Source organism: Mus musculus, chromosome 2, assembly GCF_000001635.26.
Source record: "Mus musculus strain C57BL/6J chromosome 2, GRCm38.p6 C57BL/6J".
Taxonomy (NCBI): domain Eukaryota; kingdom Metazoa; phylum Chordata; class Mammalia; order Rodentia; family Muridae; genus Mus; species Mus musculus.
The window spans coordinates 78,726,433-78,866,502 of NC_000068.7; the positions used below are offsets into that span (position 1 = coordinate 78,726,433).

At 38.9% G+C, this 140,070-nt stretch overlaps 1 long non-coding RNA gene and 1 pseudogene across 1 annotated transcript; one reads left to right on the forward strand and one right to left on the reverse strand.

Annotated features, from left to right (window-relative positions):
* The first annotated feature begins 24,486 nt into the window (after window positions 1-24,486).
* Window positions 24,487-102,324, forward strand: Gm39865. The gene is made up of 3 exons (XR_866503.2): window positions 24,487-24,595; window positions 99,159-99,217; window positions 102,174-102,324. It is a non-coding gene; the product is annotated as a predicted gene, 39865 (long non-coding RNA).
* On the reverse strand, window positions 118,641-119,237 carry Gm17014 (predicted gene 17014; annotated as a pseudogene).

The following is a 140,070-nucleotide window of genomic DNA, read 5'->3' on the forward strand; positions in this document are numbered from 1 at the left end:
AACCGTGTGTGGAACCATCATCTGTTCTGGCTTACGCCTCTGAAACATTAAGCTTTCATGGGTCTCAACTACACTCTGATAATTTCATCTCTGTGACTGAACCACACAGATAATTTCAAACATTATCATGTAACATGTATGTCTCTGCTAAATTAAATAGAATACAGAGATTTTTTTTTTTTGGTTCATTGATTTGAATGTGTCATTGTGAACATAAATTATTAAACCCTAGTGGATGAGAAGCAATATAAAGATGTACCATGAAAAATTGTCTCAAGACAGAAGAACAACAGGATGAATTCTAAATCTTGAAAAGAAAAATATATGCTCAATAATACAAAACCAAACAAAAAAAAAAAAAAAAAAACAACTAACCAAACAAACAAAAAAACCCAAATGGGCTAGCAGAACAACTATATTTGAAAAGTAAATTGAAATATTAAAATGTTAAGGAAATAAAATGTGTAAGCACATAGCATAGGAGAAAACAGACTACGAACATCAGAAAAGAAATCTGAAAGAGACTCTTCCTCAACTAATTAGGGTTTCTGAACTGATTGATAAGAGGAAAGTCAGAGGCAAAGGAAGGTGATAGAGAAGGCTTTTCTACTGCTTGCTTTCAGTTTAAAACTCATCATACAAGCTAAGTTCAAACGAGAAATTCCCAGGCATGCCTAGAAATGTGCAGAGAAATAGGGCAATGGGAAAACTGTAAGTTTTTAGTTACAAAGGAATGAGATGTTCGTTCTCTTCAGCAAAGATAGATGTGATGTCCATGGAAGAACTCTGAAAAAGTCTTGAAGATAATGTCCAAGATCAAAACTAATACCAACAAAACCATTCACACTGGGAAAACACTGAAAAACCAAAAGGCCAAGAAATGTATATATATATTAAAAAAAAGCTTGAAAAAAGGTTACTAAATATAAATATTTCTTCAACTATGGCAAGAAAAGCCAGACACATCTGTGAGACAGCAAATGTCAGTGTTCCCAAATTGAATGAAAATGAAATGAAATAACTTGTCTAAATTAAAATACTAGCAAAAGTCATATCTTAAAGAACACAGCACAAAAATACTTGAAAGAGAGAAATGAAGTAAAGTTATCAGGTAAATGACCACAGGGAGAGACAAGGGGTAAAATTGTCATTATTGGATGAAATAGAAATCAAGAAAAATAAAAAAGTGTTCATAAAGACAGAAGGAACAATGAAAAACACTGAATTCTTAGCAGCAATACCATAGGGAGATAAAACAAAAAACACATATGAAATTAACACAGAGTTTAAGTTAACTTGCTCATAATTAGCTCACAAAAATAAGTGAACTTTGAACCTGAAAAATACATACAGTTTTCAAATAATGAGCATATAAGAAACTTGGCACCTGAGAGATCATTCATTAAAACTATTAGTTTATTTTAATTTTAATTTAAATGTAATTAGAGTATTTCTCCCTTCCTTTGGTTCTGGCCGCTCTCATAGCCTCCCTCACTCTATGTCATAGTGATAGCTTCTTCTTCTTTGATTATTATGGTTCTGTGTCTATGCATCAATATGTAAAAACAACCTACTGAGTCTGCTTAATGTTGCTTGTGTGTGCACAAGCTGATCACTTATTATCAGATAACCAATAGGATCCCTTCCCTGAGAGAGCCTACTTTTCCTTCTCTCAGGTCATTCATTGCCTAGAATTCTTTGTCTGCAGGTGTGACCCTTTGAAATCTGCCCTTCCCATGTTAGCTGTGCTGTCATTGTTTATGGCTCCTTTAGGCAGCCATATTGTTGAAGTGTCATAGGACAGGAAAACTACTACTCCCATTTTATTTATTTATTTTTTTATTCTAAAGAAATATCAAAAGGCAAAGGCCTCAGTTCATGCAGTGAAGCCATGGTGTTTGTGAAATGCAATACTGGTTTGTGCCAGACTTAGTTCTGTGTTTCTCACTAGATTAAAAAAAAAAAAAACAAAAAAACAGAGGGTAAGACATCTGATAAAGCTAGGACCTAGGATAACTATTCCTTATTATTTTCTCAGAAATGCTAATTTTTAGATAAATGATTCCAGAGCATTGGAGGAACTACAGGAACTGCCTTAAATAATTTGAAGATAATTGTATAGCTTTAATGGCCAAGCTAGATATAGGGCAAATATATGAAAACCTGGAATAGACTAATTTTTTAAGAATAGCATACTAAAGTCATGATACTCAGATTGACAGAAAAGTTCAATACTGCATAAGAACTTTTAGAATAATTTATTGTTTAAAGAATTGATCGTCACTAGGTCATCTCAATAAATGTAAAAACACCCATGAGCTCTCCCCAACATGGCTGCCTGAACCTGACCTGAAAGGGGATGATGTCAGCAGATTTAGAAACCTGGATAGGGAAAGTTTCTGGGGCCCCAAAACTACACAAAGAACTACAGACAACTAAGGAATGCTAAGAGCAGTAGAAATAGTCTTTCCCAGCAAAGAACACATCATCTGATGCTCCAATCCCAAATGGTCAGCTGTGAAAACACACAAGTAAGATTATAGGGACTGAGCAGGTGGTTGTATTTATGTATTTAGGAACACACACAGACACACAGGCACACAGGCACACAGGCACACAGACACACAGGCACACAGACACACAGGCACAGACACACACACACACACCAATTAAAGAAAAGGGGCTATGAATTTGAAAGAGAGAGGAGTGGGGTGGGTAGTAGTGGAGGTACATTGTAAGATTTGGAGGAAACAATGTAATTATATTATAATATAAAATAGTTTTTTTTTTAATTTTAAAGAAATGACAACTATTTATTTGATACATCTGAAGCCCAAGCAGAAATCTTGCTATATTTTCTTGAATAAGTCCATCCAGGCAAACTTCATCACTTGAAAATTGAAAAGCTGTAAAGTACACATCATAAAATAAAATGATAAGTTTCTCATCATATTTAAGTTATATAAATTAAAAACCCTGTGTTAATGCTAGTCAGTAGGATATTTAAAATCATCAGAACAAACGGCTCCAAAGTAAAGATAACTTGAGGAACCATCAAATGTCCCAGATCTGCTGTGTACAATGCCATTGTTACTCAAAAGCAAAATGTCCCTGATACGCTAATTTGTTTCAACACGTGGTTACCGGCACATGATGCTGTTTGGAATTCTGTTGGCCCTTTAGGGGGTGAAGTGTTGTTAAAGGAAGTGAGTCGTGGAGGGTAGGCCTTAAGGTTGGAAAAGCAGTCTCACTTCTTGTCTGCTCTGTGTTTCATGACTACGGACTCCAGAGAGAGAAAGTGCATCTCGCTGCTGCAGGAATGCCTTCTCTGATGGACAGAACTCTCCAGTTGCTTACTACCAGGTATTTGGTCGCCACAACTAGAAAAGTCGATAGACCAAGCAAGCGCTCAACACGGGCAGCTCTATGACATTTCAGAATCTCTGTTCAAACCTACGGAGGGTGCGTTACTCTCATCATTGGTTGCAAAGAAAACACCTTTAAATGTTTATCAAATACCTGGGTGAGGTGGGATGCAAACTAAATGCTTTTAACATCACTGTCTACCTGCGAATTAGCAGAGTGTAAGAAACCATAAGCCCTCCTCAAACTGCAGGAGTATTAAAATCACCGGCTTTTAGGAAAAAAAAAAAAAAGGCAGCTGGAGATGGATTGATTTTAAACAGAATTGGAATACACTCAAATCCGGTGATTATTTATTGTGTTGTGTGGGAGAAGCCAATGGTCGAGAAAGAAACTGCAGGATCTTGAAACGTTTTAACAATGTATTTAGACTCAGCCAGTGTTCCGGAGAAAACCTGCAAAATATTATAAAATTCTGAACCAAGCAAGTAACAGACCATTGGAATTTATTCTCATGGTTCCAAGCCACCGTTGCTTGTATACTAACAGCATTGGCACCATGTGTGGAATTGGCTACAGCTGTCTCGTGAAGCTGAACCAATTGTCACTGATCTGCAAACTTAGATTTTAAATTTGAGGTGCAGTGATTCATCTAGGAAGCGCCTGTCCCACTGTGTAAATTCAGTGTAATCATTGCTAAAAGTGCTTTGAGAAAAATTCCATGTCTTTGGTTTCTCTCTGATGTATAAAGAATGGCTCCATTCTAAGGAAGATAACATCTGACTTATATGATCACAGATAATAGGCTTTGTGGTGATAGGATGATACCTTGTTATATTGCTTTCTCCTGACATGAAATTTCTCAGTCATTTTTAAATTGGATATTTTATTTATTTACATTTCAAATGCTATCCCCTTTCCCAGTTTACCCTCTGCAAACTCCCTATGCCATCTTGCTCCTCCTGCTTCTATGAGGGTTCTCTCCTACCTAGCCACCCACTCCCACCTCCCCGCCCTGGCATTCCCCTACACTGGGGCATCAAGCCTTCACAGAAACAAGGGCCTCTCCTCCCATTGATACCCAACAAGGTCATCCTTGGCTACATATGTGGATGGAGCCATGGGTCCCTCCATGTGTACTCTTTGGTTGGTGGTTTAGTCCTTGGGAGCTGGGGGGGGGGGGTGTCTGGTTGGTTGATTTTGTTGTTCTTCCTATGGGGTTGCAACCCCTTTTCAGCTCTTTCAGTCATTTCTCTAACTCCACCATTGGGGACCCCATGCTCAGTCCAATGGTTGGCTGCGAGCATCTGCCTCTGTATTTCTCAGGCTCTGGCAGAGCTTCTCAGGAGACAGATATATCAGGCTCCTGTCAGTAAGCACTTCTTGATATCCGTAATAGTGTCTGAGTTTGGTGACTATATATCGGATGGGTCCCCAGGTGGATCAGTCTCTGGATGGCCTTTCCTTCTGTCTCTGCTCCACAATTTGTCCCCATATTTCCTTTAGACAGAAGCAATTCTGGGTTAAAAATTTGAAGATGAGTGGGTGGCCCCATCTCCCAACCCCAACCATGGGCCTTGACTAACCTCTGGATATGGTCTCTACAGGTTCTCCCTCCCCTTTGTTGGGCATTTCAGCTAATCTCATCCCTGATGGGCCCTGGGAGCTTGTTACTTTCCTGGCATCTGGGACTTGCTGGTGGCTACCCCAAGTTCCCCATGCCCCATTGCTACACACCTCTGTTCAAATTCCTGACCCTCTGTATATCATTCCTGTCTCTTCCCATGCCTGATTCTGCTCACCCTTTTCCCCTCTCCCTCTTCCCCTTCCTCCAAAGTCCCTCCCATCCTCTACCTCCCAGGAGTATTTTGTTCCCCCTTCTAAGAAGGATGAAAATACCCACATTTTGGTCTTCCTTTTTCTTCTTGAGTTTCATATGGTCTGTGAATAGTATCTTGGGTATTCCAAGCATTGGGGCTAACATCCACTTAACAGTGAGTGCATACCATGTGTGTTCTTTTGTGATTGGGTTACCTCACTCAGGATGATGTTTTCTAGTTCCATTCATCTGCCTAAGAATTTCATGAATTCATTGTTTTTAATATCTGAGTAGTATTCCATTGTGTAATTGTACCACATTTTCTGTATCCAGTCCTCTGTTGAGGGACATCTGGGTTCTTTCCAGCTTCTGGCTATTATAAATAAGGCTGCTATGAACATAGTGGAACATTTGTCCTTATTACATGTTGGACAATCTTCTGGGTATATGCACAGGAGTGGTGTCCTGTATCTTCTGGTAATACTATGTCCAATTTTCTGAGGAAGCACCAAACTGATTTCCAGAGTGGTTGTACCAGCTTGCAATCCCACCAGCAGTGGAGGAGCGTTCCTCTTTCTCCACATCCTTGCCAGCATCTGCTGTTACCTGAGGTTTTGATCTTAGCTATTCTGACTGGTGTGAGGTGAAATCTCAGGGTTGGTTTTGATTTACATTTCTCTGATGACCAAAGATGTTGAACATTTCTTTAGGTGCTTTTTGGCCATTTGATATTCCTCAATTGAGAATTATTTATTTAGTGCTGTACCCCATTTTAATAGGGTTATTTGATTCTCTAGAGTCTAACTACTTGAGTTCTTTGTATATATTAGATATTAGCCCTCTATCGGTTTTAGGATTGGTAAAGATCCCTTCCCAATCTGTTGGTTGCCATTTTGTCCTGTTGACAGTGCCCTTAGCCTTATAAAAGCTTTGCAGTTTTATGAGGTCTCATTTGTTGATTATTGATCATTGTTGATCTTAGAGCATAAACCATTCATTGGTTTTTCTATTCAGAAAATTTTGGTAGTATACTTAAGTGACCAAAAAATACTACCAGAGAAATCCTAAACCTGATAAACAACTTCAGCAAAGTGGCTGGATATAAAATTAACTCAAACAAATCACCAGCCTTCCTATACTAAAAGGATAAACAGGTTGAGAAAGAAATTGGGGAAACAAAACTGTATTAGTAAGGATCTCTAGAGTCACAGAACTTATGGAGAGTCTCTATAATGGTAGTAAAGGAATTTGTTGATGACTTACAGTCTGTAGTCCAACTCCCAACAATGGTCAGCAGCAGCTGTAAATGGAAGTCCAAGGATCTAGCAGTTGCTCAGTCCCACATGGCAAATAGTTGGGGAGAGAGTCCTCCTTCTTCCAATGTCCTTCTGTAGGTCTCCAGAAGAAGGTGTATCCCAGATTAAAGGTGTGTGCCACCACACTTTTAATCCCAGATGACCTTGAACTCAGAGGTGTCCCTGTCTTAATCTTCTGGAATTCATAGCCACTAATGCCTCAAGATCTCCATACCAAGATCCAGGTCAGAAACTTCTATCTCCCAGTCTTCAGATTAGGATCACTGGTTAGCTTCCCAATTCTGCATTGTAGTTCATTCCAGATATAGTCAAGTTGGCAACCAGGAATAGCCACTACAAAAACCCTTCACAATAGTCACAAATAATATAAAATACCTTGTTGTGACTCTAACCAAGCAAATGAAAGATCTGTATGACAAGAACTTCAAGTCCCTGAAGAAAGAAATAGAAGATGATCTCAGAAGATGGAAAGATCTTTCATGTTCATGGACTGGCAGGATGAATATAGTAAAAATGGCCATCTTGCCAAAAGCAATCTACAGATTCAATGCAATCCCCATCAAAATTCCAACTCAATTCTTCATAGAGTTAGAAAGGACAATTCGCAAATTCATTTGGAACAACCAAAAGCGCAGGATAGCAAAAACTGTTCTCAACAATAAAAGACCTTCTGGTGGAACCACCATCCCTGACCTCATGGTCTATTACAGAACAATTGTGATTTAAAAACAAAAACAAAACAAAAAACAAAAACAACTGCATGTTTTTGGTACAGAGACAGACAGGTAGATCAATGGAATAGAAGACCCAGAATGAACCCATACACCTATGGTCACTTGATCTTTGACAAAAGAGCAAAAACAGTGGGGAAAAAAAAGACAGCATTTTCAACAAAAGAAGTTGGTTCAACTGTTGATCAGCATGTAGAAGAATGCAAATTGATCCATTCTGATCTCCTTGTACAAATCTCATGTCCAAGTGTATCAAGGACCTCCACGTAAACCAGATTCACTGAAACTAATAGAAGAGAAAGTGGGGAAGAGCCTTGAACACATGGGCACAGGGGAAATTTTTCTCAGTCATTTTTGTTATAATAAATGGTGATATATGAGTTGAGAGCTGACACCCTTCAGTGTCCTGGGTTAATGTCACTTCATTCAGTAAAACTTCCTGTCAGAGTCCTACAGTGACTGTCAGGCACTGGTAAACTTTGTCGTAAGCATGCCTTTGCAAAATATCAAATTAGGAGTCTTGACATCTATGGTCTTGACTCAGCTTTCAAGACATAACATATTTGCCTCATAATCTTCACTCTAATTTTTGTTATGTTACTTGGTGTACATCTCAGATTTTGCTCTACTTTTCTCTAACAGATTTAACATTTACACAACTGAGTCCTGGAAAACAATTATGAGCATCCTCCACCAAAAAATTAGACCATACAAACAGGAGCAAATGAGATGCTAATATCATTAGTATGGCTTCTATTAACACCTATGTAAACACATACAATATTTATCTTAACAGGTGGATTAAGCCTTTCTTTTTAGAAAACATTTATATTGCCCAATAAGGCTAATAGACTGAGTCAAGTCAGTTAGGAATCCATGTCATTTTGTCCAGATGTTGCTTTGTACAAGCTGATGTGGAGTTTTCCACTGGGGAAAGTGTAAACAGAGAGTAATGTACTTGTGTATTTGTGAGATTGAAGTTATTTAGGATAAGAAGAAAAGGATGAGTCTAGCTTTTTCTCCTTTAGTAAAGGATTAGTAACCTGGAGATTCCCCTTTCTCACTTTTGAAAATGCAGCCTAGTGCCTTGAGTGGTTTCTTTCTCAACACGTAATTGATTCCTGGAATGACACTTAATCTGAATGTGGACAGAGGTGTCTGTGAGACAAGCAGATTTTTCTTCTCACTTTTGTCATTTTGAACAGGAGCTATAGAAGGAGAACTATTTTCCCCCAAAATTACCACTTGAGAGACCTAGAAAACTCAACAATATCATTTTATATGTTTACAAAAAACAACATTATATTTTTACTACAAACCGAGGAGTAGACAAAGGCAATGGAAGTCATGGTATTTTTTATTATGGGGAACATACCACAAGCCACTAAAAGTAGAAGCAAGCCATGTTTCTAATGATGCAGTTATGAATGTCAAAAAAATTAAAATTCAAAACAAAGTATGATGTATGTAAGTTAGACAAAGTGTTAAGAGGACAATATTTTAAGACTGTAAATACATATCAATTGTTGAAAAGAGATTGTGGCATCATAGAACATTATGTGCCTCGTATAATCAGGGTGATGTAGTAAAACTAATATGAGGCAACTTTTTGCTTATGACAATAACAATTGTCCCTTAGTTTTAACTGATTTTTAATTCTCATGAGCCAGGTTGGTGGATCTATATACCTGCAGATTAAAATTCAAAATCACTCACCTTGAAAGGAACAAGCATGTGGCACACAGACACAAAGGAACAAAGAACAGGTACATGTGATTTGGTGACAGATAGCTACTATCTTTTCTTTTTGATGGGTCTGTGTGGATTTGGTGGAGTTCATGCCTAAGAAATGAACATAACTGACAACAACCTAACTCAGTTTACATACAGTGACATGCCAGCAAACAGGAGACTAATTCACTCAGTCATTCGCTAATGACCACAGGGACTGCTTCAGATGGACCTTCTCATTGATGCAAAGTGTGATGACATTACTTTGTTAGTTTACAAATGGCACTAATACTTCATTATTATATTAATATTTTAACAAATGTCTTGATAAGAATTTTAACATTGCCTCTAATTTAAGATTCTAGTAAAATATTAATATTAATTCTCAATTTCCTGCCAATTATTTTCCTCCACATTCATATCAACATTTCAAATTCCTCCAGACTTTCTGAATTTTAACTTTTAAACCTGTAATTTGTTTGCTTAAATATTTGAAAAAATAACAAAAAGAAAAAGAAGTAGATTATTGTGTTGGCCAATTAAACAAACTATTTATATAATTGTGAAATAGGACATTTGCTTAGAACGCTGAATTTTATAGTAAAAGAGAGTATAACTAAACTTTTATGGATTTATTTCACATGTTCAGGGTTTTTTTTAACATGCTAAATATGTGTCCTACTAGGAAAATTATGTATTAATCCTTACTCTAAGGCTAGAAGGCACTAAGAATGATAATGCCATCTATAAAATAACCCTCTATAAATTTGCCAAAAAAACTTTTTTTTCTGCTTCATTTCTAATGCAGCCTGGAAAAAAAGAAGTGAGTTTGCACATGATTTTCAAAGTTTGGCTGTTCAGCAATGCATCATGAAAATGTATTTTTCTCCTGTTACATGGACAAAATCAGTATGAGCCATGATATCCACTGTCTGCATAAGAGAAAATGGAAAACCAATGGGGTCATGCCTTCACCTCACCACTGAGATACAAAACAGAGTCAATCTTCACATTTCCCAGTTGGCGGGTAGTTCTGCTCACAACCACTTATATGTGACTGCTACTTGGAGTAATCTTTATCTGTGCTGAACGGTATAAATTACAATGAAAATGACCTTAGTTTTACACTTCCGATGATGACCAGAGTCAAATGAACTATTATTTTTCTAAGGTTCATGACTATTTTACAAGCTGGAAAATATTTCTAGCAGAAAGAAATCTATTTTTTAACTGAATCTGAAAGTGGGATGGCCTGTTTAAATTTTTTATATTTCTGGATTGTTGTTAATAATAGGCTTAAAGTATAGCACCCATCTTAGGTGACATTTGACATGTAAAGGTCTCTTGATATTTGAATCCACTAGTAGTGGTTGTATTTGTGTGGTGAGCAAAAAAAGAATAAAGACAAATTTACATGGACTTTTTGAACATGTGGGAAGCAAATATCTGAAGTGGCCATCTGTGTGTAGTTCCTTACACACAGTGTAGTTCCCTACACAGTGTAGTTCCCTACACTGGAGGGGAGGCCAGGCCAGATACAGCTGTGTGTAGGGAAGGAGGGGAGGCCAGGCCAGATACAGCTGTGTGTAGGGAAGGAGGGGAGGCCAGACAAGATAAAGAAAATGAATACACATGCCTTTTTAAAAGTACATAAGACCCTAAATTGTAAAATCTCCTATTAGTCCTTAGCTACTTCTAAACATTGGATTTCTATGTCTCTCCCAATCCATGTGGAAAATGTTTGATTCCTGGGATGCCCAGAATCATTGGAGGTAGGACGGGCCGTTGAAGGTCCTCTTCCCTGTATGCCTCTTGGTTCATCAGGTGAGCAATTTTGCTCCACCATGTGTTTCCACTGTACATAGAGGAAGAAAGTGAGATTTTAAAACTGGAAAGATAGCTCAGCCACTAAAGAGTTTACTTCACCTGCATGAGGAAACTTGGGTGAGCCCTGGAAAAAGGCACAATGGTTCATGGCTTCAATCTTTGTACTTGGGTGGTAGCATCAAAAGGATCCCTCAGGCTCACTTGCCATCGATGTAGCATGATTGATGATCTCAAAGCCAATTAAAAAACCATGTCTCAAAGGAGTGGTGGTATTTAAGGCCATCCTCTGCCATGCACACTTGTGTGTACATAAATTCACCTGCACATACATAAACACACATGCAAAAACACATGAGTGTATTAAAAGTGAAGACTTTTTAAAATATGACTTAGTTCCTGGAATACTATCACTAAAATTAGTGTTAGAATTTAAATGTGTTCCTGGAGCTCTGCCTCAGTTGATACAATGCTCTCCTAGCATGCATGAAGCTTTGGGTTCTGCCCTTCAATGTGACATAACACCTGACAGGGTGGAGCATGCCACCATGCTAAAAGATCAAATCAGGAGAATCAGAAGTTCAGATCATCCTCAGCTTTGTAGCAAATCCAAGGTCAATCCATAATACATGTCATTTTTGTTTTTGTGCCAAAAATGTTTAATCATAATTCAACTGTTACACTTGAAAGTCAATCTATGGAGGGTAACCAAGCATAAACAAAGACTCCAGAATCAGGCTCAATTCCAATCGGACCATGTCTTTATAAGAGAGAAGGATACCTGAATTAGGACCTTATGACTCGTTGTGTGGGGCCCTGTGCAGCTTTGGTACTCCCTCCACAAGCAGTTCCCAAATGCAAGAAGAACCTTCCTAGGTTAAGCCAGACTGTCTTGAGCTTCGAAGCCTTTAGAACTATGAGCCATATAGATATTTATTTTTTAATCAACTAGTTCTAACCAGTTACAGCAACAGAAAATAGACTATGACATTTTTATGTTTAGTTCTTGAGTTGTTCATACTGAAAGTCATTGACCAAGGTGGAGCCCAACGGGTGCAGGAAATACTGCCGTGCAGGAGCTTAAGACCAGGTTAAAGTTCATGATATAGGACTAAGACTGGAAACCCCTTCAAGCCTATTTGCCTCTTCACTGAGGCACCAGATACATGTTTTGTGAATGAATCTGCCTTAGAAAAGCTATAACCTGGATGATAAGTATGGCAGCCACACAATGCCCTAACATATTTCATGACTGAGTAGAAAAGGATGATTCTTGTATACAAAGGAGCAAATGACAATAGCAACATCCACTAGTAGAACTGCAGACAAAAAAAAAAAAAAAACAAAAAACAAAAAACCAAACACCAAACTAAGACTTGCAGTGACCTAATATGAATGATCCATTCTTCATCATCTTGTCTTTAGAGGAAACAGTGCTATCCTTTTACCTGAGTAAGCCAGAGTAACCCATGCAACGGAACTTTGAGGGATGCTGTCTCTGTCTTACACAGCTAATGTGGATAACGTCAATTTGTGCCTCAAAAATAGGAATGAACCCATCCAATTGTGGTTCTAGCTGGGTATATGAGTTTTTCTGCTTGTACTTTGATCATCGCACTCATGAATAAGCTTATTCATAGTTGTTATGGTTTGAGAATGAGCTGCCTTCCATCAGACACACATACTTGAAAACATGGTCCCCAGCTGGTGGCACTCTTTTGGGAGACCAAGGGACCTTTAAGAGGTGAGGCTGGGCTAGCACACACAGGCACTAGGGGCAGGTGTTTGAAGTACATAGCCCAACTATAGTCCTGATGTAAGCTCTGTCTCTTGGTCCATCAGTATTTACCAAGCTCTGCTCCATGATGCTGCTGTTATATACTTTGCCACTGTGAACTCTGCCATGTCTTTTCCTCCATGATAGATCCAAACTATAACCCAAAATAAATCTTCCCTTTTAAATTTGTTTCTGTCCGGTATTTTTTCATTGTCATGAGATTGAAATTTACCATCTCATTAAAACTTACAATAACAATATTATTCTCTTTGTCCAGTGCAGTTCAGCATATCAAAAGAATAAGAGCTGCCCATGTGCAAAAAGGACACTCATCTTGAAAATATTTGCATTGTGTTTACTAAATACAATCTTATAATAAAGATATGCTTTTGCATTATGCCACACATATTTCTTGTGGTGTTCCATTTTTCATCACTACTTTCTATGTAGTGATGCATTATTAGATCATGTCTGAACATTATCCATAAAATAACAAAGAATTTCAAGCTAGTAGTCAAGCAAACTTTAAATAACTTTTGGATTAAGGATATAAACACATTTATATTTCTCTCCCTGACCATGCTTGTGAATACTCATTTCAATTTTTTTGACTGTTGAAATAAGAATGAGAATAAGGAAGATGTAATGTTAGAGTTTAAAAGAAAGAGCCCCATCCAAAGAAAGTTTCCCACCCACACTAGGATTCCCTTCCACACTCCCATTAGGAGCCATCCATTGTGGAAAGCTACAGTTGAGCATCTTTGCCATAATTTTTAAGTGTTCTCTCTTTGATGGCTTTCTGTCTATGCTATTAATTCAGGATGGGGAGGGGGAGTAGAGTAGGAGTAGGATTGTCACAGAAGCTTCTGTGTCTTTCTCAATTGTGACTCTGCGGTCATCAATACCATGGCAAAAGAAGCTTCCTTGCCCTTTACAGTCAGCAGGAACATGGATCAAGGACTTACACCTGGTTTCCGGTGACAGCCAGCAAGGATCAAGGAAATCCACCTGGTCTCTGGTGTCAACATGTGCCACAGACCTCAGCGTGGTCTCCTGTGACAGTACAGGCCATAGATGGACATCATAAGAGCCCTCTGCCACTGCAAGGGCCATGGACACCATCAGAGCCCTTGGTGGCAGCACAGGTCAAGGGACATTACCATGGCCTCAGGTGGCAGCACAGACCACTCACATCAACATGGTGCCCAGAAACAGCACAGCCCATGGAAATCAACATGGATTCAGGCTGCAGCACAGATCACAGACATCCTCATGGCATTCCATGGTTACACAGGACATGGACATCAACACAGATCCTGGTTGCAGTAAAACCACAGACCCAGACAAGACCCTTGGTGGTAGCATGGACCTAGACATCACATGGCCTCAGGTGGCATTTCAGGCCACTCAGATCAATATGCCCCCCCCCCCCAACGTGGCAGTATGACTCAGGAACATCAACATAACTTCAAATTGCAGCACAGACCAGGGACATCTGCATGACCTTTGGTGTTAACAAGAGCCACAGATATCAACATGGTCTCTGGCTGTAGTAGAACCATGGACCCAGACATGGCCCTCAGTGGCAGCATGACTCATAGATATCAGCATAACCTCACTCTGGCAGCATCCCAGCAAAGGACATCCATATGACCTTTGAAGGTAACTCTGGCCAGGAACATCAACATGATTCACAGTTGATGTAGGATCATTGATATTGGCATGACTTCGGACTTCAACACAGCATGGGACAGTGGACCACAGATACCAAAGTGGTCTCCAGGGCAACATGGATGATAGAGGTTTTTTGAAAATGTTTAATCCATAAAATGAACTGTTCTTTATCTTAGACATCCTGTTGTTGTTCAGAAGCAGGGAAATTGTGCAGCTGAGCAGTGTGTTGGAGGTGGGGGCAATTGGAGTGCAAAACTCTAGGTTGCTACACACCACCCTGTAAGCCATAGTCAGCAGCAGCCTGTTCCCCCATATACTGCAGGTTTCCACCCTTCTCCAACATTCACTAACCACTCCATTTCTCCATCTTTCCATCTTTCCATTGACTATGCAGTCATTGTAGTAGAATTGGAAACTATACATATACATACACACACACACACACACACACACACACACACACACACACACACACACATATATATATATATATATATATATATATATATATATATGGGACATATATATTTCTGGCACATGCAATAGTGTCTGGGTTTGGTGGTTGTATATGGGATGGATCCCCAGGTGGGGCTTGCATCTGGAGGATATCATCCTGAGTGATTATATATATATATATATATATATATATATATATATATATATATATATCCCAGACAGATTTATATGCAAATATTCATTGCTACAAGTCTGGTTCAAGGTGTCTGGTTTCTGAGGCACTGTGAGTACTGGACAATTGCTGAGACTTGTGTCAAATAAACTGCTGTTGCCCAGAGTCAGGGTAATGTTGCAGCTAGGCAGAGGGTCCAGGGACAGGTTCTGTGTGAACTCCAAGATGCCACTCATCTCCCTACCCTTTATGTCTACCATTGTGAGTCCCCTGCCGACCCTGAGATGTATCAAACTCAATCTAGCTTGTATCCTGTGAGTACTGTTGCTGTCCTGCACTCTCAATCTCCCAGCAGGGCAGGGAGCATGGGATGCTATAGTGGCTCCATGCTGGGTGCTGCCTGGTGGATCAAGGACAGGCTGGATTCAAGCTGGTACATACCACCGGGTTCTCATTGCCTGCTGCTAGGCCCAGCCACTGTATTTCCTTTAAAGGGCTGGCCACCAGAGCTGGATCATGGTCCAGTAAGTATGTGCATAACACAAGTTAGATTTTTCTTTTTCCTTCCTCCTCCTTCTCCTCCTCCTCCCTCTCCCCCTCCTCCTCCTCCTCCTCCTCCCTCTTCAAGGAAGGAGGGGGCTCACAAGGGTGGGGAGACAGACCTAGGAGGAGTGGGAAATGCTATGCTTAAGAGTTAGTTAATCATGTTAAATTTCCAAATAATCAATAGAAATACCATGAAAAAAGAAAGAAAAATCCCTCTCTCATTCCCCCACCTTTCCCAGAACATGGTCTAAGGGCTGCCTGCATCAGAGTCACAAAGGGACTTATTACCAATGAAGAGCCCTAGGCTCCCTTCTAGACCTTGTAGCTGGAGTCTTCTGGGATAAAGGGTAGAATCTTCAAGCTAACAACTTTCCAAAGTGACTAGTCTGCACAGAAGGGTGAGGGACCTCTGGCTGTGCCCTGCAGAGGCTGCCTCCAGCGTGGTTAAATCCTAAGGTGTTCAAGGTATTGATTAACATAATTTGTTTATGAAGTCCTAATGATAGGTCTGTTTTAGGTCCTATGAATCGCATAAAACACAGCATTTGCGAGTTTCCATTTCCTATAGATGATTTATCAAAAGTGGATTTGCCTTGGATTCAACTTTTGAAATAGATTACTTTGCGGTTTAAAAATATTTCCCTTCTGTTTTCAGCTATTAATATTTCTTATGACCAGAGGAAAGTACACAGAGCATCAAAAGAGAGATCAACAGTAGAATTATGTTTAAATGGTATGAAAATTGGAATATGTTTTGCCTAATCTAATTCCTTCAAAACCTGCTACCCCCTTTTACTAACTCAGACACCCTGTAGTAGTAATTATACCTTACTGCTGATAGAATTCTGATTTTTAAAAACTCTGCTTAAACACGGCTGTAAGACTTTATGGAAATTTTTGCTACAGAAAAGGCATAGCTAGGAAGAAAAATGGAAAATATGTTAGAAACTATTTCTAATGTATTATAAATACAGATGAAAGTAAATGGCTATTATATACAATATCCAAACCATTGTTCTCTGTGAAAAACACTTTTTTATTGATATTTTCTTCCTTTACGTTTAAAATGCTATCCCCAAACCCCCATACCCTCTCCCCACCCCACCCCCCGCCCTGCTCCACAACTCACCCACTCCTGCTTCCTGGCCCTGGCATTCCCCTGTACTGGGGCATATGATCTTTGCAAGACCAAGGGACTCTCCTCCCATTGATGGCCAACAACTAGGCCATCCTCGGCTACATATGCAAATAGAGACACAGTCCTGTGGGGTACTGGTAATTTATATTTTTGTTCCATCTATAGGGTTGCAGACCCCTTTAGCTCCTTGGGTACTTTCTCTAGCTCCTCCATTAGGGGCCCTGTTCCATCCCATAGATGACTGTGAGCATCCACTTCTGTATTTGCCAAGCACTGGCATACCCTCACAAGAGTCATTTATGTCAGGGTCCTGTCAGCAAAATCTTTCTGGCACATGCAATAGTATCTGTGTTTGGTGGTTGTATATGGGATGGATCCCTGAGTGGGGCTTGCATCTGGAGGATATCATCCTGAGTAAGGTAACCCAAGCACAAAAGAACACACATGGTGTGCACTCACTGATAAGTGGATATTAGCCCAGAAACTTAGAATACTCAAGATACAATTTGCAAAACACATGAAACTCAAGAAGAAGGAAGACCAAAGTATGGATTCTTCGCTCCTTCTTAGAATGTGGAACAAAATACCCATGGAAGGAGTTACAGAGACAATGTTTGGAGCTGAGACGGAAGGAACGCCCATCCAGAAAAACACATTTTTAATATTATTTCCTTGCCAACAACTTCATTCTCAACAGAGTTCCAGTGGCTTCTCTTTCATGCTCTACGTTCTCACAGATACTTAGTTGGTACCATATTACCTTTAACTATTACAACTAACAAACACAGTATGTTAGACACAGCCCCCGTTTTGTTCTACTTCTTAAGAATTATTTTGTTTAATAATTTTGGATTTTGACTCCTCATATAGATTTCAGAATCAGTTTCTCTGTTTCCATATAAAAACACCAGTAAGGATTTTATTTGAGTTGTATTACACCCTGGGTTAATTCAGAAGAAACTTGATGTCTCTCTAATTCTCGGTTTCTAATCTGCCACCATAGCAAACTCTTCCAATTTTGTGTCCTTCAAATATGTTTTGTAGCTTTCATAAAATTCTTTTACGTCTTTTAAAAGTATACCTCATGGGTTTGTTTCTGTTTCCAGTGCTGTCTGATAGCTATAAATTTCATACTTGGTTATTGCCAATGCATAGAATTATTTTCACATATTCAAGAATTCTTTCATACTCTCATATTTATCTGCAGGTTTCTTAAATATAATGGATATCCTATCAACTACAAATCAAAATGCCTTTGCGTTTTCTTTTCCATTATTTTTGCTATTTTTACATTGGTCCTGGTTTTTCTCGCACCAGTCTGATTCTTCAATAAAATGTTAGAGTGCTGACAGCATGCATTCTTGTCTTGCCCTCAGCCAAAATGCCTCTAAATTATCTCCCACTAAATATTTTTATAAGACTCTAAATTATTTTCCACTGAGATTTGTGTAAACTCTTCATAGCTGTCCCTCACTGACGCTTTCCATAGCTTACAGAGATTTATATTATCATGAAAATGAATTAAATTATAACGACTGTCTCTCTGAGGACTAGTGAGATTCTGTTTTGCTGCTTTCTTCTGATTTCTGTCAATCAGGCTCAATATCCTGTCAATTACATGAACACTCCTGGTCCTCAGGTGTTCGTTGTTTAATCCTAGGAAAAAACAAGCTAGCATTTACTTAAGGTTTTCACCAAGACCATATTGCTGTGTCATGCTGCCTGACCCTGGTGTAGTTGTCTCCATTGCAAACTATCTGCTACAGGATATCCAAGGATAACCTTCCAAATCAGGACACAATGCTTGAGCCCAAACCCAATGATCCAAATGGAGGTCCCGTTGCTCTTCACCAGCTGCCATCCATGGGCTGAGCCAATGAGCTTGTCTTCTGTAGCGCGTTCCCCTACCACCTCTGGAACTGATTTCAGAGCATACTACCCAGATACTCCTGCTGCCTGCTGTGCTTTCTCCATAATACCTGGGGTTTGATCATTTTTTTTCAGGCTCCATTTGAACTTCAATTTATGAGTGAAGCTCTCTCCAACTACTCTACATAAAACAGCCTCCCTTGTCTGGATACTACTTGATTTTTTTTTTATCCCACTTACTATACGCCTTATTTTGTGTCTATTATTTGTTTACCTGTGATTTACACTTAAATAATTAAAATATGAGTCCTGCCAGAGCAAGGATTTCATGAGGTGTCTCCTGCCCCTGCCCCTGCTCTCTCCGACATGCTGTCTGCATCCTTATCTAGAATCATGTCTGCTCTATGGTAGTACAGGAGCATAAGAAATAGCATTATGTTAGGTGCCAGACTACTGCTCATCTCCACATTTGGTACAGGAATATTATTTCTTACACTGTGCCTGGTTCTCGTCCACATGTTTCAGTGACCTACAAGTCTGATTTCCTGGAGTGGCTCTACCTCCTCTTGAAGTTACAGCCATCTGTTAAGTTCCACCAAGACCGTGTGTAAAGTGCTTCTGAGCACTGTGTGCAAGCAAGAGAATCCCTTCCTGAATCCTTCCTCTGTGCTAGTATTTCACGTCTAATGGGCTTACCGCAAAGATCTTTCAATACAGAATTCTCACCCCTTCCCTCAGTGTGCGAGCAGGGCACTGGATCCAGCCTCATGTCCACTCCTAAACACTTTCCTCTGCTCCCCTCCACCTGGCCATTGAGCTTCAGTCCCCATTCACTTTAATTATATGTTTGTTCTTCTCTTTCCTCTTTAGGGATTTTTGTTCTAGGGCCACAATTGACTATTTACTCAAAGCACCTGTTAGTGAAGACAGGACATACTACCTTATATGTGGTGTAAAATTTGTTAGAATTTGAATTCCCTTAATTCTCCAAAAAACCTTTGGTGATAACTCGTACATCACAGGTGGTTAATAACCATATGCATTCACTTCTGTGCCAATGTGCCCTGGGCTCTCTGGTGAGAGATAAAACCATGGTTCTCTCCCTGTTGATTTTTCACCTCATTGTCCTTATGAATATTCTTTTAATGCCCCATTTCCAAATCTTGTGTAACCATTTTATGACTGTTTTGTGAATCATTGGTATTTCATAGCTCTATGAGTGTAAAATATTGTTCTGAAGATTTCAAAGATGACATATTCATGCTGAAGAAGTAGGCATAGGTTATGTTATTACATGTCCAGGTGCCAATAAAGTGATGCTCAAAAAAAAAAAAAAAAAAAAAAAAGCTGCTCTCACTAAATAGTCCTTCCTAGAACCTCTTAACAGGAGCAAAGATAAAAATACCCAGAGGAAGATAAGATGCACAGGAGAGTCACAGCTCAGAGAGAGAATGTGTTTATAATCGAGAGGTTGTGACAAAGCTCAATAGAAAATGACAGAGAGCGTGTTTCTGCCATTTGCCTTGCCAGTCCTATAGGGCTCTGCTAAGAAAGCCTTTTCTAGGGAACTTAAAAAAAATCCCTTTGCAGTGCAAATGTGACACAGTGTATAATGTTTGTCAGATTAATTTAGGCATCTTTCTTTGAAAAGCAGTGTGGACTTTGTTTTTCTTTCTCTTCCCTTTATTTCTAACTTAATCAGGTTTCATTTACTGCTTTACCCCAAGAATACTAGTTATAATGGAACGTTTTTCTAAACAGTACAGTATCTACTCTGGGGGCAGTATAAAAGCTCAACTACTTAGTTTTCAGCCTACTTTTATAGCCTGTGCCCATGTAACACAAATACTAAGCGCGGCCCTAATGCAAATCTGAATCTGCTTAGTGAATAAAGGAGGTGAAATTAATTTTGCTGTCCTTTGCAGCTTGAAGAACTGGGTGGTGGTTTTAAGTCATGTCTTAACAGAAATTCTATAGGTGGTCATTACCTTTTTTTTTTTTTAATCATCCCTGTGAAAGCCATTGTAGAGTATCTTCTTTGTTCAGAAACAAAAGGATGATTGATACTTCTGTCATTCCTTTATCTTCTATCACAGCCACTTAGTCAGTCAGAACAAAAGAATAAACTTAAAGTTTAGTAATGCACAGTTTCCAGTACTTGGTAAAAGCCCAAACCAGGCCGCCTAGGTTCTTTCTACTTCCTAGCTTGGGTAACCTTGGGCAGGTCACCTCTTCTACAAAAAGTTCACTTTTAATCATCATAGTGTATATATGATTGTTATGAAATAATTATATAATATAAAGTGATTAAAGAGGGGCCTCATATATAATTGTTCTCAAGAGACAATTTTATATAATTCATATAGTGTATTTGCGTCTCTCTCTCTCTATGTGTGTGTGTGTGTGTGTGTGTGTGTGTATGTGTGTGTGTGTGTGTGTGTGTGAAGAATTATTTTCCTCTTTCTTGCAGCACAGAATATTTCTCATTTTGCCAGCAGAACTTTTGACCTTCTCCAGCTTGCTCTATGCCCTGCAAGAGCAGCACAGGTAAACGTAATGCCTTCCTATTGGATGAGGTATGGTTAATAAAGAGTACTGGCTGAGATCTAAAGGAAGGGAGAGAGCAAAGTCATGATCCTTCCATCTGACTTCATAGATCCTAGAAGGGAGTGTCTCATGCCAAGCCTGTGCATCCCTGGTTTCTAAGACCCACACTTTTCTCATCTGAGTGATACCCTGGCCTTTCACATACTGTTTCCTTTATGGATCTATCCTAACATTTTAAAAGTTTTTATTTCATTATTTTACGTATGTGAGTGAGTACCCTGCCTGCCTGCATGTCTATGTACTAGTTATTGAGCTGGTACAGAGGGAGCCAGAATGGGACATTAGATTCCCTGGATCTACAGTTACAGACAGTTGTGAGATGCCATATGGATGTATGGAATTGAACCCAGGTCCTCTGGAAGTACAGTGTTCCTGACCAGTGGACCAGCTCTACAGCCCCAGTATCCTTTCTTGCCTTACTTGATCACATACATTACTAGTACTGGAAAACATTAGTATTTAGAAGATTTCTCTACACTTTCCTCACAATAAACACTCCCTTTAACCATTTTCAAATTAAGTGTGGTATCTAAGAACCCAACTAGAACCTTGACTGATTTTCCCATCTCACAACTCATGTGTGATAACTACAAAATATGCTTCATTTTAGTGTAGATAAAAAATTGCAGTAAATTGTATTTAGGTTTTTGTTCTTTTTTGCGTGTGTGTGTGTGTGTGTGTGTGTGTGTCTAAATATTTCACAGTATAATCGTCCATTCCCTCAGTTCCACCAAGACATCGAATGTTCAGTCTCCCTTTCTTTGACGCACTGAGGAATTGACAATGTAGTAGTACATTACATTCAGGTGGTCTTCTGTTTCCTCAACATTACTATTTTCTTAGTTTGTTTCCTTAGATATGTGCTTTCAGGGAAAGCTGTTAGAGCATAATAGTTAACTGATGTATATATTTTGGGGGTAACAAATATTTAATTTGAAGCTGAGCCTTAATTCAGGAAATTGTAGTAGAGATTTGAAGAAAACTTTATACTTTTATTGAGAAAAAAATTAGAATACTGCTTATGAATTAGAGACGTTTGGTTAATCTAGAAACTGAGCAAATTTGAGGCAAACCGCTCCTGAAACGTGACAACCAATATTCTAAGTATCACATAGAAGAAAAGGAGCATGCAAGCAGGCAGAGATAAATGTCAGTGGGGGGAAAAAGAGGTAAAGGTTGAAAGACAAAGACCTCCTTTTTTTTTTAAAGATTTATTTATTTATTATATGTAAGTACACTGTAGCTGCCTTCAGACACTCCAGAAGAGGGAGTCAGATCTCATTACGGATGGTTTTGAGCCACCATGTGGTTACTGGGATTTGAACTCCAGACCTTTGGAAGAGCAGTCGGGTGCTTTTACCCACTAAGCCATCTCACCAGCCCCGACAAAGACCTTCTTAAACATACCAAAGTAAAATAAAATGTTCTTACCTTGAAACCCAAATCCAGAGAAAAGAGTCTTCAGAATGACACCTGTCAAATTTGAATACGCAAATAAACAAATATAGAGCAGCTGTCTTTATAGGACTCGGAAGACTTAGAGAAGTTCTAGAAAGGGAGAGAAAATAATTTCATGCAAATAAGCATAAATTATTTTATGAAATTGACAAATTTCTTGTAAAGGTAACACAAGAACTGGTGCAAGAATTAAAATACGAATAATTTCTAATCTAAAGTAACTGAATCTGAAATCAAGACTTCTCCTTAAAGGAAAACATCAGAAATAAAATACAGATAACATATTTCTTAACAAAGTTTTTTTTTTCATAGCACTCAAGAGAAGGCAAGATTGTCTGCTCTGAACACTTTTATTCCATGTCATGCTGGATAGTGTAACCAAGTCAATACAGTAATGAAAAATAACTTTTGAAGATTGGAAAGAAGTATAAGGCTTCCTCCATTTTCAAATGGTACATTCATAAAAATAAAACAAGAAAACCCCTGCTTGACAATGAGATAATTTATCAAAATTTGAGGATTGACGTGGGGAGGTGGTTTAATAAGAAAACTGTATGTCAGGCCAGTAGGAAGGTTTTAATTGAGACTCCACTGTACCCAGAAGCATGAGGCTGTAATTCTGTTGCTGGTAACACATAATGGAGACATGTGGGTTCCTTGAGCCCACATCAACAACAGAGCTGTTTTGATGAGTTGCAGGTTCAGAAAAGACCCTGTCTCAAAAATAAATAAATAATGGAGAATTGAGAGCAACTGAAGAAGAAAAATACTGTAAAACTCTAGTCTCCAAATAGACATGCACCCATGTGTGCACTTTTAGACATCCTCATGAATGTATACATACACTACAAATATACACGCACAACATGTAAGTCTCAAGATAAAAGTTCAGTACACAAAGGTCAGTTGTATTTGGATGTGTTAGGAAAAATCAATTAGAAGTGCATGTCTTATATCACTTCAAAATGTAAAGTACATTAGCATCAGTTAATAAAAGATGGACATCTAAACTAAGAATGACAAGATTTGTCATGACATACTAAAGAGGACATGCATGAATAAGTGTTACCACGTTAAGTAAGTATACTGTTTCCAAATGCAATGCCAATATAAATTCCAGTAGGATTTTGGAGTAATAGGCAAACCAATTCTAAATGAAATATGAAAATACAAGTGACAGAATAACCAAGCTAATTTTGAAAGGGAAATAAGTTAGAGAAGTTGTAGTACTTTCTGTTCACTACAAAAGTCAGGAGACAGTGCTGTACCATTGTAAAGATAGAGATCTAAGGACTGCCATGGTTTGGCAATGGAAACAAACATGTCGCCTTTGGCGTCTGCTGAATTGCCAAGCAAATTCAGCAAGGGAAGGAAAACATCACAGGAAAGAATCCCTCCTATAAACATATTAATTCTCAATGGGTTTTAAATCTACATGTATAAATAAAACCGCAAATCATTTAGAACAAAACACCAGGGGACATTTTTACACACATGGATTATTTCCTTAACAGAGTGCAGAGGGGAAACACAGTTCAGAAAAGAAAATTTGATATATGCAAATAACAAATGCAAAGGTAGAACTCTACCTGGTGATGAGTACATGAAATGAGACAATCTCTTCAGGGAATAAGTTAGTCACTCTAAATGAAGTAAAAAAGTATGCTGACCATAAATCCATCCATTTCATTACTTGCTGTTTTGCTTTCTTTTCAAGATTTGGTTATTTTTTTCTTCTGTGTGTGGGAGCATTTGCTGCTTGTGTATGTGTGTGTGTGTGTGTGTGTATGTGTGTGTGTGTGTGTGTGTGTGTGTGTGTGTGTGTGCGTGTGCATGTGTGTGTGCATGTGTGTGTGCGTGTGCATGTGTGTCTGTGTATGTTTAATCCTACACAATATATTTTGCTCATCCTTTTCCTGCCCTCAGCTCCTTTCAGATCACCCTTTGCCTACCCACTAAACCTTGTAACCTCTTTCTCTCTTTACAATAGATAGAAAATAAAAATGAAAGAAAAGGAAAGAAAGAAAAACAAAAGAAGCACAAACAAATCCATGGAGTCTGCTTAACGCTGGGAAACTATTTCTGAACAAGCAGCCTGCCCTAGGGTGTGACTGGTAAGTGAAACTCAATTGTAGAAAACTAATTATTGCTTTCCAAGAGCTAGCAATTTAAAATAATGTCTTGATTAGAAGAACTTGGAGCCTACTCCCCTTTCTCTGTGTTGGGATCTTGTCTGGTTTGAACCTGCACAGGTCATGACATAGTGCCATGGTTTGTAAGAGCATCAGCTCTGATGTATCTAGAAAATGTTGCCTTAGATCTGTTCGTCACCGTACAGTCTTTCTGCCTCTTCTTCTGCATAGACCCCTGAGCCTTGTGGGGAGGAGTGTGGTACAAGTATTTCAATGTGTATTTTTGTAAGAAAATGGGAATGCACGTACTCAGAATCCCCTTGGATATCATAGATAGCTAAATCGGTAAAACACCCCATGTATAGCCCTCGATGTGAGCTCAATCATGGCAGTACATAACTGTGAACTCATCACTGAAGGAGCCGGGATGGGAAGGTCCCTCAGATATGCAGCTTTCTGATTACATTCGAGCTTCATCTGTGAGGCCTGGGTTCTAGTGAGGGACCTGTGCTCTAATAAAGCAACTCCAAAATCCAAGTGGATAACTCTAAATGGTCAGCTACCAAAAATATACTACTGCCCTACACATGCTCATACACAAACACGCAGAAGATGTATATTTATACTTATCATAATTCAATCCATAATAAATCAAGCTAGAAACAATTCAGATATCTGTAAAAAGTGGTGTATTCATGCTTTTAGAACAATATCAACGAGAAGTTTAAATTATTGTCACATGCAACAGTAAGAATCCGTTTCTAAAATGAGCCTAACAGAAGAAGAGAAATAGCTAATGGTAGCTATTTAAAGTGTGTTGGGGAGTGTCTGTATATGTGCATCTTTTTACACATTATATATGTGTGCGTCTATATGCATTATATGTGTGTATGTGTGTGTGTATATATATATGTATACACACACATACATACATCATGTGTGTATGTGTGTTTATATATGCATTGTGTGTGTCTGTGATATCCTTAATGTTATACTTTAAGATAGGTACATTTTGCTTTACATAAATAACTTTTCAGTACAGTTGATTTTTAAAAGTAAAGTGGAATTTTTGAATGAGAAGGTGATGCATGAAAATCAAATGTATCTTAGGTAATAACACAAGTGGAAAAGGAAATGCCTTGGGGAAAGAGCCAATTTATCTAGCATATTATGAAGAGACATTTAGATTCAGGCTGTTCATGGGCACTATTATGGATCAAACACATGATGTCTTATAAACCTGAGGTAGCAGTTTGCAAAAGTAAGTAATCTTTAGCTTATAGGCAATTAGCAATTAACATAAAGTATAATTGCCACTGCTATATTTGTAGTCAACTGAAATTGTAGTATGATTAGACTAATTGAAAAGTGTAAAAAAAAATCTGTCATGTAAACTCTATTTAAAAACAACTCTCCATGTCGAAGAAAGTTGTTAGCAAGATTACACAAAACCTACAAAACATAGACCTACCAGTCTCGGAGATGTGTGCTGTTTACCATGCTACAAAAATGACCAAAGGTTTTGCTTGGCATTCAGCTATTGCTAATGGTGTCTTCTCCGGAAAGAAGCCATAGACGTTGAGATATTAGTAGACCACACTAAGGATCCTAACTAAAGCCACCAGAGGCACCCGAAATATTCAGATAAGAGTGAGTTTTATCCTAAAGGATTTGCAAGCTTGCCTTTTGCAGACAATGCTACTCAGACTCTCTTCATCTCTAAAGAATTGTTTCGGCCGTTCCCTTAATTAGACTGGCTCCTGAACACTGTCAAAGCTACTGCTCTAGAACACACATGTAGTTCTGATAACTTCAGCCAACTTATCCCCTCCCCACCACAGAGTCTCTCAAGAGTTGTCATCGCTTCTTGGGGTTGTTTTTCTCACTCCAGCCCCAACCATTCTGTCTTCATCTCCCACTCCATCACTTACTTCCCACCCATTCTCTAACCACTCTCTATCCTTGTGGATTTGTCAGTTACGCCATAGTCCCCAGTAGGCTCACCATTCCCCAAACTCATCAAATGCTTGCACAGTGCTTACTCATCTGACAGGTCAAGGTCACGAAAGTGAACAATTGACGGTAGGGAAAGCAGTCCTTCCTCTTGGCGGCTACTTCAACTTGTGTGATACTCCTGTTGCACGTCCGGACTTAATCAGACTTCATGTGAATGGGTCTGACTCAAGCATCAAGAGTTGATCAGCAATGGCCACCAACTATACCCTATTTGCCATTAATGTTACTCCATCACTATGGTCAGTACTTAAAATTCAGAAGCCACTCAATAAATATTTGCTAAAATATGAATGTCCAATCAGGTTAAAAAAAATCTGTGCTCTTGAGGAGTAAATCTTTGCTCCTTCACACTCAGCTGAACCTGTTCCATATACCAAAGACTTCTTTTTTCAAAACCCAGAAAGTAGAAGCAATCTCCCTCTGGCTTCCCTATCTTCTGTAAGTTTCTAGGGATCTTAATTGCATACTTTTGAAGAAGCAATCATATCATCCCTATGACTACCTCAGCAGATGCCCATCACGTTACCTCACAGCACAAAAGTTAAAAAAAGGCTTATACTCCTTAACTCTTGTGATAAGAAAACATAATTTATAAGAATATTTAAGTAGTATCCAGGCAACAGTTTCCTACATGGTCATAGGTACGTTGGATACTGAAGGCTATGCAGGAAAGTTTGGGCTACAGATAAGAAAACAAACCAATAGGCGATTTCTGTAAATCTCTGGTGAACTAAGATACACACACACACACACACACACACACACACACACACACACACACACACACGGGAAATCTGAAGCTACTTAATATCAATTTAAAGCATCATCGAAGGCAGATGAGAATGTACAATTTAAGCAGAGCTTAACATCGCTCTGAAATCAGGGCCCTGCACACAACAAAAGTACTGCCAAGGACAGCACACAGGCCAGGCCCATTCAGAGAAAAGAAATAATATGGTTCTTGCCATCCCTGCTTGCCTGCTGTGCCAAAGCAGCTTCAGACATGAAGAGAGCTGCACCCAGGACACAGAGCTGCCTTCCCCACAGCCTGACATTGTTTCACTTCTGACTTGGGAACACATCCAAGGCCTGCCTTGTCAGGATGTTCTGTACGGGAGTTAAAAATGAAACTCTTTGATTGTAAAAATGGAAGGATGACTGGAGGAGGGAAACCTATCCTCATTGACACCTTCACAAATGCACAAGAGACTTCACTGCGCTCTACCGAGTAATTATTATTAAGCATTTGTATAGAACTTTATATTTACACAGTGCTTTGTAGTCCTTTATATTATTATTCCTCACAGCGACCTTATGAGGGAGGTTGGTATTGTTAAATCCATTTTACCTGTCTGCAGGAGGTCTCTCTTTCAAGTGCTTTGAAATAAACCTCGAAGAATCAAAACCCTCCAGTGTCTGGGAGAACAAGGTGGAAAAAAGCTCATGGTGAAAGCCTGTGCTAAAAAAGAAATCCCAAAGGGAGCCTGTGTGCTGGGGAAGGAGATCAGAGCCCATATAGGGGCTAGAATTGCATCAATATGCGTTCAAAATAACGGGGAGCCCGACTGTAGTGAGATCCATGGACTAGGCAGAATGTGGGGCCTGTCTACCTCTTGGTTTCCTCACAGATTGGTAAACTGTCAATAAGTCCAGTATTTTACCTGGTGCACAGATGGGGCTCTTAAGTGCCGTTTATCTTCATGTTTGGTTCTCACGGCCATGCCTGTAACCATGAATGGCCGACAAGAAGATGCTGTGCAGGTACAGCCACTGCATACAATGCTACACATCCAAGCTTTAATGTTACACAGGAGAAAATAAAAAAAAAAAAAAACGTATTCATAGTTTCAGGAAGATAAAATCTACCCCGTTTGTTTGTTGTAAAAGTGATTTTCAGAGCTGGATGTGGTAGTTTCGCCGGTCACTCCAACAGTCAGGAAGCCGAGGCAAGAGGATTGCTGTCACCCTAGCTACATAGTGAGCACTATGCCAGACTAGACTTCAGTATAAAATTCCATCTCAAGAAAATTACCTAAGCAATTTATATTTGCAAAAAAAAATTATGGAGAATAAGAAAGGATCTGAAAATTCAGAGAACTTTAGTTATATTCCCTCAAGCAATCACCATTAAAAATCTTGTGTTTCTCTCACACCTTGCCAACGATTTTGACATGATTCTGAACAGATGATGTCTTATTTCTTTTTTTCCTTGTCTTTAACATTTGAATTTAAGTGTTTCTCTATATTTCATGGAAAACATTTATGACTGCAGTCCTTCTTAAGTTTGGAAACTTTTTACCAAGTGCTGTAAATCCCGAAGACTTTGGCCTTAAAAGAGCAATGGTTAAAAATTATCATCGCTTTTAAAATCTGACAGCACAAACTTTCCCTAGAAATGGCACAAAACTGTCACAATCTGCATGAAAGACATCATCAGTCTCATGATTCAGATCTCATGTGTGTGTCGGGAGCTCTCACATCACCTGGTCCTGCCCTGTTCTGCGCTGCAGACTTGTGTGGCCAACTCCCCTCCCAGGCTCTTTGCCTGAGTGTTGACTGAGCTTGTTTACATAAAATGGCCACAACTACTTGTTTTCCTCAAGTGTTTTCCCAGGAAGCCACCCCAGAAGCCACACCTATTAGCAGACTCTCTCCCTTTGGGTGTCTAGTTGCTCGAGCTAAAGGTAACAATCACTTCTTACCTTCTTATTTGTTTGTTCAAGTCTACCACAGCATTGATTACCACTCACTCTTGGCTGCGTCTTTAAAGTCTAAAGTCAGCCCAGCTTCTCAGCTGATATCCCCCAGGTCCGTGTCACCAGCCTCCCTCTGGACTGGTTCCTTAGTCTCCTATCAAGTCTCCTCCTCTGCATTTGCTCTCATCATTCTATCTTTGTTCTGGCAGACAACATGATGCTGTTCAAATACAAAAGTGCACACCTTGCCTTTCCTTGGGGCATGGTAGCAGCTTCTGGCTTTATCCAGAGAGCAAACCCATTTTCTTCCCTTTTCATTCCCATGCATGATCCCTGACTATTGGACTCATCTTGGAATACCAGCTTTCTCCTGTCTGAGGACTTTGGATTCTTGTCTCTTGGGCTACAGTCTTGTTCACACTACCTCCACCCAGCTATTCTCTTCAGAGCAAGCTCCTTTACAATCTGACAGCTACCCTCACTTCCAAATCCTAAATGTTCCTTCCCTACATTTTTTATTCTTTAATATTGTAACTTCAAGTTAAATCTCTAAAGATGTTTCATGATAATTCTGTTTAATGCACATCTCTCCCTCAATAAAATGACAGTATATGACAAGAAGTTAGTGATACTTGAGGTTAAGTTTTGTGATATGTCCTTGTCCATTTTTGCTCTTCATGAGAGTGTTACCGCCTACTTTTTATTTATAGGGCCAATTTTGCACTGTCAATAGGAAGGTGAGAAGTTGTCAATGCTAAATTGTACTCACACAAACCTAGGGAATGAATACATGATAACATCAAATTTATGTAATACCCATTTTATTTTGGATATGCTATTAGAATTTGTAAAACATGATCATTTTGTTTAGTTTATGTTTATGTGTGAAACTCAGAAGTTTTAATAAGAATCAGATAACTAAAAACAAATTTTATGTACTATTTCATGAAATTTTGATGGGAGTAAATAAACAAAACTTACTTATCCAATAACAAATCAATATATCATCCAAAGTTAGCAAGGAGAAAAAAAATCATAGCTTAAGCTTTACGAAATTACTATTAAAAAGAGATTAACTTATCAAAATTAGTTATCAAAACAGAGCTATTAAATACTCATTTTACTCACCTGTAGTAGAGAAAATACTTAGTTTCTCTGTGATTATTTGTGCATGGGGGCTTGGGAAAGGAAGGAAGAGGAGAGAGAAAGGGGGCTAAACATCTTATTGGTGTCATATCTTAAACATTAAGAAATGAACAAACATTGGTAGCAAAAGCAGAGATTCTACTCTTATTTATGATATGGCTTATAACGGGGATTCGTCTCACTTTGTCTGAAGGCACCGACACAGACCCCAGTGACTACCTCCGCACGCTAGGCCATATGTGGCCCAGTAGACTATGGCGCGTGGTGGGCTAACATTGTAGATGTGGCTTTATGATTTTTGAAGGCACACACAACATAAGATAGCACTCAAGTAGCTGAGTTTTTATACTGATGAGTTATCTATATGTCACTCCAAAACCCATCTCCCTAAAAATAGGCTATATATGATTTCTCCAGAGAGCAGTGCAACGCAGAGCTTTTAAAATCTCGTTCCCTATTCATCATGTGCGACTCTCTTCTGATTTTCATCTGCAATTTTAAAACTGCTAATTACCAAGGGAAACTATTACAAAGGTAATTTTCTGACTTTGAGAATACTGTGGTGTGAAAACAGTTCTGGGAGTTGATAGAATGGATGGAAAGTAAGTACAGTCATGAAAATAAATTTTGTAAAAATAATGTTTTTTTTCTTTAATCAATAGTTTTCTGAATCTAATATAAATGGTGTTTAAGTTGATATTAATCATATACCAAGGTTCTACCTATGTCTGTAAATTCTCTACAAAATATAACCAGCCCTTTTTTTTTTTCTTTAAGTTGAGGAAAAGCAATGAACTGCTCTTCTTTTTCAACATGTTGTAAAGTATCAGGTCTAATATGGCTCGCCAAGTAAGCTCACCATCACACTTAAAATTTCTGCTATTCTAAAAGACCTAACCCTTGACAATAAGTCCTATGATAATGACATATTTTATGATTTTAGCTGAGTTATAGTAAAATCACATCCATGCATACATCAAAATAATTTGCATCCCTTCAACTAAACAAAGACATAACCCCCATGTGTGTGTGTCTCTGTGTGTGTGTGTGTGTGTGTGTGTGTGTGTGTGTGTGCATTCACACAGTAAGAGAAGGGTTTAGTTCAGCCTACAGGTTCATCATTGAGGGAAACAAAGACAGAGCTAAAGCAGGATTCTGGAGGCAGGAACTGAAGGAGGAGAGATCATGGAAAACTGCTGAGTGGCTCCTTCTGGCTTTTCCTTTGACCTTTCTTACACAGTCCAGGTCTTCCTGCCCAATGCTAGGACCACCCACAGTGAGATAGCAATTAAATCAATTCTATATTAATTAGCAAATTTTAAACACCCCACAGACTTGGCCACAGAAAACTTGGGTATGGGTACTTTCTCAATGGAAGCTCCTCTTTCCAGGTTACTGTGCATTGTGTCACGTTGACAGCTGAAGCTGACTATAATGGTAACTCTATCTTGTAATGTGCCTTCTTGTTATTTTTTTTTCTCCTTTTCCAATGTTGCCTGAAAATGACCAAAAATCCAGCTCAGCCACTCATGCCCTTTAGTGAATATCTTTGGAACTGGTATGTTTTCAGGTTGAAAATAATATGTATATATTATAATTAAGTAGTAATGCTGTTACTATTTGGACCTTGTGTGCTTAACTGCTCTTAATTTTATCTCCTCTCATTTATGGTCAGATGATACAATCAGATGATCCTGCCACAGCGTAATTCCATCTGTTTGAGTTCCCTTTATGTGACAGTCACTTCCCTATAGATTACGAGAAGTTCAGGATTTGCTCAGCTAGAGATGGACCAAGAACATAGAATTAAACATAGCAATGAATGTTCTTTCTTAAAAGGTCAATATAATGACAGTAAAAAATTACAAACTCATGCTAGGAACAATTCATCTATATAAGCATGAGAAACTGAATTCAAGTCTACAGGACCCCCAGGAAAGCCTGTGTGGTCATGTACACAACTGTAATCCCAGAACTGGAAAGAGGAAAGGGGAAGGGGAATGGAGACTAGAGATTAAGTGGTTTTCTGGTCATCAGGGAGGGCAGCTCCAAGTTTATAGTCTCTCATTGAATCAGGTAGAGAGTGATGGAGTGGGATACCCAAAACTCTTCTCTGGCTGCTGCATGCATGTGAGTGTTCACAGTCGTTACCTATGTTCATATCTCACACACACACACAAACACACACTTTAAAATTATATCATATAGTATAAATTTTAAAATTGATAAAAAGAAAAAAATAAATATTGGAAACTAATTTTGGTTTTAGCCTTTTTTATCTGCTGGATGCCTGGGTAGAAAAGAGAGGCACCTGCTGGGGAGCGTGGGAATGAGTGGGTACAAGATAAACCAGTGAGGATTTGTAATTAATCTCCAAAAGACTGGAAGAGAAGGTGATAGCTTGGCGTTGAGTATACAAGGTAAGATTGAAGACAGGTGGATTATTAAAGACTCCCACTCTAAAGAATCTAAAAGAAAGTATCTACTGATAATTACTGCAGGAATTAAGAAAGGCATGTCTGCATTTGTACCCACCACAGTGAGACCATTGTTAGGAAGTTCCACCAGTTTACAAAGACAGAAACAAAAAAAAAAAAAAAAAAAAAAACCTCAATTGTAGGGATAATCTCTTGTGTACTGTGTGGAAGCACATCTGTCAATAAAAATCTGATGGCCAGTAAACTGAGGCAAGATTAGAAGGTGGAATATCCAGCAGAAAGAAGGGAACTCTAGGAAATAGTAAGATGTGGATTTTCCACCCAGACTTGGAAGAAGATGGACATATAAAACTATGGAGAGGTAAGCAGCCATGAAGCAGATATAGAATAGTATAAATAGGATAACTGAGTTATAAGATAGTCATGCAGGAAGTAAGGGACTCCAGAGTACCTATCCCTAAATGGGATGTGTATACAACACCCCTTCCATCGAAGGCTCAGGGATTATTACAGAGTACAGGGGGAGGAGGGAGGGGAGATTGTAACAGCAAGAAGTGTTCAATGACAGCAGTGAAATAGTTTAATGGACACAACAGGACAGTAGAATGCATTAACTCACAGCAACTATGACAGTTTGCACGGATCTTACACAAAATCAGCTAGACAAGCCGGGCGTGGTGGCATACGCCTTTAATCCCAGCACGTGGGAGGCAGAGGCAGGCAGATTTCTGAGTTCCAGGCCAGCCTGGTCTACAAAGTGAGTTCCAGGACAGCCAGGGCTATAAAGAGAAACCCTGTCTCAAAAAAAAAAAAAAAAAAAATCAGCTAGACAAAACCTAAGCATGGATTGGGAAGTTGAGCATAATGTCCCACCACTAGTTGAGGCTAGCTGAGAATTTATTGGCTATTAATAGCTACTGGGAAGAGACCAGTTTTCTTTATGGGCGAGGACCCTGAGAGGTTACCAATGGTCCTGTACATGGCCCTACAACCGGATACATACTGGCAGCACTAGGTGGACTCTTGTTTTGTTTTCCTTTATTTTGTTTTGTTTGTTTGTTGTTTTGTTGTCTTTCTTTTGTTGAAGAAGAGGAGGATGAAGAAATAAGGAGGGAATTTGAGGGGAGCAAATAAGGAGGATGGTCTTGATCAAAATACATGAAATTCTCAAAATGTACAAATATTTATATGAGAGAATGATTTTGGATTATATAGGATACAAACTAACTACAGAATAAAGAAAGAGAGACCTGAGGAAAATCAATAACAATTCCAACATTTTAAACAACTGAACCATATAAATTTAAAGTTGAATTAATTTGGCAAGTTCTGTAAACCCCAGTAAACTAAAACTGGCCTACAACATATTTTTAAAAGAAAGTATGCTGGGCGGAGAAAATCACTAAAATAAATAGAAAATGTCATTTCCAGACATGGTAGTATGTGCCTGTAGGTATGATGACTGAAGGTGGAAGGATCACTCAGGCTCACAAATTCCAGAACAGCCTAGACCAAAGAGCTTCCCCTGAGAAGGAAGAGATGAACAAGGGAAAGGAAGAAGGAAAAAGGGAAGAGGAAGTGAACCGTAAAGGGAAGGGCCAGCACATCCCAGAGGAACAGTGAAGATTCCACATGGGATCTATGTCCCAGGTGTAGAACAAACCCAACCCATTTCCACTGAAGCAGAAGAACATGGCATCAAAACAGTTATCAGCTGTTGTCAAGGAGGGACAGTATTTTTTGCCACACAGAGAGGTATTTAGGGATTTATCATGTAGCAATAGATCAAAGAAAACTAAACAACCAATTTTGGAACACTGAAATTATCAACCTCTGAGAAAAAACAAAAGTAAGAAAATATAAACAAAGCTCAAATGAAATCTGCAGTTCAGCCATAAAGATAGCCATGGTAAGAATGGTCCATGCTAACGATGACAGCCTAAAGGATGACTATGGTTTTCTCTGGAGTTAACAGGAGAATGATGGAAAGGAACATGGAAGAGTGTGCAGAAGGCAGAAGGCATCTCAATCACAAGCCTTGATAGAAGGATGTCAGTAAATAACCATGACAATTTAAAAATTTATGAAATTGTCATTTCAGTCCTTTGAGCATCAATGTACTGGACTCTGCTATGCCATGGTAAATACCACAGTACTATTTGGCTTTTAAAAGCATGTGTACATATTATTTGAATATGGATTGTGCAAATTGTGTGACTTTCACAATAACCATGAAGACAACGTAGTAAAAGTTTAGTAATATCTCCTAAATTAGCCTTGAGTTGAGCACAGTATTTTCGTTTGTTTGGTTTTTTTCCAACTAGGTTCCATGTGAGATGAAAAATTGTATAGAACAGACTGGGGAGGGAAGTTTGGGGAAACAGTATTCACAGGGCAGTGAAGAGACCATGATTAGAACAAACCAGGAGTGAAAAGGAGAAGAGCTAAAAGCCAATGTCTTACAGGGAGCTCGAGGCTAAGAGAGCCCTTCAACAGCTTCCACAGAGGGAAAAAAAGGGTGGGGGGAGGCCTGCAGCTTTATTGGCAGGTGATGGGTTAGAGACTGAGGCAAAAGAGGATGTGTAGGACCAGCTATAGCAGTAGGTGAGTCTGCTTCCTTTGGGGTAAAAAATCCATGCTGAGCTCTAAGTAGCAGCCAAATATTATTACACAGCCTCTATGACAAGACCCAATGGGCGGTACACTAGAGCACCCACTGGCACCCTTCTTGTGGAAGCTGTCCCCACAAAGTTCTGGAAGAATGTTGGGAGCTGAAGTCATAAAGATGAAGGAGAGGGGGCTGCATGAACAGTGCAAAGGGCATCTGCTTTTCTGTCTTGCCTTTAGTGGCCAAGAGACCAATAACCACAAGCACTCATATGAGCTGGGAAGTGAGATGTACAAACAGGGACATCAAGGAAACTAGCCAACATTGTGTGTTCTGTACCAGTTAAATGGGGGAACAACAATAGAGGAGAGCCTAAAGATGAGTCAAAACATTGTGTTCCAGACTCTCCTAGCTGAACCTGTTTGTGATGGAGAAACTCGTGGCATTTTAGAACGTATTTTCTGAGTACCTACTATGTCACTGGCATTGTGTAGGACACTGGGAAAAGTGATGAAATATTAGCAATTTGCCTGTTTGGGAGAAAAACTAGAACAGGATCTAGCCTGACTCATGAACATTAAAAGACATGACTAACCATGTATATGAGATACTCCATCAGTCAAAACCTTGGAAAGTCTCAATAGACAATTACTTATTAAGACCAAAATTGAAGTGCCGGTCTGACAGAATTATGAGAGAACCAAAGGTCAGACTGAGTAATTTAACTACTCAATATAAATACTGTTGTGAACTAAATATTGCCTACAGCTTACCAAAAGTAGAATGTGAAACAACTGCAGCTCTAGTTCCAGAAACAGAACTGGAAGTCACCAGAGCTTTGACCTCTAACCGACCACCTGCATGACTCCAGGGTGTTCACTTCTCTCACCAACAAAATCACCTTACTCTAATGTATGAATTATTATGTTGTTTGGATCTTGGCTTTTTTCCCCTCCCAATATTGTAAATTTATAACTATAACTGAATAACTAGGAAAATGTAGATGTACCCTGTAATTTAGTATAGGAAGCCCTTTTCATAGTATTTAACAAAGAAACTCATTCTTTGGGAGTCAAGAGATGGTTCAGTGGATAAAAGCAGTTGTTACACAAGCATGAGAGCTAAAGTTCAAATCCCCAGAACCCAAGTAAACACCAAGCATGAACTATGAGCATCTATATCCCCAGCACCCCTATAAGGAGATGGAAGTTAGATATAAGAGGGCTCCCAGAAGCTCCCAGGTCAGCCATACACTGGAAAAAGGCACCAAAGAAACTCTGTCTTACAAAGGTAGAAGGTGAGGACCCACCCAGGCTGTCTACTGATCACACACTGTGGTACATACATGCCTGGATTCACACAGACCTATTAAACACATATCCATATACACACCACACCACACATGCACACAGGCACACACATGTTCACACAACATGCACACACACACACACATCTACAAATGCACACAATTTTTTAACTAAGCTCATTCTTCAACATTTAGAACTCTAAGTATTATGAGTTAAATTTTTAGTAAAATACTGTTTCAAAGTATTTTAAATTAAAAAAAAAGCATGCTTTAGACTATTGGTCCAATAGACTATACCACTACATTCTGAGTTTATTATTTGAAGCACTGGATATTAAATGTAAACATACCTATTGTACGCTCTATTTTGAGTGGCACAAAGCACTCAACTTGTCCAACTTCAGTATAGTCTTACAGGTAATATTTCATGCAGGAGTCAAATTTTCCCTTTCCAAAGTCACAGCTCTCCTTTTTTCATAATCATATTCTAATATTTTCCCCCTGTGACAGTTTTTCCTATTTCTAGACAGTTTTGTGATAGGTTTATCATTGTTATTTTATTTTGGTCACAAACCATGAGTAATTCATTCTTCATTTGATTTATGCTATTTATAAAGTTCCACATCAACTATTACTGCAGCTTAGCATTTGTGTTCTGACAGCTCTAGTAAATAAAGCACTATCTGCCATAGAAGAATTGTGGGCTTCTGACTGAGAAAATTCTATTTTGATCTTGTTGTCCAAATGCAGTTTTCAGCATCTTTAACTACTCTTACCATGCTAAGATACTTGTGTCTCATACTCTAATAATTCAATATGTAAATAATGCAAATATTTTATCATTTTTCCATTTATGTGTTTCATCATATATTGTACAATTGATTCTGCAAAGACCATACTCCCAAATGCCATGTCTTTGTCTTTACATTTCTGAAATATCTGTGCAATTGTGTGCAACGGTTTATAAAGCTATCTTTGTGTCAGAGAAGAAGAAGCATGTCCGTATGGACACCCGTTGAGTGCTATGCACAGCTATCTCAAAATAAGGCTTGTGTTGTGTTATCTAGGAAGAGACAAGTGCTCTAACAAGATCCTTGAACAACTAGTGGCTGGTGGCTCAGTTTACACTCCAAAAAGCAGCTGGTCCTTTCTGTCTTAGCTAACATTGTATTCCAAAACACAATGATCACTTAGGTGACTTGTAACAGAAGATACCTGTGGAATCCATCCCTTGCTCTTCTGCAGCATGTAGGCAATTAGCTATTTTGCTCTCTTTGAGTACCAGGTAGAAATCATGCTGTTTAGATATGTATCTTTAATGATGTCTTATATTGTCTCAAAATGATTAACTTTTATAAATGTTGTTAATATGCCAGTACTTAAGCTTCTTTATGCATTATCATCGAAAACTTGGGACTATGAAGCTGAATTTGAAATCAGTGAAAACCCAAGATGTCCACTTAGAGTGAATAAACCAAATATCGTGTACTTTTATTTAATAAGTGAATGTAATGCAATAAAACAAATAAATACAAAAGAACAGTGATGTTCTGGTATTGATTGATGAATCCATCTCTCCTTCTTGCTACAGTGAGATGTTTGACCCCTGTGGAACAGCCATATCGATAATGAGCTCACACTGGCATCTGACATCCCTTTCGCTTGCCTGTGGATGATCCTCATTTGCATCCCAGCTCTGCCAGCTTCAATATATTCTGATATTAAATAAGGAATTGCCTAACTCCCTTTCAAAATCTGTTCCAAGGCCATTCTTTCATTACAATGCTTCATCAATTGTGCTCCTGCAAAGAAAAAAATGTGTAATTTTAAAGGAAAGATAATATAATATAATTAATATAACATATTGTGATATGATACAATATCATAAACAAAAGTAACACATTGGATTAGAACAAAACCAACATAAGAAAAAGAGTCCAAGAGAAAGCAAAAGAAACAGAAACCCACTCGTTAACACACTCAGGAATTCCACAAAAGCATTCAACTGAACCCATAATATATACTGCAAAGGAGTGGTAAAGACCCATACAGGCCCTGTACATACTGCCTCAGTCTCTGTGAGTTTGTATGAGTTTTGATTACTTTGATTTAGAGGGCTTTGTTTTCTTGATATCCTATACTCCCTCTGAGTCTAATATTCCTTCTGCTTCCTCTTAGGGATGGTTCCCTGAGCCCCGAGAGAAATGATTTGATAAGTACATTTAGAGATGAATGTGCTGAGGCTTCTCACTCTATGCTAATATCTAGATTTGGGTCTGTCTATTTCCATCTACTGCAAAAGGAAACTTCTCTGATGATGGCTGAGCTAGGCACTGATTTATGAGTATTGCAGAATATCATTAGAAATAGCTTTATTGCTACTTCTTTTCTTTAAAGACCAGGAGTATTTTTGTTTTACCCCAGATCTCTGGGATAGCTAATCTTAAGTTCTTGGTCACATAAGTGTTGTCAAGAATGGACTCCATCTACTAAAGTGGGCCTTAAGTGAGATCAGATATTGGTTGGTTGTTCCCACAAACTCTGTGGCTCCATTGTCCTAGCATAGCTTACAGAGAAGGCACCACTGTAGATCAAAGTGTTCAGTGCTTAGGTTGCTGTTTATTTTTTCCTCTTTTGGTAGCATGCAGAATACACACCTGTACCAAAGTCTCTAGAATATACTGGAGAAGGCTCTACATAGGCACTAGCTTAACTCATCCATGTTTGATAAGTTGTGTAGGTAGAAGCGTGATAATTTGTCTGGAGTCATTTCCATAAGCAACTCTCTGCTGTTCCATTTCAATAAAGAAAAAGAGAAGAATACATACATCTTTTACCTTTTAAGCTCCTTTAATTTTAAGTTTTGACCTAAAAGGATGGTAACTGAGTAAACCGACTACTTCAATTACCAACTTCCTGCAGATGGTCATCCTCTATGTTTATAGTTTTGTGCAAAGTCTCCTGAGGTTTCATGTACTGGAGTTTTGTATTTCTTGCTAACCTTGGCACGATAAGACCAGAGCAGTCTCCAGACATAATTAAGGTTGATGGCATGTATCCCTCTGAGTAAGTCCTAGCCTGGAGCTCTCCTTTGTAGACTTTCACATCACTTCTCCTACTCTTCCACTCTGATGCCTATAGCAGCTTTCTTTTTATGTGACTGGTGGTCCCTCTTTCAAAGGTTGCCATTAAGACAGAGGAGTTTGGCCTTCAGGTTTTCCTCTGCACCTGGAGCAGATCCTCTGCCACAGGGCTCCATATGCAAATAGCACCAGGAGGGAGCCAGCACCCAAGGAGTACTGGCAGGCATGTGAGTGTAGGTAGGACCACTGCTGCTACTCAGAGAAACACACCTGAACCCTCAGGACACAGGAACCAAGGAGTTGCCTGGGACAGGAGTTTTCCAGTTTACATCTGTGCCCAGAGCTGATTTTGTGCCACAGAGCTACATACAGCCAAGAGACAGCTGGTCTCCCAAGAGTGCCTACACACCTGCTAGCACAGGTAAGACCACAGCTTCTCTTCAAATTCCTGGCCCAGTAGGGACCCTCCCAGAGACATCAGGACACAGGAACTAAAGATCAGCTGGGAACAGGATTTTTCTGGTCTCTGTCTGCACCCTAGAACTGACCCTGTACCACAGCTCTCCATACCTGAATGTTGCGCCCACCTCGTCTGGCAAGGAAAATGCAACATGGTTGGATTCTTCTCAACAGCCTTCTTTATTTCAGGAACACCTCGATACTACGGGGAACTCTGGAAAACCCCGGGAGGACTCCTTATATACACCCCAGCACTGGGGAGAGCTACGTGTCCTCCTGGGATTCGTCAGTCTGTCGGCACTTTGATATGTAACACCCGCTCCGGAGGGGGTGGCGCCAGATTCAGGCTGGCGCCTGCGCATGACACCAGTGTACCAGAGTTCTGCGCCATCTTTTGGGCGTGCGGCTGCCTACACCTGAATTCCTCCTGGAGAGAGCTGGTCTCCTAGGAGTACTGGCACACAGGCTTGTAGGACAGGCAAGCCACAGAGACATCAAGACCAGCTAACACCAGAGATAACCAAATGTCGAAAGGCAAGCACAAGAACATATGCAAGAGAAACCAAGACTACGTGGCATCATCAGAACCCAGTTTTTCCACCACAGTGAACCCTGGTTACCACAACACACCAGAAGAGCAAGAATCCGATTTAAAATCACATATCATGATGACGATAGAGGAATTTAAGAAGGACATAAATAACTCCCTTAAAGAAATACAGGAGAACACAGGTAAATAGGTAGAAGACCTTAAAGAAGAAACACAAAAATCCCTTAAAGAATTACAGGAAAACACAAACAAATAGGTGAAGGAATTGAACAAAACCATCAAGGATCTAAAAAAGGGAATAGAAACAATAAAGAAGTCACAAAGGGAGACAACTCTGGAATTAGAAAACCTAGGAAAGAGATCAGGAGTAATAGACACAAGCATCACCAACAGAATACAAGGGCTAGAAGAGAGAATCTCAGGTGCAGAAGATACCATAGAAAACATTGACACAACACTCAAAGAAACTACAAAATGCAAAAAGCTCCTAACCCAAAACATCCAGGAGATCCAGGACACAATGAGAAGAAGCAAACTTAAGGATAATAGGTATAGAAGAGAATGAAGAATCCCAACGTAAAGGGCCAGTAAATATCTTCATAAAAATTATAGAAGAAAACATTCTTAATCTAAAGAAAGAGATGTCCATGAACACACAAGAAGCCTACAGAACCCCAAATAGATTGGACCAGAAAATAAATTCCTCCCATCACATAATAATCAAAACACCAAATGCACAAACAAAGAAACAATATTAAAAGCAGTAAGGGAAAAAGATCAAGTAACATATAAAGGCAGACCTATCAGAGTTACAACAGACTTCTCACCAGAGACTATGAAGGCTAGAAGATCCTGGACATATAACATACAGACCCTAAGAGAACACAAATGTCAACACAGACTACTATACCCAGCAAAACTCTCAATTAACATATATGGAGAAACCAAGATATTCCATGACAAAACCAAATTTACACAATATCTTTCCACAAATCCAGCCCTATAAAGAATAATAAATGGAAAATGCCAACAAAAGGAGGGAAACAACACTCTAGAAAAAGCAAGAAAGTAATCTTCTTTCAACAAATCCAAAAGAAGACAACCACACAAACATAAAAATTACATCAAAAAACAAAACAAAACAAAAAACAGGAGGCAACAATCACTATTTCTTTATATCTCTTAACATCAATGGACTCAATTACCAAACAAAAAGACATAGACTAACAGAATGGCTACGTAAACAGGACCCAGTATTTTACTGCATACAGGAAATGTACCTTAGTGTCAACGAAAAACACTATCTCAGAGCAAAGGCTGGAAAACAATTTTCCAAGCAAGTGGTCCTAAGAAACAAGCTGGAGTAGCCATTCTAATATCAGATAAAATCAGCTTTTGACAAAAAAAAACATCAAAAAAGATAAGGAAGGACATTTAATACTCATCAAGGGAAAAATCTACCAAGAAGAACTGTCAATTCTGAACGTCTATGCTCCAAATGCAAGGGCACCAACATTCATAAATGAAACTTTACTAAAGCTAAAAGCACACATTGACCACCACACAATAATTATGAGGGAATTCAATATACCACTCTTACTAACAGACATATCAGGGAAACACAAACTAAACAGAGACACATTGAAACTAACAGAAGTTATGGACAAAATGGATTTAATAGATATCCATAGAACATTTCATACTAAAACAAAAGAATATACCTTCTTCTCAGTACCTCATGGTACCTTCTCCAAAACTGACCATATAATCAGTCACAAATCAGACCTTAACAGATATAAGAAAACTGAAATAATTCCATGTCTCCTATCATATAACTACATATTAAGGATGGTCTTCAATACCAACAAAACATATACATGGAAGCTGAACAATGCTCTACTCAATGATAACTTGGTCAAGGAAGAAATAAAGAAAGAAAGGAAAGACTTTTTAGAATTTAATGAAAATGAAGGTACAAAATAACCAAACTTATGGGACACAATGAAAGCAGTGCTAAGAGGAAAACTCATAGCTCTGAGTGCATCCAAAAAGAAATTGGAGAGACCTTACATTAGCAGGTTGACAGCACACCTGAAAGCTCTAGAACAAAAAGAAGCAAATTTACCCAAGAGGAGTAGATGGCAGGAAGTAATCAAACTCAGGGCTGAAATCAACCAAGTAGGAACAAAAAGAACTATACAAAGAATCAACAAAACTAGGAACTGGTCTTTTGAGCAAATCAACAAGATAGAGAAACCATTAGCCAGACTAACCAGAGGGCACAGAGACAGCATGAAAGTAACAAAAACAGAAATGAAATAGGAGCTATAACAACAGAAACTGAGGAAAATTTTTAAAAATCATTAGATCCTACAACAAAAGCTTATACTCAACACAACTGGAAAATCTGGATGAAATGGACAATTTTCTAGACAGATATCAAATACCAAAGTTAAATCAGGAACAGATAAACCATCTAAACAGTTCCATAAGCCCTAAAGAAATAGAAGCTTAATGACTGCTCCCAAGTTTCCCAACCAAAAAAAAAAAAATGCCCAGAACCAGATGGGTTTAGTACACAATTCTATTAGACCTTCAAAGAAGACCTCATACCAAATACTCTCTAAACTATTCCACAACATAGAAACAAAAGGAACACTACCAAATTCATTCTATGAAGCCACAATTATGCTGATACCTAAACCACACAAAGTCCCAACAAAGAAAGAGAACTTCAGACCAATTCCCCTTATGAATATGGATGCAAAAATACTCAATGAAATTCTTGCCAACCGAACCCAAGATCATATCAAAACGATCATTCACCATGAGCAAGTAGGCTTCATGACAGGGATGCAGGGATGGTTTAATATACAGAAGTCCATCATTGTAACCTACTACATAAACAAACTCAATGAAAAAAAAACCACATGTCCATTTCATTAGATGGTGAAAAATCATTTGACAAGATTCAACGTACCTTCATGTTAAAAGTCTTGAAAAGATAAGGAATTCAAGGTCCATACCTAAACATAGTAAAAGCAATATACAGCAAACCAGTAGCCAACATCAAACTAAGAGAGAAACTTGAAGCAATTCCACTAAAATCAGGGACCAGACAAGGCAGCCCACTCTTTCCCTATCTATTCAATATAGTACTTGAAGGTCTAGCTAGAGCAATTAGACAACAAAAGGAGGTCAGAGGGATACAAATTGGAAAGGAAGAAGTCAAACTATCACTATTTGTAGATGATATGATAGTAAACTTAAGTGATCCCAAAACTACACCACAGACCTCCTACTGCGGATAAAACAACTTCAGCAAAGTAGCCGGATATAAAATTAACTCAAACAAATCAGTAGCCTTCTCTACTCAAAGGATAAACAGGCTGAGAAAGAAATTAGGGAAACGACACCCTTCACAATAGTCACAAACAATATAAAATATCTTGGTGTGACTCTAACCAAACAAGTGTAAGATCTGTATGACCAGAACATCAAGTGTCTGAAGAAAGAAATTGAAGACCTCAGAAGATGGAAAGATCTCCCAAGCTCCTGGATTGGCAGGATTAATAAAGTAAAAATGGCCATCTTACCGAAAGCAATCTACAGATTCAATGCAATCCCCATCAAAATTCCAACTCAATTCTTCATAGAGTTAGAAAGAGCAATTCTTAAATTCATCTTGAATAATAAAAAACTTAGGATAGCAAAAACTATTCTCAACAAGAAAAGAACTTCTGGGGAAATCAGCATCCAGGATCTCAAGCTGTACTACAGAACAATAGTGATAAAAACTGCATAGTACTGGTACAGTGACAGGCAGGTAGATCAATGGAATAGGATTGAACACACAGAAATGAACCCACGCACACATGGTCACTTGATCTTTGGCAAAAGAGCCAAAACCATCCAGTGGAAAAAAAGACAGCATTTTCAAAAAATGGTGCTTTTTCAACTGGAGGTTAGCATGCAGAAGAATGCAAATCAATCCATTCTTATCTCCTTGTACAAAGGTCAAGTCCAAGTGGACCAAGGATCTCCACATAAAACCAGATACTCTGAAACTAATAGAAAAGAAAGTGGAGAAGAGCTTCGAGCACATGGGCACAGGGGAATATTTCCTGAACAGAACAACCAAAAGCTTATGCTCTAAGATCAAAAATTGACAAATGGGACCTCATAAAATTATCAAGCTTCTGTAAGGAAAAGGACACTGTCAATAGGACAAAATGGCAACCAAAAGATTGGGAGATCTTTACCAATCCTACATCTGATAGAGGGCTAATATCCAATATATACAAAGAACCGAAAAACTTAGATTCCAGAGAACCAAGTAACCATATTAAAAATGGGGTACAGAGCTAGACAAAAAAATTCTCAACCAAGGAATATCTAATGGCTGAGAAGCACCTAAAGAAATGTTCAACATCCTTAGTCATCAGGGAAATGCAAATAAAAACTCTGAAATTCCACCTCATACCAGTCAGAATGGCTAAGATCAAAAACTCAAAACACAGCAGATGCTGGGGAGGATGTGGAGAAAGAGGAAAACTCCTCCACTGCTGGTAGGATTGCAAGCTGGTACAACCACTCTGGAAATCAATTTGGTGGTTTCCCAGAAAACTGGTCATAGTACTACTGGACTCAACTATACCACTCCTGAGCATATACCCAGAACATGCTCCAGCATGTAATGAGGACACATGCTCCACTGTGTTCATAGCAGCCTTATTTATAATAGCCAGAAACTGGAAAGAACCCAGATGTCCCTCAACAGAGGAATGGATACAGAAAATGTGGTACATTTACACAATGGAGTACTATGCAGCTATTAAAAACAATGAATTCATAAAATTCTTAGGCAGATGGATGGAACTAGAAAATATCATCCTGAGTGAAATAACCCAATCACAAAAGAACACACATGATATGCACTCACTGATAAGTGGATAGTAGCCCAGAAGCTCAGAATGTCCAAGATACAATTCACAGACCAAATGAAGCTTAAGAAGAAAGACCAAAGTATGGATACTTTGATCCTTCTTAGAAGGAGGAACAAAATATCCATGGGAGGAGATACAGAGACAAAGTGTGGAGCAAAGACTGAAGGAAAGACCATCCACAGACTACCCCACCTGAGGATTCATCCCACATACGGTCACCAAATCCAGACACTATTGTGGATGCCAACAATTGTTTCATGACAGGAGCCTGATATAGCTGTCTCCTGTGAGGCTCTGCCAGTGTCTGACAAATACAGAGGAGGATGCTCTCAGCCAACCATTGGACTGAGCACAGTGTCTCCAATGGAGGAGCTAGAGAAAGGGCCAAAGGAGGTGAAGGGTTTTGCAGCCCCATAGAAGGAACAACAATATGAACCAATCAGTACCCCCAGAGCTCCCAGGGACTAGATCACCAACCAAAGAGTATGCATGGATGGACCCATGGCTCCATCTGCATAGGATGGCCTTGTTGGACATCAATGGGAGGAGAGGCCATTGGTCCTGTGAAGGTTCTATGCCCCACTGTAGGGGAATGCCAGGACAGGGAAGCTGGAGTGGGTGGGTTGGTGAGTAGGGGGAGGTGGATAGGGGATGGGATATGGGGATTTTGGAGGGTAAACTAGGAAAGGGGATAACCTTTGAAATGAAAAAAAAATCTAATAAAAGAAGAAGACACAGAGGAGTTTAAAAATGATTTTAACTGTGATAACGATACACACAATTTTCCATAGTCTTTGAGAGCTGTTCCATACTGAAGTCATAGTAGCTATAACCAATAAATAATTGTAATATTCTATTCATCCCAAATTTAACCATTTCACAAAAAAGTGTTGCCAGATAGAATTCAGTTCAGTTGCCAGTGTTTGACCCTCAAGTCAGAGAGATGAAACTATACTTTATTTAATTTTCTCTTTTTTTTTCCTCTAGTACAAAACACAACTGGCTATCGATCGATACAAAGCTTAGAAACTTTCTAAGGAAGACTGAACATTTTCAAACTAAGCCAAAGCACAAATTACTTCAAGAACTTTGATTTGTGCTTTGAAAAGTATCAAGCTAACTAATCACAGAGTGAACTGATGGAATATTCTGGGTTTCAAGCTATTTTAACTTCTAAATGTCTGTCTCATATTTTTGTGTGTCTGTCAGATATTATAACCTTGCAAATCAGTGCACTATAACAGCAGCCTCAGGAAAGCTCACTACTTATGGATCTTCCCATCTGGCTTCTTGACCACAGAAAGGACCCTGTGTGTAGAGTACCAAGTGGTAGTCGGTGAAGAACACAGACCTACAAAGATGGCCCAGCATCATCCTATGCAGCCCTGCTCCAGCTCAAATGTCTAGAGAGGAAGATAGACAATGCTCACAAAGCCTAGGGAAATCAACCTCCTGCCATTTCCTTTAGTGATCTCTAACCTCACATTTAGGAAAAAGGAGAGAGACTAAAATGGCAATAATCTCTCCAGATGCATTCAGTGTTGGTTTTTCATTGGATCAGCAGAAACGTCTTGCTTATGGTACCACAACATCATGCTTTGACAAGTCCCAGGGGGGAATCAGACAAGGTGGACGTAGTCATGTTTTTTTATACTATTCTGCTTTGTCTGGTTTGCGACTTCAGTTCAGTGGTCTAATCACTAAACCTCATTCCCCCATCTGAACATAGAAAGACACAGCCATGCATGACTATTCATAAGAAGGAAAATAAAAAGCTTAAACGATATAATACATACATCATAGCAGTATACATCATTACTATTATTTTGTGAAACATAAGTTATTATTACATAGTTTCTAGTATAAGTTCTGTGACATCATGTAAAGTTGAAAGACTACTTAACATGGAAAATCATCAAGTTTTTGTATTGTATATATTTACCTTTAGTCACGTTTTCTGCTAAATTATATACTGTTCTCTGTATTCAAAACAGATATCCTATGAAGATGTAGTACTGTAGCCCTCCAAGTTTCTGTGGTGACATTTTAATAGGCAGTAATTTGAACTTAAGGAGACAGAGCTATGAATGCTAATGGATAAATAGTAACAGGTTTACCTAATCTTCTAATGAAGAAAACACATTATTAAATAGAACATTGATAGAGATGTGTTCTACCAGTCTTTAATAAATATTGGAACATATCTAATTGGGCAAATATATATATTGAACAGGTACTACAAGTTTACCAGTATATCTTCACATCCAAGGTTGAAAAGCTGACTTACTTAGAAGACGCTGCTGAGCAGAGAACCCTCCCAGTTCAGTCACTGGCATCTCAGCAACATCAAAAGTCTCTGGTGTTATAAGTTCAAGGCTGCACTTTAAGAGTATGGAGATTGAAAAGAGCCAAAGTAATGAGACACCAACCAAGAGTCCTTGTAAAAGTAAAACTGCCATTTGTTGCAACAAAAGAGAATCTACAAAACTACAGAAAACTCAACCTGAGAACTAAGACTATGTCTTCTACCATACTGACTACTAACTTGTAGAAGGAAACTCACACTGGTGCTCATAACACAACAAATATTTACAGTGCTAGAGCCACGAAGCCAAGAGAGCAAGGAGACAGAACTGCCTGCTCTCAGGGAACATGTTCTTCAGAGGAGAAGAGAGAGGGAAGAAAAAAAAGATGATCATGAAACCCTTAAGGTAATAAACGAATAAATCATACTGAATGGCAGGACATGGTATGTCCTAAAAGGAATACTGGGACCAAGAGAAGGGAGAAGAGAGTTTGTAAATAGTCTTTCAATCCAGACCACACAGAAAGGGGGAAATCTGGACACAGATTAAAAAGACATCAAAGAGTTAATCAAACATATAATTAAACACACTAGGAAAAGAAAATCCCATATATTGCTGATGTACTTACAATAAAAGTTTGTAAGTAGCAAAGCAATATTTCACATATTTATATAATAATTGCACATAGTAATATATATTTTGGATATGAATTATTTTTAAGGGAATCGCTTCTATGCCTTCAAAATTACATGCTCAAGAATCAGCATAGATCCTGTGGCTTCTTGGACATGTCTACCAATTTCAGTCAAGGTTCAGGAATTTAAAGCAGGAAGGGAGCCACCCACCCTCATTGGAAATGTCACTTTGCAAACAATTAATTCTTTCCTGGCCTAACTCATGAGATATCAGGCAATATGAAGGAAATAAATATGGCAAGAATGCTCCCTGAAGAATAATTAAATGTCAGCCTAATATCCAACTTTCATGTTGGGCTTCATAGAATTGGACTGTGCCTTCTGTTTTCAAGGCCAATGTTTGAGTTTAAGTGGCTCAGTGGAGTTAGGCAAATAGTGCATTCCCGCTATTCCTGCCCCTTAGCCTGTGGAGGACTGTCCGAGGGGAAGTAAGTAGGGCAGAGTTTTAGCACAGATTTTTTGGTTTGGTTCAATATTTGCTGTCATTTTTCCTAGATGAAAACAATTCAATGAAAGCTGATGCTTTAAAAAAGAAAGAGTCAAGCCAGGTATGGTGATAGATGCCTTTAATCCCAGCACTTGGGCAGAGACAGATTTCTGTTCAAGGACAGCCTGGCTACAAAGCTAGTTCCAGGACAGCCAGGGATACACAGAGAAATCCTGTCTCAAAACAAACAAACAAACAAACAAACACCAAGCCAAAACAAATGAACGAATAAAGAAACAAACAAAAGAAAAAAGAGAGAGCCTAGTTTTATTTTTATCTGTTTATTTTTTAACACTGGGGTATGATGGGGGTTGCCAAAGCAAAATACAATACAGTCATGAAAAGAATCCAGTCAAATGGTAAAGTAGAAATTATGGGTGATACCCAGGTCCTACAGTAACTTACCAGTTGGGCTTTGTCTAAAGACTACCACTAACTGACAAGGTTTCTTTCTAAGAAACCCTTGGAACCAGTTTATTTGTTTGAAGAGCATATTTTAGTAGACTTTCTTCTCTCCTTATCTCCACAATCCTCCCTGCTAACCGTGACCACCTTCGTACCCTCCCTACCCAGTCTTTTCCCCTTTCATGTCTCACCCCAGCATCCTTCTTCAGCATCTGTCTTTACCCCCTCTGGCTCTCCTTTCCGGTGTGCTAGGCTTCACTCACACACACACTGAGGCAAAGGCACACACAACCACACACACATGGGCATGCATGCATTACAAATATCTATGGGAATGAAAGTGTATGTTTCTCTCCTTCTGAGTATGACTCAGTATCTCACCTTCTAGATAGATCTATTTTCTGGCAAATTTTATTTTTCCTTTTAGCCAGATTCTATTATTCATCCAACTGTTGATGGACATCTAAGCTGGTTCCATTGGATTTTTTTGTTGTTGTTGTTGAGATTTTGGCACAGAGTAAGAAGAAACAGTGCAAAGTTAGAACTGTGTCGGTCAGAAAGTGGCTCATGAGAGTAACCAACCCCAGGTGTTAGCAATATTCTAGGGGAACAGAAAAATCAGACTAAAGCCAGAACCCCTGTAGACAGTAGACATGACACTGTCTATTGTAGACACTAAAAGCCTAGACATGATGTCATCTGAAGAGCAGCCTGTGCTCACTTTAGTTGATTCTATGATGAATACCAACCAACAGTATCTAGTTTCTTTAAAAAACTAAAACAAAAACCCTTCAGAATCATTCATGATATCTAAAACTTGACATATACTTGTGAAACTTAATTTATGATTTGGTTGATTTCTGGAATAGTGCACCAAATTGAATTGCTAGAAAGTAGATAGCACTGCTCAGTGGCACAGCCTCTTAAACGACAGTGATGAACAGGTCTGTTTTAGCTCTTACTTTACTGACCCTCATATTTATACATCCCTTCTGTTCTGCTTTGTGTTGACAGACAGGGTTTTGCTGACCCCATTTCTAGCTTGGTCTCTGAGTCAATCCTAGGGCTGGCAATAAGGGAGGATGGAGAAAGCCTGCTGGCTGAAAAGAGGTCAAATCCTCTCTCAGATGTGTTTTGTTTGGTTGGTTGGTTTTCTGTTTGTTTGTTTGTTTTGTTTTGTTTTTTGTTTTTCCCTTGTTTTTTTTTTTGTGGTGCAATGAAAATATAATGACAGAGCTCAGGAATCCTTGAAGCCTTCCCTACAGTGACAGCAACCCTGCCAGCTCTACAGCAGACTCTTCCTTCTCTCCGCAGTAGGCAGCAGGCTTCTCACAGAGCAGGTCTGAATGTCTTTTCCCTCTTACCTAGGACTGGTTTCTTTCTGCAGTTTCTACGCATCCATATGATACCTATACACTTACCTTGTTGAGTAGTTAAGGCACCTACACCTAATTACTTGCTATGCTTCTTTCTCAGATTGCTACTCCACAGTTAATGAGTGCAAAACTTGACAAGACTACCCTCCTCTGGGTCCCCCTCCCCCAATCCTGCCACATTTCCTCTACCTCTTCTCCTCTGAGTGAGGGAAGTCCCCCTGGGTATACCTACCCCCACACACACACACTCCCCCTCCCCCTCTTCAACACTTCATGTCTTTGTGAGGCTAGGTGCTTCCTCTCATATTGAGGCCAGGCAAGGCACCCCAGCTAGAAGAACATATCCCAGATGCAGGCAAACACTTTTGAGAAGAACATAAAGTGAATAAATAAATAAATAAATTTTAAAAAGAATTATGAGAAGATAGTGTGGTATAACAACATGTGCAATGTGGTAGACACAGAAAATTCTAGAATAATTTTTGTAAACAGTTTAATGGGTAAATACATTAGTTGATCTTTATTCTAATTTTATTTATAAAAGGGGGAAACAATAAAACCAGCATTTCATTGTTTAAAAAAATTTCAACAAAATTAAAAAGAAGTTGAAGTCTCTTACTTTTAGCATCCCCTGAAATGCTCTAGGCAAATTAGAATGTTGTTGTTTTTGTTATTCTCCTGGTTTTGTGACTATTTCTGGGATGTTAGTTACATGAAATTATGTTTGAAACATCTTCCAGTGGACACAGCTCTCATCCTGAGAGAAGTGATTGGCAAGGAGCAGATACGTTCATATTCCTACAGAATTTCCCACACCAGATGCTTCAAGAACTGCTTAGAAATATTTGAAGTCTTTATTTGTGGTAAGGCAGAAGTTTGACATTATCATCAGTCATATAAAATCTCATGATAAAACAGGAGGTCAGTGTGTCATCCTAGCTTCTTTGTTGTCAGACTTTACTACTCCCAGGGATTCTGAAAAGACTGGTAGGAACCAGGAGTGGGTTGAATTCTACATACTTAATACCACGTTGTGACTCTTGCTCAAAACTATCACAAAAAATATACTTATGGTTGTTTGCTTGTGATTAAGTATAAACTGTTAGTGTCCAATTACCTTCACAAATCTCAGTATTTGGGTGTTTAGACATCCTGAAATTATATCAACTATGGTATAGTAACTACCAAAATTAAATGAGGGCATTATCACAGTTCACAATCGGAAATCCTATGTCCACTACTATCATCTTCTGCCTGTGGAAGAAATTGGTTGATCATGTTCTATCTCCTATGTGAATAGTAGTGTGTAGATTTGTTTGGTTTCATTGTGTGTGTGTGTGTGTGTGTGTGTGTGTGTGTGTGCATGTGTGTGTGTGTGTGTGCATGTGTGTGTGTGTGCATGTGTGTGTGTGTGTACATGTATGTAAATGTGAATAAGGATTAAACTACTACAAAAGAGAGCAAATAAAGTGCTGAAGAAAGATGGTGGAGTGGGCAAAATGGGACATCAAAGATGGAAGGAGACTGGGTGGGGCAGATACAAGGGGCATCTGAGTTAGCCGTGATGTTGATGGAAAGAAGGAGAATCTACTAAAACACACTGTGCTCAAAAATGCCACAATGATATCCAATACCTTGTATACTAATTTTAAAAAATTTAGAAATATAAAAATCCATTCAAAACAAGTAGTTTTGGTTGTTGATCCTCATTCTACACTGAAAGCTTTGTAATGACCACCAGGTGTCTAAAAACTGCCTCTGTTAAGCAACCCTCATTTTGCAGTCTCTGTAACTGGAGTTCATGCAGGGCATATATTTATAACCTCACATTTTTATTTTCACATGGGATATCATTTAAAACAATTTAAAAGAAGCAGGCACCCATGAAATATACACATACTGCTTACTAGTGGAGATACTGCTGTCATCCTGGAGAATCCCATAAGTACCATCACGTTAGTGTCCTCATAGGCACCTACCACCCATCATGCAAAGTTTTAATGTTTGACAGAAAATTGCAAAATGTATTTGAGTGCCTCCTAGAATCACTTTTATCCCTTGCTAGATGTCTAAACAATGTAGATTTAAAGAAAGATGACAGAAGAGGGGAATACATAGTTGAAAGCACAGACTTCATGAATTATTTTCCTGGTACATAAGGAGATGCTGTATGAGAACACAAGTGCTTAACAGATGCATAAATCTATTATCTCTTCACATGGCAATATGCTCATCCTTTCAGAAAAATCCAAGCAAATTTGGAACATAAAGTAATATAAACGGGCTAAAACGCATAGCAATAGAATAAAAACAATCAGCACAGGCTGATAGGATAATCACAAGGAGCACTACATAGGTGAGCTTAGACCAGACACTATCGTTTATGTTCACTACTCAACAAAGAACTCAATGCACAGCCACCCCATTAAGCAACTGGAGCATCAGTTACCACTCCACTGTGGTACCCACACATCCATATCCACATCCCAGAGCAATGCACAGGGGCAATGGCTTTCACACAGTTATCATTTCAACTTTAGTTTGCAAAGGCTCATGGGAGCCATGACTACACCGTGACTCATACAACAAATGTGTCCAGAAACAGGTGTTTTTACATGTACATCTGGTGATAAATATTAAAGATGAAAGTTCTGACAGTCTGCGCATCTCTTTCCCAGTTGGCTTCATAGCTGCTACTCACGTTGTTGCAGATGGAGCATAGCAGATGACACCCAGTTCTCATATCTTGAACTGCAAATGCCATTTTCCTTAAGAATTTTGTATATCTATAAAATTATTAGCAAATAAAAAGATTATAAATCAAGATTCAGTCTTCATTTCACAGCTGAACATTTCTGAGAAAGAATTGTGTCATAGTCTCTTTAAAATAACAGTTGTCTCTTGGCTCTTCTTATATCCCCACCCCATGAGCTAAGTTATAACTTCTTCCAAAGTATAACTACTACACTATGGTTAAAACGCTTATATTCTTGCATTAGTAAGACCAAAGTAGCCAAAGCCAAGCACCTCACCTCTCAGAGGCAAATTTCTGGAAGAGGAAGAATGTTCCTCATAAAGAAGTCTTGCTGTGAATTTTAAATATCATAAAATATAGAAATGCCAAAAATCTGTTACCATTATTACATGCAAAAGTAAATTTTATTTTCTGTTTATTTACCAAAATCACATGTAAGTTTACACATTGCTCTTATGTACATTACATAAAGATAATCTTTGGTATTGCTTTTAGGAGTCAAAACAATATGTGAGTTTTAACCCTTCAGTCAGAAATCCTGGGGTATAATTCAAATCCTGGGCAAAGAGTCTGAAAGGCAGAAACAAGAAAGCAGGCAAAATAGAGAACTCAAATCTAAAGGATTTCCATGGCATTTGGCTCTGGATTTTCCTTTTGTCCTATATATCCCATATTGTGTTTGAAAGAAAGAAAGAAAGAAAGAAAGAAAGAAAGAAAGAAAGAAAGAAAGAAAGAAAGAAAGGAAGGAAGGAAGGAAGGAAGGAAGGAAGGAAAGGAAAGGAAAGAAAGAAAAGAAGAGAAAAAGAAAAAGAAAGAAAGAAAGAAAGAAAGAAAGAAAGAAAGAAACCAGAAATCTGAAAATATTAATGGAAAGACACAGACAAGAGGAAAGAAAAAGTAAGAGGAGGAAAAGGAGGAAAAGTTGAGAAGAATGAGAAGAAAATGAAGGAGGAGGAAGAGGAAGAAGAGGCAGCGGGGAAGGAAGGCTGCCTTCTCATGCTGAAAGGTTGGGAAACAGCAAGCATGGCAAAACAGAAAAAGTTGATAACAACCATTCTACTCTAGTCAAACAACACCAAAACTATGTACTCTCACCCTAACCAGAAATGGTGGGCATAGGGTCCAATATCATGGGATTTTGGCAGCCTGCAAAAATACCTTGCACCCTGTCCCTCCAAGGTTGATAAAAGAAAGGTGGAATGAGGAGGTGAGATTTGCATCCCTGTCAGCCAGGTAAGAGAGGCCCCTTAGTGGTATCAAGTGAGACTATAGAAAGTAAATAAGACCTTGAACTTCTACCTAAACCCAAGGTAGCAAACTCATCTGCTCCTTGTGAAGTGGATCCAGAGGCCACATCTCAGAGAGTCAGGCTCTTAAAATGTGGTTTGATTGACAAGGCTTTTATGAGGAGGACCTGCAGAAGCCACTAGGTACAGAAAGATGACGTGACTCACTTCCAGCCAGGGGTCCATCAGAAGTCTAACAGGTACCAAGACTTTGACCATCAAGCCAATAATTCAATGGACCAAGAATTCAATAGTTAGAAGCAAATGGGCATCCATAGGCAAAAATATAAAGTCCTGACCTAAGCTCAGGTTACACAAATTAACTAAAATGAATCCAAGGTTTAAACTGAAAACTATAAAACCTATTTATAAGATAGTCCTGGGGAACATTTCTAGAGTATAGAAATTGATGAACATTTTGTAGACTTGATCCAAAAGAGCAAAATCCAGAGATGTAAAATTAATCAATTAATAGTACATTATTGAAATTAAATGTTTTTCACTCTGTGAGAGATTCTGTTAAAAGAATGAAAAGGCACAATACATGAGATATTTGCAAACAGACAACTGTTCACCAAGCTCACTTAAAAATCAATAGTAAAAATAATCCAATTACAAACTGTGAGGAAAGGCAGGAAAACACAACTTCCTCAAGAGGACACATAGACAGCAAGTAATCATGGGAGAAAGGCACCTCTACTGAAAAACTCCAAATGAAGACTACTATGAGATAGACATCCTGAAATGTAAAATGGCAATTATAAAGTGACCATTCTGAACGCTAGCAAGGATACAGAAAGACTTCATCTTTTACATGTTGCTGATGAGAATGTGGCTGCCACATTGGAAGAGAGTTCTATTTCTTAAGATAATTGAACAGATATTGGACAATGCAGCAGTTTCACTCCTGGGCATTTGTCCCAGAGAAACAAACCATTATTATTATTTATTCGTAATAGCCTTAGCTGGAATGCTACTCAGCAGTAAAAGGGAATGAACTATTGACAGGCACAGATTAGATGGATCTCAAGGACATTGAAACAAGTCAAACAATCCTAAAAAAGGCCTATGAAGTGAGTCCATTGATGTGTTCTTCTTGTAATGGCCAATACATAGGGATGGAAAACAAATTACTGGTTGTCAAGAGGGGTAGGGGCTGGGAGCATCCATGTGGAAACAGGGGGTTGGGGAGGAGATATGGGATGTGGAGCAGTAGGAGGGTAGACAGGAGGGGGGGATAAAATATGGAATGTAAATTAATTAATTAAAAATGAAGTAGGTGTCAGCTATTAAGAAGAATGAATTTATGAAATTCCTAGTCAAATGGATGGACCTGGAGGGTATCATCCTGAGTGAGGTAACCCAATCACAAAAGAACTCACATGATATGTACTCACTGATAAGTGGTATTAGCCCAGAAACTTAGAATACCCAAGTTACAAGTTACAAAACACATGAAACTCAAGAAAAACGAAGACCAAAATGTGGTCACTTTGCCCCTTCTTAGAATTGGGCATAAACAAAACACCCATGGCAGGAGTTACAGAGACAAAGTTTGGAGCTGAGACGAAAAGATGGACCATCTAGAGACTGCCGCACCTGGGTATCCATCCCATAATCAGCCTCCAAACACAGACACCATCACATACGCCAGCAAGATTTTGCTGAAAGGACCCTGATATAGTTGTCTCGTGTAAGGCATGCCAGTGCCTGGAAAATACAGAAGTGGTTGCTTATAGTCATCTATAGGATGGAACACAGGGCCCCAATGAAGGAGCTAGAGAAAGTACCCAAGGAGCTGAAGGGGTCTGCAACCCTACAGGTGGAACAACAATATGAACTAACCAGTACCCCCAGAGCTCGTGTCTCTAGCTGCGTATGTATCAGAAGATGGCCTAGTCGGCTATCATTGGGAAGAGAGGCCCCTTGGTCTTGCAAACTTTATATGCCCCAGTACAGGGGAACACCAGGGCCAAGAAATGGGAGTGGGTGGGTAGGAGAGCAGGGTGGGGAGGGGAGGGTATGGGGGAGTTTCAGGATAGCATTTGAAATGTAAATGAAGAAAATACCTAATAAAAATATTTTTAAAAAATGAAGTAGGTGGTTTTCAAAGGGGTTATGTTTAAAAAAACTACTCTATGAGAAGTGCTTTGGATATGGATGGTTCTTTTAAATGGTGTTTCTCTGTCAAGCTGTTATTAATGAAATCAAGGGGAACTGCTGTAAACACATGCATTAATTTGTGAGTAGCTGCTCCTTCAATGAGGAAACCCCAGTGAGTCACAACTGGAGAGCTTTCACATTACATAGGCTTGATTGGAAGATGGGTTCCATACAGGACTCATGATTCAAAGTTTACAACAAAAAACAATTAGGCTTTATCTTAATTTCTTGAACTATGAAATATTATCAAAACTCTACATGAACACATGTATACGTTTGTATAGCTAGATAGATTCCATCACACAATAATCTTTATTTAGCAACAGTTTACTGATCTTCCTGAGCAATCCTGGTTATTACAGTAAATATATGATATAGATTAAGAGTAGAATCCAGAAGCCAAAGGCCTTTGTTAACACCTCCTCTACACCACTGACAGGTTATATCAGCCTTTGGATGAGTTCTTTACCAATTCCTTCAGGTTTAAATTTGAAACAATAACATTCTGAAGTGGATGAAATAACATTAGCCAGTACTTGAAGCTGCAAAGGGCTCAACACTGTTGTTTCTAATGTCATTTCATTAGCCTCCCAGGATGTTATTATTTTAAATTTAAACATCAATCCCATAAAGCCAAGCATAGTTATATAGCTTAAAACAAGAGCTCCTCTAGGAAGATGAGAGGCAGATATAGGCCAATCCCAGAGGCTCATGTATCAACAAACCTCGTATATGCAGGGGCAAGAGAAGAGACTCAAGAGACTCTGTCTTAAGCATGAGAGAAGGGCAAGGGCAGACACTCACTGTTGTCCTATGACCTCACGTGTGTGTTCGTTGCATATGTAAAGCTAAGACATCCTGCACTTACACACAAACTCATGCAAATAGGCAAACACACACATATACACACACAAATTCTATTCTATATAAATAACATAGGTTTCCCATTATCAAAACTATCTGGTTAAATGAAGAGAGATTGTTTTCACATAGCAAAATAACTTGAGCTCATTTTTTTTTTTTGCACTGATGCAACCGTTATACAACTCAGTAAAAGTGGACCCTTCTCTTGTCCGTAAAGCCACGTGGGAACAAATATCCTATGCCATTTACAGTTTTCCTTTAGGAAGCTAGCAGATTACTTCTGTCTGGATTTTCTATTAAAAGCTGCTTCAGCTGTGGTGTTGCTAACACTTAAAGATTTAGATTTAGGAGAAGATTTCTACTTGCATACATATGGCTGTAAATATTCCACACCAGAAGCAATGCAGGAGGCCACAAGGAGATCTGGATGAATTTCAAACTGTCTGCAGCATGCAATATTAATTAGAGAATCTGTGCACGATGCTGAACAGTGTAAGAATAAATGGACTTTATAAATTTTTTAAATTTTGCAAATACAAAATTATACAATATCCCTAAACAATAAATTTCAAATAAGCCCAAGTGAATGATTTATAAGAATAATTGAATAATAATAGATAGTAATAGTTTGAAAGCTATCTAGGGCTTAAGTATCAAAAGAGCAAAAATAATACATTTTTCTACTTTGATTTGTTTTTGCAGTGCTAAGGGTCAAAACTAGGACCTTGCATATGTAATCAACTGTTCTACAATTGACATATAGTCCCATCCTAGTTTTTATTGGAATGATTTTAGTACTGCGTATGAAAAATTCAACTCATATCTCCTTTATCTTTCCCTCAAATCTCCTCCCGCTTTCAGCCTTCCTTTACTAGTTGGCCCTTAATCCCTTTACAATATTGTATTCTATTTCTCTATAGTTGTGCTTTTAAAGTTCTTATGCAGAGAATAAACATGTATAGAAAATAAATTTTCAAGTATTTATACATTTTAATATACAAAAGAGTACAGGCCCTTATACTTGTATGTTAAAATGTTTTGATTTATAATGAGTTGAAATTTCAAAAATAGTTACCAGAGAATAGGAGAAGAGAGTGCCTTAAGCAGACCAAGTAAAAACCCTGGTACTAAGGATGGATTACCTAGGGGTGTTGGGTAGTAGGGCACAGGGGTCTCAAAGAACTTCCCCCAAATTTCATCCTATTGTTGATATTATTGTTTAACCCCTACAACCTGAAAGTATAGTCCTATTGCTGAAGACACGACTTACTTGTACAATCAAATATAAATTGTGCTTGTTGCCCAACAAGAAGCTTCACCTCTGCTGACTCATTCGTGGTGCTGGAAAGTACTGTACACCATGAGAGGAGAAAAATAACCATCGGTATCACCTATCTCTGAGCCGTGGACTCTACACTAGTAACCTGTCTGTAAGACACGTTGATATCATAGTGGCACAAAGGTTATGAGACTAACCAACCAGGTTTTATTATTATTAATAATATTAGATTTAAGGCCCACTTTATTAAATCAAACACATACCAAACACTGCTTAAGTGGCCATAAAACTGGGACTAGATAGGTCATGGACCTGGAGATGGGGAGCAACCTAACACTATTATCCTGCTAAATGAACATAGCAATAAAATGACTCCCAGTGACATACTGCTATACCCATAGATCAGAGCCTGGCTCCATCCTCATCAAAGAAGCTTCCTTTTGAAATATAAAAGAACACAGAAACCCACAAATGGACAATGTAACAAGTTTGAAAGACCTGGGACACATAATCCTAATTAGGATGTTTTTATTAAACTCCTCTCCCCCAAGGTTCAGAGGTTTGTGTGGGAGTAGGAAGAAAGAGTGAAAGAGCCAGAGGTGATGAATGACTCCAAGGAAAGAGCATCCAGACACAACAGTGGTGACACACATGGGAACTCAATGAGACTGTGGCAGCACAGAGAAGATATGCACAAATTCAAGAGAGTGGAGATCCCAAGATGGAGACTGGGAGGTGGACAAAAACTCCTACCACAAGTGAAGAAACTATTTCCAGTCAATAGCTTCTGGAAGGGAGAGAATCCCTAGAATGGAATGGCACAGGGTATGCCAGGGCAGGCCTCACGCTCAGGAGTAGTTGACTAACAGGAAATGGACTCCGTGATTTGTGTGTGAGTGTGTGTTTTCCTGTATGTTTCTTTATTTTGTATTTTTTGTTTATTGAGAGGGAGGGGGGCAAGGGTAAAGTTTGGTGGACAAGAGGTTTGGAGAATCTGAGAGAACTTGACAAAGGTGAAAGAGTATGCTCAAAATATAATGTATATAAGAAAATTTGAAATCATAAAAAATGTAACAAAAAGAAAAAGAACACTACACTCTTGGTGACTTTTTCAATGTCCCACCTTCATTTCTTCTGCACTGAGAGGGGGACCTTTCAGGAATCCAGAGCAAATAACATAGAGGTAAGAGTGAAAATTTGGTTCAGACCTACTTCATCAACCTGGATCAGACTTGGAGCGGTTAATGCCAGGCAGTTCATTTCCAGCATATTTAAAACACAGTGGAGTACTACTCAGCTATTAAAAACAATGAATTTATGAAATTCTTGGGCAAATGGATGTATCTGGAGGATATCATCCTGAGTGAGATAACCCAATCACAAAAGAAGTCACTTGATATGCACTCACTGATAAGTGGTATTAGCCCAGAAACTTAGAATACCCAAGATACAATTTGCAAAACACATGAAACTCAAGAAGGAAGACCAACATGTGGATACTTCATTCCTCCTTAGAATAGGGAACAAAATACCCATGGAAGGAGTTACAGAGACAAAGTTTGGAGCTAAGACGAAAGGATGGTCCATCCAGAGACTACCCCACCTGAGGATCCATCCCATAATCAGCCACCAAACCCAGACACTATTGCACATGCCAGCAAGATTTTACTGAAAGTACCCTGATATAGCTGTCTCTTGTGAAGCTATGCCAGTGCCTGGCAAATACAGAAGTGGATACACACAATCATCTATAGGATGGAACACAGGGCCCCCAATGGAGGAACTAGAGAAAGTACCCAAGGAGCTAAAGGGGTCTGCAATCCTATAGGTGGAACAACAATATGAACTAACCAGTACCCCCAGAGCTTGTGTCTCTAGCTGCATATGTAGTAGAAGATGGCCTAGTTGGCCATCATTGGAAGAGAGGCGCCTTGGTCTTGCAAACTTTATATGCCCCAGTACAGGGGAATGCTAGAGCCAAGAAGTGGGAGTGGGTGGATAGGGGAGCAGGGCGGGGGAGGGTATAGGGGACTTTCGGGATAGCATTTGAAATGTAAATGAAGAAAATATCTAGTAAAAAATTGGAAAAAAAAAACACAGTACAATTTGAAAAGTATTTTTCTGGTATAATACAATCCCTGGTGCACAAGAAAGCATAACTACATCTAAATTCAACTCAGGGTGCCTGCCATTTTTTCTAAGAAGATAGATTCTAAAAACAGGGTACCTGTACTAGCTTAAGGACCTCTGGAAGGACCTGGCCTTGTCTTGGTCATGCAGACAGTGTCAGTTGGGACATTAGCCATATTTGGCCCTGGTTGAGGAAGCTTGGAGAACCCTCTGAATATATAAATAACATAGGGATCATTTAAATAACTTGGTGAGTCTAATCCTGCTTCTGGTAGTTTGGGGAATTCCCCTGCTGTAAAGGTCATTTAGATTATTAGCCACCTCTGGTCCTGCTTGTAGGAGATTGATAAGGCCTAGCCCAACAGATAAAGATCACCAGGCTGTTAATCAGTTCCAATTCCCAGCCTTCTGGGTGGAAGAACAGGTATTTCCTCCTTTGAGGAGGTAGCCCTGAGTGATTAACATTCCCAGTTTCCTTGCATGTTTGTGGGGACAAGGCCTTTTGTGCTGGGCTCCCAACAAGACTGTGGTTTGGGACATTCCTTGCATGTATGAGAGAGAAAGTGATCTCATTGTCTAATTTATTTTTTTTAATGCTGGCTTTCCCTCCCAAATAGAATCACACTATCCTGTAAATATGTCATACCATAAGGATTTGATCAAGTATATGGAGGCAAAGAGAAGAGATATTGCAGAAAAACAAGGTAAAATATAAAGGAGCATTTGAAGACATACTGCTCAGAGCGACTACAGAACATAGGTAATAATTTAGCAGTAAGGAAAAACATGGATGTCTCATGATACACTGTATGGCTTGCTCACAGGGGTAATAGTAGTTGTTATTTGGAAGTCTGCAGGGTATCTCTCCTGTGGATCATCATAGAGCAGGGCTTTTCTGATGTAACAAGCATCGTGATTGGCACTGCCTCCACCCTGGTGATGTACCACGGGCCTTATAAGAACCCTAGGATTCCACAGCAGCAAAGGTCAGTAAAAATATCTCTACATAAGTCAAAACCATGCCGAGTAAGTCCTGCCTACTTAATGAACAAGAAATACAAAGACACGAGGCCTGCCTGCTTTAGTCAGAGATCTCTAAAGGAACAGAAACTGCAAATGTTCACAGGGATTTTCGTAGGGTGGATCAGACGTTCAGAGGGTAGAGCATAGAAGAGACCAGTGGCTATTCAGCCTATGAAGCTGGAATCCTCAAAACAGAGTCAATGATGCAGCCACTGTGCAGGCCTGAAGGTTAAAAGCTCATTAAAGAAAAATTGTGCAAGTCCACACAGGCTGAAGTCCAGGGCCTGCAGAATACAGATCATCAGTCTTACGGGCAAACACCTTTTCCAACATATCACCGGCTCTCACGTTATTTTTTCAGCTAGACTTTCACAATACAAGGCCAGATTATCTAAAGCAGCAGAAATGCATGAACAAGTACTAAAATATCTGTAAGTGTGTTACCTCTGATCCCTTAACTACGTTCTTGCATTATCAGAAATTAGAGCTGATTCACAAGTGAAGAGAAGGCCCCGAATCAGTTTGCACCATCTCCTTGTCTAATGGTGTGAGTGCATTCTGGAAGGACTTGATTCACAACCAAGCATTCCTTTGCAGGCACTGACTGCCAGGAAAACCAAGATTTGAGCCTAAACCAAAAAAATTTACAAAAATCAAACAAACAAACAAACAAAAAACCATCAAAAGTAAATCCCAAGATTAATTCTTGTCAAACCAATTAAACCAGATGCCAAAAGTATCAGAAAATTCACTGAGGCTTATAATGGATCAGACTCAAAATTCAAGAAGGAAAAGTGAGAAAATTACCCTAGGTGTCTGACTGAAAACAAAAACAGAAGGAACTTGGAGAATGCTAGAATGGAAGACACAGAGGGGTTAAGAAGGGAGAGACAGAGCAGGAAAGAGTGTGTACTGTTTCCCAATCCAGTGTTAAGAGCTCCCAGTACAATTGGTTTCCATTCAGGACAGATATTTATACACAGCCTGATTCTCTCTCCCTCTCCCTCTCCCTCTCCCTCTCCCTCTCCCTCTCCCTCTCCCTCTCCCTCTCCCTCTCCCTCTCCCTCTCCCTCTCCCTCTCCCTCTCCCTCTCCCTCTCCCTCTCCCTTTCCCTCTCTCCTCCCCTCCCCTCCCCTCTCTCTCACTCACTCACTCACTCACTCACTCACTCACTCACTCACTCACTCACACATGTGTCATCATAGAGCTGAGAAGGAAGATTAGCATAATACACAATGAACTATTACCAAGATCAATTAAAGATAAAGACACAAAATGTGTAGAAACAACAAATACTACCACACCTAAAAATACCCAAAATAATAAAAACAAATGTTAAGAAGTGGCAATTCATAAAGAGAAAGAGGGACTCAACATCAGGAAAGGAAAAAGTTCAGAAAAAAGAGAGACTGGCATAGGGGTTGGAGTGAAAGTATTATTACAAATAATAACAGGGTAGGAATTTACCATATTCGATTCTGGTCCTATGGGCTTCACTATGTAACATACCAAACCTCTGTTGAGACTTCCTTTTTATTACCAACCTTTAGCTAAACAGAGCTAGAGCAGTAATCTGCAAATCAAATTTAAATACTTCAAGAGGGACACAGGGCTCAGTGGGTTATGTATTGTTGCTATAATAGTATTGATTTGGAGATAAATCTTATTATAGGGAGGAATCATTTTGGACACTATCCAGAAAATTTATTCAATAAAATACCAAAACTTCCCATCTACATAACAGTCTCATTTATAAAGCAATCCCATAAGTGGATCCTGAGCACATCATTATAATTAATTCTAGGGTGTATAAAAATTCAGTCATGGCAAGCAGGACTATTATGCTAAAAGAAAGAAGATTTTTTTTTTTTTAGATAAACTCCAAGACATTACTGAACACTTCCTGTATACTGTAGTACATAAAAGACTAAGAACCTTAACCGTAGAATTCCCTTTCCTTGTAGACTAGGTATTTGGTTGAAGAAACAACTATAGAACAACCATACACAAACAGGTGTGAAAAAGGAGGCTAGAAATTGGAAAACAAAAACCATAGGTGGAAATGTTTTCTCTGACTCTGTGAATAGCAAAAGCCGAAGACTGAAGATAACATACTGGATAGGGAAAGGTGAGCCCTCAGAGGGCTTTGGTTTTGGATTGTGGCTTATGTCTCTTGAAAAACTGACCCGCCCACAGATGCTGCACTACAAAGGAACTCCATGAGGAATGGAGCAAATGGATCATTAAAGAGTAGGTGTAAAACGCAGCTCTGTCAAGTTCTTGTTGAGTATAGGAAGACTACTTAGTTTTGCAATTTGATTTTGTATCTTACCACTTTACCAAAATTGTTAATCATTTCTAGAGGTGTTCTAGTAGAGTTTTGGGGATCCCCTGTCTATAATATAATACCATCTGCAAATAGGAGTAATTTAACTTATTTTCCTGCTCAGATCAGTTTTATCTCCTCTTTTTGCCTGACTGTTCGAGCTAGTGAGTCTGGCTCTTTACTGAAAAGGAGGAGGGATAGTGAACAGTATTATTCCTGATTTTAACGGAATTTATTCGAGTTTTTTCCTCTTAGGATATATTGTCTTATATTGTGAGCTTATTATGTATAGTCTTTATTATGTTGAAGTATGTTCTTTACAGTCCAACTTCCTTTAGGATTTTTTATCATGTCAGATTTTGCCAAAGACCTTTTCTGTATCTATTAAGAGATCATGTAAATTTTGTCTTTAAATCTATAGATATAAAATTTATTACATTTAGTAGCTTTCATATGCTGAGCTATCCCCAAAATCTCAGAGATAAAGCCAACTTGGTCGAGTTGGGTGATCTTTTTCATACGTGTTTGTATTCAGTTGACTGTGTTTCATTGGGGGCGTTCACAGTTCATCAGGGATATTGCTCTGTGGTTTTGTTTTTTGTAGTTGTTTTACCTTTCCCTGGTAGTAGAGAAGTAGTGGTTTTGTAGAAAGATTTTTGGAAGTATTCTATTTCTACCTTTTAAAATAATTTAACAAATATTCATTGTAACGTTCCTTTGAATGTCTGGTAGAATTCTTAAGTGAACCCATTGGGGCCTGGGCTTTTTTTTTTTTTTTTTTTTTTTCCATTTTTTATTAGGTATTTAGCTCATTTACATTTCCAATGCGACCTGGGCTTTTTTAAGGTAAGTTTTTATTACCATCTCAAAGTCTTTATTTGTTATTGGCATTTAAGTGGATAGTATCCTCTTGCTTTAACTTTGGTGGTTCTGATTAGTCTAGACAAAGTCATGAAATTTTCAGGTAAATGAATTGAACTAGAAAATATTACACTGAGTGATGTAACCCAGGCCTAGCAAGACAAATGCTGCATGTTCTCTTGTGTTTGTGAATCCTAGTTCTAAATCTTCAAATGGGAGTGTGTAATCTAGAGTAACCAAAGAGACCAGGGTAGTAAAAAGAAATGAGGTGCCATGGTTGGCTGAAAGTCAAGAGACAGGGATAACAGGTGCAATAAATAGAGAGAAGGACTTAAGTCAGGTAAGGAAGATGGAAGAAGAAAGAATAAATAATGTCAAGGGTGTTTGAGGAAGCATAGCGAAACATTTTATGATTGCTTAGAAATGAATACATAGCATGTATAAGCATATGCATAAACACGTGTATTTTTAATATAGCTATACCACTTTAAGTGATCATGTTCTCCACAAGAACCATATACTGTCTAACAAAATCCCCGGTGTTGCGCATAGGAAACCTCCCATCAAGATGTTGGTCCCAGGAGTCCACAAGACTCCCAAAACAATATAGGCCATTGTGTTCCTTTGGTTTCCTCCAAAAACTTGATGATAAGATTCCATTGTTGAAGATACCATACACTAACTTCAGACACAGGCCTTGGAGCAATAGAGCTAGGACCAACCTGGAAGCCTCTTCCCCAAGAAGTAGTTTTCATAGTTTCTGAAGGTGCTATGCAAATTGCCAAGGGCAAAAAAATAATGATAGTCCTACCCAACTGTAAAGCCCATGGACTACAATAAGAAGCAAACCTGGCAAGATATCCCTAGAGATGCAATAGTGGTACTTATATCAAGGGAGTAACCAATATCTATCTAATTGGTACATTTCATATCAGGTAAAGTCATGTCTGATACTGTAGACCTAAGCAATTATCTATGGCTGCTGAGGATCATAGAGGAGTACATACTACAGCCCTTTTCTTACACTGGTATAATGTCCAACTATATGCTAAATATTTATACCCACATATTAAAAAGTGTAGCTCTCATTCCTCAACAAAGAAAGCTCCTTGCAGCATGTAGAGATGATTAAAGAAATCCACAACTGCTCAAAAATCTTAGAACAAAAGACTGTGGGATGCTCAACATTAACTTACATATCCGTAGCATAACACCTACACTTGGGTCTTAGGGAAGATTGCAGAAGAGGGGCCAGAAAGTTTGTAAGAGTCAAAGGATCTGGACATCTGCTTCAAGATAGTGTCTTCTATCTATGACAGGGCTGCTGCACTCAGAAAACACCTGCATAATCAAATATGTGTTGCCATTCTAACACAGAGAAAATCTCACAAGGCTCTCCCATTAGATGAAGAGCTACAAGCTACTAATGAATCCTGAGAGAAAGAGAATCACTCTTCTCCAGGAAGGAGAACCTCCAAACCTGTATACATATGAGCAACACTAAATGGATTCCAGATTTTGTTCATATGTACATAAATGTGTATATAACTATACCTGTGTATGCATGCATGTGGTTGTGTGTGTGTGTGTGTGTTTGTGTGTATGAATGTGTAACAATAATAACTAAGGACTAGGTCATGAATTTGAAAGGAAGTGTGGAAAACATGAGAGAAGTTGTTGGAGGAGGAGTGGTGGAAATGATGTAAACACAGTACTTATAAAGGAAATATTTAAAACGTAAAAGCAGAACATGTATAGGAGAGATAACAATAAGAACAGATAGAAGTGATATGTAATGGAGAAGGAAAGAACACATCTGTGATGAAATACAGAAAAGGGCCTCCAAAGCAAGCTTCTAGCAGCTGAGAAAAATATGAGGAAAGGTGGTTTTCTTTCCTGTGGGTTTTCACAAGCTAGAGATAGCCAGGATTCCTGGAGGCAGATGCTAGCTTCCAAGTAGAGAAGTAACATTCAGGAGTCACTTTAGGAACTTACATTTGAGTTTGTGCTAAATAAACAATGGTCAGTACAATATAAATATTTGCTTAAGAGTGGTACATAGATCATTGCAATTTGAATGTGCTTTGAACTCAGTAAGTTACCTCTGGGGGAATAAATTATCACTTCTATCACAGTAAAGATAAAATAGGATGTTATTCATGAAACCCTTTTGAGTCCTTTGTTTTATATGCAAAAAGATGAATTTAAAGACTAGGGATGCTGGGCATTGGTGGCGCACCCCTTTAATCCCAGCACTTGGGAGGCAGAGGCGGGCAGATTTCTGAGTTCGAGGCCAGCCTGGTCTACAGAGTGAGTTCCAGGACAGCCAGGGCTACACAGAGAAACCCTATCTCGAAAAACCAAAAGAAAGAAAGAAAGAGAGAGACAGACAGACAGACAGACAGACAGACAGACAGACTAGGGATGTTGTTAAAATATTATTTTGGATTCCTATGAAAACTGTAGACTGCTGAACTTGCTCCAACTACTACTGGTTTTGTTACAACACAAATCTAAATTTTAAAAAAATCTCAGAATCAATGCAGTGAAGTGGTTGCATTGACTAACTCACAGTGAAAACGTTCATTAAGTTCTGAAACATACTATACACGGTGAGGTCAGCATTCCAGTCTTACTATCATCCTACCAAAGTGATAACTGTCTAGCTGTGAGGAGGGCTGAGTCACCTTTACAGAGTAGGAAATGAGCCCAGTCACCACTGAAACATCAACAGTGCATCTCCTTACCCTAAGCTCAGGGATTATCGTGCAACAGGGGGGTGGAAAGGTCATAAAAGGCAAAGGCAAAGGAAGTTTGCTGTAAGACTGGGTCTCCTAAATATATCAGAAGCTACACGCACGAAGTCTCAACAACATAACTGCCTAAACATGAACTGGGCAGAGGCAACACCAGCTGCCAAGTGGAAACCCAGAAGGCTTCAAGACCCATAGGCAACTAGCGATTCACAAGCGTAGTGAATTTCTCCAGAAAAGAAAATAATTGGTTATTCAATATTAAGTTTCAGTCCTGAAAACAACAGACATACAAGCAACATTTTTTTTTGTGTGTGTGTGTGTGTGTGTGTGTGTGTGTGTGTGTGTGTGTGTGTGTGTGTTTAAAGAAAGTCCATGAACTTGAAAGAGAGCAAGAAAAAGCCTTGGAAAGAGGAAATAATGTAATTACATTATAATCTTTTAAAAACTATTTAAAAAGTAGGTAGTGATGTTCTCCTTGGATACAGAGTTCTTTAGAAATGCTATGCACATATATGAGGTTAGAATTTGGTTTGAAGTGTTTAGAAAAAAGAACACGATATTTAAATCAGACAACCGGCTCTGAGAGTTAATGGAAACAGATGGGTAGCAATTAGAGAACACGAAGCATGAAGCACTGCTGCAAATAGTTCCCGCCTGGAGGAGGACAGGACGAATGGAGAAAGACTGGAAAGAAGTCATTCTTCCAGCTTATGCTCAGCCTTTTCTTCTAAGTGGAGAAGCAAAGGAGTTTAAAGTGAAGCAAAGCAACATAAGAGATGTGACCAGATGAACTTCACCACTCACTGTGACACAAAGATCTACACAATTACTCTTGCTCTCTGGGCTTCCTCCCTCCCTCCTGCTCCACATCAAAATGTTCACATCTGTACCAAAAGTTGGGATTTTTTTCTAGCTTTCTTCTTTATTTTTATTATATATATATATGATAATATTATTAATATAGAATATTATATAATAATGTCACAATATTATATGTACTATTACAATGTTTTAATGATCATTTTTGTCCCTATTTTTTGAGTGCCCCAAGTTTCTCTCACAACTGCAATATCAATAGAGTAGAGGAAAGAAAATTTGTAAGGTAGAAAGGATTAGGTGGAGCATTGGCTTCTGAGTTTAATATCTACTACCTGCCTGAGAAATTTAGAAGCTAAATAAAACAGAAAGACAAACTTCATTATGGTTTACAGATTTACCGGCTATTTTATAAATCCAAATCAGCTAGGTGCAATGGGGCTCAGAACTGAACAAAGAATTCTCACCTGAGGAATACCGAATGGCAGAGAAGCACCTGAAAAAATGTTCAACATCCTTAATCATCAGGGAAATGCAAATCAAAACAACCCTGAGATTCCACCTCACACCAGTCAGAATGGCTAAGATCAAAAATTCAGGTGACAGCAGATGCTGGCGTGGATGTGGAGAAAGAGGAACACTCCTCCATTGTTGGTGGGATTGCAGGCTTGTACAACCACTCTGGAAATCAGTCTGGCGGTTCCTCAGAAAATTGGACATAGTACTACCGGAGGATCCAGCAATACCTCTCCTGGGCATATATCCAGAAGATGCCCCAACTGGTAAGAAAGACACATGCTCCACTATGTTCATAGCAGCCTTATTTATAATAGCCAGAAGCTGGAAAGAACCTAGATGCCCCTCAACAGAGGAATGGATACAGAAAATGTGGTACATCTACACAATAGAGTACTACTCAGCTATTAAAAAGAATGAATTTATGAAATTCCTAGCCAAATGGATGGACCTGGAGGGCATCATCCTGAGCGAGGTAACACATTCACAAAGAAACTCACACAATATGTACTCACTGATAAGTGGATATTAGCCCCAAACCTAGGATACCCAAGATATAAGATATAATTTGCTAAACACATGAAACTCAAGAAGAATGAAGACTGAAGTGTGGACACTATGCCCCTCCTTAGATTTGGGAACAAAACACCCATGGAAGGAGTTACAGAGACAAAGTTTGGAGCTGAGATGAAAGGATGGACCATGTAGAGACTGCCATATCCAGGGATCCACCCCATAATCAGCATCCAAACGCTGACACCATTGCATACACTAGCAAGATTTTATTGAAAGGACCCAGATGTAGCTGTCTCTTGTGAGACTATGCCGGGGCCTAGCAAACACAGAAGTGGATGCTCACAGTCAGCTAATGGATGGATCATAGGGCTCCCAATGGAGGAGCTAGAGAAAGTACCCAAGGAGCTAAAGGGATCTGCAATCCTATAGGTGGAACAACATTATGAACTAACCAGTACCCCGGAGCTCTTGACTCTAGCTGCATATATATCAAAAGATGGCCTAGTCGGCCATCACTGGAAAGAGAGGCCCATTGGACTTGCAAACTTTATATGCCCCAGTACAGGGGAACACCAGGGCCAAAAAGGGGGAGTGGGTGGGCAGGGGAGTGGGGGTGGGTGGATATGGGGGACTTTTGGTATAGCATTGGAAATGTAAATGAGCTAAATACCTAATAAAAAATGGAAAAAAAAAAAAAGAAAGCAATCTAAACTGGATGGTGGGGTGAGGTGAAAAGAAACAGTATTAATAGTATTGTTTGATATATTGTGATTATATATGATCAAGTTACACTGTAATATTCATAATGATACTCATGACTTTAGTTTCTATTTTCTTGTGTTGCATTAATTTTCTAGGGAAAGCATATGAGGTAATGGGCTTCAGCGTGATGTCTTCCTGTATCCGTCATCCTACTTTGTTCTTAACCATTTCCCTCTCCTGAGCTTGTCTTTCCATCCAGTGTGTCCTTTCAGAGGCTATTGGCGTTTGGATAGGAGGTACTGCACGGGCTTCAGAATCTCAACGTCTGTATCTTGACCATTAGAAACCTAATTGAAATCATCTTGCATCAAATAAGATACATGTTTCAAGAAACCATACACACAAAGAGTGAAAGTACAAAGAAGATAAACTTTGCTAATCTTCAACTAGATTTTAGTTGAAATGATTTTACTGTGAAGGATAGTAAGTTATTTTAACTAAAAGTATTTTTGAATTTTTGCACTGGAATTTTCAAATATTTATCAATTTATAATATATACATATATATCTTACAACATAAAATATACACATGATGGATATTATATACCTTAATGTCAAATCTTAAGTCAGACAATTTCATCACTGAGGAAATTAAATAGACAAAAGATATGTACCTACACATGCTTTTGAGCATTGAATAGCCTTGGGAGAATTTAGCCAAACAAATTTGTAAGTTTGTATGAGAGTATAAATACTCAAAAATGAACAAAAGAATGAACAATGCCAATTCTTAAAGAAGTTTTGCCTCCCTGGATTGAAATGTATGTGATTTATTTATGTATGTGATGGTATAAAAAAAAAAGACAAAAAGCAATGCCATTTTAGATTATTGTGACACATGGGAAAACTTCACAGTGCTACCTGTTGGTGAAAAGTGTGTCATAAATTAAAACAGCATCCACCACAAGATTTGTGTACTATGGGATTCTCTGCCTTCTTCATGCCTCTGTTCTCTGGCCCCTGCTGTATCCTGTGTAGTGAACTGCTGCTACCTTAAGAGAAGTCTTGTCTCTAGATGTAATCTTCAGAAATTAGAAACCCCTTCTATCATTTGCAATAGATAAACTTTTCAGGCAAATATATCTCTTTCTCTTCCCAACTGTGCTCCTTGCAATTGAGACAACTCTCTCAGAAGCATTCTCATTCATGAATCACCAGTGTTCCACTTGAAATTCCCCTAATCAGCACATCAGACATCATCGAACAATCACTGTTACATCTTTTCCAATCTGATAGTATGCACTTAGCCTATATAGTTTTGGTACTATACTTATTATTGTTGCTATTATTTTTGCTATGGCTATTCGTAACCTATTACTAACCAATATTTAAGAATAGATATATTCACAAGCAACATAGTAGTCATTACAAAGAAAGTGCTTGTTAGTAAGTGTTGTATTGAAGAGACATATTGGAGAAAATTTATGTGATAGTATATCATTTTCACAATATGTATAATTTGGAATATTGGAGAATGATATACAACAAATAGCATTGGTCTATTAATCTGTGTAACTTGTTTCAGCGACTCTACTCTCCAGTTCAACAGTGGTATTTTATCATTTTGCACCTAAATTAAATTCACCATACTCATGTTAAGCCTGTGTCATGACAGTTTCCAACCACCAGAAATGACCTCTATTTTCACCTGCAGTTTTTAAGCCATGTTAGCTAAAGTCATTTTTAAATTTTTTTTTTAAATCTTACAAATACGAGGTTCGTTTTGCAGACATGAAGTCAAACTAAATGTTATCTCTGCCCCCAGGGAAATTTCAATCCAGCCAGGGAAATAAAACAAATTATAATAATCCAAATTTGATTACTGGCTGAAAATGATCTAGGTTTTCCATTGCCTTTGGTTGTACAATTAAACTACAAAGAACATTTGAGTATGAAGATTACCTGACTTCCACAGAGCAGGCCCCATTAATCATCAGCACTGATTCTCCTGGCGTGTGCTCCTGTCGTCTCTCACCACTTAGCCAGCCTAGGGCATGTGCCATGAAATGTCTTAAAAGCTCTCTCTTCAGAGATTATTTATAGACATTATCATGTACTTTTACAAGTAGAGAAAGTAGAACTCAGTAAAGTTTGACTCCTTAACCAAGTACCCAAACTAGCTCCTTTTACGTTTTATGACCCTCCCCCCCCCCCCACTCTTATTAGTAAAACAGAGTTGTATTCCTCTGTGGTATCAGTAATGACAGAATCATTGTGCCTCCAAGCCTAGTAAGTAGTATAAACAAGCCCTTAGATGATTCCCTACAACTGTAGAAGCTCATCAGTGTGGCTATTGCCTTTTCTCCACTGATAAGTAAAGCATCCCTCAAATAAATTAAGATTAAAAAAAGAATTGAATCCCACTAATAGAAACTGTCGACAGCAGTGTTTGGTGAAGAATTCTGAAAATGTATTTAAAATCATAGAAAATACATGTTTACTCTGGCCATAGGAAACACAAGACACGGCATATTTTCCCTTGCCTCTAATCTACAGTGCTCCCCAGCAAGTGTAATAGAGCTGCAACACAGTGTTTCTGATTTATTATCTCTTCGTGTTTTGCTACAATACATGTTATAACCTACTATGGCATTTTGCCTGTCTCGTAAAGTCTTAATTCTTCTATTTTTGCTTATATTGACTACTTCAAATATTTGCTTTCATAATCACCAAGGGACCTATTTTTAATCTATTTGATTTATTATCTTTGCAGGAAAGACTGCAGTTGTGATTTCTGAATAGTTAGATATTGAATAGATGTGAAGAATATAACTTAACATATAGGAATAAAAAGTAATTTATAGTCCCAAAGAATTGAGTTGTGGTTGCCATAGTAACCTTAACCATGAACGTTAAGCTTTATAAGGTAGAAAACTTACCCATAATAGTCCCAAAACATGGCTTGTTCATGCTTAATAAGCCAGATATATTATACATCATCGTTGTGTGCAATAAATTACTGTGGAGTAAAGAAACCTCTAAGACGGTAAATCGGCCATTTTTAAGAGTTGACTAGCTTCTTCAAAATGTCCTGTGGGCAGAAAAATTATGTTTCCACTGAAAACTGTTTATTGATGTCTATGAAATCAGAGGAGTGAACATAAACATTTAAGCATATAATATACTTAAAAAATAAAGACAAATTTCTAATGCTGTCATAAACCTTGAAAGTCGTCAAGGACCCTAGAGAGCAGCCAAAACAAAAGTGCATTGAGTGGATCACATGATAGATTGCAGCCAGCCTTAGCTGAAACCCCCAATGCAGACCATGTTTTCGCACCACACAGTTCTTCTTACAGACTGAGATATTTCTACGAGAGTGTTTTTTGTGTCTACAGTATGCCCCTCTCTTTACTCCCTGGAATAACACAGAGTGAAATTAAGCCCCATAACATCATTTGACAATCTTTTTGATATTTGAAGACAGTGCTTACGTTTTTTTCCTCTTCCACATTGATTTCTGTCTGTGTTCTTTCAACATTTTCAGTAGATCAAAGTTCTCTGACACCTCAGCATCTGCTGGTCATGTTGCAGCTTGTACACATCTCATTTGAGTTAAATGGTGAATGAGTAGCAACTTAAGCAAAGTAACTGTTTCATGTGTCCACGACCCTCCACAAATTGGACCAGTGGGACCTGATGGCTATCTCCAAGAAAGGGATCCACATTCTCTATGATAGCACTATTAGCCACGTGGTCAACCTACTACCCCAGATTTGCTTCACATGACCTGCTTGCTGATTGCTTTTTGTGTTCATGTATTTGTAATTCCAACTCTACCCTGTTGATTGTACTCCTGGTAAATGTCTTCTTGCTGCCTGGATCTGACATTCTGACTTGAATTTAAGCTGAGTTGCAAAATAAAGTTTTGAATTTTGAGTCCTCTTTTGCCAAGCTTTAAAGATCCAGTTATTTGAGGCTAGAGATGCAATTTAATAGTGGAGTACCTGCCTCGCATGTGTAAGGCCCTGGGCTTGCCTCATAGTGTAATTTAAAACAAAATCAAATAAAGATTACTGTCTTAGGGTTACCCCTGCTGTGATGAAACACCATGACCAAAGCAACTTGGGGAGAAGGGAATTTATTTCATTTACATTTCCAGATAACTGTCCATCACTGAAGTCAGGACAGAGGCCATGGACAAGTGCTGCTTACTGCCTTGCTCTTCATGATTTGTTCAGTCTGCTTTCTTATTGAACCCTAGCCCACCCTCCCAAAGATAGCATCACCAACAGTAGGCTAGGCCCTCCCCCATCAGTCAGTAATTAAGAAAATCCAGATGTGATGTAGACATTCTCTCGTTTGAGATTCCCTTCTTTCAGATAACTCCTGCTGGTGACAGTTGATATAAGACTCACTGGCATGTCTAGTAATATAGGTCAGTTGGTGCATGCTTACTGAGCAGGCATGAAACCCTAGGATCATTTCATACCATCACGCAACTAGCCAAAGTGGTGTGTGCCAGCACCTTGGATATGTAGGAAAGAAGATCAAAAGTTGAAGGTCGTACTTGGTAACATAGCTAATTTGAGGTCTACCTCAAAAAATTACATATATATTATTTTCACTTATGTAACTGTTGATCAGAGGGAACTCTTTATTCTTCTGTGGTTACTCACATTCTAGATTGGAGCAGAGTTCCGACTGATATCCTTGTCTTTCATTTTATGCCTAAATGTTCCTTTTAAAGACTAACAAACAACTATCTTATATAAACTTCAAAACTACCTATAAAACTGACTTACAGTAACTATTGTCTTTGTTTTATAGGTGGTGATAATTGAGAGATCATAGAGATGCATCAAACCGTACAGCCAAGCCTAAATACAGCCCCCAACTTTTCCCTTCTACATTATGACACCTTCCAGTTAGGACTGCACTCATGTTGAAGGAAATGATCAGAGAACACACTCAGTCCCTAATTCAATGTGCGAAGGAGGGTCATAGAATCAGAGAGAAAGCAGGGTCCTTAAGGCCTTTCAATTGGTGATTTTTTAAAAATCAATGTCTCTATAATTCCTAATAAATATAATTCATGTATATTTATTATAAATGTACATATATAAATATAAATACATTTATATATAAATATAAATACATTTATATTTATATATAAATGTATATGTATATATAATTCCATAAATAATTCAAAATTGTTTTTATAAATCTTATTCCTAATTTAAAAGAAAAAAAAGAATAGAAAGAAATTGCTGGATGTTAGAAGTACTCTTCACCAAAACTTTTGAGATCTGCTCTCCTACTTTATTTACCACTTTTAACTGTCTTTGATTTTCTAGTAAAAGGCCAGCCAAGAATACAGAAATGAATACCTCATGCTTTGAAAAACCACTTGTGAGAAATGAGGTAGACCAGATGTTTGTCTTTCTTATGTAACCAGGAAAAGAAGGTAAATATGTTCCGAGTCCACATATTTCCTGTGGATGAAGCATGGGGAGCTTCAAGTGGCATGAGGATGGGCTGTGTAAAAGTACAATGTTATGCAGTAAAATGTGGTTACTGCTAGTCCTAACATGTATGTTAGAGTGGTAGAAACTGACGATATATATGCAAATTATCAAATTTTTATGTTATCTCTAAGGTAGTGTGTCTTATCAAACTTATGTGACAAGGCTTATAAGGAAATTGAACTCTTGCTTGTCAAAATAAGCTCTTAGTAGGTCAACAGTTACAGTGACTGCTAACAAATGGCAAAGTGGCTATAATAAGAGCCATTTCCACCAGAGACAGTTGTATCAGCAGCACTTAAAAGGTACTTGATTCCTGACAAGATAAATTTTCTTTATTGAGCCAGATCTTTAATGTACTTGGAATAATGACATCATGTGAAACTGACAGATTTTTGTTATTTTTATTTGTTTCATCATTTAGCCTTTCCAAAATAGATGGTGAGCAAGGAAGCATCCTAGTGGGGCTTCAAAATACCTCCTATTATTTCTCATATGCTGGAATCAGCATCTTGCAGGAAATGTGTGTTACTAACATATCCTGGAGCGACAACAGCAACATCAAATATCAAGTTTCCTCCTGTCGGTTTTATGAAGCACCTTACATGCGTTATCTAATTTCAACTCTCTAACAGCAGTCTTCTGAGACAACTGATAGGAAAGATAAGAAAATTGGGGTTCTCAGAGAATCCATTACTGCCTTAAGTGAAGAGACTAGATACAGATGTCAGTTATCTGAGGCATAACAAACAGATCTCCCTCAACTTAAAAGTACTCTATTCTTTCTACTATATTACAACCCGGAGGAAAATTACAGTTTTTCTAAAATTTCCATCAGGAGGACACAAAGGAGAGTTAGAGGCAGAGGTTAATGATAGTATAAGTCTGAATAACTGATGGCAGATAGACCTAAATAGCAAGGTCTTCCACTGGAAAGCAACTTAAAAGGCTGCTGTGCAGAAGGCTTGGATGATAAGAACTCTCCAATAACAAGAATGTCAATGGCTCAGCCTCCAAAAATTGCCATTTCTCCCAACTGATATGGACCCCATGATGAATTTCGTTGTTGGAATGGACCTTTGGTTCTCAGAAATATTTCAATGGCCATTGTAATTTAAGTGGAAAAAGGCCTTGGAGGACAGGAAAGGGGTGTTGCCCAATCTTATGTCTTTAAATCTTAAGACAACTACATTTATCTTTGCCAAATATTCTGCTTCCTATCTTGGAAGGATTATCCATTTTCTTCCCATTACACTTGAAAACCATGAGGCCTAGTTTGAGCAATGAGCAGAAGTGGATGCGTCGGCACTGGGAGTACATATTTTGTTTTGTCACTCTCTGCCTAAAGAACAGAGGATGTTGAATGGATACAATTCCTTCAACCTGTCTCCCAGAGCTAAGAAAACACTGGGGAGTGCTACAGCAAACCTGTAGTAGGCACATACATGTGTGAGAAGAAGGCTTGTCACATAACTAACACGTTCTTCATAACTACCAAATAATATAGCTCTTCTTTCCTCTAGGTGCTTACCTTAAAGAACCAGAAAAATACACACACCAACTCTTATAGTATTTCCTTTTCAAACTTGATAAAGAAAAGATGAGGAAAGGCTTGGGACATGGCTCCATAGACAAAGTGCTTGCTGTGCAAGAATTAGGCCCTGACTCTAAATTCCCCATAAACTTGTGTTCCTATAGTGTCTTCATTTCTTTTCCTGATGTTGTGATAAAATACTCTAACAAAATTAACTAGAGAAAGACAGAATTGTTCTGTGATACAATTCAAGGACACAGTGCATCCTGGCAGAGAAGTCAAGGGAGGAGAGACCAAAGTAACTGATTACCACACAGTCACAATCAGAAAGTAAAGACTAGTGAATGCAAACAGGTTCTCAGCCACAATCCTCCACTTACACGGTCCATAATATCAGCCACAGAAGGTTGTTAGCTTGATGCTTTTGTTGGACACCTGACAGTGGGAGTTAGTAAGGCAGTAATGGATTCTCTGAGAACCCCAATTTTCTTATCTTTCCTATCAGTTGTCTCAGAAGGCTGCTGTTAGAGAGTTGAAATTAGATAACGCATGTAAGGTGCTTCATTCTCAGATATTTTTGCCTGCTCTTATAACCCCTTTAACCCATCTGGCTTGCCTCCCCAGGCTTGATGTGAGGCATTATTGTATCTTGTTATTGTAAGCCAAAGAAAGAATATATAGAATCTCATTGGACAGGTGACGTAATATAAACACATGCAAACAGCAGAATTGTCAGTCTTAAACCACAGGGCAAAACTGCCCACTAATTTCTACAAGCATTCCAAAGCATGGCCATATACATACTTACACATAAACGTGCACTCACATCATACATGCAAAAAGATTTTAAATACAATGGGTCAATTTTTTAATATTATAAAGCAATACCTTAGACACGAAGAACTTGGTTGCTTAAATGGATTCTAGTTACATATGTATAGCCCAAATAATGATAAAATGTAATAGAAACTGTGTACACTATTGATGCCTATATAATTCCTGCGAAATACAGCAATGTGTTCTCTGAGAACAAAGCATACCACAAACTAAGCGCACATGGACGGACACACACACACACACACACACACACACACACACACATATATATATACATGCACACACACATGTTTTAATTGAAATTAAATTTTTCATTCCCTTAGTTCTAAATATATATAAATACTCCTATTACATTGGAGAGTACTTTAAGAATGACAAAGCTGTAGGCTTCCTGAGAGCTAATGAGCCAATTTCCCTTAAAATTTAATCTGTAATTTTTTTTTGCAGAAAAATTTTCTTGTATCCTTAAGCGAATGCCTTTGCTAACGGTCATTAACTATAGTTCTGTACGCATAGGCAAGCACATCTGTGTTCTCTATTTAAAGAATAGCTTTGGTATTTTAATCTTATTACTGCAATTGAAAACCTTCATCTCTTTATTTAAGAATATGAAATGAGAAGCTAAAGAGCTGGCTCAGTAGATTAGAGTACTTCCAGAGGACCATAGTTGGGTTCCCAACAAGCACACTGGGTAGCTGACAACCAGTTTATAAATCCAACACTAGAGAACCCTCTTCTTGCCTCTACAAGCAGCCACATATATTACACACACACACATACACACACACACACACACACACACACACACACACACACACACACACGAAGAAAAACTATGAGAAAATTAGACACCAAGTATATTTCCTTTAGAACTAGCTACAACAACATGTATTGGGAGATTCTTTGTCCTCTATCTACATACAGAAAACATTTGAATCAACCTGTACATTACAAATGACAAAACATGGTTTCCTCTTCTCCTATCACATCACTTCCTGTGGTTCCAAAGGTTTCCATTCTGCGCACCAAAGGGTTCCTGTGAAATGACTAAGTTTTTCAGGATACATGATATTAATTTTCTACACAAGGTGTATTCTAAATGAATGTTTTCAAATGGCTAGAAATTAAAAATAAAGAATAAATAAGAAAGAAAGAAAGAAAGAAAGAAAGAAAGAAAGAAAGAAAGAAAGGAAGGAAGGAAGGAAGGAAGGAAGGAAGGAAGGAAGGAAGAAAGAAAGAAAGAAAGAAAGAAAGAAAGAAAGAAAGAAAGAAAGAAAGAAAGAAAGAAAGAAAGAAAGAAAGAACAACCCAAACTAAGAACATACCTGGTTGTTAGCTCATTGCACATACACAAATACACACAGAAACACACAAACACACACATACCACTCCTGACCCCCAAGAACCTCCATTACAAGATCATTTTCTAGAGCTGGGGACCATGAACCAGCCTGTTTGCTCCCTGGTTGCTTAGTCTCTGGGAGCTCCCAAGGGCCCAGGTTAGCTGACAGCTGGTTCCCTTATAGCTTTGCCATCCCCCTCAGGTCCTTCATCCCTTCCCCTCACTCTTCCATTAGGGTCCAGGACCTCAGTCCAATGATTGCCTGTAAGTATCTGCATCTGTCTCAGTCAGCTACTGGTTGTGCCTCTCAGAGGACAGCCATGCTAGGCTCCTGTCTGCAAGTAATACATAGCATCAGTAATAGTGTCAGGGGTTTGTGCCCCACACCCCATAAGATGGATCCTAAATTGGACTGGTTACAGGTTACCTATTCCTTCAGTCTCTGCTCCATTTTTGTCCCTGCATCTCTTTAAGATTTAAAATTTGATAAAAGTCACACAAAACACATATACATAAAACTTTCTCTTTGTGTTTTTTTTATTTAGCTACACATTGAGTAAAATGGTTTAGTATATGTTAATTTTTATTGTCAACCTGACTAGATATACAATCACTGAGGAGATGTCTCTGGCAGACATAAAAGAGGAAGAAAATCCACCCTGAATGTGAACAGAACATTGCCTGGAAAGGGACTCTGCACTAAACAAGAGGGAGAATAGGGGGAAACATGATATTCATCCTTCTACTCCTGAGAGTGAATGAGATGTGAGCTCCATCCCTTCCAGGCTGTGATGGAGTGCATCCCCTCAAACTTTACACCAAAATAAGCACTTCTTTAATTTTTTATATCATGTACTTTTTGTCATAGTAACAATAAGAATATCTAATACAGTATGCAAACTTCCAGAGTTTTACACTTTTCTGTTTGATTAGATAACTTCAATAATAATTTGTGTTAATTTCTAACATATGCTATATATAAGACTCTCTTCCACACCAATTTAATAGGCCCTTCATTATTTTATACTTATCTTGTATTCCATGGTGTGTGTTTTCTAAATATTATGAATTAGAATATTTAGTTTGTTCCTGATGCATAATGATATTATTTCTACTTTTTCATTATTGAATGCCATGTGCAAAAGTCTACAAAATGATCAAAAAGTTTCCTGTACACTTTACACCCAGATCCTTGTCTATAAATATTATCCTCAACTAAATAGAACTAGAACTTCTCAAGAAATTGAATACACAGAGATGGACACAAAACAAGATGATTCCTTGATTCTACGGCTAGGAGAAGTAGAGTAAGGTGGAGCATCACGCTGGACCTAAAACTAGGAATGAGTTCTGAAAATGATTGGGAGGTTTCAAAACGGCATAGTTGCTAGCTTGGTAACGGCACCAATCACTGGTTCTTGTAAGTATAGTGAGAGCACCTACACATGAAGAGTATTTCCTAATTTAAATTGTGTTGCCAATATTGTATATTAATATATATATACTATTTTATGAGAAAATTAGATTCTGTTATTACATTCAGATATAAAATACCATATAAATGAGTAATTAAAAGTGGAAACAGACTAAGAGATATGAAGAGATAATTAAATTACAAAAAAGTTTATTAAACAACATTAAAAGTCAATGTAGGAACTTAGGATACCCAAGTTATAAGATACAATTTGCAAAATGCATGAAACTCAAGAATAATGAAGACCAAAGTGTGGACATTTTGCCACTTCTTAGAATTGGGAACAAAACACCCATGGAAGGAGTTACAGAGACAACATTTGGATCTGTGACGAAAGGATGGACCATCTAGAGACTGCTATATCCCGGGATACATCCCATAATCAGCTTCTAAACGCTGACACCATTGCATACACTAGCAAGATTTTGCTGAAAGGACCCAGATAGAGCTGTCTCTTGTGAGACTATGCTGGGGCCTAGCAAACACAGAAGTGGATGCTCACAGTCAGCTATTGGATGGATCACAGGGCCCCCAATGGAGGAGCTAGAGACCCAAGGAGCTAAAGGGATCTGCAACCCTATAGGTGGAACAACATTATGAACTAACCAGTACCCTGGAGCTCTTGACTCTAGCTGCATATGTATCAAAAGATGGCCTAGTTGGCCATCACTGGAAAGAGAGGCCCATTGGACTTGCAAACTTTATATGCCCCAGTACAGGGGAACGCCAGGGCCAAAAGGTGGGAGTGGGTGGGTAGGGGAGTGGGGGGAAAGTATGGGGGACGTTTGGGATAGCATTGGAAATGTAAATGAGGAAAATACCTAATTATATATATATAAAAGTCAATGTAGGGATGAATCACTATGGATGGGTGAAAGTTAAGGAATATCCAAGTATTTTTGTAATCCCAAAAATAAATATTTAGAAATCCTTTCAAATTATAAAGAGAAAAATAATTTCTTTAGATAAACCTGGCAAGCAGACCTTTAACTGGCTGATCTGATGTGCCATCACCATTCAACAGACAGAACCACAGTGAATAATTCATGATACAGTGGACACAGGAAGAGTTCACAGGACTTCTGGGTGTCTGTAAACAGTATCTCTCATGAACATAATTATGAGACAACAGCAGGATAGCACGGTGGAGAGAGTTCTACCTTGTTGCTTTCAAAAATATCAATGCCAGAGCATCTACAAAAAGATAGAAGCCATTTCCAGACTGACCTAGAAAGATGAGATAATAAATCCAGTCATAGACATTTTTGCAATAAAGCACATTATTGGTAACCTTGAAAAAATATAAATAGTTCTCTAGATAATCAGATTATCAATTTCAATCTCTTAGTTGTAACAAATGTAGAAATTATACAGTTCAATAATGTTTTAGTCTTACACGCGTTCTCGCGACCGGCCAGGAAAGACGCAGCAAACCGGAATCTTCTGCGGCAAAGCTTTATTGCTTACATCTTCAGGAGCCAGAGAGCAAGAGCAAGAGCTCTATTGCTTACATCTTTAGGAGCCAGAGTGCAAGAGAGCAAGAGCAAGGGCAAGAGCGCAAGAGCTTTATTGCTTACATCTTTAGGAGCCAGAGCGCAAGAGAGCAAGAGCAAGGGCAAGAGCGCAAGAGCGCAAGAGCTTTATTGCTTACATCTTCAGGAGCAAGAAGCAAGAGCCAGAGCAAGAGAGAGAATGGCGAAACCCTGTCCCTTTAAAGGAGAATTATCCTCCGCCTAGGACGTGTCACTCCCTGATTGGCTGCAGCCCATCGGCCGAGTTGTCGTCACGGGGAAGGCAGAGCACATGGGGTGGAAAACTACCCTTGGCACATGCGCAGATTATTTGTTTACTACTTAGAACACAGGATGTCAGCGCCATCTTGTAATGGCAAATGTGAGGGCGGCTTCCCACATTTTAGATTTTTTTGTAAATACAAAATGATAAATTACGAGATAAAGAAATGCCTGTTTAAAAAACACAATGAACAAGGCAAATGTGACTAAATATTAATATTTAGAGAAACTGATTAAAAGTGTACTTGTGGATAATTTAAAAATTCCAGTAATTTCAAATTAGACCAAACAATAGATTTTATAAATAATATAAACCTTTGTATCATTCTAAATCTGTTACCACAAGAAATGGAATTGACAGATCAAAGATACACAGGTTAGATTTTGAAAGACACTTTTTTTTCTTTCATCCTTGTGAGATTTGAAAATCACAAGTGACACAGGAGATGGTGTGTTTTCAGAAACTGTGGCATCACCACCCAGGCTTACTTTTGAATGTGGCTGTGATTATTTAAGAAATGAGATCTTACTGTTGTTCGGGGTCTCATTCTTTTGGTTCGTAGGGAGGTTGAACATCGATTTACAAAAGCAATAGCCATTTGATTTTCATTCCCTTTAAATTACCTGCTCCTACACTTAGCTATTCCAAACATTGCTTTTTCTAAATAATGTACGAGGTATTTTACTAAAGTCAGTAACCAATGTCACAGTGGTTCTGAGCATTGTTTTCAGCATCTTGGGTGTTGTATTCATCTTTTGTTACATTTTATATGGTCACAGAATCAAATACTTATTCAGTGGAAGTCAGGATTCCATGTTATCCCTAAATGCCTCTTACCTACCCAAGAATATAAAAAGGTTTTCCTATGATTTTTCTCTCACCAAAACTTTGACTGTCTAATGCGTAACATTTAATTCCACCAAGCTATTCTGCTTTCAAGACAGCTAAGAAAACCCCTTCTTGGGGAGTGATAAAACTAGTGTGTACAGATGGCGTAGTAGTGTTGGGACCCACGCCTGTGACTGTGTAAGGGCCGGGCAGCCTCCCGTTTGTTCTCAACTTGGGTCTCAGCTGGCATGGAGCAGAACAATAAGGAGCAGGCTATGCACCAGACTCCCATGGATAATGAGATGTTGGTGCCAGTGTCGAATGTGCCCGTGTCTTCTGAAAACATCGGATTTCATCAGCCACCAGCCACTCAATACTTACCAGAGATGATGAGGTCCTATATGGCATCAGCTGAGGAGCTCAGATGCAATGAGAGAGAATGGGAATCACAGCTCATTAGGTCGCTGCCTGAGCATGGTGTGAGGTGCTCCTCCCAGCTGGCCCCTATACCTTCCCAGAATTATTGTCAGCGATCGATTGGGAGAGGATCCCATGTGATGCCAGTCACAAGTTCAGGTGTGAAGCCCTTTGCATGTGACTGGAACGTGGAAGTTCTTCTGCTCTGATGAGCTTGGACGACACAAACAGATCCATACCAGATACCGACCACATAAATTCGATGAGTGCAATCGAGAGTTCATGAGATGTGACCATCTCAGGCAGCACAAAAGAACTCATCTACCCAAGTAAGACTTCCTGCAACCTCAAGCCAACAATGGACAGACAGATGAGACAGACGGTCCTCTTGCTCCTGCTCGGGAGCTTCAGCTCTTTCCTGTAGTCTCTAGCCCAAGATTCAGTTGCTCAAGACCAGATCATCTCTGGGAAGGTGAAGGTTCAGATGGAGACAGGAAGTGGTGGGGAAGCCCACACGAAGCTCTGGATGTCACCACCATGTGTTTCTCAAAATCTGGTACCCTCCCCTCTCAGAGATTACTGACTTCTGCCAGCTGAGAAGGCAGAGCCAGAGATAGGATTTTACTAGAAAGCTTTTATCTCCTGTCAACCCCAAGTGTGACTCTCTCATGACTGTTCCACAAAACCCCATGTTCTCTCCCTGGGCCTTCCAGGTTCCAGGGCCAGACCATAGGAAAGGTCTTTGAACTCTGTGCTTTTTACATCTTAGTGCTGGAACATTCTGGACATACAATGTGTCTTACCTCAGATTCTCTCTGGCCTTCACTGTCCGCATGCCCAGAGTTGGTCTCTTCCCTCCACTCTTGGGATAGAAGAATGCCCATTTCAAGACATGGTATCTGGCATTTCATGGGGCCACCCAAAAAAAGCCTTGTGAGGAGACTAATATGAATGGGAGATAGGAGAGAGGCAGGCAGCAAATCTCTCCCCCCAACCTCCATGAATTGTTGCAAGACATCATATCACTGACAGCACAACCTGTGGGAGACCTGCTACACAGCCAGCGGACATGCCTGCATCTTCAAGGTTGGCCATCTTGGAACTGTTGCCTTGGGCCACTTCCCATTCTTTCCCTTTCACTTGATCTCCTTCCTATACTTTGGCTTTGAATATCCCAAATAAAAGTGTATAGGCCATTTAAGATAGCCTGGGGAATAGGAGGGTTGGGGACAAACCCCCTCAGTAACTTCAGGTGGCAGATTGTCATTATACACACATGTGCAGAGGTCAGAGACAATTTAGAGTCCATGATCTTTAGTGTAAGTCCCTGGGATTGAACTCAGGCTGTCAGCCTTGGCAGCAAGCACCTTTGATACAGGTTATAGTATGTAGCCTAGGCTGACTAGCAGCCTTCCTGTATTTGCCTCGAAAGTTCTGGAGTGGGCCAAAAAGGGGGAGTGGGCGGGTAGGGGAGTGGGGGTGGGTGGGTATGGGGGACTTTTGGTATAGCATTGGAAATGTAAATGAGCTAAATACCTAATAAAAAATGGAAAGAAAAAAAAAAAAAAGAAAGTTCTGGAGTTAAACCACCCAGCTGGCTTCAGGTTGCCTCTCCTGCCCAGCTTTCTGGTTTTGAGGGGCAGTAGCTATCCTGGTCATCTAGAACTTATTGTATAAACTTGGCCATTTTACTGAGCATGAACCTAATATAAAGAACCCTGTGCGGGCTCAAAGATTAAATTGAAAAGAAGGGAGAAAAAAAAGAAAAGAAAAGAAAAGAAAAGAAAAGAAAAGAAAAGAAAAGAAAAGGAAGTAAAAAGGAACTTGGTCATGCCCAAGCCAGCGGCAGAGTCAGATTCTAGGTATCGTGTCTGCCCTACAAAGTGGGTCTCTTCCTTAAGACCTGGCACCTTCTAAAGGTAGTCTATAGACTTAGGTCCAGTCCTGTGCCAAGTACCGACTATAGGAAGGTGATGCCATCTTAGGCTTAAGGGCTCATGATCGGCCTAGCTAGGTGCAGTGGCTCCTGGCAAGTTCTCCAGAGTCAGCTCACAAGCCTCCATAACACAGGACCTGAGGGGCTGAGGGACAGCTAAAGGATGTACTAGGAACAAAAGACCTCAAAGGTATGTCATAGTCAAACCCAAAGGACTTAGCCATGCTTTGGACATGTCCTTGTGTTCTTGGTTGAGCTCTGCACTGGGCACTGGGGGGTTAGAGGCAAAGTCACCTTGACTGTTAAGGAGCAGAAAAGACCATGGGAAAAACTTTGAATATGTTAAATGCAGTCAGACTCCAGATGCTCTGTATAAGCCCAGACTTACCTTGAGGCTCTGGGCAAGCCCCCAACAGCCTTGGCTCTGCTGGCTCTGTTTTGCATGGCCACTGACTGGGTCACTAGGCAAAGCAACTGTGGGCAGCCATCTGACAAGTTAAAAATTAAGAAGGGCTCCTCTGTGTTGAGCTCCAGGCAACTGAGGTTAGGGATAGCAGAAGTCTCTTATTCCCATTGACCAGTCTCTTCTTTGGGGCAAGCCGTCTGTGGAAACAATGGGCCAGAACTGGTCTCCATCTTCCCCATGACCATGTATGAGACCAACAGACAGGGTTGTTAGGTTGCAAGATGAGAGCTCTCCTGATAGCAATACTTGCTAAGGGTGAACTGGAGATCAACGGTGATCAGAACTGATCCCTGCCTGTAGAGCTACTGAAAGAGCTGTTAGAATATGCTGTGAACTAGCTTGGTGTGGCCAGTCATACATATGATACAACATACTTGCCACTTTAAGTCATTTGAGTCTCTGAGCCTCCAGAGATGAAACAACTTTTGGATTTTGGTAACTGTTAACTGTCTTCATCATATGTGAACCCATCCCTAAACAATGCAGTGGGTAGTTTTATATGACTTTACTGTTTTTTACTCTGTCTGAGCTCCAATAAATTTTAATACAAAGAAAAAAAAACCTACTGTGTACAAAACTTTACATAAAGGTGTCATACTGATATAAGATTAAACTGTAATATGAGTTTGTGATATAAGATAATAACAATTTATAAGCAAATGTTTGACACAGTCCAGGTTTCAAACAGTTATATTGCATGATATAGTTCAACAATTGTTCTAATTTTCTGAGTATGTTTGACTGATGTGAAATCCAAGAATAGGTTTGGAGACTCTCTGCATCCTGCTTCTCTTCTCTCAGATGACAGCAGTGCAGGAAAAAGATGCTGTCTGTCATCTTCCCAAATAAGTTTTCTTTTCTAGAAATAATACCTTAAAGTAGATATGTGCCTAGAGAAAAAAGTCCCCACATAGATAGGACTATAAGTATGCCATTCCTTTCCGCCCTTTGAAACATGTGAACATACAGGTTGTCTTCCTCTGGAAGGATCTCATCTCTCCTTGTCAAGCCATATTAGATAATAGTGTCATTTTATAACAATGTATCTCCTTCAAGATGATTTACTCATTTTCTGCTAAGATTATTCTAGATGATGTCAATACTTTTGTCCTGCCGATCTTGTTATTTTTATTGCTAAAGAATATTGCCACTTATTTTCACTAATACTCCATCTCTCTGGGGGAAATTGCATTAATGTTTTCACGCTGAGTAAAAGCTTCGGTTTAGGATTGAGGAACGCAAATGTAAGATTGCTGCCATAAGTAAACAGTCAGTCCTAAGGAATAAGGATGTCAAACCCAACACCACGTTGTACATAAAATATTTTAAAAGAAAAACAGTTTAAGTACTCAGTCACATGCAAATTGACACTTCTGAATCATAGAATATTGGTTAAGAGGAACACTTTGGACTCAGCCATTATCAGATGAGTCATATTGGATGTGTGTTATACCGTCTTGAGTATTTCCTCTCTCATCTCTAAAGTAGAAATAACAGCACTACTATATCCTAGTGCTGTTCTTACTTATTTACATAAATTCCTGGAAATAAGCTGAATGCTACTAGACACAGCTTAAGAACTCAAGAGGTATTAGCCACCATCATCATTTCCATCCAATTATAAGATTCTAAAATAAAACACCATCTTTAGTCCTGAATGGCATCACATATACTGCACAAACGCCCTTGAAAGATGTTAGTGGTTCCAAAAGCTTATTCCTATTATAATGATAAAATCTGTGTAATATTTATATAGTAGAATTCACTCAATATACAACTTTCCTCCAGTCAAGTCACTCCAAAACATCTCTCCTATATTCAAATAATTAGATAAAATGTCTCAAAGTCAGATAATTACCAGTGTAAAGGCATTTGTGGTACACCTGCTTTAATTGAGGATTTTTCTCTCTCATTTCGTGTGATGTTTTTAGTGGCTTTGCAAAACATGGCTGGCTTCCTGACCCACTCTTGAGTAAAACATTGGACAGCTCTTGACAGAGCCCCAAAGTATCCCATCCCATGATTCCCTAACTCACCTTCTCTTCTTCCCACAGTACCCCATCGTTCACACTTACTTACACCCTTGCTGTTCAAGTTGGAAAATTTGAAGTTTACTCCCATTCTTCTTGCTTTCCACCTCTATAAACTATGTACTTAGAGTTTTTGTAACAGAATCCAAGTTGCCAAGAAATAGAAGCAACTGTATGACTAAGGGAGCTAAATAATATTACAATAAGCTAACTCAGTACAACACCAGATATAAAAATGAATGGGTGGAAAAATGAAGTATATGCACATATAGTATCATGCACATCCATAAACAAACACATGCAGTCCCATGCACACACACATGCATAAATACATGCAAAGAAGAAAATTAAAAAGGCCAAGAACAGAATGTTAAAACTTAAAAAAAAAACTGACTTCCATGTTTAATTTCTTTAGTTACAGTTAGAATTGCTGCAGCAACACATTCAAAATTGTTATGACACATGGACGATTTACATGGGTTATCAAACATGCATGGTATCATTTACAGACAATGAGAAATTCTCTGCTGCATACCAAGTCATGCATATATTCATGCAAAGTTCCACTTCACCAGATCTAATGTGCAATAACTAATGAACTGGTGAAGAGGAGACTCTAATGAAGAATTAAAACTATATATTGTAAGATTTATTGATATATTATTTTAAAACAATGAAACGCACAGCTAAAAGCACCCTTCAATTTTAATGCATGCATTCTTGTAACCCACAGAATTCAAATGGTCCAAGTGCCTCTTCCACTGACCAATCTTTCCCATCCAGAACAACTTTGATTTCTGTCCTTATGGAATAATTTTGCATTGTCTGGAACTTCATCTATGTGGAAGCAATTATAATGTGAGCTTTTGGTGGCTTCTTCCACCCTGTAACTCTTTATTTGCTTTATTTTATTTTATTTTATTTTATTTTATTTTATTTTATTTTTTTTTTTTTTTTTGAGACAGGGTTTCCCTAAGTAGCCCTGGCTGTCCTGGAACACATTATGTAGACCAGGCTGGCCTTGAGCTCAGAGATCCTCTGCCCCTGCCTCCCAAGTGCTGGGATTAAAGGCATGCCCCAACACTGCCCAGGCACTCTGTAATTTTTTTTAAAAATTTATTAGATATTTTCATTATTTACATTTTAAATGTTATCCCCTTTCCTAGTTTACACTCTGAAAATCCCCTATCCCCTCCCCCCTTAGCCTGCTCCACAACCTGCCCACTCCTGTTCCCTGGCCTTGGCATTCACCTATACTGGGGCATAGAATCTTCACAAGACCAAGGGCCTCTTCTCCCATTGATGGCCAACTAGGCCATCCACTACTACATATGCAGCTAGAGACAGGAGTCCCACCATGTGTTTTCTATGATTGGTGGTTTAGTCTCAGGAAGCTCTGGGGGTACTGGTAAGTTCATATTGTTGTTCCTGCTATATGGCTGAAGACCCCTTCAGCTATATCAGTCTCCTGTCAGCAAAATCTTGTTGGTATCTTCAATGATGTCTGGGTTTCCTGGTTGTTTAAGGGATGGATCCCCAAGTGGGGCAGTCTTTGAATGGTCCTTCTTCAGTCACTGCACCGAACTTTGATTCTGTAACTCCTTCCATGGGTATTTTGTTCCCCGTTCTAAGAAGGATCAAAGTATCCACACTTTGGTCTTCCTTCTTCTTGAGTTTTATATGTTTAACAAATTGTATCTTGGGTATTCTGAGTTTCTGGGCTAATATCCACTTCTCAGTGAATGCATATCATGTGTGCTCTTTTGTGATTGGGTTACTTCATTCAGTATGATATCCTCCAGATCCATCCATTTGCCTAAGAATTTCATAAACTCATCATTTTTTAATAGTGAGTAGTACTCCATTGTGCAAACATAACACATTTTCTGTATCCATTCCTCTGTTGAGGGACATCTGTGTTCTTTCAGGCTTCTGGCTATTAATAAATAAATAAGGCTGCTATGAACATAGTGGAGCATGTGTCCTTCTTACAGGTTGGAACATCTTCTGGATATGTGCCCAGGAGTGGTATTGCTGGATCTTCTGGTAGTACTATGTCCAATTTTCTAAGGAACTGCCAAACTGATTTCCAGAGTGGTTGTACCAGCTTGCAATCCCACCAACAATGGAGGAATGTTCCTCTTTCTCCACATCCTCCCCAGCATCTGCTGTCAACTGAGTTTTTGATCTTAGCCATTCTGACTGGTGTGAGGTGGAATCTCAGGGTTGTTTTGATTTGCATTTCCCTGATGATTTAAAATGGTGAACATTTTTTAGGTGCTCCTCAGTCATTTGGTATTCCTCAGTTGAGAATTCTTTTTTTATCTCTGTACCCCATTTTTAATAGGGTTATTTATTTCTGGAGTCCAACTTCTTGAGTTGCATATATATATAGGATAGTAGCCCCGTATCAGATTTATGATTGGTGAAGACCTTTCCGAAATCAGTTGGTGGTCTTTTTGTCCTATTGACAGTGTCCTTTGCCCTACAGAAGCTTTGCAATTTTATGAGGTTCCATTTGTCCATTCTTGATCTTACAGCACAAGCCATTGCTGTTCTGTTCAGGAAGTTTTCCCCTGTGCCCATATCTTGAAGGCTCTTCCCTACTTTCTCCTCTATAAGTTTCAGTGTCTCAGGTTTTTTGTGGAGTTCCTTGATCCACTTAGACTTGAGCCTTGTACAAGGAGATAAGAATGGATCAATTCGCTTTCTTCTACATGGTAACCTCCAGTTGAGCCAGCATCATTTGTTGATAATGCTGTCTTCTTTCCATTGGAAGGTTTTAGTGCCTTTGTCAAAGATCAAGTGACCATAGGTATATGGGTTCATTTCTGGGTCTTTGATTTTACTCCATGGATCTACCTGTCTGTCACTGTATGAGTACTATGCAGTTTTTACCACAATTTCTCTCTAGTACAGATTGAGATCAGGGATGGTGATTCCAACACACATTCTTTTATTGTTGAGAATAGTTTTTGCTATTCTAGGTTTATTGTTATTCCAGATGAATTTGAAAATTGCCATTTTAACTCTGTGGATAATTGAATTGGAATTTTGATTGGGATTGCATTGAATCTATAGACTGCTTTGGGCAAAATGGCCATGTTTTTTTATATCAATCCTGCCAATCCATGAGCATGGGAGATCTTTCCATCTTCTGAGATCTTCTTTGATTTCTTTCTTCAGAGACTTGAAGTTCTTATCATACAGATCTTTTACTTCCTTAGTTTGAGTCACACCAAGGTATTTTATATTATTTGTGACTATTTCCAAGGGTGTTGTTCCCCTAATTTCTTTCTCATCCTGTGTATCTTTTGTGTAGAGAAAGGCCACTGATTTGTTTGAGTTAATTTTATATCCAGCTGCTTCACTGAAGTTGTTTATCAGGTTTAGGAGTTCTCTGGTGGAATTTTAGGGGGTTATATATACTACCATATCATCTGAAAATAGTGATATGTTGACTTCTTCCTTTCCAATTTGTATCCCCTTGATCTCCTTTTGTTGTCTAATTGCTCTGGCTAGGACTTGAAGTACTATATTGAATAGGTAGGGAGAAATTGGGAAGCCTTGTCTAGTCCCTGATTTTAGTGGGATTGCTTCAAGTTTGTCTCCATTTAGTTTGATGTTGGCTACTGGTTTGCTGTATATTGCTTTTATTGGGTTTAGATATGGGCCTTGAATTCCTGATCTTTTCAAGACTTTTATCATGAATGCCTGCTGGATTTTTTCAAATGCTTTCTCAGCATCTAATGAAATGATCATGTGGTTCTTGTCTTTGAGTTTGTTTATATAGTAGATTACATTGATGAATTTCCATATAGTGAACCATTCCTGCATCCCTGGGATGAAGATTACTTGATCATGATGGATGATTGTTTTGATGTGTTCTTGGATTTGGTTTGCCAAAATTTTGAGTATTTTTGCATCGATATTCATAAAGGAAATTGGTCCGAAGTTCTCTTTCTTTGTTGGGTCTTTGTGTGGTTTAGGTATTAGAGTAATTGTGGCTTCATAGAATGAATTAGGTAGAGTACGTTCTGTTTCTATTTTGTGGAATAGTTTGAGGAGAATTGGAATTAGGTCTTCTTTGAAGGCCTGATAGAACTCTGCACTAAACCCATCTGGTCCTGGGCTTGTTTTGTTTGGAAGACTATTAATGACTGTTTCTATTTCCTTAGGTGATATAGGACTGTTTAGATCATCAATCTGATCCTGATTTAACTTTAGTACCTGGTATCTGACTAGGAAATTTTCCATTTCATCCAGGTTTTCCAGTTTTGTTGAGTATAGGCTTTTGTAGTAGGATCTGATGATTTTTTGGATTTCCTCTGATTCTGTTGATATGTCTCCCTTTTCATTTCCAATGTTATTAATTAGGATACTGTCCCTGTGCCCTCTAGTAAGTCTGGTTAAGGGTTTATCTATCTTGTTGATTTTTCTCAAAGAACCAGTTCCTGATTTGGTTGATTTCTTTGTATAGCTCTTTTTGTTTCCACTTGGTTGATTTCAGCCCTGAGTTTGATTAATTCCTGCTGTCTACTCCTCTTGGGTGAATTTGCTTCCTTTTGTTCTAGAGCTATTAGGTGTGCTATCAAGCTGCTAGTGTATGTTCTCTACAGTTTCCTTTTGGAGGCACTCAGAAGTATGAGTTTTCCTCTTAGGACTGCTTTCATTGTGTCCCATAAGTTTGGGTATGTTGTGGCTTCATTTTCATTAAACTCTAAAAAGTCTTTAATTTCTTTATTTCTTCCTTGACGAAGTTATCATTGAGTAGAGTATTATTATTTCTATTATTTATACTGTTATTGAAGATCAGCCTTAGTCTGTGGTGATAATTTCAATATTTTTGTATCTGTTGAGTCCTGTTTTGTCAATTATATGCTCAAATTTGGAGTCAGTACCACGAGGTGCTGAGAAGAAGGTAAATTCTTTTGTTTTAGGAAACAATGTTCTATAGATATGTATTGAATCCATTTGTTTCATAACTTCTGTAAGTTTCACTGTGTCTCTGTTTAGTTTCTGTTTCCAGGATCTGATGAGAGTGGGATGAGTCCATTGATTAGAGTGGGATGTTGAAGTCTCCCACTATTATTGTGTGAGATCCACTGTGTGCTTTGAGTTTTACTAAAGTTTCTTTAATCAATGTGGATGCACATTCATTCATTGTGTATTTGGAGCATAGATGTTCAGAATTGAGAGTTAATATTGGTAGATTTTACCTTTGATGAGTATAAAGTGCCCCTCCTTGTCTTTTTTGCTAACTTTAGGTTGAAAGTCAATTTTATCTAATATTAGAATGGCTACTCCACCTTGTTTCTTTGGATCATTTGCTTGGAAAATTGTTTTCCAGCCTTTCACTCTAAGGTAGTGTCTGTCTTTATCCCTGAGGTGGGTTTCCTGTATGCAGCAAAAATTTGGGTCCTGTTTAAGTAGCCAGTCTGTTAGTCTATGTCTTTTTATTGGGGAATTGAGTACATTGATATTGAGATATTAAGGAAAAGTAATTGTTGCTTCCTGTTATTTTTCTTGTTAGAGTTGGGATTCTGTTCTTGTGGCTATCTTCTTTTAGGTTTGTTGAAGGATTACTTTCTTGCTTTTTCTAGGGAGTAATTTCCCTCCTTGTGTTGGAGCTTTCCCTTTATTATCCTTTGAAGGGCTGGATTCATGGAAAGATACTGTGTGAATTTGGTTTTGTCATGAAAAGCTTTGGTTTCTCCATCTGTGGTTATTGAAAGCTTTGCTGGGTATAGTGTTCTAGGCTGGCATTTGTGTTCTCTTAGGGTCTGTATAACATCTGTCCAGGATATTGTGGCTTTCATAGTCTCTGGTGAAAAGTCTAGCGTAATTCTAATAAGTCTGCCTGTATATGTTACTTGACCTTTTTCTCTTACTGCTTTTAATATTCTATCTTTATTTAAAGCATATAATGTTCTGATTATTATGTGTCTGGCCGAATTAATTTCCCTGTCCAGTCTATTTGGAATTCTGTAGACTTCTTGTATGTTCTTGGGCATCTCTTTTTTTAAGTTAGGAAAGTTTTCTTCTATAATTTTTATGAAGATATTTACTGGCCCTTTAAGTTGATAATCTTCATTCTCATCTATACCTATTATTCTTAGGTTTGGTCTTCTCATTGTGTCCTGGATTTCCTGGATGTTTTGAGTTAGGAAGTTTTTGCATTTTGCATTTTCTTTGATTGTTGTGCTGATGTTTTCTATGGTATCTTCTGCAGCTGAGATTCTCTCTTCTATCTCTTGTATTCTGTTGCTGATGCTTGCATCTATGTCTCCTGATTTCTTTCCTAGGATTTCTATCTTGAGAGTTGTCTCCCTTTGTGTTTTCTTTATTGTTTCTACTTCCATTTTTAGATCTTGGATGGTTTTTGTTCAATTCAGTCACCTCTTTACAGGTTGTGTTTTGCTATAATTCTTTAAGGGATTTTTGTGTTTCCTCTTTAAGGACTTCTACCTGTTTTAGCTATGCTCTTCTGTATTTAAGTGAGTTATTAATTCTTCTTAAAATCCTCTACCAGCACCATGAGTTATGATTTTAAATCTGAATGTTGCTTTTCCAGTGTGTTCGGTTATCCAGGACTCACTGTGGTGGGAGAACTGGGTTCTGATGATGTCAAGTAGTCTTGGTTTCTGTTGGTAAGATTCTTATGCTTGCCTTTCGCCATCTGGTAAACTCTGGTGTTAGATGTTCTAGCTGTCTCTGGCTGGAGCATGTTCCTCCTGTGAGTCTGTTAGCCTGTGTCAGTACTCCTGGGAGACCAGCTCTCTCCTGGCAAGACCAGTGCAGAGAGGGCTTCAGAACAGCCCCACCTCCTGGTGTATGTATGCCCCTGGCAGATGTATGCCCCTAGGACCTTGTCCTAGAAGCTCTGATATCTTTGCTCTCCTGAGTGGACCCACCTCAGAGAGACACCAGAGAGAAAACTGTGATCTCACCTGTGTCCCCGGGTCAGAGCACTCCCTGGAGGCAAACTCTCCTCTGGCAGGGAAGGTGCACAGAGGACCTAGGATCAGCTTCACCTCCTGGCTGAGGATGAAGGTCTGTAGGACAATGTCCAAGAAGCTCTGCTGCTTCTGTGGCATGTGCTTTCCTGTGTGGACCTACTTCAGAGAGACACCAAACTGGTGATCTCACTTGACCTGTAACTCTTAAAAATACATCATGTTGTCATTTTTTTCTTTAATTCGTTGATTAGTAATATTGACAGTATGAATAATGCAATAGTTGGTTCATTCTCCTGTTGATTGGTGGGGACAGCTAGCATTCTTCAGTTTTATATTTCTGTGAGTATAGTCAGTCTCCTGTTAAGTTTCTTCTAATTTATGTTTCCATTTCTCTTGGATAAACAAAAAAAAAAATAGTGCAGTGTTGGACAAATAAATGGATTATTTTTTTCTTTATAGAAACTGTCAAGCTTCTTTTCAAATTGGTTTTAGATTTCTACCATAAAGAGAATCTTGAAGTTGCACATCCTTGACACTCATGACTAGTTTCTATTTTTCAACTCTCTAATTTGTGGTTGGAATCCCCTCATTGTGAATTTAACTTGTATTCTTGGTGCTTGGTGGTGGTGGATATTTTCATACTTTTCTTAGACCATTAACAATGGATATATTTTTCTTCAGTCCTCTTTATACTGAGCTTTTTCTTTTTACTGGATATTAGGCCTCTTCATGTAGGATGGATATAAGTTCTTAGCAGACAGGCATATTACCAATGTATTATCCCAATGTGATACTTGACTGTTTCCTACTGATGTCTTCGGAAAAAGAGACAGTTTTGTTTTAATTAATGACAGTTACCAATTTCATTTTGTGTTTTGTGCGTTTTGTGTTGTAGGTAGGAAATCTTCATTTTTACCCAAGGTTGTAAAGCTGCCTCGCTGTGAGTTCTGAAGCTTTGGGTGTGTGTCTTTTACATTTGAGTCCATGTGCCCTCAACCTGCTGTGGATAATACCACATACGAAGAAATGGGGAGGTTTACTTCTCTTCCATACAGATATTCAAATGTTCCCACAACGTTGGGTACAAATTTTCCCTCACAATAGAATTGCTTTGGTAATTTGATGACAAATTATTTTGACCAATACCATACTGATGAGATCACTGTGTTTGTTTTTATATTCTTGAAATTAAGCAGAGTAATCATTCCCCTTTCTAGGCTTTTTTTTTTCTCTCTTTAAAATTTTCATGTCAGATTCTAAAATGACCTTTTAGCTACTGGCAATCCCCTGCAGATATCTTTCTTGAGATAGATAGAGATACCTCTGACTAGGAAGCATTCCTATCCTTCATTGAGGTTTTATTTTTGCCCATTTTCTTTATTTCTCAGCCACATTTGGCTGTTTTTCATGTACATGTCCTTCTGTGGTTTCATTTCTAGGAATAGTATGTTTCCAGGATACTTATTCAAAGTATTCTTTTGGTAAAGTTTATTTTTCAGTTGTGCATTGCTAGTACAGAGAAAGTAGCTGCCTTTTATACACTGGCTAGAGATTCTCAACAAACTAAATTACTTCCCTATAGTATGTTTTAGAACCATTTCAGAATTTTTCTGTATACAATTATACACCATGAAACCAGGTTTTAAAATATGTTCCTTCCAACCTTAAATATTGTTCCTCATTAAATTGGTTAAATGTCTTCCTACACAATGATGATCAGAAGGGGTGGTGATAGAAGATCTAATATTTCAACACTAAGAAGTATATGTCTCTTATTTGCATCCCATCTATTTGGTATAAGCAGGGGCTCATGTATGTGTAATCTTATTTCTGTAATTTTTGTAAATTGGTGTGGGTTTTCTTCCTTAGTTGGCTGCAATGAAATCTAAATTGTTTATTATTTACAATGAAGCTAGAAATTAAACCTGTATGTGCTAGGCCAACATTGTATTCCTGAGCTATAGCCTCTGCACATTTTGATTTTGATACTTGAAATGGACTTCTGTGCATCTAAGAGCATGCCTGTAATTCCATCACTCTGACGGCTGAGGCAAGAGAAGTTCACATAGGATTCATGGTAAGACCTGTCTCTATAAAACAAAACAATCTCTCACAACGATGTTCTAAATTTAATGTGATTGGGATATGGCATGGTTTTAATATATTGCTCAATTTGGTGTGCCAATATTTTGTTAAGATTGTTTATATCTATGATTAGGAGATATAATTGGCTTACATTTTTTCTTTGTAATAATGCTGTCTAGTTTGGGTAATAACATTATGCTGATCTCATAAAATTAATTGTGACTTGTCTGTTCTCCTCTTCTGAAAGAATTTCTGTAAGTCTAATCTTATTTCTTAATTAAATGTTTGATAGAACTCACCTGAGAAGCCATCTGGACTCCACAGTGTAGAATATTTTTATTAAAAACTCAGTCTCTGTAACAGTATGGGGAGTATTAGATTTCTATTGCTGAATGGAAATTTATCTCAAAAATATAACAGCTTAAGAGAACAAACATGTCTTGACTCTTAATTTCTGTTTGCTGGGAATCATGTAGCAGCTTACCAGATGCTGGGTACCTTTAGCCAGAAGTGTCTCAGGAGGTTGTAGCCAAGCTGCCAGCAGAAGCTACAGCTCTTTAAAAGCCAGACTGGAAAGGAATCCATTGGAAACTCATTCACACTGAACTTGGAAGGTCTTTGTACTTTGCTAGTTGTTGGCTAAATCTTTCATTCCTCTTCCACAAGTTACTGTCTTATAATACAGCAAGTGGTTTCCAACAGAGTAGATGAGGGAAGAGAAAAGGGACATCAGAAATGTCAATGTCATCTCTAATACAATCTCCAAAGTGGCCCACTATAATGCCTTTTTATTGTTTTGTTCTCTCAGATGAGCTGTGATGACAAGGGACAGAGGTGTCAATCCTGGTCTTGCTTAGGATGGAAATGGTACGTGAAGCAGTAAGCAAAGATGAGGTAAACTTTACTGAGCAAAGAAACAAAATACCAATACCAACAACATAGTTGTGTGTTTTAGGAGTCTTGGCCTTCTTACTGCTCGTGATGAAGGGATCCCAGGCAATGGGAAAGAGATTGGCAAAAACATTCATGAGTGGTGGCTGAATGACAAGTGAGGAATGGCTGAGAATCCTAAAATCAAATACATTGTTTGTCCTAAGCTCCTACCTCTAGACATTTATCCAAAAAACAAAACAAACAAACAAACAAAGAAGCATTTGAGAGAGTTATGTGCAAGAAAACTGTTCACTATGTTGAATGAAAATATCTTATTCTTCCTATTGAGGCCAGTGTATAGTACAGTACCTGTTAATAACTATGTGACATACTTTGAAGCCCTGTATTGGGTCCACAGCACAACAAAAAGATTAAAAAGAGAAAACAGTTAGATGAAACAGGTATTTTGTGTTGAACAAAATGACTTTCTAAAAGAATATTCATTGTTATGGGAAGATTTTTAATACTGGTTTTAAGTAAACTGAAAAAAGTCACAGGGTATATTTTGAGGAATAAATTATATGCATGAAAAATAAATAAAAATCAAAATATTGACAGAAACTCAGGGGTTGGAATAAGACTGAGTTTAGGCATGAGACTTAAAGTCAAGTCTCAAACATTTGTATAAGTTAAACCTAGAGCTAAAATAGTCAGGTTGATAATACTCCAAAGTCTCAGAGGTCGATGACATCACTGAACACATCCTTCCAAACAGTCCTCAGGGACTTCACATCACTATCACCTACACTGGGGCAAATATGTCCACTCCAATTTATATGCCTCTATCTTGGCTAGCTTCATTCTGTGGCATTGATCCTGAATTATATGAAAATGCAGAAAGAAAGAAATGTTGAACTAATAGAAAAGAATGAAAGGTAATCTTTCTTTTATTTTATGCATTTAAAGAGAGCTGCGAAGATGGCTCAGCAGACAAGAGTATTTGCTATCCAAAGATGGAGGCCTGGATTAAATCCCCAGTACTGTCTTCGAAGGCTAGGTGCATCCCAATGAACCTGTGACTCTAGAGTTGGGATGAAGAGAGCAGAGGCAGGAAGATTACTGAGGCTTGCTGCTTTCCAGTATAGCTCCAGGTTGTATGAGATAGTCTCAAGGAAATGAGGTGGACAGTTATAAAGCAGAACACAGTAGGGGCCCTTCTGAAGTTAAGATCCTGTTCCCCAATTGGCTCTTGATCTGTCAGTTTAAAAAAGGCATGGGCCAATTGCTGGGCAGAAGATACAGACCAGACTTCTGGGTAACTGGAGGAAAAGGAGACTCAAGGGAAAAGGGGATTTTGCCATGCTTTGGAAGGAGAAGAACGCAGCGGCTATGTGAGGTCTTGGGAGGTACTGAGGACGGTGGCCACTACTACAGGCAGGTGGTCAGGGTGTTTGTCAGGGCTAGATGGAACTAGTCACTGAAGTTTAGGGCAGGTGGGAGGTATGGAGCTAAGAGTATAAATAAGGGCATGTTTTCCCAGTGGAAGATAGCAGCTCCCAGCAATTGTGCCATGAAGGCTAGTTGAAATTGAACAACTGTGTGTGTGTGTGTGTGTGTGTTTCAGCCGAAGATTCAAGGGAAGCTGGGAGAGGACTGATAGCAGTGGCCAATTCCCAGAGCAAAGGCAGATAGAGCAATAGGGAAGTTGGGTGAGAGCTGGTAACACAATCACCTCCCAGAGCTAAAGGTGAGTAGAGCATAAAACTACACACCAGAGGACACACAGGTGAATATCACACACACACATACACATATGCAAACACATCATATACATGCTCAGACGATGGTGGATGGCCTCTGCAAGGTATTAAGAAACTGTTTTCAATAGGTTAAGAAGTCACTTAGAGAAACAGTAAATGAAATGTTTTACATTCAATAGTGTAAATTGTGAAAAGGCATGCTTTTCCCCCCAATATAAGAAACACAGTCTATTAACAGCTCACAATGAATGAAAGTAGGATGGGATTCTTTGTGAGGTAGAGACTGTATTGGAAAGCAATCAGGCAGAGTTGTGAGGCACTCATCAGCATGTGAGACAAAATTTATTCCTCATTAGAAGAGGCAGAACCAAATGACAATTAATTTTTTTAACTCGAGTATATAGCTAATTGGGAATTCTTATATTAGGCTTAATATTATCATTTTATTTTCTGATATGATAACTTGGTTTTCATAAATAGTAGTCTTCTAATACAATTAAGAAAATGTTCAAAAGAAAGGAATAAGGAAAGATTTTATTACAATTTTCACTACCCAAAAAATAATTAGCTTCTGATCTTTCTGTGATTCTGAATAATCCACAGTCAATATTTCACATAAAAACAAGCTATCAGGACAAATAGTTCCCTCTAAATCACACACACAAAAAAAGAAAAAATCCCCATAGATAAAATTTAAAACATTACAAAGTATATCAAGAAAAGAAAAATACTGATTCTACCAGCCTGAGACTTTTATACAATGCAAAATAATTTATAAAATATTAATACTTTTCTAAAACTTGCCAAATTCAGCTAATGGAATAAAGTCCTAAGCCCTGGTGGGGAAAAATACACTTCTTAATTCCTTTAAATAACAAATGTTAACATTTGACACCTCTTACCTTATTAGGCGGACAATATAAAAATGACATTTTTACCCACACAATTGCAATGTGCTCAATTAAAGAGTCTTACAAATTTATATGATAATCATTGGACACTTGAGCCCTATCGATGCCATCAGTGTCTGGTTTGTTGTGGAGGGCACTTATAATCTACCTCAGCAATCTTTGAGTATATTAAATTTACACACACACACATATGCACACATACATACATATATACTTCAAAAAGAGAAAAATGTAATATTAAGACACTATGTTAAATGAAATAAACTGGATGTGTTGCAGGATATTTGATCTCATTGCTAACCTGGAGACTGTGAAGTGGAAAAACCTGATTCTTGGTGTGGTGTGGCTCAGCCCTAGCATACACCTTTAATAAAAGAGCCTGCTGTAAACAAGAGGTAAATGAAGCCAACAGAAGTCAAGAGGCAGAACAATCAACCAAACGACAGGGAGGGAATATAAGAAGACCCAGGAAAGAGAAAGGAGGGTCTTTGAGTTGAAGAGTATTTAAGTTAGCATGGAAAAGGAGAAGGGACATTTTCCTTCTTGGACATTGGTGGAGTAGGAAGGTTAGCTGGGTGCGTTCTCTGCCTGGGCTAGTAGGGTTTCACCACCATCTGGCTTCTGTGTCTTCATTGGTAAAATCAAATGCTTGGGATTTTATTTTAAAAAACTGGACACAGAAAAACAGGTATGCAATTATGTCACTTATATTTGGAACCAAAGTTAAACTCATAGAACAGAGATTAAAATCTGTTACTGAGGAACCAATGGGTCTAGGAAGGCTCACTTAGTATTTTTTTTTCTTTATATAGTGGTGTTGTAGTTATTGTTTCTGTTGCTGTGATAAAACATCATAACCAAGGAAGAAATGGGTTTATTGGTTTCATCTGGGATGATTTGTATGCAGATTAGTGGTTTGATTGTTCTTAGTGTGTAAAGTGCTAGGGATACACTAATCGGTACAGTAGTGCTTAGTGTCATTATTTTATGTTTCCTTACTGCCATTATTTTCTCCTAAGTTCTTTATTATTATTATTATTATTATTATTATTAAATTGTTTTGTTTATTTGTATCCCAAATGTTGTCCCATTTTCTGGTCCCCACTCCAAGAGTTCTTCACTCCCCTTGCCTCTGAGAGGGTACTCCCTCCTCACTCCCCAACTCATTCCCTTACCCTCCCACCCACCCACCTCCACCTTACTCCTCATCCCCCTTCCCTGGGGCATCAAGTTTCTACAGGATTAGGTACATTTTCTCCCACTGAGGCCAGACTAGGCTTATGCTACATATTACCTTGGGCCATGGACCAGCTCATGTATGCTCTTTAGTTAGTGGCTTAGCCTCTGGGCGTTCCCAGGGATTTGAGTTAGTTGAGACTGTTGGTCTTCCTATGGGGGTTGCCATCCCCTTCAGCTTCTCCGGTCCTTCCTCTAACCTTTCCATAAAGGTCCCTGACCTCGGCCTAATGGTTGACTGTTGGTATCTGCATCCATCTCAGTCAGCTGCTGGTAGAGTTTCTCAGAGGACAGCCATGCTAAGCTCATGTCTGCAAGCACAATATGGCATCAATAGTGTCAGGACTTGTGCTTGCCCATGAGATGGATCCCAAGTTGGGCTAGTCAGTAAATGGCCGTTCCTTTGATCTCCGCTCCATTTTTTTATCCCTGCATTTCTTTTATTCAGTAACAATTCTGGTTCTAAAATTTTGAAGGTAGTTTGGTGACCAAATCCCTCCACTGGGGGGCCCTGTCTATCTTCTGGAGGTGGTTGCTTCAGGTTTCATCTCCCTACTGTTGGGTATTTTGGTTAATGCCATCCCCACTGAGTCCGAGGAGTCTCTTACATCTCAGTTCTCTGGGACTTTCTAGAGGTGCTCACCTCCAACCCCTCAGCTTCATTTTCCCATTCATTCTCCTAATCCCATTGGGCTTGTCTCCTGCCCCCACCCTGGCCCATTACTTGATCCTGCTCCCACTATTCTCCCTCTCCCTTCTCCCACCAAGGTCTCTGCCTCCCTCTGCCTCTCATGAAAATTTTGTTAGCCCTCATGAGTGGGATTGAAACATCCTCACTTGGGTCTTCCTTCTTGTTAAACTTCTTAGTCTGTGGGGTGTATCATGGGTATTCTGTGCTTTTTGACTAATATCCACCTATCAGTGAATACATACCATGCATGTCCTTTTGGGTCTGGATCACCTCACTCAAGATATTTTCTAGTTTCATCTATTTTTTCTGCAAAATTCACCTTCTAAGTTTTTTACTCTCCTCAATTAGATGTAATTTTACCATTGCTTTCCCCCCCCTAAAATAAATAAATAAATAAATAAATAAATAAATTAATTAATTAATTAATTAAAAGTTCATTTAAAAATTGAGCCCAGAGTGGTAGCATATGTGTTTAATCCCAGCACTGGGAAGACAGCCAGGCAGATTTCTAAGTTTGAGGCCAGCCTACTCTACAGAACAAGTTCCAGGACAGCCAGGGCTACGCAAAGAAACCCTGTCTCAAAACATTTATTATCTGACAGTTTCATACATTTTTCTAATGACTTTCCATCATTTTTACCCAGTCTCTTGTCCCTTTCCTTTTCCCTCTGAAATCCTTCCCTCTCCCAAGAATCCTTCCTCCTCTCATGTCTTCTTTGTTTGACCCAGTGGTTTTGATTAAAACTCTTTACCCAAGCAAGAGTGCATGATGTTACTGAAGCAAGAACACCTTACCAGAAGCTCATCACTGAGGGAAATGATGCCCTCCCCAGGCAACCATTAGCCGCCAATTGATGTTTAAGATAGTCTCTGGCTTTTGTTTAATGCTTCTGCTTGTCGCAGTTTACTTATGACATCTTGTTTTCAAGTCTAGAACTGAGTTTATGATGTTTTTAAATATTTGCTCATGGTTGTGAGCTCAGCAAGCACTGGAGCCTCAGATCCTGGGGACAGTTTGTCTAAGCTTCTCACCAGGCCTCTTCCTTCCACAGCTCTCTTTTCCTGAGGGCCCCAGGCAGGAAGTCAGCTGCAAGGAGAAAGGCAACCAAAAGCTTTTTTTGGTAAATCCTCCTCATGTGTCCATCACTAATGGGAGCAGGTACCCTACTTCAGAGAGGCCAGAACAAAATGCCAAGCACCATCACCAGCTTCTTCACAGATTCACTCACATTTCTGCCTGTTAATGGGCCATGGAGATGTTTATGTAAAATGTTCTATGAGTATTGTCCCTGTTATGCCTGTGAATTTACACTAGATGAAGTACATTAAGTATGAGTTCATGATCTGCTTGACCGGAATCCCATTATAGTTCAGCAAAGCATCTTATATTAAATTAGAAGTTCATATTATAAATACATAGAAGAAGCTTAATCTCACTAGTCATTTGAGAAATATAAGTTCAATTTCTAATAAGACACAATCATGCAATTATTAGAGTAGTCAAAATTCAAGGTGATCTAGGAAGAGAAGATGTAAGATGGAGAAGAAGAATGTCATACACTGGCAGAAATGTCATTTCTGGCAGAAATGAAAAGCCACATGGTTTGGAAAATGGACTGGCTGTCTCCTCTAAAGTTAGTTGTATACCTACAGTTTGAATCAATAATCCCACTCAACAAAGCAAAATTAAATCATTTGATTATACAGATACTTGTCCATGAACTCTGATGATATCTTTATTTGTAATAGTTAGCATAGGAATACAAGCAAAATATCAAACAACAGAGAAATGGAAGAGGAGGGGATTGTATTGCAGTAGAAAAGAACACAGTAGTAAGTTTTCTCCAGCATGAATATAAGTCATAAAAATTACACTGAGTGAGAGACATCAGGCAAAAATGATGAATATCCTCTGTTAATGCATTTTCTTTTCTTTTCTTTTCTTCTTTTTTTTTTTACCATGGATGATTTTTAATTAGATATTTTCATTATTTACATTTCAAAACTACCCTGAAAGTTATCTATACGCCCCTGCCCTGCTCCCCTACCCACCCACTCCCACTTCTTGGCCCTGGCGTTCCCCTGTACTGGGGCATATAGTTTGCAAGACCAAGGGGCCTCTCTTCCCAATGATGGCCGACTAGGCCATCTTCTGCTACATATGCAGCTACAGACACGAGCTCTGGGGGTACTGGTTAGTTCATATTGTTGTTCCACCTATAGGGTTGCAGACCCCTTCAGTTCCTTGGGTACTTTCTCTAGCTCCTCCATTGGGTGCCCTGTGTTCCATCCTACAGATGACTGTGAGCATCCACTTCTGTATTTGCCAGGCACTGCCATAGCCTCACACTAGACAGCTATATAAGGGCCCTTTCAGCAAAATCTTGCTGGCATGTGCAATAGTATCTGGGTTTGGTGGCTGATTATGGGATGGATCCCAGGGTGGGGTAGTCTCTGGATGGTCCATCCTTTCATCTTAGCTCCAAACTTTGTCTCTGTAACTCCTTCCATGGGTGTTTTGTTCCCTATTCTAAGGAGCAATGAAGTATCCACACTTTGGTCTTCCTTCTTCTTGATTTTCTTGTGTTTTGCAAATTGTATCTTGGGTATTCTAAGTTTCTGGGCTAATATCCACTTATCAGTGAGTGAATATCAAGTGACTTCTTTTGTGATTGGGTTACCTCACTAAGGATGATATCCTCCAGATCCATCCATTTGCCCAAGAATTTCATAAATTCATTGTTTTTAATAGCTGAGGAGTATTGTGTAAATGTACCACATTTTCTGTATCCATTCCTCTGTTGAGGGACATCAGGGTTCTTTCCAGGTTCTGGCTATTATAAATAAACCTGCTATGAACATAGTGGAGCATGTGTCCTTATTAGAGACACTGAAATTTATAGAGGAGAAAGTGGGGAAAAGCCTCGAAGATATGGGCACTAGGGAAAAATTCCTAAACAGAACAGCAATGGCTTTTGCTATAAGATCAAGAATTGACAAATGGGACCTCATGAAATTGCAAAGCTTCTGTAAGGCAAAAGACACTGTCAATAAGACAAAAAGGCCACCAACAGATTGGGAAAGGACTTTTACCAATCCTAAATCTGATAGGGGACTAATATCCAATATATACAAAGAGCCCAAGAAGCTGGACTCCAGAAATTCAAATAACACCATTTAAAAATGGGATACAGAGCTAAACAAAGAATTCTTAAGTGAGGAATACCAAAGGGCTGAGAAGCACCTGAAAAAATGTTCAACATCCTTAATCATCAGGGAAATGCAAATCAAAACAACCTTGAGATTCCACCTCACTCCAGTCAGAATGACTAAGATCAAAAATTCAGGTGACAGCAGATGCTGGCGAGGATGTGGAGAAAGAGGAACACTCTTCCATTGTTGGTGGGATTGCAAGCTTGTACAACCACTCTGGAAATCAGTCTGGCGGTTCCTCAGAAAATTGGACATAGTACTACCGGAGGATGCAGCAATACCTCTCCTGGGCATATACCCAAAAGAAATTCCAACTGGTAATAAGGACACCTGCTCTTTTCTTTTCTTTTCTTTTCTTTTCTCTTCTCTTCTCTTCTCTTCTTTTCTATTCTTTTCTTTTCTTTTCTTTTCTTTTCTTTTCTTTTCTTTTCTTTTCTTTTCTTTTCATGGTTTTAAGGTGTTTATTGTAGAAAGGCAGAGGGAGGGAGAGAGTAGAGAAACAGAGGGCTGCCCTGGCCACATGGAGAGAGGGGGAAAAGGAGGAGAAGTAGGATGAGAGGCAAGAGTAAGAGCAAGAGGGTAAGAGAGGGAGCAAAAGTGCTAATGCATTTTCTAAAAATCATTTAAGCTATAGGAACAAATGGTTGTTGAACTATGGTTACAGGAAATAGGGAGAGATCAGTGTCAGAGAGATCTTTTAAGGGTGATGTGAGGGTGATATGTCTGTTCATTATAAGCATGGTAGATAATACATATGTCTAAAACTTCCCAAGTAGTGTGCTTTAAATATACTGAGTTTATTAAATGCAAGTTATACCTCAGTTATACTATTCAAAGAAATAATTTGATGCTATTACACATTTAGGAGCTGATTTCACCTCAACATATCAATTTCATTTAAAGACAATTGTAATATTGATAAAATGTTAATGATGGCAATTAACATTTAATTGTCACTTTGCAAAGACAGTGATTATGCAAAGCATCTTACTTAGGTCATCACATTTTATCCCCTTCAACAAGCACATCAATTAGGTACTACTAATGACCTCATTATACAGATAAATACATTGGAGTTTGGAAAATCTAAATATAGCTTATCCAGTAGGCACACACATGGTCACTGACAGAAATGTGTTGTGGCTCTAGGTTCAAGCTCTTAACATACCTTTGAGCAAGATGGGAAAGGACATTTTGCCTTGCTGGCTTTCCTTCATTCAGTTTCTGACTACTCCAATTATTAACTGCTTTCTATGGCAAAAGTTATTAAGCCAGTCCCTATAAAGCAAGTTACCAGCCTGGAAATCAGAAAATTACACACCATATTATGACTATACTTTGCCAGGATACAATTTGGGAGGTAACAGAGATGGAAACATTGTGAAGAACTTTGGAATGTGCTGGCTATGTGGAAAATCTAATAACCGCATTTAGTATAGGAAATCAACAATCATGCAGATACCTTGGATCTACATAATTTTACATTATGTTTGCTGGGGTGTAATTGATCATTTCCCTGTAAATAATGACATGACCCCCATCCCTGTCCCTTTGATGGACATTAATCCACACTTCTTTTGATTTCAGCTTCTCTCATCTGGCTATAAGTTGCCTTTTGAAATGATTGTAACATCTGCTTGCTCTCTCATTGATGAGTTTAAAATGTTTGCATGTATTCATTTTATATTTTATGAGTACCATGATTTTATCTTTTCATAGAAGGTCCTGCTCTTTAACACATACACATTATAATATGATAGAAATAAATTTTAATAACTTATTATTGAAGAGAGCACTTTGTTGTATTTAGTAAACAAACTTTGCTTCCCCCTCCCCAATACATGGATTTTGTTGATATAAGACAATGATTTTCTTTTTGGATTTTATTAGAAAAAAATAAATTCTGGGGTAAAATACAGGTGAAGTTTTTTTTTTCTTTAAAGTAATTCATTTTTCCTAACCATACAAGCTTGCAATATTTAAACAGAATAGGAAGAACAGAAAATGCAGGACTTAGGTCTGCCTTCTTGGGACATCTACAGAAAAAGGGAAGAAGCCAAATGTCCTTGTTTGAACTTATCATAGAAAGATCTCAGTTAGAATAAGAGATTCCTGTTCTATGATAATAGAAGTATTATCTGGAGGCCTTTCCAGATCAAGTCTCCAACTCTCCATCACAGGTTAAGACAATGGGGTACAAAACAGAAGGCTAGGGTTTTCCTAATGGGCATGTTGACAACTGGAGATTGGGTTTAAATGATTTTGGACCCCAAAACAAAAAAACATTAATGGTTTGTGGCACTTTTACTACATACTATAAAAGAATTTAAATTTGTGAATCTTTCAATGAGAAAAAGAGTAAGCATTAAATATGCAAAATACTCAGTCTATATTGCTACAGTTAAAATATATGATAATGCTGTTCACTTAAATAGATAAGGACTCGTTGTTGTTAAGAAGTGAGGTTACTTTGTAAGTTATGAGCACAATAATGGATACAGAATAATAGAAAACTGCCACTGCAGTTTAAACAAGGCAGGTGTTTTCTGTCAAAGAAAACTCACTAAATGTGTGCTGTTCGGGGTTTATACAGCTACATGGTGACATCATCAAGGACCAAGGCGCCTTTCATCTCTGCTCTACACCAATCTAGTCATTTTTATTCTGCTTTTCATCCTTGAGTACCAGGCAATATTTGCAGTCCCTGCCCACACAATGCACATCTGAATGTTGGAAGAAGAAAGGAGCATGTGAATACTGCAGGACAGTGAAAGATCCACAGTCGGCTTCCAGTTGCCCCCTTTGCAGTCTGTGGCACATCACTAACTCAAATGGCAGGTGACATAGGGAATAAGTATTTTGGGTAATACTTTTTTTTTCCTGAAGAAAATGTGAATTTGTTTGTAAGAATGAAGAAGATGTAAAAACAAAAACAAAACAGTGAACACTTGCCAAATATGGTACATTTATGTTCCTATTAAAGTATTCTTTAGGATTATTTTACTCATTACTATGTTGTTGGGTGTGTGTGTGTGTGTGTGTGCGTATGTCTGTGTATGTGTGTGCAAGTGCATGTGTGTGCATGTGTGTGTGTGAGAATGTGTATCTGTGTGCATGTGCATGTGTGCATGTATGTGAGTGAGTGTATGTGTGTGTGTAGGCATGCTGTGGAGGTCAGAGAATAACTCTCATGAATTAGTTCTCTCCTTCCATGCCACATGGATGCTGGGCATTGAATTCAGGTCATCAGGCTTCTGTGACAAGAGATTTACTTGAGCCACCCTGCAATTTTGCCACTCCTAAAATTCTTACTTCCATTCTGATAACCTTGACGGGCACTTTTGGGAACTTCAATCAATGCATTTGTAAGAAGAGGCCAGGAAGCTTGCCGTCTTTCTTCTGTCTTTCTTCCATGAATGTGTCTAATTGGAAGACAACCATCTGCATCTTAGAAGAGGCTGGTGGGTAAAACCTTATCAGACTCACAGCATCCAAAACTGTAAGAATAAATATCTGAGTTAGGGATCAGCAGTCTACAGTATTGTGTTGGAGCAGCCCAAACTGACTTTGACAATACCACACTCAGAATTGACTTTACTACTGAATGCTTAATCTTTATATTTTAAAAGAAATTAACAATTTTAAAAGAGCAAAATACAAGTTCAGTCTGCTTTGGGTTAAAATATAATGTACTGTGTCACTCGGTAAATGTTATGTTTAAGTTCTACATCTCTAAAGCTGCACATAATCACAACCTCATGTTTAGGAGGAAACTCTTGTGTTGCTTGCAAACTGTTTCCAAACATGTATAACTAATAAAATCTTTAAGTCAAATTTGTCCACCAATGAGAAAAATAAAATAAAAACATTCCTCATTGATGGTCACATAAAGACTTTCCTGAAGGCATGATTTTCAAAATCTAAAACTATTTTGACGAGGCAATCAAATATAAGGAGATTTTTCAATTTAAAACTTTGAATTTCAATTTCCTGTCACTTTGAGATAGTCTTTTTGTTCTTTCTGAGTCTGTTTCTTTTCAAAGGCAGTCTTCACTTTCCCTTCTGTCTCTCTTATTTTTTAATTGTTGTTCCTTCTATTCAGAGCATTGATTTAATAAGGGCTGCAGAGAGGTTCTCCTCTAAATTGCTCTCTATTCCAGGTAACTAGTCTAGAAGATGGGATACTCATCTGTCTGCAAAGAGGCTTTTTATAAATTCCCATGCAGCAAATGCACAGCAATGAATTCTATTCCAGGAAGAAAAAAAAAAAAAACAGCTGTGCTGAAATAATATGTCGAGGTTACTGGGGAAATAACCTGTGCATGTATTGTTTGAGCACTGGCTTGTTTAATCTGAATCCCAGAACTAGAAAAGAGCTGTAGAGAGAACAGTTTCCTTCTGGTGACAGATGCTGCTGGATCTCTTGTCTCAGCACTGCAGAGTGGAGGGGGACCAGGTAGAGACCACACAGGGTAGCACCCAGAGCATTCTAGTACCTCAGCAAAAACAAAACTGTTCTCTTGGGAAGAAGGAAGGATAACAAGACAATTGTAGGGCAGATGAGAGTTCTATATTTAGTCACTACACATGTGCATTGCAAATCAACTCAGTGTAAATAGACTGGAATGCTTATTACACGAGTTTAAGTCCATTTACCCTACAATTTATGCCACTAATGACAGGTGTGCGGTTGGTTGTGACCTCTTCTTCTTTTCTCATAGCAATGACAAGTGCCTGTTTGGCATTGATCAGACCTGGCAAGTCACATATGTCTAATCAAAGATAGCTTTAAATTTAGCCAAATTTGGTGATGGTATAAATTGTCATATCCTAGTAACAAGAATATAAATTGTTTTAACGGTATGAAAGATCGTTTGGTGATGTATTAAGAATCTTTAAAAAGCATACCATTTCCAATTCATGCCTACAGCTGGTTATAGCTTTGGATGAAGTAGTTATACATAGAGAGTTTTTATCACAGCATATTTATAAAATATGAAAGCAATCTAATTAATATATTTTTGGATATAGCCTAGTATATGTTTAAAGTCAAAGGTGGGGTTAAAAGAGTATATATAGTGTCACCTAAATTTTGAAATTATAAGATCCGACATAGAAAAATTAATGAAAAGAAACTCTTCCATGCATAAATACATAAAGAAATTACAGCCTTCTAGGCAAACCCTCAGCACATCTCTGATTAATCACTTTGAATACATTCCCAAGTATATGCCTGACTCACTACAAGGCATGTTGTGATTCTAATGTTTTATATTACATTTTCAAAGAGTCATCTAGCCAGGAACTGTGACATAATGTGTAGGCCCAGATACTCAGAAGGCTGAGGCAGGAGGTTTTCTCCAGTCCACGAGTTCAAAGACAGTATGAGCCACATACAGAGAGCTTGTTTCAAAGAAACAGATTAAACAAACAAAGACAAGGTAAAACAAATAGTCACCCAGGAGCATTACATGACTCTATCAAAGGCACAGTAATTTCTCATTTATGCATACCTCATTTGCTGTCTTCTTTATGTTTCTATCCAAATACCTATGTTATATGTAAGCATTATAAAAATAAACATATATGATGAATGTCTGAATATAGAGCACCTGCTCTATATTAATTTAGTCCATTAAGTGAAACATGCCTTTCCCCAATAGCAACTACTGGAAGTCTCTAAAACCAATGTGAAATGTACCCATACAGCAAAGGACTGTTGTTCTTCCTTTCTTCAACTCATTGGAAGCAGTTTTCAATCCAGTGTGTCAGCATCTACATCATATTAGAAGTGCCCCAAATCCTAACTCCACCCATTCTTCATTTCTACTGGAGGTGGTAACATCTTTCCTCACACTTGAGACTCTTGGCCCATCTTTTGAGCAATGCTTCTAGATCTCTGTACTAGGTTATCACGCCCTCAAGTTCCTTTAGTCTGTCCTCTGGGATTATGTTTTCATACCTACTCCTACCCGTCTGTGGCTTTTTTTATTGTCTCCTCTATTTCAGATATACAAAGCATCCATTTGTCTGCATGACATGTTATATTATGACCATGGTATTAGAAAGATGGTGTCCCCTCTTCATGGAGTTAGGAGTTTAACAAGGCAGACAGAGAAAAAATGACAGATTGTATGGTTCATCGTGTAATGACAGTTACCACGATGTTCACAGTTTCAGGACTAAGATCTGTGATAGAAAATACCCTGAGAGCTAGATCTAATCTGGAAAGCTCAAGCAAAGATTTTGTAAAGTATGTTTACCTGGAGCTCAGCATCTGTGGTATTAGCTTATAACAGCAGATGGAGTTGGGGCACGGAAACCTAGGCATAAAGAGCAATGTGTTTAAATAAACTGAAGGTGGAAAAAACTGGAGCGCTTCAGACACTGAGGCAAAGCCAGTTTGGAGGCAAGGCAGAGAAGGATAATGGTTTTCTCCTGAGCCAGCAAGACAGAGTGGTCTGACCAAGCACCTCTTATAGGCAAGTATTGGATTTAGACCCTTAGCTAATCTGAAATTGGCTTTTGAAGCTCTAGGGCAGGCTTTCCCAAAACTCTTACCTGATCCAACAGGATTTTATTTTTCTGAAAGATCTGTGGATGCACATGGGCTTCCTGACTAAAAGAAATAGCAACGAAATCGAAAACTGATCTCATGGTATTTCCCAGAATCCTATGAAGTCAAGGAGACTCTTTGGGCTTTGGAATGGACTGAATTACATGCCCCCCCCCAATTTATATTGTTCATAATATATACTGATCTCAGAATGTGACCATTTTTGGAAACAGTTGTTATAGCTACACTGGCAGAGGACAGACTGCTAATACAGATGACCATGTCCTTAAAATAAGAAATTTGTATACACACACATATAGAGAAGGTCAGATGAACATGGATTTTATCACATGGCTAAGAAATGGAGAAGCTTAGAAGGAAGCCTGAAACAGACCACTTACCTTCAATTATCATCTCTAACTGTCATAACCACGTAGCATCTCTATCCAATGGTGCTAAAGGCTTATTTCATAGAATTTGAAAACCTAGGTCTGAGATATATATACATTTCAAATACTTCTCAAATTAAAATATAAACAATTCAAGTATCTGAGAAAGTTTTGTAACTCATGAAATACTTGAAGTTGAATATTTTATAAGGAAAAATTTCACCATACTTGCTATGGTTGGAGTCCAACCATTAGTACTCCGGTTTCTACTAATTGAGCTTCTGATTATGTGTTATAACATGGAGTGCAGAGAGGGAATAACTCAGTGTGGAAGGGTCCAACATGCAAAATGTCTTTGCTTTGTAAGTCCTCTTGGCTAGGCCTCATGGCATAGGCCTTAGACTGATGCAAGACAATCATGATTTCAAGGCCAGTCTGGATTGCAAGAGATCTTATCTTTTAAAAAAATCTAGCCAGGCAGTGGTAGTGAATGCCTTTAATCCCAGCACTTGGGAGGCAGAGGAAGGTGGATTTCTAAGTTAATGGCCAGCCTGGTCTACAAAGTGAGTTCCAGGACAGCCAGGGCTATACAGAAAAACCCTGTCTTGAAACAAACAAACAAACAGAAAAAAAAAAAAACAACAAAAAAAATCCCACAACAACAACAAAAAACTATACTAAACTAACAAATAAGTAAAAAGGGGTCTAGAGATATAGCTCAGTGCCAAGGCCGTTTATACTGAGTGAGGTCTTAGCACCTCAGTTAAAAAAGGAAGAGGAGGAAGAAAAGGAAGATGAGTAGAAGAAGAGGAGGGAGGAGAAAGAGGAGGAGGAGGAAAAGTAGAAAAAAGAAGGAGGAAGAAAAGAAGAAGAAGGAAAAGAAGAGGAAGAAAAAGAAGAAACAGCAAGCAAGCATCATTAGGAAAATGGATTGAGGTATAGAAGAGCCTCCACTCTCAAGAATGACCATCAATCCCTTCAAAGTAATGGCCAGTGTGATTTACTCATCTTCTAGTAGGCTGTAATATCATGTTTCCACTATCTCAAAATAAAAGAAAATTATTTAAAAACCATGCATCAAATAATAGATATGTTCCTTTCCAATAACAAGTCAAGCCCTACTGTGAAGTTTGATAGAAGAAGATGAAGACAATAGCTTATTTACTTTGCTTCCAACAGTATTGAAATACTGCCACATTCAGAGCCGAGCCTTAATCTGGTACTTTGTTCTGTGGCTATATCTGACAAACGGAAAATATTTTTGAAAGATGTAAGAAGTTCTCTGACTAGCCCTACCCTTTCTGTCCACACCTTAACTACCAGTCACTTCCCCTTGATTGTACACTGGTCTTAACGTATCATTTTTAAGAAATATCTTAGAACAAAAGTGATATTGCTTTGCTCCAATAGCATCATACAAAAAAAGCCAATTGTTCTGTCTTGGGCACTCTTGGTCAGTCTCTTGTTCTTCCTTGCTTGAGTTGCTTTGGGAACACCAGCAACCTCTCTGTGAGGAGGTCCTTTGTAAAAAGTCATGTGAGTGTTGATGGAGGCAGATCTTCTGAGACTTCCCCAAATGAGACTGCAGCTCTGCTTGGCATCTAGACAGACCTTTCTGTGTGGCTTCCAGCTAGAGATCCAGCCACGTCACTTCCAGATTCCTACGCCACAGAAACTGTGTGAGGTGATAAGTATTTTTAGCTTTAACCACCAAGTTTTGAGCTAATTTGTTACAACGTGATAAACAAGTTTTATAACATTATGTTCACTGCTTTTCTTTCCGTACTAAATTTAGTCTAATTTTACTTTGGGAGCTAGGAATGAGATTGCTAACTGGATTGAATTTGATCTTCTAAGGATAAAGCCATTATACAATTGGCTTGTGGTGGTGATGGTGGTTGTTTTTTGTTTGTTTGTTTGTTTGTTTGGGTTTGGTGGAGATTTCCATAATCAATTTTAGTAAACTACCACACCCATTATGTTTCTGTGACATGTATAAATTTATTTTTTCAAATCTTGGTGAAATTCCTAATAATGGAAACTAAGTATATCATTAAAAAGTACTTAGTAGGTGAACTAGCCATGACATCAGGCCTAGATACACATATCATAAAGTGCCAAGAATTTCATGTGTTTGGAATATCTTATGCAGTTCATTCGATTTCTCATTAATCCATCCAGAAAGCATCTGCTGATTCTGTATTATGGCCAGGCATTACAGTAGGGAATCGGGTATCCAGTCAACTGGAGTTAATCTTGCCCTCCCAAACTTAAGTCTAACAGGTCAGACAAGCGAATAACCATTTTGATAGACAGCAATAAGTGACAGAAATAGCCGTTGACCCTGGTCCTATTAGTATCATAGGGAGGCTCGGGAGGATGAGAGAAAGTTCTCCTTAAAACCTTTAAAAGGATAAGTAGGATTTAGCCAAATATAAGAAAGCTTGATGGAAGTACTTCACATAGAAGGTAAATATATGTCAAAGCACAGAAAAGAAAAGGAGTTCGAAACTTCACGGGCACTTGAGGTCATTTATTAAGTTGTAAGGGAATGACTGGGGTTTGGCTGTAAGATACGAATCTGGGAAAGACAAGAGACAGATCTTCACAGGACAGTTGAGCCCATGAAGGATTCCCATTTGTTCCCAGCAGATGAGTTACGTTCGAATCATCTGAAGCAGAAAATGATAGATTCCCTCATCCCACTAGAGACCTACTAAGTCACATACTGTGATTGGAGATTTTGTTTTGTTTTGGTTTGGTTTTTGTTTTTTTGTTTTTTGAGACAGGGTTTCTCTGTGTAGCCCTGGCTGTCATGAGACTCACTCTGTAAACCAGGCTGGCCTCGAACTCAAAAATCTGCCTGCCTCTGCCTCCCGAGTGCTGGGATTAAAGGAGTGCGTCACCACGCCCGGCAGGAATTGGAGATTTTAATGAGCGTCCCAGGTCACTGTTTGTGAAACATGTGTTAATGCATAGAGCATTTTAAGAGGAGAACAAAATACATCTGGCTGCCACTAGTATGAAATATTTTTAAAAATGTAGAAGCCAGTCAAATTTAAATTTAATAACATTAAGGTGTAGCATAATGTTCCTTGCTGGACTAAGCCTCTACTTCCAAAGTGAATATGAGCCCCCCCCACCCCCCCCACCCCCGCTGCCATAGAGCTACAGTCTCAGAATTCAGACTGTCCCTACACTGGGTCATAGAACAACTTGGCTCATCCACTAATTTTCCCCACACACAAACTGTTATGAAGTCCAATGTATATGACCCATTTGTTGTCATTTGATAGTCAGTTAAGATCGTGGGGGTCTTAAGTTCATGCACTACTTAGGATTGGGTTCAGATAAAGTGACAGAAAGTCATTTACATGACTGCACAGAACAGATACATATGACTGTCTTCATAAAAGACTGGGAAGATGACACAGGCCTAGTATGGCACAAAGTTTGTCAGGCACTCGGGCTTCTAATTCACTTTCTTACCAAGTGGTCTGACTTCCTCCCACCCCACGACTCTAAATATCTCATGGAATAAGAGGGTCACAGTTTATAAAAGCATGAGGCTATGTTCCACAGGTCATAGAAAGTGCTTTTTTAAAAGTACCCCTTTTCTTTGTAAGGACATTCTCCAGAGACTACAATGCCACATTTGTTTATTTTGTTTCATTATTTTAAGACAAATTTTCATATAAAGCAGGTTGACAACAAACTCTTTTTTTATATATAGTAGAGAATAGAGTTTATTCAGGGAATGGGGAGGGGAGTTGAGTGAGAAGGCAGTAGAGACAGAGAAAGGCAGAGGGGAAGAGGGAGAGGGAGGGGAAAAGGGGGAGAGGGAGAGAGGGAGAGGGAAGGAGAGAGGGAGAAGGAGAGAGAGGGGGAGGGAGGAGGGAGAGGGAGAGGGAGAGGGAGAGGGAGAGGGAGAGGGAGGAGAAGGAGAGGGAGGAGAAGGAGAGGGAGGAGAAGGAGAGGGAGAGGGAGAGAGGGAGAGGGAAAGAGTAGAGGCCGGCCTTGAGCACTGGAGATAGATGGGGAGGGGGAGCAGAAGGGAGAGGACAGAGCGAGAGCAAGAAAGCTAGAGGACAACAAACTCTTAACTCTCCTGCTTTCCAGTGATTGGGCTACACATAGGCTGTGTTACATCACGTGGCAAGCCGCGCTTCTGTATACCCATAACCACATTAAGCTGCAGGGATGCTGAGAAATGCAGCCTTCATTACAAGAAAAGGAATGCTAAAGTATAGGCAGATTACTTATTCCATTTTTTAATTTTGTCATTAGAGCCCACAAAACACACACACACACACCAAAAGCTGGTCTATTGTTTTATAAACCTAGAATGACCACGGATATTGAGCAAGGTGGTTATGGCATTGTTATGGTTCAGACCACTCCCATTTTAACTGTCTTAATTATATGAGAGTGAAAATAAAACTCCAAACTTTTTCATTGAATCTAGGGAACCATAAAAAACAGTGTCAATTTCAAGCACACCTATACAGCTAAGCACACAGCATGCTGGGATTTGGAAAGCAATAATGGGAAGCATAGAACCTTTGTGCAACCTCCAAGAACGTTTATATCAAGGATACCATTAGTTCTCACTGTGAGAGAAGCTATGCTAAGCTCTCCCCCCCCCCCGCCCCCCCCACACCCAATATATAAATCTTTTATTCTCCCAAAAGAGCCCAAATTGTACTTGTGATCAGGATCTCGTTTCTGGAGTCAGGAAACTGAGGCTTCCTCACTCGTCAGTCTGCTGCACGGTTCCCTTCTCAAACACATAGATGGCGTCCAAAAACTTCCTATCTTTGTTTTTAACTGTTGTGGCTTGCTGAATCAGAGCGGCTGAATTTGAAACAAGTTGTATCATTCCCTTCAAGGATTAACTCATCCTTCTGGGCTTGAGAGACAGAACAAGCAACACCTGTCCTCATCCGAACACCGCGGATGTAATTTTCACCCAAGAAATTTCAGATTTCAACTAAAGAGCCATTCTCCTGGATAACGACGTTGATGGGGAAGTGAGCATACACGAGACCGCATCTTGTAACGGAAGCTCAGTGTAACACCCTTGATGATGTTCTGAACATGACTGCAGACGGTTCTGACAGTGGCCAGTTCCTTTCTGTTACTCCACCATTTGTCAACTGGGAGCCTTTTCTTTTTCTTTCCAACAAGACTCAGCTCCAATTGGATGTGATTGAAGTCCCTCGGCAGAGTTCCCCCGGGGCCCTTCACGGTGACTGTGCTGAGTCTTTTCGGAGATATCATCAGTAGAAGGCAAAGTTTTGTAAGTTCTTTGTGGGATGGAGCAGAAGGAATGGAGAGAAAATACAGTGTAAAGTATGAATTAAACACCGACATCCTACTTGCTGCCAGAACTGTACCACAGAGCTTGAGTTTGTAACCCAAGTTTTCAGAACTGTTTGTCCAACAGTGCTGAAGCTCCCTGAACGGAAACAGGAATTCGGGGCTTGAGTTAAGTGCCTGGAGGAGCAACGTGGGCTTGGTTTCTGTTTCCGGGAGCAGACGTCGGGACGCCGCTGGGCTTGCTATTGGCCAACTCGGTGAACACAGGAGGAGTTCCAGGTCTCACCTTCCTTTGACTCCTTTCCTAGCTGACCTACAAATGCTTTCCTTTAATTGTATCCTTAAGCCACACATTGCTCTACATTCTAGGGTTAGTGTGTGAAAGGATTCCTGTCCTGTTTTTACTAACTCTTTAGAGATGGAGAAAAATGTATGAGTCCACAAAGACTGGGTTATCAATTCAGCTAAACTGGGCTGCAAATCGTGACAAAAAAGGATGAAGGGAAAAACCAGAGTGTAATGTATGAGATTTTAAAGGGATTTGTTTGTAATACTGGAAGAAAAGGGTTTTGTCTTAGACTTTTTAATAGGTCTCGTATGTCCCCTTGAAAAGGTAGCTGCATCACAATCATATAAAGGAAAAGGTGTCTGGAGAAGCTGGCATTACGGTTAAGGATTCGGAGTTCATCAGCAGATAACTGTTAGCTCCAACCATGTGCCTCCATTATTGCACAAAGAGAAAATGTGTAAAGTCACCAAATTGTTAATTATGCCAGAGTGCTTTTGAGGCAGATTCTCAAGGCATCTATACTGATTAATTCTATTTCAAATAAATGTTGCATTTCAACATCGGGACAAGATTTAAAAATGATTTCAAGTAATTTTCTTTAGATCATAATATTAATAACCTCAAAAATTGTCTCTAATGGGGTCTCGTGTGCTTTCAGAGGTTCTAATGGGAAAGTGTGTGAGGCAGAGCCCACGGTTGGGCTTAAAGCCTACTGAGCACTGCGTGTTACAACGGCTGTCCATTTCAAAGGTAGCTTTAGCGCTTTCTGTAGTCTGAGGGTTGACGGATTTGCATCTTTCATCTAGTTTTCCTCTCTGTGGAACGGTAATAAGCCATGCCTGTGTTCAGTAGGTGGGGGAGGTTGTCATACAGGGAAAGCGTATACTATATTGTATGTGAGTGCAGGAAAAGATGGGGCAGCAGGACGCTTATTTTTATTACCCTTGAGAATCACTGTGGCCTGTAGTAGTCATTAATGCTCATGACAAGCAATGGGATCTTTGGGGATAGAATGATCAACAGTGTGACACTCTTCAATGACTGCCGTTTCTGGTAGGTCTGCCAGAGAGAAAGCTACCTTTCCTCCTGTGTTGGATTGCAAGGACAAAGGAAGAAAAAGTGTGGAAACACACAACACACACATACACACAGTCACACACACACATACAAGGTCAAGCAATTTACGATATGACCTCTGAATGGAAACACAAAAATCTGGAATTATCTAAGATCCTAGGCCTCTGGTGTTTGTTAATGCTAAGAAATAAGATCACTTACCATTTAAGATGACTAATCGTGTTTTTATTTTATTGCATCATTTTAATATGAAAGTGTTCCTAAATTTGCTTAATTACTTGGGTTAAGTTGGTAAACTGAAGTAACAATTTCAACTCATGTTTATCTTTACACCTACTATTTAAATATTTTAAGCCTAAGCATATTATGCTGTTATGATTTTAAAATAAGTAGTGTAAAAAAATGTTACAACAGAAAGACATGGGGCAAAAAGAAAAAAAATAGATCTCACTAGCTAACACATTTTTAACTAAATCAAAGAAATATTATCTGAGTAGTGCACTTAGCTGTTTTAACACAGGAGTGATATGATTTAAAAGTGTGTCTATTGTTAAAATAACCCTTGTAGCGTCAACTGAGCTAGCCATTTGTAGCTTAGCTGTTTATGAATCAAGTTAGTGTCAGGTGTGGTGGTGCCCAGCCTGTGATCCCAGCATTCTAAGGGTGAGACAAGAGGATCAAACCGGTCAAAGCCAGCCTGGGCTACAGAGGGACACTTTGCTTCAAATAAACAAATAAACATTAAATGCGATAGCCAGTTACCTAGATTGTGTCTGGGCATGCGCTGTCCTTGCAGAGGAGCCTAGCTTGGTTCACAGTACCCAGGCCAGTTGCTTAAAAGCACCTGTAACTCCCGCTCCGTGGGATCCTATGCCTCCAGCCTCCCAGGAGAACATCTGCACATTGTTTACATGTGAACAATGTAAAACAAATATTTTTATTTTGCCAGACATTCTATGTTATTAAGTGCCAAGAATGGGTTACCTCTTGTTGGGTCATTGGCCAAAGGAATCCTGTAACCCTTCCAGATATCACAGGCTATTGCCACAGCAATTGGTTACCCTTTAAAACCTGATGATGAGGTGTTTGTTTGTTTTTGTTTTGTTTGTTTGTTTATTCTGAGGGAACTTGGCTATCGAAAATGCGGCGGGGAAGGCTCGAGACTGATCAGAGTGACTCTTCATTGTCTCTCATTCTTAGCCTCTTTCTCATGGACTTCATGCTAGCCACAGTGGAGGCATTTCTGGTTTTGACAACATTCACTCCTTTAAGACTAAAGCCAAATATCAGCTTCCTTTCTGATGTGATGTAGACGAAAGTGGCTTGTAGAGAGCACTTACAAGTCCTTACCATGTTTTCACATCTATTTCTTGCTCCTTCTTCTGCATCTCTCTTGGGACAGGAAAGATGAGCTAACTCGTACCATTGTTTTTTTTTTCATGGTGTTGTGTCCATTAACTGAGTTGATGGAAAGTCATGCTTCAGAGTTAATAGCCACTGACCAGCCGTGTGACATGCATGCCGCTGTCTGGGAGATGAACTTTTATTTCATTTATCTAGTAGCTGGTCATCTTTCCTCCTCATGAATTGCTTGCTTTTATTTCTATCCGTCATGAATTGCTTGCTTTTATTTCTATCCGTTTTCTATTGTGTTGTCTTTTCCTTGATGATGTCAATGGAACTTAGATACTATGGGTATTAATATGTTTTATAAATATTCTCTTCATGGCTTTGAGTCGCCTGCTCAGTTTTTGTGGTATCTTTTGATAAATGATGTTCATCTTGTGAACAGAGTTCTAAATATTTTTAACAGATGTCAACGTTTTGTTTCCCATACATAGTCTTTAATCCACTCGGAGCTTAGATTTGTGCAGAGGGTGAGGGGAGAGTCTAATAATTTCCCCAGGTGTGAAATGCCAGTGTTCTGAAATGTTCCTGTACAGCACAGGTGGCTGGCTGGCTGCTATGCTTGGAGCTAAGCCTGTTTACTGAGTGGGCTTGGGATTTATTTATTAAAGTCTGACTTTCCCCCACTGGTTTGAAGAGCGAGTTTGTTCACCTTTCCTGTGTTTATGTCAAACAGGTCTATTTGTCCTATACCAGCACCATGCTGCCTTAATATAGCTTTCTGTCTTCATCCTTAATAGAGTTCTTTTTCTTTTTATTTTTTTCAATTTGTTCCTCTTCAAAATTGTTTCGGCTACTTTCAGCCTATTGCCTCTTCCGATGTATCTTGCAGTTAACATGTCAAATTGCATACCATGATTGAATCAGGATTTTTATTGGAATTGCAAAGAATTTATAGAATGATTTGGAGTGAATCAATATTTCCATCTATTGAATCTGTAATTCACAAATATGGTAAAGCTGTTTTATTTTAGATCTCATTTGTTATTTCTAAAATTAGTGATATTCCCATAAATACCTTGCACATATCCTGTATTTATTTCTAATATTTTTTGTAATTCATGCATTTTAGAATTGTTTGTTTCATTATGTTTGTTTCATAGGAGCATGGACTATTAATAATTTTAATTTTTTCATTCTGAACTCTAATAATGTAGCTGTAAAGCTAATAATTGAGACAAACACACACAATGCTTTTACTACATGGTTATGTAGAGTCTCCATAACCACTTGGTGACTGTAATGTGGCTGCTACTGTTATTCTTATTTTAAATGTGAGAGCTGAGGCATTGCAAATATTTTTAAACAAACTTGCTCCAATCAAACAAGGAGAGTCAGTATTTGAGCTGAATTAGCTGTCTGTGTGCTCTGTAGAGGTTTCTGGCATCTTCATGTTAATAATTACCTATGAATAATGATAGTGTTTATCCTCCATTCCTTATCTCTGTGCTTTGGAAAGCCTATATCCACGCTGCTATATTGTCCAACTCAATATGGAACACAAGTCAAAGAGGCACATCACCTTGTCTTGCTCCTAATCTCATGAGGGCCATGATTTTACTGTATTCCAATTTTCAGAAAAACAAAAAGCAAAAAAACAAGAAAAAACAAAAAAACATAAACAAAACCTATGAGAAAATTAGGCAATCATTACGATCATCATTGTACAAATGCAGGACCCAGTCTATCAGTATCTGAAAGCTGAGATCAACAAGCTCAACATCACACATCCTAAGTTTTAGAGACGGTGCTTTTCATCTGGTTTGATTGACTCTAAAGCCTGTATTCCCTACCCACGGTATATATAATACGCATTTGCTGCATACCTGAGTTCGTGTGTTTAAAGACCAAGAGTCAACATAACTCATGTTCCTTTGGAATTATTTTTACTTAAACAAAATAAATAAATAAATAAATAAATAAATGAGCCGGACGTGGTGGCGCACGCCTTTAATCCCAGCACTCAGGAGGCAGAGGCAGGCAGATTTCTGAGTTCAAGGCCAGCCTGGTCTACAGAGTGAGTTCCAGGACAGCCAGGGCTACACAGAGAAACCTTGTCTCAAAAAAACAAAACAAAACAAAACAAAACAAAACAAATAGTTGAGTCTTTGTTAAAAATAAAACTTCTCACAGACCCTGTTTTAGTTACTGATCTACTGCTTGATGAAATACAATGACCAGAACAACTTATAAAAGGAAGCACTGAAATGTGATCTTGCCCGTAGTTTCAAAGTTAGTCCATGGCAGAGTGCTGTGGCAGGCAGGCATGACGTTGGAGCAGTAGCTAAGAGCTTACACCCTAATCTGTAGGTAGCAGGCAGGCAGAGACTGGACCTGTAGTGGGCTTTTGAAATCTCAAAGCCCATTTGTAGTGATGCATCCTCCTCTGACAAGGACACACCTCTTAACCTTTCCAAAACAGTTCCACTAAATTAGGGACCGAGCATTAAAATTTGTGAGCCTGTAGGAGACATATCATCTAAGCCATCCCAGATCCTAACAGTTTATAGAGTACATAAAAGCAAGCTTTCTGTGAGCACAGCTGAGGTGAGTAGACCAGAGCAGGACCTCTTAAGTATATTCCCTCTGTCTTGGAAGCTCCTTGGGGTGCCTAGAAATACCATGGTGCCTGTAACAATATAAAGATAGATGTTACATCTTTTCAGAGTATACAGATTGCTTTATCTTGTCTGCTAGGAACTGATGATTACAGACAACTTTTCTGTTTACTCAAATACCTCAGCAGTTATCTAGGCATTGGGTGAGTCAGGGCCACTCAGTCCAGGATGGCTGATGTCAGTCACAGAGACTGTTTTGTTATGTCTTTGTCCTCAGGACAAATGATCTTCCAGGTCTCTGACAGCAGATCTATAGAAGGAGAAGAAGCCCTTCTTAGCTCCCTTAAATTACATTTTTATGTCCCGGTGACAGCTGAGCTAAGGAATTAGATGCTGACCAAGAGAATGCTTCCACATTTGTTTAGAGAGTCTCTCAATGGGTAGTTCTACACTAGCAGGGTGGGTATCTCTTTTACAGAGGATTGTCAGAGAATCTTCCATGGTACATTTCCACACATAGTGAATTGTTTCCTTTCTGGAAGAGGGTCTTTGGTAAAAATAGTTATTCATCAAAATTGATTAACTATGTTGCCTCCTCTTTTGCTTTTTGGTAGTTAAAATCTGCGCGTCTTAGAACAGGCTACCACCTTAATATGTAAGTCAGAATTGTAAGAAAGAAAACAACACTAAAATTTAAAATAAATGTAACAGCAGTATGATGAGACTATAAACCAAAATAGACACGAGTGATAATACTGAGCAATGCTGAAGATGGTCCTGATGAATGTTACTGATGGGGGAAATGAGAACCTGGTAAGGTCATTGCATTACATTGTGGACTTTGATTACATTACATTGCGGATTTTGAAATCAGGAGATTATCCTTCATAGGCTAAGTAGACTCAGCTGTTGCCTCGGGTATCCGTGGAAGAGGGAGGCAGAGGTCAGAATCCGTAGAAAGCAAACCCTGGACCAGTCATGTCAGAGAAATCTGAAGATGCCATGCTCTTAGCTTTAAAAAGAAGGAAGGGGCCGTGGGCCTCGGAGGGCCACCCTACATACGCAGAGCTGGAACAGCCAGACGAGCTGTTCCTCAGCAGAACCTACGTCCATTCCACAGTCTAAAACTTGCCTTGACTTCATCCTATGTAACTGATTTCAGCCAGCATGTCTATAATGGAATATGGTTGTTGCTTTAAGCTACAGTATTTATGGAGATTTGTTACAGCAGCTATACAAAACTAATAACTCATGTTTAGGGAATTGGAAAAACAGATAAGAGAAGTCGGAAATTGAAGCTAAAGTCATAATTACAATCAGTCATGGGGGTGTACGCTTTTAATCCAGCGATTGGGAAGCTGAGGCCAGACTGTTACATGTTTGATAACAGTTGGGCTACCCAGCAGGACCATGCCTCAAAAAATAATTCAAAATGTCATAGAATGAAATCCCAACCCCCTAAGAACACCATATTAACAACTTATAGTCAAAAGTAGTTTGTTGGTTTGTTGCTGTTTCTATACCAATCTCCCACTTTCTAGGTGGCTCCAAAGCTCACGGACTAGAATCAGTCGAATGTGTGAAGTCTGTGAGCTGCTACTTGTTTTCTTATATCATGTAACTGGGACTGAGAAAGTAAGACAATAAAAATAGTGTAACTTTGTTTTCTCAAAAGTAATTCGAGTTCCTTCTTCTACGCTACATTTACTGTGTAAAACTATATTACAGTCTGCTGATTTTTTTCCTTTAAATTTTAAGTAGTAATTCTTATAATAAGGCAGGAAATTCTACAGCCAGCATTTAGCCCCAACACATTGCTTGGAAATTCTACTGGTCTATGAAATTCTCAAGCTAACAAACTACTTGCACACACCAGTCACAAAAATCAACTGTGTTACATATTGTGTTTAATGTTATTATATCACATTACCATACATTTAGCGTGATGATGTATTATTATTCTATCATTCTGGATAATAATAGTCTGATATTATACTGTAGTATAATAGTCTGGGTCTCACTGAAGTATACGTTTCTCTCTGTCCAGCATAGGGAGAAAAGTCTCCTCTTGGCTTTTCCAGCTTCTGTATCTTCTGTTTTGTGGAACAACAGCAAATTTGAGTTCCACTCATACTGTTATTTCCTCCTCTTCCCTGAACTGTTGGCATTTCAGTGCTGAGAAAGTGGAGTTTTTTCACTGTAAAGGTTTTGAAGCACACAGTCATACTTACACACATTAAAAAAAAATTCCTTGAGTCATCATTGTCTATTCAAGTATTACTTTCCATACTCTTCTATGTTCAAAAGCAAAATGAAAATAACGAAGTACTCAACACTCCCTAGAAACTGACTATAACACAGTGAACCAACAAACCAAGTTCCTGTCCACTGATGGACTTACAGTTACCAAGACAGACATCACTTTCACAATATGTTACAGCAAATTACCTTAGATGATTCTCTTTCTACAGAGCTCTTGTATTTTGTCTCTAGCTTCATTATGGAAATTGCTTTATTCCATTTTTATCATGTGTTTATTCTCATTTCTTCTCCTAAGACTTGGTTACTCTGGACGGTGATGATCATTGGCCACATGGCACCTTCAGCCAAGGGCTCTAAGGTCAAACCACCTGAGGTTACATTCTGGCTCCACAGTTACTATATCTTTTGGGTGTCCTGAACTAAGTATTAGTGACCTTCTAGGGCTAAATGAGAATCAACTTTCAGGACATAGAGAGAACCGAAAAGAGCTTTAGTACTAGACCAAGATTTAAACACTTAGATGTATCGATGACTTTGAGTCCTTTGATAATCACGTTAATTTGGTGAGTATGAGTAATCTATATTAATCCCAACTTTTCATTTTTTGTCACTATGTGAACTTAAAACTTTGATTCTAAAACTATGACATTATTTTATAAACCTATAAGAAAACTGACAACTAGAGAACAGAATAAATGAAAGCACGAAATTCAAGATGCTATTCTAAAATCGTATCCTGAGTTTGTGGTCCTGAATGGAAAGAAAAGTTCCCTGCAGATGACACTATAATGCTTACAGTTACTTAAATTTTTTTTTACCTTTCTTGACCATTTTGTTCTTAAACTTACTTGGGCTTGGGTTTTTATCACATGTGACAACAGTGACAACATACAAGTCCATGCAGCCCAGGGTGATGACTGCATCATGAATGGTGCCTGGCTCACAGTGCCTAAAGATATCACTGACTAGAAGGTACATTTGGATCTCAGAGATTTTCAAAGCCACAGGTTAGAATTAGTGAATGATATACAAGTACTAGGGAGACTTTTCAATTATGGCCATTTGGATCTGACTCTTCAGTGACGGACGAACAGAGCTGTGATGAGAGAGGACTTGTGTTTCTCCGAAGCACATATTGTACACGTCTCGGGTCTACTGCACAGGATACGGTTGCTGGGTTACCTAATGAGCCTGGTGGGTTAAGCACTCAGCTCGCACAGCCTTGAGAGTACCCATGCAGAAAGTCACAGTCTCCTGGTCACTCTATGCCAAATTTTAAGATTATGTAAAAGCTCTCAGCAGGGTTGGCCTCATACATTATGCAAACAAATACTGTTTGAACAATTAAAGAGACACCTACTATGTACAAACGCTATGATAAGGGCTTTCTAAAGACTTCTCTATTCAACCTCCCAATATAACAACTTTATGTAGGAGATTGCATCAAATACCTCACATGTCACTGTGACAGAATACCTGATAACTTGAGGGAGAAGTCTATTTTGGCTCCTGGTTTAAGTGGGTATACAGTCAACCAGGCAGAAAAGGACAGAGAGGGAACACAAAGTAGCTGGTGGTGTTGCCTCTGCACTCAGGAAGAAGAGTACAAGGGACACTGGAGGTCAACAATTTCCTCCTGGCCCCCTTCTTATTCAATGTGGGCTCCCTGTCCAGGGGTTGAGGGATGCTGCCTGTTTTCAGGGTGGGTCTTCCCTCTTCAGTTAAGCCTCTTTGGAAATGCTTTCACAGATGTGTCCAGAGGTAGATCTTGTGGGCCAGTCCAAATCTAGTCAAACTGACAAGGAAGACTAATCACTGCAAAGATGTAAAAAGGAGAGGCCCTGAGCTAGGTAACAGGTTGGCCTAGGAATCATGGTTTTGAAAAGCTAAGCCTGGTTTTAAACCATGGTTTATTTGACTCTGATTACTATACCGGATTGGCATCTATATAATTACATGGGTTATATCTAAGCAAATAAATAACTGCTTCCAGTCAACTGAAATTAAGTCAGAGGAAATTTGTTATTGATTACATTTGTTCTTCAACAATTGCACACACATGTGTGTGTGTTTGTGCTCACAACCGTCTTCCCCCACCTTCTTTTAAATCCTTGCCCTGCCTGTTAGTCTCACTCTTACTTGCCATTTCCCACATTCATGGCTACTGTTTTGCTTTGTGATTCTCCTCAAAGGAAATATTTGTGCGTGTGTGCTATAGTCTATATTCTTACTGTATAATCGTCATGAAAAAACTATACTTTATTAACACGATAATAATTTAAAGAATAATACCACAAAATACAGAAAATACAGAGTCACTGTTTTTTTTCTAAATGACTTAAATCAGCTTCAGCTGGAGGCCTGTCTGTAAGCCCCAACTACCACACATTATACATGCTATGTTCTAGCTAAACAATATGTGTACATTTAAAAAAATTAACATTTTTTTGAAAAACAGCCCACAAAGTAAAAAATAGTTGTTGAAATAGCTCTATAAGTTTAAAGTAATTATTACATATTGAAATATTGTACTAACTTACTCACTGGAATATTTCAGCATCAATAAATATATATTTATATAATCTAGAAATGTTCTCTTACGTAATAGGTAAAATTGAAGTTATGATTTTCCAATAATTCAGAGAAAACAGCCCAACAATCTCTCTCTAAACATCACCGGTCTATGACAATTTGAACAGTCTCTAATATTCTTTCCTTAATGTAGTAACGGGACAGTGTGTCTTACTGATTTTTCTTTCACAGATTGTTGGCACTCCTATCAGGAAGCTGGATAAAGCAGCAGTCCTCAAACTTGACCATCTTATTGAATCACCTGAAAGAGTTTTAACAAAGAAACACCAAGCAAACTCCTGGCCAGCCTTCCCCACAGCTTACGATTTAAGAGACAGAAACTGTGCCCTGGGCATCAGGAGTTTTTAAAAAGCTCCAAAATCATCCCCAGATGATTATCCTGTGCAGCAAAAGTTGAGGAGCACTGACTAGAGAGTGAGATAATAGAAAACACATTTGCGAGTTTGAGAAAGAAGGCTGATTCAAATCGCCTGACAGGAATACTTCTGAATTAGCTACAGATTTTGAGTATACGTTCTACGTGTTCCCAAAACACCATAGAAAATGGAGACTTAGATGTGCTACTAACTACACTAACATCTTATGAACCAAAATTATAACCACACCATTATCTCATTAAAACCCTGCTCTTAAAATTATCTTATTTGTTTCTGGAATTCTGTTACAAATCTGCGTTTGGATTGTAGCCCCTGAAAATCCAGACATTCTCCTCCTGTCTTGGGAGAAGGGAATAGGAGGGAGTAGTAACAAATTTATAACTTGCCATCCTGGGCAGTTATCCCAGCCAACGCTCTTAAAAGACAATTTGACACACTAATACAACTTCTGCCAAAATCATCCTTTACAGAGCCAGAGTAACTTTCGGTGTGACAAACTGTCTGCAATACACGAACCTTGAACCTTAGGAAACAAACGAGACTCTGTCCATCAAATGGAAGTGCTATGTCTAAATATCCAAATAATAACGATAATGATTTCTATCCATAAAATGTGATAACTAAAAAAGAAATCTTCACAATAGAATTTCGTGTTTGATTTCTAGGGTGATTTAAAGTCGCCTCAGTTCTTGGTAAAGGTCTTTCTTAAATAAGAGTTCGAACAGTATTCTAAAAAGGTAATTTAAAAGAAAATTCAGACTTGGTTGACAAGAAGTGATCATGGTGCTGTCAAGGCAGATAAGAGAAGTCGCAGTGATGTTTAGATCTGGCATTATAGCTGCTTCTAATTAGCATATTTACCTCTGGTTCCGACTCTACATCATTACCCATCAATACTCCACTTTAAACAGCCCCTTAATGGTATGTCTTCTAAATAGACAATTGGCAACTGCAAGAGCAAACACTGTATAAGAGGAAAATATGACCTCTTAAGAGGAGAGTGTCATCTACTGGGACTTGATGGCAGGGAATGAATATTCATTCAAATCAACATCTGTTACTTCCACCAGCCACAGCAGTAAATCAGTTTTAAGGAGCTGAGCAGAGATGGATATCATATCCCTTCCCTCACCTCAAATCAATCTCTGTACAATGGCATCGTTTGGTTTAGATTTCATGTTACACGGAGGACAGCAAAACACACTGTGGTTGTGTGATGCAGGCAACAGAGCTCCTGTTGTCTCATGCCGGCTTTACTTCTTTCGTACCCACCATTCCCTGCTCTATATTTATGAAGTGATATGGCCGGGATGGATGCAATGTTGATCATTTGCAGGGCCTTTAACACACACATGCCTAGTCTTGTAGCGTTGATCAGCTCTGTATGTGCAAACACGTGTGCACATGCATACCAGTACATCTTATTCAAGCGTATATATCTTAGCTCTGTGTTACTAAATTAAGTATACTCAGATCTAGTCGTCAATCCAAACACTATGCTAGTCTGGGCACAAGCTACCTAACAATGTTGGGGATTTCCTCCAGACAACAGCCTCGAGGACTGTTATCTATATGTGCTCACAGAGTTCAATTCACAAGCAGTGTTTTAGTTTTCTTTATAGAAAGGAAGAAATTTCAGTATTCTACAATTCCTCAGCCCATATCAGATATATGTGAACTTCTTGCTTCCTTTATGAAATCTAGGTTCTACTTAATATCAAGATGTTCCTAAATCTGATTTGGGGGATATTTTTAAAGCCCTGAAGAAACTATTACATTGCAACAATGCATGTTTTGTTTTAAACATTTCTCTGCATCTTCTAATATTGACGTGACAAAGCACTAAGATTTAATCTGCTGCAATAAACACTCTGTAATCAACACAGGGGGGACTTGGTTGTTGTTGTTGTTAAAGTCATTGACCTACATGTACCACCCCAGAAAGTCATGTTTTTGAAGTAATTTCAGTTGTTTTCCCTTAATGGCAGTGGAGAACAGAGTGGTATGATTTATACATTTGATTTAACAAACAGAATGATTTACAATTTAGGTCAACATTATTGCAGGCTAAAGGGAATGGTGTGTGGGGGAAGGGAGACAAAGAAACAACAGAAGGAAAGAGTAAATTGTAGAGGCATTGGTAGAAAATTTGTCCAGGACCACAGTCGTTTCTGATTTTTACAAACACTACTTACACCTTTCTTTCTCATTGAACAATCTTTATCAACCTCTAATGGTTCAAAGACCATCCGAACGCAACCCCTCCCTGCTTGGACTCCGGAAACCATAGCACTTAACTCTCTCCACTGACTTTCAGCATTTCCAGTGGGTCCTAAGAGACTCCAACATTTTACTGTTAATTGTTGGGCCAAGAACACTATTAATTGTTTCTCCACCATCTTGGGCCCCACCCCCGTTGTCACTTGTAATATTATTTCTCTCTTCAGAAGTGACAGCTCACAGAAGGCAAAAGAATGCTTCTGGGTTCAGAAGCCTCCGGGTAGGGGTCATATGACCAGAGCATCTCTCTCTCTCTCTCTCTCTCTCTCTCTCTCTCTGCGTGTGTGTGCGTGTGTGTGTATTGGCTTCCTCATCTGCTACATTAATCTGTTCAAGTAACGGCCTCACTGAGGGTATTTCACAAGTCAGTATGTAGAAGTGACAATGCAAAGGTAGTCCTTAGGACACTCGTGTTTGCTGCATTTATTCCAGAAGTGCTTTCTGAGAACCAACAGAATGCACAGTGCTGGCGGTGGAGAGCAGGGAGCAGATGAGAGCTGGAAGGTTGCTCTCTCCTTTCAAAAGAAAGGTAGCTCACCACAATGCTAAATAAATAAATACATACATAAATGAAATTCAACAACTGCTTTTTTAACCATATAATTATCCTAAGATAGAACTTGTTTTTCATATCTACCACCAATGCTCAGCTCATTGGTGCCTGTATTCTGTGTGTGTGTGTGTGTGTGTGTGTGTGTGTGTGTGTGTGTGCTTTGAAGGACTTGTCACCTGCATACAAAAATATTCTTTTCTTATTTGGTGAACACTCAGTCTCTGCTGGATAAGCATGTAAAATTGCCTTTTCCATTTTCTGCACTTCAGGGCGGTGAGAGCGGAGGCCTTGGAGGCGGCTTATCTCCTACCACACAGATGAATGAAACTGCCACGGTTTATGATGCAAGACACTCTTGTTTGGGGACGTTGAGGACCTCCTTTCTAAATCACCCCCTTAGATTATAAACCCTTTAGAGCAGAGACGACAGTGTTGTTTTTGTTTGGGGCATATTTAGCTCGGTGCTTTGTGCTTGGCTTGTTAAATGAATCCAGTCTTCGATATGCTAATGATGATATTTTCTAACTACACTTTATAGAGATCTCTGTGTGTGTGTGTGTGGAAGCAAAGGCCTTAAGGTAAGTCATAGACTCCTGTGTGTTTTGTTTTTGAGACAAGGTCTCACACAGCAGTCAGACTCTTCCTCAGGTGCTGAGCTGAGAGGTTCTTTATCTTTTTATCTCCACTGAGGTGAATCACCCTGCCTGGCCAGCGCAGGCCTTTTGAAAGATAAATTTCTAATAACAAGAGAGCAATGTCAAATCATGTAGATAGATATGCTCTTAAATTGTTGTTGGTCTAATTCTTAAAAGCACTAGTGTGTGTGTGTGTGTGTGTGTCCCGAGCACACATGCACACACGCACCTTCAGATTTCAGATTTCAAACCACTTGGATTAATTCACTTTGTTCAACATGGCTTTATTTGAATAAAAGCATACGTCACTGTTTTTCCAGAACTTGAAAGGACCTCCTCTGTCACTTTCTGTGACTCAGTTTGTGGGTAGAGCACTTACAAAGAGGAAGGATTGGCTAGAGGACGGAGGCTTTTGAACTTACAGTGTCAAGCCTTCATAGAGTTCAGCTTCCGGTGTCAAAGCAGGCCCTCTCCCCAACCCACAAAGTCACTGGCCTCCACCCAGACATTCCCCCAATCTTCTGTATGATGCCATGGGTTCCTGAGAGGCTTGGAGAGCAAGTGGTTCCTTGTGGGTGGCATCTGCACACGTACTAACCAGAACTAGAATCTATGCCACTGCTTTCTGTGTGAGGGAGCACGATGCTAGCAAGAGATGGAGTTACTTTGGCCAAATAAATACAAGTTCTGTTTCCACTTATCTTTTTAAAATCCTCTTCAGTGAGCCTGCGATTGATTAGGGTAGATGGATTTTAACTTTAATTGTCAGTAGTCAAGCCTTATGATACACAAAACTTAATCTCATTCATGCAGACATTTTATTAAGCACGTTAAGGGACGTTTTGTTGCCCTACTGGTTTTAGAAATAAAGGAAACCTGTGGAGCACTCATGCTCTGACTATGCTCTGTTAGAAGTGTTGTGAGAAAAGGGGACCACAGAACTATTTAGGAGATTGCGAGGTCACATGCTGAACACCCTTGATTTATCTGAGTGTAAGAACCCACTGTCCTTTGATGTATCTAATTACTCTTATCCCTTGTGTGCTTGGCCCACGCTGCTTTTCATGAAAACTATTTTAGGCTGTGGAAAAATATTTTTCTTCCTTATCATTCCGTAGTATTTCCTTCAGTTGGCTTCGAGTGTGAAGGTAACCTGCTCACTCTTCAGGACTTACTTATATTCCAAGTACATACATGGGTCTTATCCTTACTTTAGTGGGGGAATAGGAAAGATAATTATGCAAATAAATTATGATTAAATTATGAAAATAGCATGTTTCGAGTGACTGCGGCAGAACATCTCTCACGTTGCAGATGGAGGTGAATATAAACTGTTAGAAGGAATTAATGAAGCCATGGGGGCGGTGGGAAGTAGAATAAAGTGGGGGTGGAATTCTGAAGTTTTGCTTTTGAAACATTTATCATTTTTATATTAGGGTACCCTGGAACTTACTATGTCACCCAGACTGGCCTCAAACTTTTGGCAATTCTCCTGTCTCAGCATTACCTAGAGCTGAAATTACTGCCTCGAACCACCATACCTGGTTTCTCATGTTCTGCCTACTGTTCTATTAGAAGCTACCTTAAGGGATCTAGGAAAGTATTTAGGGTCTCAGGTCCTTATCTTCCAATGGTGGTAACGTCCTCATTTAAATGATATTTTTGTTATTCTGCCTCAGTTACAAAGATGTTCGTGAGGATGTCAGCCTGCTTATCATGGCAGATTAAACTACTTTCTTTACAAATGAAAGCTTCACTCTGAGACTTTTCCTATTAGACATCATCTGTGCACAACTGACAAGGTAGCCAGAACCACAAGTAAAAAAGTTCCTTAATCCAAAATGATTCCTTGCACATTTCCTCTTATACACATTTATACACTTTTATACACTTTCCCCGTGGTCTCTGCACACACACGAGTTTACTGAAGAAGAGATAAACATTAATTCCAACTTTACACACGAGATACTGTAAAGTATCCTGGAACCATCTACAGGATAATGTTAAGACTGCCATTTCAAAATGATGCCTGACATCTCTGGTTAGGAGCAGACCGTGGAGAAACTGGTTTAGGCACAGACAGGAGGTGTTAGCAACCATAGTTATCTTCCTGCCCATTTCTCATTCTCGTATCATTTTCCACCAAGGGAGTGAGCCATGTTTTACTAAAGCCTAGCCCTTATGGTGGACACTTGGGTGTGGTTTTGATTTTTATAGAAAACAAATTATACAGGAGAACAAGCATTGCCAGACATATGGCATTTAAAACTATTTTGTATTATTTCCTTAGGATGGATTCCCGGAAGCAAAATCACTAGGTTAAAGGGTATGAACGGTTTTTTTTATGGCTTTGAAACCTACTGCCAAATGGCTTTCCAAAAAGGTTCTGTCAATTTACCAGGCCATCAGTAATACAGGGAATACCCATAGTACTATCACAGGTAGTTGGTGTTATGGTTTTTAGATTTAGTGTGCAAAAATGTGCAACCTCATTTGAACGTACATTTCAAATATTTAAGGCAAAGCTGAGTCATTTTTATGCAGATAAATAGATCTTTCTAGTTTTCCTATACTTATATGATGTTCTTATATTTTTATAAAACTATGAAGAACTGTGTGAAGCATGTAAGAATCCTTTTTCACAGTAAAAACTAATTTTGTAATTTACAGTTTAAATTTTGTTGCAGCCGGGCAGTGGTGGCACATACCTTTAATCCCAGCACTTGGGAGGCAAAGGCAGGCGGATCTCTGAGTTCAAGGCCAGCCTGGTCTACAGAGTGAGTTCCAGGACAGCCAGGGCTACACAGAGAAACCCTGTCTCAAAAAATTTTTGTTATTGTTGTTGCATCTATGCAGGACGGCACATGGAGAATTGAGCATTTGCCTCACTGAATACATTTTCCCCCCTGAGCTGTTTGTTGTTCTGTTGCTCCGTGTGTCACAACTTCTCTCTGCCCAAATTAAGAATCCAATTATTCTGATTTTTTCCAAGAAGTGAAGTCTTAGGAACTGTTTTAGTTTTTTGTGTTTGGAGATAAGGTCTCACTTTGTACCCTAAGCTGGCCTGAGACTCACTAGATAATCTTGCTTCAGTTTCCAATTATAAACTTAATTTAGAGATAGAACTAAATCATACATATATGAACATAAATTACAGTTATGTGATACAGACTATATCTAAGTTATATGCTTCATGTTGGTAATTACCTCAACTCACTTTTAGTTAATTGCACAAGCATTTTGCTGTGGTTTAGACAGACTCCTATATTAATTTATTTATTGGGTTTTTATGATTAAAAATTTCTTTCATTTTTTATCAACTTTAATATTACGACAAACTCTAAAACAGCCTTCCTGAATCCTCTCATTTTAATTTACCTAAGAACAGAACTACAAAGTTGTTACAACAGCCTCTGTTTTTACTAAGTTCATTCGGGTGTATTTATTCATTCTTTGCCCCGCCCTTCTGTAAAGATATCATTTGCTCATTAGAGTAGAACAGCAATGAACACAGTGGGGAAAGTTTATCTACCTCCATCATAAAACACTCAACTTTGTGCAATCCTCTTAGATGTTGTAGTCTTGGAAGTTGTGAAAATACAGTTCACATCCACTGAAAAATAGTTTTGTTTTGTTTTGTTTTTGTGCTAGTGTGTTGCTAAAGTGTGCAAGAGAGACAAAATCCTATCTTTCTTAGCTTTTGTTGGAAATCTGTTTCTGGATGTATGCACACTAGTCACGTGCGTCACTGACAGCAGCAAGCTTCATGGTGTGGGCGAATCTGTTGTGTAATTGTGTTTTTAAACTGGATCTTCCCACCTTTGCAGTGATAGTCTCCCTCACACTTATTAACAGATATAATGGCTGTTTCTGGTTGTCAACTTGACTATCTCTGGAATGAAGTACAATCCAGAATTAGAAGGCTCACCTGTGATCCTAATCTGGAGGCTGGGAGATACAAGTTTGTGACCTGGATGTTGGCATGGAGATCTTGAGGCACAGTGGCTATGAAAAGCTTAGGCCTAGGCAAGACAGTACACACCTTTAATCTCAGGAGATAAGGAAATGAGAGCTCTGAGTTCAAGGTTAGCCTGGGACAAAACAAGTCCCAGATCCAGGTGTGGTGGTAAACACCTTTAATCTGGGCCACACCTTCTGATGGAGATGTAAGGACACTGGAAGAAGGAAGATTCGCTCTTCTTCTCCTGCTTGCATTTACTTGCCAGCACATCTGTTGGAATCTACTAGCCTTGTGGGACTGAGCAGCTACTAGATCCTTGGACTTCTCACTCACAGCTGACCATTGCTTCGGAGTTGATCTACAGACTGTAAGTCATCATACAAATTCCCTTACTGTATAGAGACTCTCCATAAGTTCTGTGACTCTAGAGGACCCCCAACTAAGACAACAGATCTGTCTTTTAATTATACTTCTTCTTCTCCCTTCTCTTCCTCCTTCTCTTCCTCTTCCTCCCCCTTCCCCTCCTCCTCTTTCCTTCTTCTGCTGCAGGGTCTTGCTCAGGGTAGCCATGAACTTTCATGAGTCACCATGTCTGGCAAGATGCCTTTCTTAAAATGGAGAGATGTGGTTGAAAGGGATGATGAGTACAGTTAAGGCTTCCGTTAAATCCCCCCAAACTGAGCTGGACGAGGCGGTACAGACCTCCTCACTCAGTACCCAGGAGGCTGAAGCAGGCAGACCTTTGTGAGTTCCAGGCCAGCCAGGGCCCTATACTAAGACCCAGAAAAACTACACCCTTGTCCAACTGTTTTTCTAAATAACTTTTATCACCTCTGAAAATGGACAAAGGGAACTTAAAAAAATCAACTTGCCAGAATTTAATCATGAGCCTTTTTTTTTTTTTTTTTTTTTTTTTTTTAAAAGAGGTATCCCAGTTCAGGGTTTTTGTCTGTTTCGCCCTTTGTCTACCAGGCACCTGCACTGTCACATCCTGGAATAGTTCCCTTTCCTCCCCAATCCTGTACGTTCCCCATTCTTTCTCATCCTTTTCTTTCCCTTCCTGCTTCTCTTCCCCTTTCTCCTCTTTCTTCCCCGTCTCCCCACCTTTTCTCCTATTAGCACGTTTCATTTTTTCCCCCTGATAAGTAAAACACATTTCCTTACAATAGCTCCTCTTCATGTTGCGTTCACTCCTTGAGGTGCTCACTGTTTTGAGGATTTGAATTCCTTAAAAAGTTCTTTCTGCACTAAACATTCTTCAGTTATCTCAAAGAAACAAGGCAAGGACATCATGATCACTGTGTTCTAACGCCTGTGAGGCCAAGCCCAGGCTTACACACATCCCCAGCCTTTGATCTCAGCCCTGCAGTGGGGTGACACAGTGTGTCCTGGAGAGACCCCTGATGCTAAGCACGTCACTGGACTTTAGGAGTGCAGATACTCTGGCGGACAGAGCCTGGTGAAGTATAGCTGGGTTGACCTGACTTCCCAAGAAACAAATCCAGCTCACTGAATAGGGATAGAAAGAGAAAAGTTTAGGGCCGGAAGGGTACAAGTGATTACAAAGTGTCAGAAATAGTCAAAAGAAAAAAAGAAAAAGAAAAAAAAAAAACGAAGAAGAAAGAGGTGAAGAAAGGTGCATTGAGAAAAGTTGCAGGGTAGAAAGAAGCAACAGCAGCAAACCCACCCCCAATTCGCAGAATAGATCAGGAAGGTTGCATTTTATTTCTGTAGTGTGTGTGTGTGTGTGTGTGTGTGTGTGTGTGTGTGTGTTGCTATGGGTTTAACTTTGTAAGTCTCATCCTAGGTTACACAATAACACAACTCAGAAACTTCTTAAGCAACTAATAATGGACAATGGGTGTGTAGTTAGAAAGCACTGAGATCCATGGGAAGGCCTCAGGAAAAGCACCTCCTAAGCTAAGGAGATGGGATGTGAGAGTCTTGCCTGTTCTCACAATTAAACATACTTGCATTGAGTGGCAATGTTGATGGGAGAGGGGATGGTTTCAGTAATGGTCATAGCCATTGCACTTGGATTGATTCCGTGTCTTTGCTCTTCTATCTGATCCTCTTAGGGCTGTGAGAGGCTGGCAGGACCCCATACTAATGAGAAAGTGAGTGAGAGAGTGAGAGAGAGGGGAGGTGGGGAGGGAGAGAGACAGAGACACACAAGGAAAGCGACAGAAGGAAGTTGGGATGGAGGGGATGTCAATCATCATGTAGCTGATGTCTGCTTCTTGGTACTACTTTGTGGGCATCTTGTAGGGGAACTGCTATGTATTTTAGGGGATAATGTGTATTACTTTGAACTTATATATCACCGGAAGTGGTTATTCATCATGATGATCTCTAATTTCAAACATGGACATTGCAAAAACAAATAGAAAAAGTACAAAGTAGGGTGCCTTGTGAGGAAGGACTTTCTCGAGACAGGGTTTCTCTGTGTAGCCCTGGCTGTCCTGGAATTCACTCTGTAGACCAGGCTGGCCTCGAACTCAGAAATCTGCCTGCCTTTGCCTCCCAAGTGCTGGGATTAAAGGTGTGCGCCACCACACCTGGCTCTTACCCAAACCAACAGTTCATAATTTAAGAGTTGCTCCTAGTCAACACACAACAAAGTGTGTTCCAGGACAGCCAGGGCTATACAGAGAAACCCTATCTCAAAAACCCAAAAAAAAAAAAAAAAAAAAAAAAAAAGAGTTGCTCCTGGGTCAGGGAGGTAACATCATGGTACTTTGAAGGACAGCTAGAAAAAGCACCTGACCAGCCCCGTTAGTA